The 144,179-nt window shown below is 42.9% G+C and overlaps 9 protein-coding genes across 9 annotated transcripts in view; 8 read left to right on the plus strand and 1 right to left on the minus strand.

Moving 5' to 3' along the window:
• Positions 1-206: 206 nt before the first annotated feature.
• On the plus strand, positions 207-4,687 carry LOC311189049 (serpin B11-like; the record flags this gene model as incomplete). The annotated part of the gene is made up of 7 exons (XM_084260632.1): positions 207-374; positions 873-935; positions 1,518-1,646; positions 2,660-2,777; positions 3,098-3,240; positions 3,946-4,113; positions 4,283-4,687. The coding sequence occupies 7 exons, from the start codon at positions 207-209 to the stop codon at positions 4,685-4,687; spliced, it is 1,194 nt and encodes a 397-aa protein (XP_084116758.1).
• Positions 4,688-13,593: 8,906 nt separating this feature from the next.
• On the plus strand, positions 13,594-33,720 carry LOC311189195 (ovalbumin-related protein X-like; the record flags this gene model as incomplete). The annotated part of the gene is made up of 7 exons (XM_084260799.1): positions 13,594-13,761; positions 14,391-14,441; positions 15,714-15,842; positions 32,015-32,132; positions 32,370-32,512; positions 32,830-32,985; positions 33,319-33,720. The coding sequence occupies 7 exons, from the start codon at positions 13,594-13,596 to the stop codon at positions 33,718-33,720; spliced, it is 1,167 nt and encodes a 388-aa protein (XP_084116925.1).
• Positions 33,721-47,270: 13,550 nt separating this feature from the next.
• Positions 47,271-52,122, plus strand: LOC311189196 (ovalbumin-like; the record flags this gene model as incomplete). Its single annotated transcript, XM_084260800.1, has 7 exons — positions 47,271-47,438; positions 48,070-48,120; positions 48,695-48,823; positions 49,515-49,632; positions 50,329-50,471; positions 50,621-50,776; positions 51,727-52,122. 7 exons carry the CDS (start codon positions 47,271-47,273, stop codon positions 52,120-52,122), a joined length of 1,161 nt encoding a protein of 386 aa, XP_084116926.1.
• A 10,796-nt stretch (positions 52,123-62,918) lies between these two features.
• LOC311189190 (serpin B10-like) lies at positions 62,919-69,467 on the plus strand (the record flags this gene model as incomplete). The annotated part of the gene is made up of 7 exons (XM_084260794.1): positions 62,919-63,086; positions 64,214-64,327; positions 65,901-66,035; positions 66,318-66,435; positions 66,811-66,953; positions 67,534-67,689; positions 68,577-69,467. 7 exons carry the CDS (start codon positions 62,919-62,921, stop codon positions 68,979-68,981), a joined length of 1,239 nt encoding a protein of 412 aa, XP_084116920.1. The 3' UTR covers positions 68,982-69,467.
• Positions 69,468-73,722: 4,255 nt separating this feature from the next.
• On the plus strand, positions 73,723-80,075 carry LOC311189193 (heterochromatin-associated protein MENT-like; the record flags this gene model as incomplete). Its single annotated transcript, XM_084260797.1, has 7 exons — positions 73,723-73,890; positions 75,395-75,478; positions 75,864-76,001; positions 76,548-76,665; positions 77,209-77,351; positions 78,395-78,562; positions 79,665-80,075. The coding sequence occupies 7 exons, from the start codon at positions 73,723-73,725 to the stop codon at positions 80,073-80,075; spliced, it is 1,230 nt and encodes a 409-aa protein (XP_084116923.1).
• A 7,385-nt stretch (positions 80,076-87,460) lies between these two features.
• LOC311189194 (heterochromatin-associated protein MENT-like) lies at positions 87,461-97,216 on the plus strand (the record flags this gene model as incomplete). The annotated part of the gene is made up of 7 exons (XM_084260798.1): positions 87,461-87,628; positions 88,661-88,747; positions 90,193-90,330; positions 92,294-92,411; positions 92,987-93,129; positions 95,945-96,112; positions 96,815-97,216. 7 exons carry the CDS (start codon positions 87,461-87,463, stop codon positions 97,214-97,216), a joined length of 1,224 nt encoding a protein of 407 aa, XP_084116924.1.
• A 3,834-nt stretch (positions 97,217-101,050) lies between these two features.
• Positions 101,051-106,857, plus strand: LOC311189192 (serpin B6-like; the record flags this gene model as incomplete). The annotated part of the gene is made up of 6 exons (XM_084260796.1): positions 101,051-101,218; positions 102,371-102,508; positions 103,537-103,654; positions 103,861-104,003; positions 105,215-105,382; positions 106,282-106,857. The coding sequence occupies 6 exons, from the start codon at positions 101,051-101,053 to the stop codon at positions 106,684-106,686; spliced, it is 1,140 nt and encodes a 379-aa protein (XP_084116922.1). The 3' UTR covers positions 106,687-106,857.
• Positions 106,858-110,794: 3,937 nt separating this feature from the next.
• Positions 110,795-117,062, plus strand: LOC311189197 (leukocyte elastase inhibitor-like; the record flags this gene model as incomplete). The annotated part of the gene is made up of 6 exons (XM_084260801.1): positions 110,795-110,965; positions 112,917-113,054; positions 113,896-114,013; positions 114,533-114,675; positions 115,778-115,945; positions 116,661-117,062. The coding sequence occupies exons 1-6, from the start codon at positions 110,798-110,800 to the stop codon at positions 117,060-117,062; spliced, it is 1,137 nt and encodes a 378-aa protein (XP_084116927.1). The 5' UTR covers positions 110,795-110,797.
• A 10,266-nt stretch (positions 117,063-127,328) lies between these two features.
• Positions 127,329-144,179, minus strand: part of WRNIP1 (WRN helicase interacting protein 1) — a gene marked incomplete at its 5' end in the record, with an annotated part of 26,615 nt that continues 9,764 nt past the window's right edge. The window contains 6 exons of the mRNA XM_084280021.1: positions 127,329-128,730; positions 129,215-129,294; positions 130,137-130,292; positions 135,185-135,414; positions 141,959-142,203; positions 143,251-143,442. Of these exons, the coding sequence (XP_084136147.1) occupies positions 128,455-128,730; positions 129,215-129,294; positions 130,137-130,292; positions 135,185-135,414; positions 141,959-142,203; positions 143,251-143,442 (1,179 nt within the window). The 3' untranslated portion in view covers positions 127,329-128,454. The remainder of the gene's footprint in view (positions 128,731-129,214; positions 129,295-130,136; positions 130,293-135,184; positions 135,415-141,958; positions 142,204-143,250; positions 143,443-144,179) is intronic.

The following is a 144,179-nucleotide window of genomic DNA, read 5'->3' on the forward strand; positions in this document are numbered from 1 at the left end:
GTGCCCATGGCAGGGGTTTTGGAGCTGGATGGTCTTCCAGGTCCCTTCCAACCCAAACCAGCCTGTGATTCTATGATTCTGCTAAGTGCTGAACAGCTATGCTACGGCAGAAAAGCTTACCATGCTCTACCAAGGCATCTTAGCAACCATAAGGGTGAGAAGCCTTAATCTTTGTTTCACTTGTTGCAGGCGATCACAGCGCCACAATGTGCTCCCTCAGTGCAGCCAATGCCAAGTTCTGTCTTGACTTTTTCAGAGAGCTGAGCAAAAGGAAAAGAAATGAAAACATCTTCTTCTCCCCGCTAAGCCTTTCAGCTGCCTTTGGGATGGTTGTCCTTGGAGCCAAGGGCAACACCCTCAAACAGATTGAGCAGGTGGGTTTCCTTGGCTCTAAAAAGGGGATAGTCACAGGATATGACCCAAGAGGCTGGTAGTACCATCTGGTATAGTTCCTAAGCATTCAAATGATGCACACAGAGGGCCTTTAAAAATACCGCCTTTTATGCTATTCCTAATACCAAACTTTTCAGACTAAACACTGTTACAGTAACTGATCATTCTATTAATACATCAGTGCTAAAGAAAGTGTTTTGGAGGTATACCTTCACAGTCCAGGGCTCAGGAGTGGTGTTTTCCTTTGATACTGTCTTCTGCTTTCTCTGGATACCCAAAGTCTTCCTTCTTAAGAAGAAGGATATCAAATATTTCAAGAGCTCACGCTCTACAAAAACTTATTGTTTACTTGCATGGATCTCACCATGAAAGACAGACAGGACTTTCCCCACTGACTCTGGATACGTCTTGGGCTAGGCTTGCAGCACTGTTTTGACTTTGAGGTACCCTCATTCATTCACCCAACATTTACATTGCAGGTATTTCATTTCAGTGAAGTTTTGAGCAGTACAAGCCAGGGAAACACATACCCTCCTGAGAAGGTAAGACATAGTTGCAGGTCTGGGATGAAGCAACAGGTTCCGGTTTGTCAGCCCTTTTCCTCGCCAACGATCCCTTAATTGGAAAGCCCGGCGGGGCTGAGCAGCCTCTCCGACTAGATTGCAGACCTGCTCATTACTGTTCTTTTGTTAGTTATTCAAGGAGCCTCGTGAGATCCCACATTTCAACAGCTAAGCCTTTTCTTTGAAAGCTTTTAACCAAAACAACAGTACCAATCCAAGACATGGTAAGTGCTGAACTTGCCACCTGCAAAGGTTTGTCTGTGGCACCTTGGAGCTTGTTCCTCCCAATCTCTGAGCCAGCAGAATTTTTCTCAGTGTGCACAGAGCCGTTGCTGTAGGATACAGTGTGAGCTGGAGGTGTGGGCCTGAAGGGGAATTATTTTAGAATTCTCTGGTACAGGGGGAATTGGAGGTGGTGTCCTGATGCCTTTATTCCAGTGCCTGTATCAACTGGGTGGAGTCAGGCCTCTCATATGGAGAGAGGCTGCAATTCACCCTCAGGTTCAGCTTTGCATAGGAAAGCTCAAACCTACCATGAAACCTCTGTTTTCCTGTTTGAAGTGTGAAGAAGCTGGAGGAGTCCATTCCCAGTTCCAGGATCTGTTGGCTGCAGTCAGTGAACCAAGACCAGGCTGCTCTCTCACCATTGCCAACAGGCTCTTTGGAGAAGTTACTTACCCGTTCTTCCAGGTAAGTGGCCGTGGTGTCCATTTTCACAGCTCCTGGGAGTTAGGAGCTCAGCAGAATTTGTACATCCGGTGTCTAACAGAGCTGGAGATTGCTGCATCATATCTATCATAGGAACAAAGCGTTGTGACCAGAAGATTTTTATTCTCCCCTGGTGTCTTCTCTGTTTCTAATAAGATGACTGTACTCACTCTTCCCGAGTTCCTTCAGAGTCTGTGCAAATATGGCAGTCCTTGGCTCCTGCTCCCTTTTCAAACATGGCTTAGAGGAAAGTGTCATCTTTGAGATTTTTGTCAATCCACTGATTTAAGTGGAACTGACCATCTCAGAACCTGCCTGTGGAACATCGACAGCCCAGGAAATGCAAGTGCATACAAATAACTTCCCCAGGAAACCAGACTTGAAGTGTTTACAAGAATATCTCTAGAAACAGTGCTGGTTTATCTCTTTAACCACCTTTCTCTTTTCGAGTCAACATTTCATCTTGCTTCCAAAACTTTGCACTCCAGGTAAAGAGAAATTTTTTCAGAGCTGGAAAAAGGTGAACTAGCAGCCTGGAAATGTTTTATACTTAATAAGAGTTTACAGTGTATATATCTACACAGAGTAATACACACAGGCACACACATACACTTATCTCATTGTGGTATTATCACTCCCAGTTATTCGCTCAAAATAAGGCAACCTTCATTGGTGGTTGGGGGAAGGCAGGCAGTGTAACAGATACATAAGTTTAAAGAAAGGTAACAGGTTTTTATTTTTTACTGTGCTGAGAGATTGCTGCTCAGTACAGCTTTAAAATACAGAAAAATATATTTTTAAATGTTTTTTTATAAATAATCTCTTGGTAAAAGCTGAATGCTTGAAATATTTCAAGCATTATATGAATATCTTATATATGCTTTTTTATACTCTGCTTTTTGCTAACCTATTACATGGAATTGTCTTGAAGTCATGAGATCGTCCATCTTATAACCATCATTATGGTGCTATAATCTGTTGTTTGTATTTTACAGCAATACTTGGATTCCACAAAGAAATTCTATCGAGCAGAACTGGAACCAGTCAATTTTAAATACACTGAAGAAGAAGCCAGAGAGAAGATTAACTTCTGGGTGGAAAATGAGACAAAAGGTAAAGAAGAAAGGTGCAGGCTGTTTGGTTTCCAACTGAACCAGTTATGATTATTATGTCTGAATTTGTTTCTTTTTTTTCCCTAAAGTAACAAGGTTTTAATATATTCAACACACTGCATGTTTTTGCTCAATAGAAAATAAACATAGGAAGAAGCACAAAAATACCTTGAGTTCCTGGTTTCAAAAGCTGTACATAAACTTTTTGCTCTCTGTCTGACATCATTATACTACTTTTCAGACTTACAGAAATAATTATTAATAGTCAAATGCAGCTGATTGCCCAGAGTAATAACTTTTCTTAATTCATTATTTTTAAAGGTAAAATCAAAGATCTATTTGCTGCTGGATATATTGATCCCTCTACTGTACTTGTCCTGGTCAATGCTATATATTTTAAAGGAAAATGGGCAGTAGAATTTAAGAAAGAAGACACTAAGGAAACATATTTCCAACTTAACAAGGTACAGTATGGGCAGGAACTGAAAAGAGCTGCAGGATGGAAATTGGATGTCTGTCTCCTATAACAATAGATGGGAGCTTTCCTCTTCTCTGTTATTGCAAGACAAAACACTGGTCTTCAGATAGAGCAACAGAAGGCTCCATCTTCTCTCCAGTTTGATAGCCAAAGATGTAACTGTTTCTACCGTTTCACATCAGAAGTGGGTCTCATGCAGCTGAGATCCTGGTTGTCACCGAGCACATACAATAACTTTGTTGGGGATTTTGTATCTAAGGATGTTGGTTCAACAATAGTCTGCTTTTGGGACTGAATTTGAGGATTCTGTTTCCTCTGCTACTTTTCACTAACATAAAATTATCACAAGAGAATGCATACATTATTCATAAAGACTTCAGATTCACAGTTGTATCAAATGCATCGTTTTCCTCATTTGACATGACACCAAAAAAGGGACATAATAAGGGGGTTGTGAATAAAGTGATATAGCACCAGTAAAGATGGAAAAGTAGGTTTTATGCTTCTAAAATGGATAACTCAGTTTGAGCTACAGTTAAGAGTGAAGAACACATCAATGCTACAAGTACATGAAAGCCATGACCTGTGTCAATAATGTTTCTAAACCGAACTCTAATCTCAGTACTGAAAGCAATAAAATCCATGGTGATAATTTTTGTATTTTCTGTTTAATATGTTTCATGGGTTCTAGAATGAGAAAAGGACGGTGCAGATGATGTATCAAGAAGGTTATTTTAACATGGCCATCATAGAGGAGCTGAAAATGAAAGTGATAGAGCTCCCATACTTTGATAATGAACTGAGCATGTTAATTCTTCTTCCTGAAGTTGACAATGAAGACTTTACCAGCCTAGAACAGGTAATACTTCCTTTTCTCTCTAGTAATGTGTGTAAAGGGCTGTAAACAGAGCAGTACTTTAGCATTGCTCCAGTGTGGTCAGAAGATAAGTGGGAAAATGGAGCCTTATTATCTTTTCCTTCTGTTCATTATGGTATTAGTCAATATTATTATCAATACTTCCTTATAGCTTGAATGCAGCCTCACGTATGAAAACATAGCAGAATGGACCAGCTCGGATAGGATGCAACAGCTGAGAGTGAAGGTGTACCTGCCTCAATTCAAGATGGAGGAAAGTTATGTTCTCAACAAAACTCTCCAGGAGATGGGAGTGATGAACGTTTTTGACTGGGGAAAAGCTGATTTGTCAGGCATCTCAAGGAAAGATGGTTTGGTTGTATCCAAGGCCATCCAGAAATCATTTTTGGAAGTCAACGAAGAGGGCACTGAAGCAGTTAGTGCCATGGGGCTTGCTGCAGTGCCTCTGTGTCTCCCCATTTCTTATGAGTTCAGAGCTGACCATCCATTCCTCTTCCTAATCAGACACAACCCAACTAACACGATTCTCTTCTTTGGAAGATATTCCTCCCCTTAAATTTGGGTTATTTTGGAAATTAGATCTTTCTCCCCGCTAACATCCCCATTGACAAGCTCTCCAGACAAAAGGTGAACAAATTTTTGATAGACTTTGTCCTGATGTGTCAATGTGCTGTAGAAAGACTACCTGATAAAGGCCAAATTAGAGATAAAAACCTAACAAACTTTAACTATTTCCTTTCTAACATAAAATTCAGGCATTTTTTACTTTTAGGAAGCCTCACTAAAATGACACCTTAAAATACACTGTGTGATATTCGCAAAAGAGCTGTAGACCTCTAGAGTCATCTGCATAGAAAATCCCATTTTGAGTCTTTCCTAATGTAGTATGTCTCCAGTAAACACATGATTTCAGTGTCGTAAAGATGAGTAATACATTCTCCCACATGAAGGAGACAGGAGGATAGGCATCTGCATTAGGAGGATAAACTCAGGTACTCGGTCTCTTCTAGCTTTACCTACCCAACCTCTTTGTACGTCTCAAGGAAAAAGACACTTTGTGTAGGAATAGAAAGTATTCCTGTGGCACCCTTTTTAAACTTTGATTTGGGATCATGGTTCAAGTTGGAACACTGGGATTCTGTTCTCAGAGAGATGAGAAAAGAGAAGACTTTTCTGGCGTAATTTTGCTTGTTCTCAAGCAGAGTAGGCCCATTGCTTATTGTTTTCTGTGAGAAACTCTGTCTGTGCTAGAAAGTTTTCCAACATTTTCACAAATGAAAACAGGGCTCCAGAATAATATAAGGCCTTTTCTGACAAGGCCTGCTCTGGCATGACTCTGAATTAGGCACTTAATTCCCACTTAAAGCAGTGATCAGACATTCCCATGCCTAAAAACCATCTCTCTCTCTCTCTGTCTCAGATACCATGAGTTTCTTGTTCCATCTGTTTTAGTCCTCATTAGCATAAAACAGTAATTTAAAATATATAGTAATGATATGTAAGTGGTATTTGTTCCATTTATCATAATAAAACCACTGCAAACTAAATACAGAATGTAGTAGTCTGCAGAATTAAGTGGAGAGAGGAACAGTTTAATACAGCAAGCAAAAACATTAATAGTCCTTTAAAAAATGTGACACTGAAGTCTACCTCCCATTCTTAAATATTCCTCATGCTAAGTTTAGCAAGATATTAGGATAGGTAAATCCTGAACCTAACCTAGTGCTTCTCTCCTGCATTTGATTGTACCTGGGAATTTAGAGTGAAGTTTTCAGACTTGGCTTAGCCAGCCTAATGCCTTTGAGGAGGATGTTGCTTCTCCCTTTGTCTCCTTCCTTCCATCTGTTTCTCGTCCCTCCCTTGCCCCACCACTATTACTTGCCTGATGTGATGATGAGCAGTTCTCTGGGATGTAAATCAAGAGAAAAATCTATGGTAAAGTTAATTTGCTTGCAGATGACCTCGTTTTCCAAACTAACTCCTAGATGTTGTAGAGTAGGTGGTGGGAAGGCATAATGAGAGTTTACAGAGAAGACGGCAGCCTGCCCAGTTTGGCAGCAGGCAGTGTCCCAAATCCACAGATATGTGAAACATATTGTTGTAGTTTTGTGTGGCTGGGTTCTGGTGGAGGAGATGGGGACGTCGGGGTGGCTTCTGCAAGAAGCAGCCTGACAGATTAAACACCAACAGACTCAAGGCCGGAGTTGTTGCTGACCAAGGCTGAGACCATCAGTGACGGTCCCAGCACCTCTGGGAATCACATTTAAGAAGAAAAAAACCTGCAAGCAGCCACTTTTTGCCACCAGAGAAGGGAGTGAGAAGATGTAAGAAACTGTGCAGGCACCAAGGTCAGTGAAGGAGCTGGGGTAGGGGTGTGTTGGGAGAGGGGTGGGAGGGCAGGGATTGAGGAACCTCCCTCATCCCTCCCCTGTCCAGCTGAAAAGGGGAGTGATAGAGTGGCTTTGGTGGGCATCTGGCCTCCAGCCAGGGTCAAACCACCATGCATACTTGCTTTTGAATGAAAAATACTCCACCTCTTTGATGACTCTCCTTTTCCTGTTGCTGGCTGGTGGGAAGAAGGTAAACACTGGGAGCATACCACAGATACAAAGGACTTTTCCAAATGCTGAGATATGCAGGAGAGATTACAGGAAATTGCATTACTCAACACAAATTCAATTGCTAAATAAAACAGACTCCTTGTAGTCTGTGGAGCTGTCTCACATGGCTGCAATTTCAGTATGAAATACAGCCTGAAATAGTAACATTACCAGTAGAAGCACAGCTTTCATATCAATTACCCAGAGATAAGAGAATACCAAACACAGGCTGTGGGGGTCTTCTGATGAATGGGGTATGCAAAAAGTAGCCATGTGTGTTTAGCAATGACTGTCGTCCATATTTTGTGTATGTCTGGTTTCTCTGGAACATAAATTTTAGTTGACATGGTGGTGTTGGACAGATGGTTGGACTGGATAATCTTAGCGGTCTTTTCCAAAATTAAAGATTCTATGATTCTATGATAAATGACTTATTGTTGGGGTTTTTTTTACAGTGAAATGAACAGTGTTAGAATGTATTAGCTTGCATAGTCAGACCTATATATTTTCAGATGAAATGTGAAAGAAAAACAATGAATGGTACATATGATAAAGCAAAGTGCTGTAAAATACCCTGAAGAGCACAAGTCTACAATAGGAAAAGGAATTCTGTGTGTGAGTGAAGGAGAAGGTGTGGCTGGAACAAGGATTGTCGTGCGGCTTACTACAGCAGTAGTAGTAATTTATGATCTTTGCATTATTTCATTTTAAACTTGCTCCAGGGATAGCTAGATAATTGTCAATCTGGGAAGAAGATATAGTATAAATAAAAATGTATCCGTTTTCTCTATGAAGTCTTTTTTTCCTAATAACATCTTATTTTATGAAACTTATTTTAAAAAAAGTGAAAACAACCAGCAGCTGGAAAGTAGCCTTCTGCTGCTAGTGCAGTGTAGCAGCTCCTAGCGTGGAGAGGAGTGCTCCTGCAAAATGAAAGATGTTTACTTAAAAATAACCCCTCTAGTCCAGCAGCAAGTGCTTCTCCTGTGGGGAACTGTGCAATGCCAAGCAATAGACTTTGAAGTGCAAAACCAGAGACTCCGAACAGTGCCTGGAACAGACATGATGCTGAAGGGGGATGCCAATACCTCTTCCCAGGGACAGACTTGATGGCAAGTGTTGCTGCACAGCCTGTTAAACCACTCCAGAATCCCTCACAGCCTGCAAATATGTACACTGCCAAAAAGCAAAGCAAAAAACTCTCAAATACTATTTGCATGAGCATCCATGGATAGATAATGCCCATTTGTCCCACACTGGACAGGTCTGTGTCTTTCCACAATCTGAATACTGAGTAATTCTCATGCATATTCACCTTTCCACTGGAATCTGATCTCTCTGATGCTTGCTGTACTTCTCAGTTTTCTTTGATACTCTGCTTTCCTTTGAGGTATCTATGTATAACATCATTGTTGTTGTGTCTTCAAAAGATTTGGGATGCATGGGCATGAAGGGCAGAGGAAGAATTCTGGTCTGTCACTGAAAAAGCTAAAGAGAGCAATTTTGAGTAATGCAGTTTTTCCCATATGAAGACTGATGTTTATTACCTTCAAACTGTAATTGGTAGAAGGTTTTATACCAGGAAGTCCTAGTTCTGACTCCAGTAAAACAGGCACCCAGGCTCTGTAAGGTACCATTCCACACGTCATTTATTTGATCTAATACTATAAAGAAAAGGAAGAAAGGTCCCTTCCAAGGCCGCACGGGCGAGCTACTCAGCGGCTGTGTGCACCAGGAAAGAGCAGCACCGCTTGCCAGAGAGCACCACCAGCATGACGCTGTTGCACAACGTGAGCGTGATCCGGATACCTGAGGAGTGGCAACGGGACAAGCCTCTTCCTTTCTTCTGGCAAGTGTCACTCTTTTACTGCTGCTTTATTGTAACAAATTGAATTATTGCTTGAGCCAACCAGCAATCAAGGGCCATAGAGGACCGGCTTGGCCTCCTTGGGTTGCTGTGCTGACGCAATACACATTGACATACCAGCTACTACGAGCTCTGAAGGGAAAGGACATGTTAGACATTAACTTTGCCACCAGCCTGGCACACTGACTCTCTGAGAGGTTTAATAAGAGGTGCTGGTTGTCTTAAAAGTGCTAGCACTGATACAGTCTGCCTCAGATTCTGCATGCACCACACAAAGCTGATCATCTCCAGCACGGCAAATACCATGACAGAATAAAAAGCACCAGAAATCTTGCAAGCGGGACCTCTTTCCCACATCTCAGGACATATAAGATCACTGAGAGATGCCAGTATAGCTTCTGCTAAGTGCTCTGCAGATGGGCAGGCCGTCCAAAGCATAAGCAAACATTACCCCCAAACAGAGCCCAGTAGTTGCTGAGCAACCATAAGAAATTAATTTTGAAAATCTCAACAGCAAAATGCCGGAAAGAGCAGCTTTTCCTACTGCTTAGTATCTCCTTGATTATGCCAACAGGAGCAAACACTGTGAACTGGTTTAGGCACAAAGGACAGCAGAGTCCTTGCTGACCTCTTTCTTGGGACAAACGTGGATACGGAGCAGATTTTAACTTTATAGTACTATACTCCTAGCTTTTGAATTTCAGAAGAAGCATCTGAAATATAATCTAAATAAGCCAAGTTGCCAAAGAGCACTTGGCAGCTGATGATTGCGTATGGTAGCCCATTCTGATCAAAATTTTCAGCTGCTCACAGGCTGCTTCTGCAACCACTTTTGCACTAACATCTGGTGTAAAAAAACATACAAAACAAACCCAAGGTTGTATAGTGACAGACTACTTTCTGGACTTCTACTGTCCCATCCACAACTACTCACAGAAGCAAACTTCCTCTCTTCCATGAGCTCATTTATTCTGGGTGTATTAAACTATTTTGCATGCCTTGACAAAGTAGTTTTTTTATATTAGGGCAGCTAGAATAATTCAGAAATTGAGCAGTTATCAGATGTTCAACCAGCTTACCTGTGTGAACTGTTGTGGTGATTGTGCAGCTGCAGAGGTATGACAAGTAGAATGCATAAAGAAGGCAAATATATTGACAGGGAGAACATACCCGAAACACCTATGTGCCTTCTTCTAGAGAAGCTGGTGCCACAAAATGCTCGTTGGGAAAGTATTGAAAGAGCTGGCCCTCCGTGTCCTTGAAGTACATGCTCCACAGTTGTCCGCACAGGGCAGATACCTTGAACCAGAGCATACAGAGTAGTGTGGGTGCCTAGAAAACCTCTTCATGGAAGCCCCAAAGTCATATTTGGGCAAATTATGACCTGTATCTGGAACTCTAATGTGAATATATGAAAATGGGAAAATAAGAGAAGACACACTACAGGTCTTTCCATACAAATGCTGTGCCCTCAGGCAGTAACAGTTTGATAGGATAAAGTAAAAGCTACAGCAGCCCAGCTGACAGAGTAAGGACCATTGAACAAGGTGAGAGGAGAGCTGCTTACTGTCTAGATTTTTTCCATCCCTATCACTGCTATCGCATCCTTGGATGAAAAGCTCATTCTGAGTTGGGAAACTGACACCCAATTGACACCCCAATTAGCAGGCTTTGCATGTACATGCCTGTATTTCAGCAAAACTAAATACACTGTTGAGGTAACAATGTGTTTCACTCTTTTTCAGAGGGTGCACCTACTGCTGTATGCTCTGTGACTTAATATGTATAAATTTGGGATTTCTATTATTCACCCCTATGGCCTTTACAGATGCCAGGTTTGTTTCTTTACTGCTCATCAAGTCTATTATTCACTAAAGAGTAATAGCTTTTTACAATTGAATTATATTTGATATTGTGCATTATGATTGTCTAACAGACCATGAATGTTCCTGCAGACAGATTCTGTAGTTTATTCACCTGCCATAGTAAAAAGGTAGGTATGGAAGATCTATGAGAATGGCCTGTGCATGTACCATGGGCCTTGTCGTTATGACCTGAGGAGAATGAAAATTAAAGGTGACCCTCAGCCACTCTTTAAATTCTACTGGCTGGTTAAAATCCTTTTGTGAATATCTGAATACTCTGGGGTCTGACTTACAGTCTAGCAAATATGTAATTCCTGACTGTTCCTCAAATCTCTCCCTCTTCCATGCCCACCCTCAGACCTCTAATTCACCTCAGCACTACTGCTCAGAATGCTTTCATCAAGATGAAGTTTTAGCAAAACATGCTTTCTCTTCAGAGCCCTTCTCCCCTCCTTCATGTGTGCTATAGACCCTATAGTTTGACCCCAGGTAAAAAACTCTGGTCTCACCTAGGTACAGAAATAGATGTGGCCATGCTTTTTACAAGTACAAGCTATAAACCACACCAGTCCTTGGGCGCCAGGAACATACTTCTGCATTTTGAGGAACCAATCCACTTTTCAGTACTATTTTGGCCTTGAAAAATAAACAGAAAGTAGTGGGTTTATTCTTAGATGGAAAAAATCCATTTCAACACACTCTGACTAGAATGACCATCCTGCAGCTGGCTCTGGTTGGAGTTACATTAATTTGGCAGCATCAAAAGGTCACTGTCTGTGAGGAGCTTCCCTCTGTTCCACTGCACAGATGCTTCGGTGAGTTGGGTATGTACCAGACCTTCAGTGGTTAGCCCACTATCCACTTTCCCCTTCAATCTCGGTGGGACTACTGCATTACGGTGCTTGCAGCATTTACAGTGCCTGGCTGGTGACAAGAAGGGAAACACCAAGGCTTTCAGAGACTGATGCACTTTTTTGCACTCCCTGGTAATACAAGACTCGTTCCTCAGCTACATCCATGGATGCTTGCTAATGATAGCCTGTGGTGGGAACTGTTTTGCTCACTCCCAAATCACTGCACCTTATCTAGGTCTTTTTTTTTTCCTGTAATACTTTGGGATCATTAGCTTCACTGTGAGAAAGACCTGATCTGATGTTACAGCTAGGTTTATTGAAAATGTATTATGTTTTGCTGGATACATTCGTAACACTGTTTTTTCCTCAGTGTCTTCCAGTTGTTTTTCATTTGGCTGTAGTTACCTACTATGGCCCAGTCACACTCATGTGCAAATTCAAAAGAACGGCATGAAATGTGGTTTTAGGTTTGAGTTACAGTTGCTTCAGTTCGGACTTTCAAGTTACAGCAGAAGCCTAAAGAATACATTTTTTAAAGCAAGAATTACTTCAATAGGTAAAGGTTGACTTGGGCAGACAGAGTACCAGCCTAACATTGGTCTACTCAGTGCTTCAAAGTGCAATGAATCAAAAGGCCATGACGAAAGGTAAAGACTCAAAATATTGCTCCTTGAAGGCTAACAGTGGGAGTGTCTCAAATCGTACGATATATATCACCAAGAGCTCAGAGAATCTGTTTAGGTTCAGCTGGCAAGCTGGATTATTACGTGCCTCTTTGAAGTTTGTGGGGTAAGTATTTCTCCAAGTAAAATATAATTTTTAATCTGTATTATTTAATATAGGGAAAAAAAAGAGTGATATTATGTCTGAGAACTGTAAGGTAAGTATAAGACAGATATGTAAGAAGACAGCATATGCAGTAATTTAACTTGCCTTATCAGTATATCTTACGCTGTTTGACTGTCAAATACTTTTAGGTGTGCAAAATCTGAGTGTTTGTACACCATAGCTTTTTGTAGAAGTACCTCTTTTTCATTGAAAATCTGGTGTTGAATTAAAGCTGTTAATTTATGATTTTAACAATTATTTTGGGAATAAAGGCATTTCTCTTTTCTCAGTCTTACTCTGGCAAACACCAGTGAGGTACAGTGCAATGATTCAGAGTCTGTGCTTCCAGAATCGTAAGTGCCAGATGCCTCTCAGGTCACATAATCAACCACATCTGCTCCAAACTATGGATATGCTGTTGTTCCTCCAACTTTAACTCTTTTAGAGATACAGCCTTCTTGGTCTTCTTCCTCCAACTTTAACTCTTTTAGATATGCAGCCTTCTTGGTCTCAGATTCAAAAGAGAGAAGGACTGTAGGCTTCAATGAATATCCTTAACATGGCACATTCATTTGCACGTACAGGACTTATACCCAACTGATTGGGTGCAGCTCTATATTGTTTTAAGCTGTGCTACCAAATCCTACATTTATGATATATAGGCTTGTGCTTTATTCTCAAAAAACCTGAAACAAAGCAAAAAAACCCCAACAACAACATCAGCAGTGACCTAAATGTCTGAAATTGGACTACATGAAAGAACACTCCTAAATTCATAGCCCAGCTTCTAAGTAACTGGCTGGATTTACAGAGCAACTTACTCCCAATTTTCCTATAAACTACAGGAAAGCAACCTCCAAGTTTGTGGCTGGTTGTACTAAGCAACAGTAAGAAGTACACTAAGAGTATAGTGAGTTGACTACATTTGATTTAAAGATCCAGAGCACAGTCCAGAGTAGCCGCAGAAGAAACAAAATATGAAGTTTCCATTGTCTCAAACATCATTGAGAGTCCTCTGGATGGCTATAAGGAACCTCATCCATTCAATGTTTTATTTATCATATGGAAGGATGGATGTAATTATCTATTGCCTAAAAGGCAATTTTAGCTCATCAAAAAGCAATACCAGCTCATCATCTTGATGGTTCTAGCCTGGTTTCTGTCCAAAGGTTCTGTTTAGGTGTTGGTTTCTTCTTTTTAATGTCTTGATGATAAACAAGTCTCTTGCTGAAAGAAAACAAACACGAATTCAGAGATAAACAGGTTGGGAGTTACAATATTTCTAATGATCACAGAATTTGTAGGCTTCACATCATTCATTGGTTCAGCATCACAAAGACAGCAATAAACTAGCAGTTTCTGGGCTACTGATGGGATTGTTTGAAACAAGTGCTTCATATCACCACTATGAAATTGCATTTCTGTTTGTAGACCACACTGATTTCATAATGGGCTCCATCAGTGCAGCAAATGCAGAATTTTCTTTTGATGTATTCAAAGAGATGAAAGTCCACCATGCCAATGACAACATCTTCTATTCCCCACTGAGCATCATTGCAGCCTTGGCCATGGTTTATCTGGGAGCAAGAGGTAACACTGAGTATCAGATGGAGAAGGTAAGTTACATGAGTGGTTACAAACTCATTTTGATTCCATTCAACACAGGAACAGATTATCCATTTACATCTTTGGGTACTTTCTGTAGTTGAGGAGAGAAAGCCAGAGTCATGTTTGGCACCGGATTCAAGCCTGCTTAGAAAATGCATGGCATTCCAAACCATAGGGTTTGGATCTGGTGCTGAGGTTTCACTTACCATTGGTTTTCCCCATGAAGGGCAAGAACAGCCTTTGGTTTCCATAAAGAAAGAGCAGCCTTGCTTCAGCTTATATTATCTCACAGACCTGATACCTTCCAGGTGGAAAGGTTAACTTGTAATATACAAAAGATGAAACATTCACAAAAGAGGAGTCACAGTTGTAAATACAATACAGTAAGGTTGTAGATAATTTACAGACTAATACCATTAACTGGGAAAGAAGGGATCTAAGCTAAGGATCATAGTCATAAACTTTCAGTGTGTCACATGCAGTAGAAGAAACTGATTTAAAGCTCACATGAAACTTCTTAGTTGATCTATGTGCTATTCAGACCTGGTTAGTCCAGACCTATAGTTTCAACAAAAACATCAGTAACTCTCAGTGACTTAATGCAATTAATTTATTCTATTGCTACTGTCAATTGCAGGTTCTTCACTTTGACAAGATTGCGGGGCTTGGAGGAACTATTCAGACCAAGGTACAGAAATCTAAGGTACATTTATTTCTCTTTTATGTTTTTCACCTTAGAATAGACTGTTCTGACTGTGCTTCAAGTGGGTTCAACACTTTGCCAAACCTTTGCTAGTAATTTAAGAGATATAAGTTTTAAAAAAGCAGTAGAAGAAGACAGGATGCACTTGTTGCACCAGAACAAGTGACAAGACAGGATAGGATGCTTTGGGCACCAGGCTGCCTTCTTGTGTATATGAGAAACTTCATGCTGTAAGTGCTGCTGGGGGACAGCACTTCAAAGCTACTCAGCATCTGGAACCAGGGTACAGCAGGCAGACCTGCAGCTGAGAGACTCCAAAGTGGGACAGGAAGATGATATGTCAGAAAAGAGATCAGAAGGCTCTAAGGCTGGAAATCAACTGCACTATTCCAAAAGCTATAGGGACTTTCCCAGTTCCCACTGCTACCCCAGGAGCACTGTGAGGGGTTCCAGTACCTGCCACCTGTGTGCTTTCCTCCACGTTAACTGGCTGCCCCTGTAAAGACAACACAAGCTCATGCTCCTTGACCTGTCCCCATCCACTTGGGATCCATAAGCACAAGGTGGGACTTGCAAAGACCAAGAAAACCTTTTTCTCTTTTTTTTCTTCTTTTTTTAGTGAAGAAAAATGAAGGTTATATCAACTAGAGAATTTAGTGGCTGATCTAGAGTTTAGAAAGAGCAGCTTAACACAATTCTCCCTCTCATAAAATGAGGATGCTTTTTTTTTTTACGTGTTGTTAGACTTTGTCACCTGGAACACTATTCTAGGGGCATTAGAGAGTTGATCCATTTCTTCACTCTATTATGAAAAACACTTCCAGACTCCTCTGTCCTCTAGCACTCTCCTCCCATCTGCAGCTTCGGCAGAAAGCTGTCATGAAAGTTCAAATAGAAGCTGGAAATTAGAGGCTCTATAACTATGACAACTTGCCAATTGCAGTCATTGTCACTTGAAGTTTTCTTTTTGTCACCTCACTCCTGAGCTGTCCGGTTTCGGACTCCTCACTGAGGTTTTCTGTTTGTTATCACCTAGAATGAGTGTCCTCATATGCTATGGGCTAATTGTACATCATTCGTTGCTTACGTTGAACTTCCCTCCCAGGGAGCCTTTAGAATTTAAATATGTGTGTAATGTAATGTGCAAATGTCCAAACACCCTGTGTTTTCCCATGTTATTTGTACCTTATAAATAATGATCTTCCTAGTAAAGTAAGCTAACGTGTATAACGTTTTATCTTCTTATCAACAACTCAGTGTGGCAAGTCTGTGAATATCCACATACTGTTTAAAGAACTTCTCTCTGATATCACTGCACCAAAAGCCAACTATTCACTCCACGTTGCCAACAGGCTGTATGCTGAAAAGACAAGTCAGATCCTACCGGTGAGTTGTACATCAGACTAGTATCTTTCTAAACCCTATATAAACCTGTAATCCAGGAGGACTGGCTGGAGAAGGTGATCTGTCAATCGAATGGGGTCCACTGGTGTGGGCTTCCACCGCTTTTCCCTTTGCCACAGCCCTGACAATAGCCTGAATGAAAAGCAATTCCTGGCAAAAAGATGGTCCTTTGAAACAATGAATGGAATAATAAACAAAACTATTCAGTAATGTAATACTGAATTGATCTCCCAAGGTCTTTATTTTGGGAGGTGGCTTGTTGGGATTTTTTAGGAAATGATTTGACTTCAGCACATTTCTTCTTTTGAAAACCTTACCCCAGAAACAACTTTTGAAAGTGTCAAGATCTTTCAATTAACATTTTCAAAACAAAATATGTATATATTCTAAATTAAAGTTTTTTTAAGGGGAAAAAGAAGGAAAAATGTCTTTTTTTCCCCTTAAAAAAACAAAAAAAGGGGGTGAACATGATGATAATAAAACACCCTGAAATGAACCCAAAGCAGGGTTTTTGGATCAGGTTTTCTTAAATAAGATATTTTTGTATATGTGTGTGTATAATTATATAATTATATGTTTCAAATATATACTCTTAACTGGTTGTCCTGGTTCTGGCCAGGCCAGAGTCAGCCTCCCCAAGCAGCCAGCCCAGGTGAGCTGAGTCAGCCCAGGTGAGCTGAGGCAGCCCTGGCTGTTTCCACACCACCAAACATCACTCCCTTGTAAAAGGGGCTGCTCTGGGAGGGGTGTTTCTGGGTGCCTCCAGGCCAGTCTGAGTGTGGCAGGGGTGTTGGGTTGGTCCTTGTGTTGGTGCAGTGCTCAGTATTATCATCAGTTGGTAAGGTACTCCACATTACCACTGGGTGTGAGTGCAGTTTGCCGGGAGCTGTTACTGTTCCTCTTTCATGCTGTTTTTTTGTCAGTAACCTGTCCTTATCCCAACCTGGGCATAAAACAGGCTCTGCCTGCTTCTCCTCAGGGAGGGATAGGTGTGAGGTGCTCAGCCACTGTTTGGGGCTGAACCACCACACTGGTCAAGTAATAAAAAAGTCAGATCTGAATATGTCATGGATCTTAGCAACCTTTTCTGCCCAGTTTTAGCAGATTATTCCAGAAATTAAGTAATGAGAACTGCCTGACCATGGCATCACTATAAAAAATATTTTGTCCATAATTTATTTCATTTCCATATTGTTTTTAAAAAAAATTGCTCCTTGAGTGGCTACAATTGCTGTCTTTACAGATCTACTTAAAGTGTGTGAAGAAACTGTATAGAGTAGGTCTGGAAATGGTCAACTTCAAAACAGCATCAGATCAAGCCAGACAGCAAATTAATTCCTGGGTGGAGAATCAGACAAATGGTAAGGCCAGACAAGATTTTAAAGCATACTCCTTGCACTGAGGTGGGACAAAAACCAAATGTGAAATGTGAGAAAGAAGCATAGTGAGAAACAGATCTATATCACTGCTTCCCTCTCTCCTGTACCTTCTTTCCCATATAATTTTTTTCCAACCACTGGTTAGAAATATTACCAGAGATTTCTACTACTCTTGAACCTCCTTGCAGAACTGTCTGGCCAGGTGCCAATCATTCTGTATTAGATCATCCTCATGAACTTGACTTCTACATGCAGACCTTTGAAGAAGAGGGAGTCAAGTCAAGCAATAGCAGGTCAATTGACCTCAAAAATGAGCGATTACTATTAAACTTGCCACTCTCTGCCCTTATTATTCCTTAAAGGACAGATCCAAGGTATCCTTCAACCAGGCTCTGTTGATCTGAACACTGTGCTGGTCCTTGTGAATGCCATTTACTTCAAAGGGATGTGGAAGACGGCATTTAAAGAAGAACACACTCGGGAATTTCCCTTCAGTGTGACAAAGGTACAGCTTCTGGAACTCAGGCTGTTGACTGGCAGCCCGAAGTCTGGGTGCTAAACACAAAACCTGCTCTGGTCACAGGTCTGGTGATTTAGCTGGGTCCCTCTCTGGGTCAATGCCTATGTTTGCAAGAGCTGTGTCTGACCAGAGCACAGCAGCAGGCAAGAGGGTTACACGGAGACACAGCTCTTTCTCAAGGGCAACAAGCTTGAAGATCAATCCTGTCCCTTTCAAGGGGCTTCTAGACTTGCCTGCCTCAAGAAAAAATGGTTCCCTGGTCATATCATCTCATGTCTCTGTTTCTGCAGGAAGAAAGCAGACCTGTGCAAATGATGTGTCAGAACAGTACCTTCAAAGTGGCAGTGGTGGCTGCAGAGAAAATGAAGATCCTGGAGCTGCCATATGCCAGCGGAGAGCTGAGCATGTTGGTGCTGTTGCCTGATGAGATCTCTGGCCTGGAGCAGGTATGGCCCTGTCAAGGGAAGCGGAAGAGTTAGTGCTTCAGTGGGATTTGACTGCTGTCAGACCTTTTGCAGTCCATTTAAGTGCCAGCTGCTCACACCACAAAATGAAGGTAATAGGAGTATAGTGCTACTGTAGCCCTGCAGAAGAGGATGTATGCATAGGAAGTTTTTCATCGAGAGGTAATTTCAGCTGCTAAAACAGTTAGGCATTCTTTGCAGGAATCACTAATTTATTTTTTAAACAAAATTCTCACTAAATATCATAAATGTTCTGGTTCAAAAAAAATCCTCTGATTATGTCATAATGGATTGAGAAACAAAGGGGTTTATTTTCTTGAATTTGAAATAGTGAAACCCATCAAGCTAAACTAACTGTTTAATAACAGTTAAGACTTCAGAGAGTCTTAAATAGTGATGGAAAGGAAATGCATGGAAGATATTTGGGAATTACACATGAAACAAAGAAAACTCCAAGACTAGGGTGAAATAGCATGAATATCAACAGCAGAAAGAATCCATGAACGTACAAAGACAGATGATGGAACAGCATTGAAAGTAAAAGAAAACATCAAAACTTCTTTAAGTCAGGTTGAGTCAGTTTTTGCAACATTTATGAAATCTAGTCATTTAAAGCAAAAAAATGTGAACAGTGTCCAGTGAGGCAAGAATAAAAATATAATCTACTGAGTCAGCAAAATTAAATGAATCTTTTGTCTGGGATGAAAATGAAGCTAAAGAAGTAAACCAATGAAGGATGCTAATGGCAAATGGGAGAAACAAAACTCAAAACTTGAATTTGCTTCAATCAGATGGATGGGATTATCTTTGTGCAGGACTTCTGAAAGAAGTACCAGAAAAATCAGAATTCCAATGTCAATCATTTAAAGTTACCAAGATGATATCAAATTACCTGTCCATACTCAAGAAAGGGAGAGGTGAAGCAACCTGCATTATATAATCCATTATTCAATTTTCAGCAATTAAAAAAATTATCAGAGAGTTATTAAAAACGTAGAAGAGTGTGTGTTTCTTAGGAACTCTCAACTGTCAGTAAATTTTCCTGGCCTTTCTTTTGCTATCTCTTTCACAAGCTGACTAATTTACTGTCTTGCGAAACAGTTGGGTTGTGTCTCATGAGGCAATATTAGCTGGAAAGAAGGGGATGTATCATAAGGAACTGCTTAATGATGGTGACACAGGCAGTACTGGAGAGGCAAATAATAAACTCCAAGAAAAATGTTGATAGGGTGCACTTCAGGAAGCATTCTGGTTCCGTGGTTTTATTATAGTCTTTATTAAAATAAATGGTAGGAAGAAATTGTATTTGCATCCCAGACATTTTATTTCCTCCATCTCTTTGCAGCTTGAGAACAAAATCAGCTTTGAAAAACTCTTGGAGTGGACAAGTCCTAATGTGATGGAAAAGAAGAGATTGAAAGTGTACCTCCCACGCATGAAGATGGAGGAAAAATACAACCTCACCTCTGTCTTAATGGCCTTGGGTATGACTGACCTGTTCAGCCCTTCGGCCAATCTGTCTGGCATCTCTTCAGTGGAGAGCCTGAAGATATCTGAGGCCTTCCACGAGGCATACATGGAAGTCAATGAAAAGGGCACGGAGATGGCTGGCTCAGCGGGTGTGGTGGGAAGCATCAGATACTCCTCTGAGTTTGAAGAGTTTAAGGCTGACCACCCTTTCCTTTTCTTGATCAAACACAATCCTACCAACAGCATCCTCTTCTTTGGTAGATACTGTTCCCCCTAAAGAGTGGGAGAGCTGGAAATCATGCTTGCATTCCCCTCAGAAACAGACCCCCATTACTGTAGTGTTATAGTACGATCTCTTCTCTTCAGTATTTTCTCCAGGTGGAAAGCTTAATCTAAGAAATGCTCATTTAGGGTTCTTCCATAACAGACATACCTGCAAGTGAGGAAATACCAGCAAGCATGTTTCCTCCTTTCCCTACTCATTGGATTCAGGATTGTTTGATATGAACAAATGACTGAGCCAACAGAGAATAGAGGCACCTACTCACCAGGAAGGGGAAAAGTAATTTTCACTTGAACAGGTTACCGGTATGACTCCAGATTTTTGGGAGTCCATCATATAGAAAGCCATGGACTGTGCTCATCCCATTCCCTGGCAGCATCCTGCTGCCAAATCCATGTTGCGTTCCTGAAAAACAGGCTTTGAGTTCTCCAATCTGACGGAGAAGCTCATGGATAAGATTCTTCTCTGCAGGTTATTTACTGGTGGCTATGTAAGTTTTAAAGTTTTTTATTTAGTTGTTGGGAAATGGTGTACGTGTCTACTATCAACAGAGTTGTCCTTTCACCATGAGTTCCTCACCTAATTCTGTATTTCTTGCAGAGGTTCTCCAAAGTCCTTTCTACTTCAGAGAGCACAAAGAGATGTAACATTGTGTAGATGTAGTTATACCTTCTCACAAATTGTAGATTCAGTGTCCGAAGCATGGGTATCTGGATGATCCAGAACTCAGTGAGAACTACCATGCAAAAGAGAATTCTTGTGTACAATATTGGAAGACACTTCAAATTTGAGAACATGTTGATTTTGGTGAAAAATTCTGCAAGTGGTATGAAAGCATCTGATTTCTCCATAGGAGTTTTGTTAAAAAAAAAACCCCAAACAAACAACAAAACCGCCACACACACACAAAAACCCAAATAACCCACATCTTCAAAATAATACCTGTCTCTGTTGAGCTTACTTTCCAAGTAAATTTCAGTTAGGCCCTTGAAAGTCCTTCAAAACTCATGTGCATTTTTCTTCCATGAATGCAGCTGGGTTCTTTGTTCTGATGACAGTCCAAAGCTACAACTCTTTTTTTTTTTAACAGTACATGAAATTCCTAAGATTCTCTGTCTTTTTCTGCCTGTGTCCATTGCTATCTGAAAATATGGATATATTGGCTGAATATTATTTCCTGTTTTCATTCTAATCATACATTATTGATTTTGATGCATAGAAATTATTGTTTTGTTAATATAATAAAAGAAAATCAGAAATGCTTGTCCTGAGAAGGTTAATTTTCTTGACCACAAACCCTTAAAAATATCACTACATTGGTAACTTGTGAGTAAAATGGGATTTAGAATAAAATCCTATTTTTAGATTGAATAAAGTATGTAGATGTGAAATTTCCTAGGAATTTGTGAAGCACATAAATTCACACATTCGGAGTTTGATTCCTCTCTGCATTACAGAGTACCAAGAAATAACCCAATGGGATACTAATTTATTCTAATGTATTTTCCAATACAATCCCAATGGGTATTAAAGATGCACTGACAATTATTCTGGTAAATATTTCAAATAACTATTCCAGCAGCTCTGCCATTTTAGATGGTGAAATAATCTGAAAATCATGTAATTCAAAAGTTATAAGAAAAAATAAGTAGATCAGCAACTATTAGGCAAAGCATCTCCCCCCTGGGAATCTTGAGAGGAGGAACTCTTTAATACTGGCTATTTCCACATTAGCATGTAGTGTGGTATTATAAAAGCAGCTATGTAGGGGGAAGCAGCTGGTGCTACAGGTCTGATATCCACATTAACTGGATATTCGGATGACACCAAGCTGAGTGGTGTGGTTGACACAACAGAAGGAAAGGAAGCCATCCAGAGGGATCTTGGCAGGCCTGAAAGGTGGGCCCGGGGGAACCTAATGAGGTTTGACACAGCAAAGTGTAAGGTCTTGCATCTGGGCCAAAGGAATCCCAGATATATATACAGACTGGGAGAAGAGCTCCTTGAAAGTAGCCCTGCTGAGAAGGACCTGAGGATTCTGGTGCATGATTAACTTAACATGAGCCAGCAGTGTGCTCTTGCAGCTCGGAAGGCCAGTGGTGTCCTGGGCTCCATCAGAAGAGGGGTGGCCAGCAGGGACAGGGAGGTGATTGTCCCTCTCTACTCTGCCCTTGTGAGGCCCCATCTGGAGTCCTGTGTCCAGATCTGGGGCCCACAATACAAGAAAGATGTAGAACTGTTGGAGAGGGTTCAGAGGAGGGTCATGAAGATGATTAGAGGGCTGGAGCACCTCCCCTACGAAGAGAGGCTGAGGGAGCTGGGCTTGTTCAGCCTGGAGAAGAGAAAGCTGCAGGGGGAACCTCATTGCAGCCTTCCAGTACCTGAAGGGAGCTTATAGGCAGGAGGGGATTCAACTTTTTAAAAGGGTAGACAGTGACAGGACAAGGGGGAATGGATTGAAGCTAAAGGAAGGAATGTTTAGATTAGATATTAGGGGGAAGTTCTTTACAGAGAAGGTGATAAGGTGCTGGCACAGTCTGCCCATAGAGGTGATGGATGCCCCATCCCTGGAGGTGTTCAATGCCAGGTTGGATGGAGCCCTGGGCACCCTTGTGTAGATCCAGGCCTGGATGTTGGTGGCCCTGCCTGTGGTGGGGGAGCTGGAACTCTATGATCCTTGGGGTCCTTTCCAACTCAGACCATTCTGTGATTCTATGACATCTGTGATATAAACTCAGATATTTTTCAGTGGCAAAAATAGCAATTTTACCAAATATGTTTTAGTCTTTATTCTTTAGAAATGAAAGCAGTGACATAAACAGTTCCAAGGAAAGGAAAATTTCCACATCTCAAATTTTATCATAAGCAGTTTATTCATCTTTTGCAGCGCCTGTAGCCAGAAGCAGTTGATCCAGTCTGTTAAATTTAAAAGCCTGTGCACTTAAACAATAAGACTCGAAAAGGTTTACAGTTGCAAACTAGCCTTCCTATGATTATTAAACTGGAAAGTGCTTGAAGTACAAAGATATGCCTCAGTGATCAGTGCAGTTTCCTGAATGACAAAAAAAAAAGGTCAAAATGAAGGAATGGGAAGAAAGCAAAAGAGCCGTGAGGCTTACAAGCAAGTACAAAGCTTCCCCTTTCCAAGAAGGGAAAACAGGAGACAGCAAAAAGTGCAAATTCAACAATATCAGACCAAACCGGCACAGTACCAATGCTGGGACCTGGCCACAGCCACCACAGACCAGGTAGGAGGCACAATATTTAAAGGGCAGTGGAGAATTATTTCCCATGAAAGGGGGTTCAGCCTCTCTGTGCTCTCACCCACCAGGTAAGCACACAGTGGAGAGGTGCAGGTGCTTCAGGAGCACAGCTAGACCCCATGCTCTGCCTGAGCACCTCTGCACTTTCACCTTCATGTTTTTTTCTTTCCCAGGCATGGCTCTGGCTGTCATGCCAATAGACAGCTGAGGATATTTCCTTAAAAAAAAAAAGTCCAAACTTTTAACAGTATTAAAGTGCTCCAAAAGATTTTATTGGAATAAAAGACAAAAAAGAATAAACCTTGAAAACCTCCTTGTTGCTACTAGCATTTTTGTCGTACCCTTCCAAATGCTTCTGGCTTTTTTATTTTCTGAAGAACTGCGACCCCGTTTCTCTGACAGACTCCAGTGCAGCACCAGACAGAAGGCTTGGCAGGTAACACATGGGGAGAAGGACAAACTCTGAAACCTTCTGCACATCTTGCTGCAACTAACACACCTCCAGAAAACACAAAGTGAGGTCCAGGGGCCTTCCAATAGGAAGAGATGTCATCCCTGGTACAACACAGAAACAGTACTCCTCTATGGGACTTGCCAAACACACCCATTCCAAGTGCCTCATCTGCACCACAGCACTTTCTTTGCACGTTAATGTGCGATAATCCTGCTGTCTCCATCTGAAGGACACATTTCTGTCTCACAGTCAACTTGACATCTGCCAGGACACCAATTCTTTTCTGCAAAGCCAACATGATGGGATGGAGCTTTGTGCAGCAACACTTCTCCTTTTCTCCTTTTCTGCAGCAGGTTTTTCCTGCAGGAGACAATCTCAGTAGGCCACTAGAGAAAGGAGGAATGTCTGTGTTGAAACAGACATTAGTTTGTCCTATTTTGTGCAAAAGAAAAGTGCTGTTTCCTGGGACCATGTGCCGAGGTAACTGTCGTGCTGTTAACTTTACCTCACACCGCCTTCCAGTGAGCGGTGCGAGGTAAAATGACAGGCATAGTGACATGAGCAGTGCTAGTCACTGGCTGCCATGAGCAGTCTCCTCTGTGGGAAGGCACCTGCTAACAAAGCTCCCATAGGGCACAGCCAGTAAACTAGTTGTGCCAATGCCAGTGGCCACCTGTCCCGTACCATGTGTATGCTGGGTGTAAGGGCCTGGTTGCCATGCTGCCTCCTTGGGACCCAGCGAGGCAGGACCCTCCGCAGCCACACCCTGGTTATTGGGGCTTGAGGGATGAATAAGGGAATTCAAGTATGCTCTGTTTCCTGATAAAGAGACTGCTGCGCACACTGACCCAGATCTCATGTAGCAGATCCTAGACATTGTGTGCACTGCTAAAAAAATGCAGTAAGTGTGAAAGATTTGTGACCAAAGTCATCATAGAATCCTTCTGAAGATGCCTTCACTAGAGCACGCCACTCTGACAACACTGATGTACACACATCCTTGTTGCAGTGTGTGAATGATCAAGGCAACACTACTGGCAACAACATCTGTGTCTTCCAAATGCCACAGTGCTGCTGCATAAAGGTGCCAGGTGGGCTATGAGCTCCTGTCTGAGCTTGACCAGAGACCTAATTTTCTTTGCACTGGGGAAAATACAGTCCCATGATACAACTGAGAGAGACACCATCATTGATAGCTACAGCACCAAGGTCTGCAATGGCACCTAGCTAAACAATCACTGGCAGTCACTCTCAGCAAGACAAACATGAAACAATGAACATGTTCCTTCCTACTGGCAAAAGAGCAGCAGTGTGGATGAGAACAAAATTTTGAGTTCTGCATGGGTTCTTATGATTGCATGAAGCTTTGGTCTGTGAGCTGACCTGGGCTTTGTATCCTTTTGGAAAGGCTCAAATGTCCAAGAGTCTGTTGGTTTAGGGACAGCTCCACAATGAAATGCCTAACAGAGCAAAGGACAGCAGAGCTTTACTTGACCTCTTTCTTGGGACAAGCATTGTTGAAACAAGGACATGTGGCAGAACACATCCTTTTGTGTTACTGCTGCATTACACAGCTGTGCTGGACAGGACAATCCATTATTTTTATCCCAGGAAGCGTTTCAGGTACAGGAGGTTTGCTTAATTTCACTAGACTCCTTGAGAGATCTAAAGTCACTCAGTAGACTATGCAGTGCCTCTTACACTCTTGCTAATCTGCACTGATGGGTGATCGTGATCAAGATTTTTACTTGTGGAATGATTTTGTTGCTTCTGCAGGTTGCTTTATATTAATTATTCATTTGACCAATAGAAAATAGAAATGCCAACAAACCCAGTAACCTGGTTTGGGCATTAACATGCTTCTGGAGAAGCGTACTGCCCTTTCTCTACTGCAAAACAAAAAATGTGTTTCATTAATGAATTTCTTCAACTCAGAAGTGTTTTGAAAACTGTGCCATTGCTAACAACATTAATGCAGTGAATTGGCTGCTATGAAATCTCTATACTGGCTCACTGGACATCTTTGTAGCTGGTAAGTTACAGCCTGTCTATGATGATCCAAACATGATGTAGGTAGATGGTGCACAAATGCCAAGGTGGTTCGTATACAGTGAGCTGGAGTGCACTGCCAGAGAATTTGATTGTCAAGGAAAAAGATTCAAGGCATACTCAAAAATCAGAAGTGACAGGATAAAATATATTAGCTAATTCTTTGACTTCTGAGCTGTAAAGTATACAACAATGGACCACGGCTGTGAGGGCTAAAGCTTGTTTGAACAGAAACAAAGCAGCCTTAAGCCAGAAAGGCAGAAGGGGCAGCAGCTGCAGGAGCCTGCAGTTTTGGGAGCACCCCAAGTTGTGACATTAAAGGTATTCACTGTGAACAGACACATTCACACATTTCACTTGTCTTTCCACTGTCGTGGTGATACCACTTCCCACCAAACAGGCCTCACAACAGTGGTGACCAATTTAGGTTTGGTCTAACAACTTTCCTCAGAAGCACCATTGCTGGGTAGCGATGCCTGTGGCAGACCACCCTGCCTATTAACCCTGCCATGTAACTTACTGGTCACATCTAAGTGCACCAGTCTGGGCTGAGGTCTTCACTGCTATGATTGTACTAGCATCTACTAGGGACTACTAAGGCCTGTATTAGGGAGGCAGGTATGGGTGATTCAGAGTCTTTCCACTTTGCATAGACATCTGAAGGGGTTAAGGAGTCCACCAGAAGCATAGTTTGTTCTAGACAATTTCAGAGGCATTTTGTCTATTGACTTTGGATTTCTGTTGTAAAATCACATGGCGCTTGGAGAGGTCAAAGTAGTTTCTTTTATTGCCAGTTTGTTCTTTTATTTCAAAGAAATTATGTGAGTGTTTTATGCTTCCTATTGTATATTATGACTGTCCTGCAGACCATGAATGTTTCTTCAGCTGGTTTGTTTACCTGATGTTCCATGAAGTTACTTGTGGAGGATCTGTAAGAATGGTCTCTGTGTGTACTAAAGGCAATTTTGAATCTGGTGCTGTGACCTGTGGAGAAGAGAAAAGAACAACTCCCCCTAAACCACCCTTTAAAATTTTAGCAAGTTCAGATCCTTTTTGTATCGGACTGATGTCAAAATATCCTGATGTCTGAATTTAAAAAGCAACAGAAGCCTTGTCTTTCTTCTCTGGTCAACCTCTTTCCCCAGCACAATTTTCTTCAGCTCTGTACAGATTCTTCTCTATACAGATGCTCTGAATATCGCTTTTGAAATTGATTTGTATTCCCATAATATGCTCACTGATGGTTTTATTCCACTGTTGTGGAAGACTGTGACTATGTCTGAGCTCACTGAGCTAGACAGATTGCTCTAGGATGAAAAGCTGTGCTCTGTGAAATTCTATGTCTGTGGTCTTTTACAATGCAGGCTCTAAGTGGCACTGGGAAATTACATACAGGTTTTACAGAATAATCTATTTCATTATTATTGCGTTTGGCAACTAACATTTGAAGGACGTGCTCTTTCTCAAGTTTCTAGGTAGCAGAAATGTCTGCATTCCTTGGCAAGAGCTAGGGATTCTGGTGGGAAGAAAGACTAGTGATACTGCTGTTCCAGGCAGCAACGGGAGAGAGAAAAGTTGCAGTAAGTAATGTGTGGGCACACCATAGCTAGCATTCCTGCGGATGTTGAGCTAACCAAGTTTTTTTAGTTCACAAAATGGTGACTCAGAGAGGGATCTGGCCTCTCAATACTCATTACAGGGGAATCATGAGGAAATTAACTCAAAGTTCTTGAGAGACATTCTGCAAGACTGAATTTTACATGTCTTTGATTTATTTTCACTAGCTGTGCCACACTATTTATTGCCATAGCCAAATCATAACTTCTGTTCAAGTTCCAGTGAACAGTTTTTATCACTATTTTTGCTTTACCCACTTCAGTATGCTCCTTCCTTTTCTGCCAGGTTTCACATGCTATGATGAATTAATCTTCCATTCTGGAGATTTTAGGGTAAAATCCTTTCATTCAGATATTTTATCTATTTAATTTTATTTTATTTTATTTTTAAAAGAATGGACTTACTCCAAGTAAAAGTGCATGTGTGACATTGAGCTCCATCCATCACTTAATTTGGTAAACACAGAATGGGCAGTGTGGGGCGTGTCACAAAATTACACAAGATATATTTCAAGGAGTTCAGCAAGTCTGCCCCAAGTACAGCTGAGAAGCTGTACTGTTACCTTCACAGGTGAACCTGATAAGGTAAGCATTTATTTCATTATGATTGAAGTTTGAATCTGTAATTTAAAGAAAAATTATCCGTTGCAAAACTTAAAAAAAAGATTGATGTAACCTTATGTTTATGACCCTCAGTATAAGTTGAAGAAAGAAGTGATTAAAGGATGCCTTCTTCAGAAACCTCATCTCACCTTCACATGTTTATTTTTATGGCATTATTTTAGTTCCACATTTTGCCATGCATAAAGTCAAAGTATTTGTATGAACTCGAGCTTTGCTTACTAGCTCTTCCACATTGAAAAGATGGTGATTTATATTTTTTTATGACAGCATTTCTTCTTTCTTCCTCTATCCCTTTCATTTTTCATTTAGAATTAAAAGACAAAAGTGAATTTGTTTAAATTCCAGAGGATGTAACTAAAGCTCATGTGCAGGTTTTATGAAAGAGATTGTCTGAATGAAATTAAGGAATGCAGCATCTTCAGGTGACCCCAGCATATTGCAGCTCTGTGTTAACTTTAGTATCTTTGATAGTTACATTTTCTAAGGAAAAAAAAAAGGCATTTGCTTAAAGCCTAAAGTATAACAGCTAGCAGAACTGGTAAATAATTGAAAAATCTACCATATATCTCCTATATAAGTGGTCCAATTTAGAGAAAGATTGAGCTTCCATTCTAGCAGGGGAACGGGCAGATGCTGTTCAAATTATCCGATATTAAGAGCTGACTGTCACATCAATTCATTGATTCCATCCGTGACTGTGATACATATGGGACAGTATCCCGGGTTTTGTTCTCTAGCAGCCACAGAGAGAAAGAAAAAAAAGTTTTCATTGCTTGAAGATCCCCAAGAACTTGGGGAAATTCCACCCTAACAAAGGCTCTCTTCTTGTGCCAACATATGCGAAGTTGTAAGTGGTACTAAACACTATGCTGCTGCATTAGTCTTTACAGTACTGTATTTTCTACCCTCTGTTGCCTTCCTTACTAAAAAATCCTTCCCTTCAGTGTCAGATGAAATGTCAGTTGCTGAAACAGCAGGCAAAGTTTTACAAGAATGTCAAAAAGGGGTAGAAAACATTGAAATAAACATTGAAATACTGAAGATGTGAAGATCTCTGCAAATTCAACACAAGGCAAAACAAGCACTGTCTTATTAAAAGGTGGATTTTATGGAAAAGGTGATAACAAAAATTAAAACCTACTTTTTAAAAAGCAGTAGCGTATAATTGAGTCAACAATAAGTGGAACATACTAGTTATGGATGCTTCATAAGCTGGATGAATTTGGTAAATCATTTGCAGCTTTCATAGGTGTGCCTTCATTATCCCACTTAATAAAATGAAGGTAATTTTGCTATCATTGGAGACCTCTGATAAAGTAGGTGATATAAAAACCTGGCTTCTGCTTGCACTAGGCTGAAATTAGAGTAAATCTAGCAAAATTTATGCAGTTGCTTCAAACTTGCACATTGTATACTGGCATTAACTATAGTTTGGATCATAGAGGGCTGCTCTGTTAACTGATCTTAAAAGTGGTATTAAAGACTATAGTGAAGAACCTGGTTTGGAGTCTCAAAAAATTGAGGTACTGGTCACGATCCAGCATCGCGAATCCAAAAGCATTCCTGTCACATAAATCCATGCCACTGGAATTTGTTTGCTGACAAACAAAAAGCCTGTGCACCAAGTTCAGGGATTCAAGTGTACTGACTTCCTTGCATTACAATGAATGTATTTCATTGTAAGTCAGATTCTTTCTTTTCACTTCAGACAACACCGATTCCACAATGGGCTCCATCAGCGCAGCGAACGCCGAATTTTGTTTTGATTTATTCAAAGAGCTGAAAGTCCACCATGCCAACGAGAACATCTTCTATTGTCCCCTGAGCATCATTTCAACCCTGGCCATGGTCTATATGGGAGCAAGAGGTAACACTCAGTCTCAGATGGAGAAGGTAAGTTGCTTACATGGGTGTAAAGTGACCTCTGCTTGTTCCTTCTAAGTAATGTCACTGAAATATATTATCCACTGACAAGGTTCTCACCTGTTGTAATGCACAAGAAATAAGCCAAAAGCACAAAATGGAGATCTGGATCAAGAGTTATTTAGAAAAAAATTTACGTAAGATATTTTTAGTATTTTCACTGTAAGGGGCAGTGATTTATGCCTTAGAAAAATAGATCTCAAGGACAACAACAGAATGGATTACTAGGCAGCAATTTTAGGTTTTTTTTTTTCTAAATTTTGACATCTTCCAGATAATGTGATCAGATTGTTTATATATATACATAAAGAAGATAAATCCCAGGAAGTCAGGAAGATGGAATGTTATCATCAGTACACAATATGTAACTCAGTTAATTTCTAGACATTCACTATAAAAAAATATTTAAGTGAAGAGTGGCATTTACAGTTTCTAAGAAGGCCACAGAAGGCATAAACCAGTTGCAAGCTCACTTGTAAATTTTTAGTCCACCTATGTTCTCAGCACATTTTTTTTCCTGAGCTAACAGCTTTACCACAAACATTGTGTGTAAATCTGAAATTCACATAATTTTTGGCCATGCTTGTAATTTCTACCACTGGTATTTTCTCTTCCAGGTTCTTCACTTTGATAATGTTACAGGAGTCGGTGATGTCAGTGACTCCCAGGTAGAGAAATAACTTGATCTCCCTTTGTGTCTTATTTTCTCCTCAGAATGAAACTAGAACAGTTCTGCCTCTCCTGGTAGCTACAGACCCTGTCAAAAACTATGGTGATGTTCTCAAACCAAGTAGACTTGTAGAGGCAGGAAAGGAGGGTGTGACTCTCTTGTTTGTTAAAGAGGAGGGAAAGGCAGCAGGTTGCACATCTTGCACCAGAACAAGTGATGGTGTGGGGCAGGATACTTTGGGCATCAGGGTGCCTTCCTGGGCAAGTGCTGCTGGGGGAAAGCAGATACAGCAGCTGAGAGACTCCAATGCATAGCAGAAAAATGCTGGGTAGGGAAAAGTCCAAAAGCCTCAGTGACAGGAACACAAGTGCACTCTTACAAAAAGCATATTTATGGGGACTTACCTTGAGAGGGACAAGGTGTTTGATTCAATGCACCATCACCAAAACACCTGCTGTCCCAAAGGTGACTCCACTGCAGCCTGGCTCTTAAGTGATAGGGACAGTCCTTTAGGGTTTTATTTCCTAGATCAGAAGAAGCTAATGCCTTGTATCCTCTTATTTTCATGTCATCACCTCAGTGTGGCACTCCTGAACACATCCACAGTTCATTCAAGGATCTTCTCTCAGGCATCACCATGCCAAATGCTACGTACTCTCTCAAGATGGCTGACAGGCTGTATATTGAAAAAACATACCCCATTCTTCCGGTGAGTTGCACTGAGACATGACTTCAGCGAGATTCCCCATAAAGACCCTCTGACCCTACCCCAGAGAAGGACCACCACCAGCAGCCCACCAGCTATTAATGAAGCGGTGGCTGTGAGCCATGAGGAGAAGTAGTTTAGAAGAGTTTGCGCCTTCCTGTGGCTGTCAGGTGGGGGCCAGGCAAAAATATAATGGCAGGAAATATGTCTGTGCTGCAACAGTCACAGGTAGGAATCAAGATTACCACTCATTTGCTAGAAAATGGCTTCTAATGGGAAATGTAACTTTTAAGGGAAATGAAATACATTTTATGACTTGAAGGCATTAGAGCGAAATTGTCAAATTTGGATTTCTTTCAAAGCCAAATATCAAATCTTCCCAGCGAAAGGAAGCTTTGTTTTTGAAGTCTAAGAATGTAAGGACACAGTGTTCAAAATGAAGAGTGGGCACAAAGAGAAAGGAACAAACACTGCCTGCCCTTAAAATTGTTTATTAAATTGAAAGTGTTTTGCTAAAACAAAGAAAATGTTGTAAAATTTTAACTTAGAAGAAAAAAAGTATCTGATCTAAGTATGTGAATTAGTCTTTCTCGACCAGCTTGAAGATTCAGTTACAGGAAGGCAGCTGTGACCAACATGTTTAACACAGGAGTAAAAACTCTTTTAACCATTCTGCTTCACTTAACATTCATACATGTCATCAGAGTGACAACTGCAATCCTTCTGCTTACAGGAGTATTTAAAGTGTGCAAAGAAATTCTACAAAGCAGGACTGGAAGAAGTTGATTTCAAGACAGCCTCAGAAGAAGCAAGGCAGCTCATTAACTCCTGGGTTGAGAAAGAAACAAATGGTAAGGATGAAAAAATGGCTAGCAGATATTTTCCCATACCTACCACAATCTATACCTTTCTTTTCCACTCCTTATAATGTGAAGGAAAAGTGGGTCAAGAGAAAACAGGTTGCTTAGAGCTCTGAAAAAAAAACTCTACAAAGTGGCACCCCCAGCACCCCCATGCCCTTCCTTGCAGGCATTTGAGTGCACCAGGAGGTGTATCTTACCACTCTCTGCCCTGATTCTTCCTTAAAGGACAGATCCAAGGTATCCTTCAACCAGGCTCTGTTGATCTCGATAGTGCGCTGGTCCTTGTGAATGCCATTTACTTCAAAGGGATGTGGAAGACGGCATTTAAAGAACAACACACTCAGGAAGTGCCCTTCAATGTGACAGAGGTAGGTGAGCATGGACACAGCCTCTGACCAGGACAACTGTTGGCTTGCACAGCCCAAAGTCTGGGCACAAAACACCTGCTCTGGTCACAGGTCTGGTGATTTACCTGGGTCCCTCTCTGGGTCAGTGCTTATGTTTGCAAGAGCTGTGGCTGACCAGAGCACAGCAGCAGGCAAGAGGGTTACACGGAGACACAGCTCTTTCTCAAGGGCAACGAGCTTGAAGATCAATCCTGTCCCTTTCAAGGGGCTTGTGGACTTGCCTGCCTCAAGAAAAAATGGCTCCCTGGTCATATCATCTCATGTCTCTGTTTCTGCAGGAAGAAAGCAGACCCGTGCAAATGATGTGCCAGAACAGTACCTTCAAAGTGGCAGTGGTGGCTGCAGAGAAAATGAAGATCCTGGAGCTGCCATACGCCAGCGGAGAGCTGAGCATGTTGGTGCTGTTGCCTGATGAGATCTCTGGCCTGGAGCAGGTATGGCCCTGTCAAGGGAAGCGGAAGAGTTAGCAATTTGGCTGCTGTCAGACCTTTTGCAGTCCATTTACATGCCAGCTGCTCACACCACAGCTGTGCTGCGTGGGCAGGGGAACACAAAAGCCCACCAGGTTCTCAGGCAGGGATTGGACTCTGAGGAGAGCCCTGGACTCTGCCTAACAAAATTAAGGTGAGGGAGTGTAGTGCTACTGTAGCCCTGCAGAACAGGATATTGCTACATGTACCCCATCTCCACTTAACAGTTTAAAAGTGGTATAAACACAACCATTGCACACTTGTCTCAGGTGTTCTATTTCCTCCATCTCTTTCCAGCTTGAGAATAAAATCAGCTTTGAAAAACTCATGGAGTGGACAAGTCCTAATGTGATGGAAAAGAAGAGAGTGAAAGTGTACCTCCCACGCATGAAGATGGAGGAAAAATACAACCTCACCTCTGTCTTAATGGCCTTGGGTATGACTGACCTGTTCAGCCCTTCGGCCAATCTGTCTGGCATCTCTTCAGCAGAGAGCCTGAAGATATCTGAGGCCTTCCACGAGGCATACATGGAAGTCAATGAAGAGGGCACGGAGATGGCTGGCTCAGCGGGTGTGGTGGGAGACGTGAAACACTCCTCTGAGTTTGAAGAGTTTAAGGCTGACCACCCTTTCCTTTTCTTGATCAAACACAATCCTACCAACATCATTCTCTTCTTTGGTAAATACTGCTCCCCCTAAACATCAGGGAATCATGCTTGCATTCCCTCAGAAACAGACCCTCTTTACTGTAGTAGTATTATAGTATGATCTCATCTCTTCAATTTTTTCTTAAAGTGGAACCCCTTCAATATCTAGGGATATGATCTTGAAGAAGTGTGTGACCTTTTAGATCTTTTGGTAGGGGTATTTCTGCTCACACAGTTTGTATTCAGTACTTATATCCATTACCGAATGAGAATTTCATGAGGTAGTTTAGGAATATTTCCCATTGTCACTGAATATCTTGAGAGACAGGGACAGTGTTTTGATTTTCTTGAGAAATCTTGCCACTGCTGTTGAGAATCTGTTTTCTCTGTCAAATAGACACAGATTTCAGAATAATCCTGTTCTTTTTTTGTTGAACTTTCTGGGCAGCCATCCTTGAATTGATGCCTGGAATACTTGCAACTGAAATTCTACACTTCAGCAAAGCAATCTTCTTCCAGGGATGCATGTGGGCTTCTTTGTGCTGCCTTTACTATAAGGTTGTGTCTCTTGTTCATAGGGAGCATCTCAAAACACAACATCTTCCTGACTAATACAATTTCCCATCTTCATTCCAGTGAATAATCCTGTGAATGTCAATTGATGGTTCTTCTATTTATTCTAATAAAAGCATTGCAAACTAAACATGTCATTCCCTATTCTGGGTTAGTGTACCACAAAACTTGAAACATATGATGTAGTGGGTAGTGATTATTGACAGAAGTGGTTTAGACTAGGCTTTAGATTCTATTTTCAAAATCAAAGTGTTCCCATATATGAAGTCACTACACAGATCAATATTTTTTTTTTAACTTTGGAGCTTAAGCAAGGTTAACCCTACAGCTCATATTATTATCTTGAGCTTATCTCCATATGGCATGTCAAATAACTATTTTTTTTAATTTGCCATTGTATTTCCAGATAGTTCAAAAAGATTCCCTCTAAGTCTTCCCAGTAAATATATCAAGGCGATGCCTAAGAGATATAACTTCAAAAACATGAGAAAAGGGTTTGTCTTAAAAGATGTCTAAGTGCTCTAATACCCACAAGAATCATATGAAGAAATGTTTATGGCCTCTTTGTGTTATAGTCCTCTAGAGATTTCATTTCCCATTTCAGTCTTTAGAGGAATGTTCTTTACGAATGCAGTTTATCCAATTAAAAAGATTATTAGTGTTAATTGTGGAGTTAAGCAATCTTCCTTCTGCTGGGCTACACATGCAGAACTGTAAATGACAGTATCACTACTTAAGTGCTTATAAAAGGGGAGATATGGCAGTATTTGGAGCTGCCTCAACCATTTGCAAAGTCAGCATTAAATATGGCTTGAAATGATGATACTGGCAATGGGAAACACATTTCCTTAGTGGTTATAAAGTCTATGGAAGAGCTGCAAATACTGGTCTTCCTGAGACAGTCATAAAGGATTATCTATGGCTAAGACAAATATTCAAGCAAAAAAGTATTTCAGGAGATATGACCTTTCATGGTTTACTGTCTACATTATGATCTACTTCCCTTGTAGTCAAAAGCAGTCAACAGAGTTTTGCTAACTAAAAAAAAAAAAAAAAAATTAAATATGCAGGATTTGTAATATATAGTCCTAAGGAGCAGAGTGTGTAAGTGTATTAAACAATTCAAAAGTGTTATTAAACAAACATAAGCATATTTTGGGGGTTGGACTCGATGATCTCTTGAGGTCCCTTCCAACCCCTACAATTCTGTGATTCTGTGATATCTGTCACACTGCACTTTCTAGGTACAATGACAGTATGACTATCAACATTTATTATGGAAGTATTTATTATATTACATGAACACGCCCCCCCCCCAACTATTCTCTCGTATATGAGTAGTTAAAGCAAAGAGATGGAGAAAATCATGGCTGAAATGGTACGTGGTTTCCTAAAACTACACGAGAGAAGTTTTTAAAGCCACAGTCCACATAAAACCCTCATTGAAACAGAACTTTTTGACTCCTTTTAAATTGGGCCATTAGGTGTCACCAGGGAGACGAAGTGATGTGTATCAGTCTTCTGAAAATCAGACATCTGTTGAAAGCTAGGTGTGGGAGCTAAATGTAGGTTCCAGGTTTTTTCCCCTCATTTTAATTTTTGTGTGAGCAGATGATTCTGCTTGCTATATTGAAAATGTAGACCAGTGGCACTGTGCTTGAAACCCACAGATTTTTATGAAAAAGACTGAAATATTTGGTGAAAGTTCAGAAACATTTTAAGATGCTTGTGTCCCGAATGAAAAATTCAAATGTCACAGTCAAACACCAAGGAAGGAACAGGGCTATTCAGTTTATGAAGGAGAAAATATCCTCAGTGGAGGCTGAAGTGCCAGCTGCTTCTGAGCTCTGAAGTCCAACAAGAGTTTAAAAACATGAATCCCAGCTCCCACAACGTCTAGGTAATGTCCAATAGTGCTTTTTGTTCCCTGGCAGCATGACTGAAGTTGGTATGTCAATAAATTGCCACCTCTATCTGCTACACACTGTTTCGACTGTGTGCTGTGTTCTTTTGGATACGCAGTACTGCTACGGGTCTCTGGAACAAAAAGACCCACAAGCAATTACAGTCTTTTTAATACTGCACAGGACAGCTTTAGAAGTGCTTTGTGGACTAAATGTGCTTTTCCTTATTGTGTCATTTGGGGCTCGGTGGGAGCTGCCATACCTTATCTACCCTGTGGAGAATATAATTGCCTGAGACCATTCCACACTTTCCTGCACGTTGGACTTGCAAGAAAGGCCCACCTTCTGCTAAGCTAAGGTTCTTCAGTCTGGGAAAGAGAGAGCAGCGAGGGGATTGTCAAGGAGCAGCAAAAGTGAGGGTGCTGGGCAAGTGAAGGGAACCCAGGGCAGCAGGTGACAGCAAGGCCAGCAGAGCTGGGGCCTCCCTAATAAGGTCGTCAGCGCTACAGTTCCCAACACTGCTATTACAGTCCAGCGACTCCCAAACATGTTTATAGCAAGGAGGTAGGTTGAATATCAAGCCTGGAGGTTTAGTCCACATGTCAGGGTGAGTAGTGGTCCTAACCTCCTAGCCTGAGGACTGCTGTACATTGAGGAGTTAAAATTGATCTGATCAGGCACAGGCTGTGCAGTGCTGCTTTGCCTCCAGACCTATACTATGTTCAACATATCATATGGCTGTAGGATAAACTTTGCCTGCTAATCATCATGGAGAAGACTGGAGACAATCCCGAACTGCCACCTGGTGATGATGCTGCTGGCACATCCTTGTGTTTATCTTGAAGTGAAGCTGCATGTTTCTATATAGATATACTTCAACAGAAAAAAAGATAGAGTTGTTTGCTTCCGAGGACATACCTATAAAGCTGTAAAGGCCACACCACCAGTGAATGTCTGCATGCATAGGATATGCCCAGTGTGCTGTGCCCTGAATAAAGATCCATACAGTGCTGCATAGCTTGGGGTTCCCAACATTTGAACAAACATGAAATGATCTATGTTATCCCCTTTTCCTCTCTCATGTTATATCTCCAATAAATTGCATTTTAATCAATGTCTTACTAGTGTCCAAAATGAACACTTGCAGTGATGCATTACAGGGTCCACCTAGATGAGGTTCCTGTCCAGGCACAGGCATGCAAGGTAGCAAAGACCACAATCAAGAGACTCAGTTTAAATTCTTCTGTCCAGTGAGGGGGATGTAGACTCTTTTACAAACAGTGCTCTGATTCAAGGCTGGACAGTTGCTTCAGATGTGCATATGGGGCCAGGTGCCTGTATTGGGCACTGGTATGATTTTGGTACCAGGTGTGGTGTGAGAGGAGGACATGAACTGTTCTCTGCCAGTCACAGTGTGTTGCAGCTGGCCCTGTAATGAATGAAAAGAACTTCTTGTATGCCAAACCTTCAGTCAGTCAGAGGAGCATATGGCACCTCTGCTCAAACATAATTAAGAAAGGGTGGCGGGACAAATGTGAGAGCTGTGTTTGGAGAACAAAAACAGAGGAGACATGTGGAAGGAGATGTTATTTACAGCACAGCTGAAGGCACACTCTTGTGAGAAAGTGCTCCATGTCAGAGGAGGTACCTCTGAGGGACTTCAGCCACAGGCAAGCTATGCCAGTGCAGTGACACCCCAGAAGGCTTGCAGCCTTCAGGTGACTGACTCTGGAGGAAGGACATCCCTGTGAACTGCAGTCCATGGAGCAGACTAGAGCACAGAAAAATGAGCAGCAGCAACTGGCAGACAGAAACATTTATACACCACCCTCCACCTCTGGCATTGTTGCTGCTTCACCAAAGGGACTGGGAAGCTCTGAGTGTAACAACAAAGCTGAAACCATGAAGTGGAGCAGGAGAGTTTTGGGACTGAAAGTGAGTTTGAGGCAACAGGCTGAAAGGTCTAAGTACCAGTTTCATAGTTTGTTACATCAGCTTTAGCTAATAACTCAATAAACCAAAAACTTTTTATACTAATCAGCAAGAAATTATGTGAATTAAGCCAGGACTGTTGCCCACAACAGCAGTCCATTTCAGCCTTGACACTTTTGTCCCCACCTGAAGCACACCATAGGTGCCTGCATCTTGATGGACCTCAGACCCAAGCCTTGTGGCCCTGTCTCCAGTGCCATCTCTTTTGCTGATAAGTGGGTGACAGGGGTCTGAGTGCACTAATAAGCCTTTAATGGTTCTGCAAGCCACATCTGGAGCCTCTGCCTACACCTATGGGTCCAGGAGCTCTAAGCTATGACCTGGACCTTCAGTCCCTCTCTGTGCTACATCAGAGCTGTAGTTGCCTCCAGTTCAAACACAGCTGTGACCATGCCTGGCCAAGGACTCCTAGTGTGACCTTGGCCCTGCCTTGTGATCACTGGACCTGAGCCTAGTGTTGATGTGTGAATTGACTTTGGCTTGTCTTTGGGCCTGCCCCATAGCCATGGCATTGCCTTATGATCTGGATCCTTGGTTGGAAATGTCCATGATCTCTGGGCCTGCTCTGCTCAGGTCCTGTGGGACTGAGCCCTGTCTGGTGAGGTTCCTACCCTGCTGGCTGTGGGATCCCCCTTGCCTCCTGTTTTGTCTTTCCCTAGGGAAAAGCTGGCCCTTAGTGATCCCTCACAGGGAGCTCAAGTCTTAAGGCCCCTGCCAAGCACCAAGGAACCCAGTCTCAGGTCACACAGGACCTTGTCCTTGGAAAATTTCCTGATGTCCCCACAGGACTCACTAATTACTCAGCTCCAGGCTCCTGAGTGTATCCCCTTTGTGCAACACTCTTTCACCCAACCAGACCCTCCTTTTCCCCTCTGGCTTGTGCTCAATCACCCTCCAGGGTCTGTTGAGGTGGCCTGACCCACTCAGCCCCAATATCTCATGCCATGTCCCTGTCCAATCCACTGTGCCTGCCCTGGCTCTGTGTCCCCTGACACAGCCCACTAACACCCCACAGGGGCTGAGTCACTCTAAAGCAAGTCTCTCCTGAGCCCGGGTCTCTGTAAGGAGTGAGGACAGACCTTCCCTCAGAGGGAAGGTTGTTGTGTCTGAGAGCCCTGAGGGTGCTAACAGCCCTCAATGCCCCTGGCTTCCCATGAGGTCTCCCTTACCCATCCACAGCCAGGGACCCCATGTTCTCCCCCCAGAGGTGTCACCCCCTGCCCTAACAGCACTGCTTCAAGGCTGATCTCCAGCTCCACACAGCCCTGCCTGGCTATGGGCCCTTTTGATCCCAACTTGAAGACTGATTTCCTGGCTTGACCTTGGACCTGCCTGGGGGTTACTGGACCTGATTCCAACTCTCACTTGTGGATTGATTTCCTGGCATGGTTTTTGACCTGCCCTGTTTCTATATTGCCTTATGATCTTTAGACTTGGTTGGACCTGCCACCATTTCAGGTTCTGTCTTGCTCAGGTACCATGGGTCCGTGCCCTGGTGAGTGAGTCTCCATCCCTGGGTTCTGTAGATGGATCCTGGCCCTGGTTCTTTCTGTGCCCATGGCTGTTGATGGACCCTGTTACTGGCATTCAGTTCTGCCTACCTGCGGTCAAATCTTGTGGTGTGGCACCAGCTGTTGAGGGCACTGCCCACCTTGGTTGTGACCATTTGCCCTGCTCCTGCTCCTCCTACCAGCCCAGCTAATTATCCACTCTCAATATTGTCTGCTTACTCAGTCTATAACTCTCCAATCTGACTATAGGGATATTCTGGGAGATGATTCTGAAGGCCTTAATAAAGCTCAGGAGTACAATATCCTCTGCTCCCCCCTTGTTTATAAAACAAGCCATCCCATCCTAGGAGATATTCAGGAGAGATTTTTCCTTGGTGAATCTGTGCTGGATTTTCCCCACCATGTTTTATTTCTTCATGTGTCTCAACATACTCCCAGGAGGCTTCACTTTGAAACCTTCTGCACTGATTCAAACTCAAATACAATTGTACATAAAAGACTTACTGATCCACGTGACAGTTGACATGAAAAAGTGCAGACATGTGCTGTCCCATCCTGTGCTGCACGTACCCCTGGGCTGCAGGGTAAACTCTACTTGCCAGTCAGAAGGAAGGTAACTCCCACTTGGTGTGTGTGATTGCACCACTTGAGTCCTTGTATTTATCGTAAATTGAAGGAATGTGTTGCATGTGAAAATCCTTTTGTTTCACAGTAGAAATTAAGTGAATTCTTTACTTTAGAAAATCCCAAAGACATCTAAAGAACGAAGTGTCAGTGAACATCTGTCTCCGTGGATGGGACCTGTGCTGCATGCCATTCCTTGACTGGTGGTCTGTCCAGTGACGACCACCTTGGGGTTCCCTGCATCTGAGGGATCTGTGGCTATTCTACAAGCTTTTCTTACTGCCCTTCACATCCCTTTTCAGTTTTCCATCCAGCAGAATTTTTACTTTTCAAACTCCATCCCTGCATGCCCAGGGAAAGCTTCTCTACTCCTTCCTGGTGGATTCTCCTTGCTTCCAACTGTCATACACTCTCTTTTTGCATTTGAGCTCAGTCAGAACGAAGGCACCTTCATCATCAGAGACAGCCTGTATATTGCTTCAGCAGCAAGATATCTGGCATGTATGGAAGCAAGTGAATGGTTCTGCATGCAGATGAGATTAAAACTCACTCAACCACAGTGAGAATAATCTTCACATTCTGGGTCAAGTAGTCCCATCCAACCTGTTGCTGGTCTGTGTGATCATTGAAAGTTATACCACGAAGGCCACACCAACCTCTGTCAGATCCATGGGGGAGAGCATTAAGAAATCATCAGCTGTACAATGAAGGTTAAGCTCATGTCAGGTTAGAATGAATGTGAGACCTGATGGGGAGATCTCAATGACAATGCCCCTGCCATAGTCTGAGAGATCCGAGCAGCACTGTGGGCAACAACATCTGTCTTTTCCAAATGCCACAGTGCTACTGATGAAAGGTTCCAGGTGGGATATGAGCTCCTGTCTGAAGGAGCTTGACGAGAGACCTCATTTTCTTTGCACTGGGGAAAATACAATCCCATGATACAACTGAGAGAGAAACCATCAGTGATAGCTACAGCACTGAGGTCTGCAATGACAAAGTTAGCCAGCTGCAATCACTCTGGTTAAAATTATTTTTCTCTCTGTGAATGGTTGCTTCTGTCCCTTACTGAAAGGTAGCTTCCAGATTCCTAATATGGATTGAAGACAAACACAAAACAATTAACATGCTCCTTCCTACTGGGGAAAGAGCAGGAACAATGAGGAGAATAAAATATTGAGTTCTGCATAGGTTTATGTGATTGGACAAGAGGCTTTGGTCTGTGAGCTGACCTTTTGGATAAAAAGTACCTTTTATGCTTTCAGGTGTCCAAGCTCAGGTACTCAAGGATCTGTTGGTTTAGGGACAGCTCCATAATGAAACACCTGGCAGAGGAAAGGGCAGCAGAGCCTTAGCTGACCTTCTTCTTGGGACAAACATTGTGAAACAAGGATGTGTGACAGAACGGTTTGTACTGCTTTGCACAGTTGTGCTGGACATTGCCAGATGTCCCAGGTAGCCTTCCAACTGCAAGGTTTGCTTACTCTCTCTAGACCCCACGTAAGCAGACTATACAAGACCTTTTGTGTGTTGATGCTATGCTGACTGCCTGTCCTGATCCAATTCTTCATTTGGTCATGGGTAGATTCTGTGGCTTACGACTGGCCTTGTGTTAACTATCAATTTGAGCACAGAAAACCAAACCAGGCCTGTAGGAAAGAATGTAGCAAGTCTTTCTTACACACTGTCAAAGCAGAGCTTCTTATCCTCCATGTCTTTGCTTATTGTGGGTGTTCTGTGAAGCTGAAATAATTCTTGTAGAGAAAACGGGTTTAGTATAACTCATGAAACAAAGCTCTGCATCAAAAATACACACAACTGTTGTGCAGGTCTGGAACCAGGACATTACACAGAAGTCTTATTGAGTACTAAGGCTCCATGGAGACCTTAATTGTAGCCTTCCGATACCTGAAAGGGTCCTACAGGAAAGATGGAGAGGCATTCTTTATCAGAGAGGTTAGAGATAAGACAAGGGGTAATGGATTTAAACTAAAAGGGTAGATTTAGACATTAGCAAAAAAATCTTCACAATGAGGGTGGTGAGGCACTGGGACAGGTTGCCCAGAGAAGCTGTGGATGCTGAGATCAAGCCTCTAGGAAGATCAACCTACCAAAACTTCCTTCTTCCTGCCTCCCTCTCAATGGGGACCATTCTGGTCAGCTATGGTAGCACTGTCTTAATGCTTTAAAGTATCTGAAAGCATGCCTTTGATGCTGGATATCTTCTCCAGCACCCATCTGGCTGGTGAACAGTTCCTTGCCTCAGTGAGAGGCAAAACTGTCCTCTTATTCCTTGGTATTTCACCAGGATGTTTCAGGTGGCAGGGCTGCCTGGTCTACATTGATCTATATATTAAATAGATATGAAGATCTAAGTAGAATACATCACACAACTTGTTCCTGGCATTTGATTGACCAGATGGTGGAGATTTTTGATTAACACATCAGGGAGACTCATTCTCCATTCCCTTTCTTCATCAACGTACTAATACATAGTTTACAGGTAGGGATAATGTTTTTTGAGAAGCATTGCGCTCATCAGAAAAAGCATACAATCTTTTTAGGCACTCTTAAAGGTTGAAATAAAAGCAGTAGACCTGACAAAAAAAAAAAAAAAAAAAAAAAAAAAAAAAAAAAAAAAGACTCTCCAGTTCAAGAAGGACAGGGAGCTTCTGGAGAGGGTACAAAAAAGGGCTACAAAAATGATTAGGGGACTAGAACATCTCTCTTACAAAGAGAGGTAGAGAGACTTGGGACTTTTTAGCCTAGAGAAAAGGACTGAGGGGGATCTTATAAATACTTATAAATACTTGAGGTGTGGGTGTCAGGAGGATGAGGTCGGTCTTTTGTCAATGGTGCCCAGTGACAGGACAAGAGGCAATGGGCATAAACTTGAGTATAGGAAGTTCCACATAAACATGAGGAGGACCTTCTTTTCTGCAAGGTTGGCAGAGCAGTGGGACAGGCTGCCCACAGAGGCTGTGGAATCTCCTTCTCTGGAGATATTAAAAACCTGCCTGGATGCAATCCCATGCAACCTGCTCTAGGTGATCCGTCTCTGGCAGGGGTGTTGGACCAAATGATCTCCAGAGGTCCCTTCCAACCCCTGCACCTACCATTCTGTAATTCTATGATTTTGTAATTTGTGCTTAAGTTTAACAAGGCCAAGTGTAGAGTGCTGCACATGGGACATAACAACCCCATGCAGTTCTACAGGCTTGGGGGAGACTGGCTGGAGAGCTGTCAGGCAGAGAAGGACCTGGGGGTGTTGATTGACTGCTGACTGAACATGAGCCAGCAGTGTGCCCAGGGGACCAGGAAGGCCAATGGCATCCTGGCTTGTATCAAAAATAGTGTGTCCAGTAGGTCTAGGGAGGTGATTGTGCCCCTGTACTCGGCATTGGTGAGGCCGCACCTCGAGTGCTGTGTCCAGTTCTGGGCTCCTCACCATAAGAAAGGACATTGACATCCTGAAGCGAGTGCAGAGAAGGACAACCGGGCTGGTGAAAGGGCTGGAGGGCAAATCCTATGAGGAGAGGCTGAGGGAGCTGGGAGTGTTTATTCTGGAGAAGAGGAGGCTGAGGGGAGACCTTATCACCACCTACAACTACCTGAAGGGAGGTTGTAGAGAGGTGGGCAATGGTCTCTTCAGTCAGGTTACAGATGATAGGACAAGGGGAAATGGCACAAAGCTGCACCAGGGCAGGGTCAGATTAGATGTTAGGGGAAAAAATTTAACTGGAAGAGTTGTCAGGGCCTGGAACAGGCTGCCCAGGAAGAGGGTTGAGTCACCATCCCTGGATGTGTTTAAAAAAAGGGTAGATGAGGTACTTAGGGATATGGTTTAGCTTAGGACAGGAATGGTTGGACTCGATGATCTTAAAGGTCTTTTCCAACCTTGTGATTCTGTGGTTCTGTAAGTATAGATATGTATCGGTCAGACTGGGAAAACAGGAAAAAACAACCTAAAACACTTGGCTGATACCTGTGGAGAAGAGTTCTAACAAAAGAAGATTCCACTACAGTCTTGTCTTGCTCTGTCCTCAGACTGCTTTGGTGACAATTACATGACATGGAGAATGGAGATTTCTATGACACATTTATTTTCACAAAATGAAGCAGATTGAGGCAAAGTACCCTTCACTGTCTAATTTTTGACAGCAGTACAGGATCCTACATCCTCTCCTAAACAGAGATTACAGTCATCTCTATGTACCTCATACTGACTTTGGGATTCCTCCCCCTCTTTGCCCCTCTGCCCCTCTCCCACATCGCCCTTTTTAAAATCACATAGTGCTTTACAGAGGTCAGAATGGTTTCTTTAGTGTTTGTCTATTCTGTTATTTCAACACAGAACAATAGCTTTTATAACTGAAATGCTTTTATAACTGAAATATATTGGCTATTGTATATTATGATTGTCTCACAGACCATGAACACTCCTGTAGCTGGACTTCACAGCTCCTCTGTCATCTGCCAGGTCATTCATTTACCCATGGAAGACCTGTGAGACACTTGGCAAGTGCATGCCACAAACGCATTTCAAACTGACTACTTTTTACTTTGACTAGGGCTATGTTTGGATATTACTCCCTGAGAATAAAATAATTTGCTGTAAACTTTCACACTCACATAAAGATCTTTTTCAATATCTCAGCTTTTGGAAGAAAATGTGCCTGCTTTTGCCTTTCTTCTCAGTTGGTTTTCTCACACGCACCCTTCTTCATTTCCCCAGTTTCATGAGGTTTCATTAGGTTTCATCAGGTATCTACTGTGTAGCATGGCTCAGCTGCAATCTCTGCATTCAGAAAGGAGCAGCTGAAATAGAGTTCTGGTCTGTTGCTACAACCCTAATAACAAATTGACTAATTTGTCGACAGATTGACCTATAACTGGTAATTATGTTTCCATCACTAAGGTTTTCACAGTTTTTGTTTTTATTAATATCCCAGTATCTAGTTGCAAATGAAGCTCAAAGGAACATACGCATTATTACCCAGTTTTTTCTTCAATCCAATGGCCCTGATGCAATGCCGAAAACGCTTTGTAATACAGAATAAAAAAACCTAATATTTGCTCTGTCATCAATCAAAATGGACCCATTGAAACTAAAAATATGACCTAATCCCATTAAATTATTTTTATGGTGTCAAAGGTCAAACTTCTGAAGGGCAGCAGCGGGTGGGTCACAACTCGGACCGTATAAATTCCCAAGGGTTCTGCCAGTCTCTCTACGTACAGCTGGAGAGCTGTATTGCCTTCGCTGCTGAAGCTCGAAAGGTAAGCATCTCTCTTGGAAAACTTACCTTCTCACTGTATCATGTCTTGCTTATGCCTAACCTTCAAAAGAGGTTGATTGTTGTCTTGTGTTTGGTATCTTTGAGGACAGAATATTCTCTGCAGCTCGTCTCACCTGTGTGCGTGTGTTCTACACTATTTTATTGTGTGCATAACCTGAGTTGGTGTTGTTTGTTTGTTTGTATTTTTGTTTTTCAGGAGACCTTACAGAAATTATTCTTTGTGCTTAGAATATTATTTTGTGCTTAAAATATGATTTTATTTCAGCACAGCTTATCCTTTAATTGTCTATTAAGTCGGATTTTGGCACCCAAAGAGTAAGCGCTTGATTGACCTGTGGTTCAACAAAGTGCTCAGTGAATTTGTTAGGTTTCTTTTAGTGTGAAATTTCTCCAACAGGTCCATCCTTGGAAAATACAGCTGGTGAATACTACATAAGATGAAAACATATGTGGGTGTACAGATGTATTTTTACAATAATCTATAAATATGAACTTGTGAAAAGTTAAAGAAGTGTGTGTGTGCGAGTGTATGTGTATACTCAAGAGCATGGTCACTAAAAACCTTGGTGGAGCTTAATATTCCAAGGACAAATTTGAGATGCCAGCATGAAGCACCTATATGAGGGCCTGGATTTTGAAAGCCAACAAACTTTCATCATTTCTATAAATCAGAGGATGCAAACTATATTAATGATGACCTCAAAAGTTGTGTTTTATATATGTACTATGGTTACAGAGGACTTATACTGTGCAATATTTTATTGCAGCCTCAAACAGAAACAAATATAAAGCATTTAGTGGTCTAAGTTAAAAAAAAAATATATATATATAATTTAACAGTGCTGTATTATGGTAGACATTGTTATTTTACCATGTCTGCAATTTTATTCTATCTGAATGCCACTAGCAAAATTTAATTTCTCAGAAAGGTTGTAGTGTTATATACATATATTTAAGCAAAACAAGCTATATCTGAAAGCACAATGGTGTGGAATGTGGATTTTGTGTATTAGTCTTTCTCCTAGACTAGGTGACCTTAGACAAACTATATTGCCTAACCATGCTTCCATAACTAAAACAAGGGTAAAGCTGCAAGCCTTTGAAGATCTACTGACAGTAAGTACTGTGCAACAAATAGACATTTTACTGCACTGATTTATTAAAGTCAGCCAGTTTTTACTTACCTGTGTCCAAACCTAGAGCAAGGCTGCTAAAATTTCCACTTCAAATTTCCAGCTTTGCAAGTATATCAAAGACATCATATTTTCTTGTTTTCACCAAAGGCACTATAAAATACCAAGGAACTCTACTCCTCGCTTAATGAAAATAAGTACAGACCATTGTTGTTTGTTTTGAAAAGGTAAAGAGAAATCATGTACAGGTTTAAGGTAGGTAGAGAAATCATGTACAGGTTTAAGGTCTCTGAGGAACTTTACTGTCAAAAAAGCAACTGAATACAAATGCAGAAATATACTTATGAATAGAGAGCTATACTTATGAATAGCTTCACCTCCTGAGAGGTGAGCATAGCAACAGGTGTGTTCCCACAGAATGACTTCCAACCTACTCGTTTATATTTCATTGCCTAAAAACTGTTATCAAAGTGCATTGCGCTGTGTTTGTACCTATTTGCATCTGTCCCATCACTACCCTGCCACTGTGCTCCTGCTGTTTGCTCTAGGCAATACCGGTTTCACAATGGGCTCCATCGGCGCAGCGAGCACCGAATTTTGTTTTGATGTATTCAAGGAGTTGAAAGTCCAGCATGTCAACGAGAACATCTTCTACTCTCCCCTGAGCATCATTTCAGCTCTGTCCATGGTCTACCTAGGTGCAAGAGAAAACACCAGGGCTCAGATAGATAAGGTGAGGCTACCGTTAAGGATATAAACCTTACTACTGCTCAGCAGAGCTATAGCACTTAATTATATGATAATGTCCCTTGCATGGCTGTGAGACAAAAAAAATCTGGATCCAGAGTTATCAAAAGCTGCAGCCACTTCAAACTCTCATAGTATTCAATAAACACATCTGCCTGCAATCTTGAAACCAGATTTAAATTTAAATTTTGTCATTGCAAGCAGTAGGATTCTCAAAGAGAACAACACGTTCCAGCAGTCCTTTGTTAGGAGTAATGGAAGTAGATGAAATCTCTAGGGAAAGAGCCAAAACATGGCTCCAGACTGTAAAGTGTTTCATACGAGTTTCCTACAGCTCTCACTTCCCTCATGGAGAGTGTCTGGCTTGTCACCTGGAAGAAAGTATTATTAATATCACACACTGGAGCTGAATTCTAGATGTTCCATTGAAAAAGAGATCATCTAAGTAGGCAACAGCAGGTGCAGCTATTCGCAGATGGTACAGATGGATTGCATCTTTTGAGTCATCCAGCTTCTCAGCCCATAGGTTTACTTCAAACATCATGTGTTAATCATCTCAGTTGTGTAACCTTTTTCTGTCACACCTGTTATTTCAACTACTGTTTTTTCAATTACAGGTTGTTCACTTCGATAAAATCACAGGATTTGGAGAGGCTGTTGAATCTCAGGTACAGAAATAATTTCATCTCCTTCCCTATGCCACTTTCTCCTGGGAGCAAAATCTAGCAGATAATGAGGTCTTTAAGTAGTTCCAAAGCTAGTGTTATGCATCCAGCAGCTGGGGGAACACTTCATTCATAAGAATTGAGAGAGAAGGGGGGTAGCAAAGGATTCAGGGCAAGCATAAGATGAAACCCAGCACCGTAATATTGGGGAAAGAGGGAAAATTACAGATCTTTGTATGCTTAGGCAAAGTACCTGGATGTTACCTGTTAAATGGGACTGGCTGGGAATGGAGAAAAGCCTACCTGACCTGCAGGAGCTAGATTACCATAGTGAGTAATTAAGAATCCCCTTGAGAGAGGGATGAGGAAAATACAGTAGAAAACCAGCACAGAATGGTATATACTAGAAAATTTCTACATCAGTCTAGATATAGCAAGAAGACATAGAGGATGAGCAACAGTTTTGTAAGCAGATGTGTATGAACTACTCCCCTCATATTGTATGAAAAAACTACTAAGTACTGAAACTAGAATAACATCATCTGTCTTTTTATTTGCATTGATATCAACGCTTCAGTGCGGCACATCTGTGAGCGTCCACACTTCGATTAAAGACATGTTCACCCAAATCACCAAACCCAGCGACAATTACTCATTTGGCTTTGCCAGTAGACTTTATGCTGAAGAAACATACCCAATCCTGCCGGTGAGTCGCTCTGAGATCCAGTCTAAGTGGATTGCCTTGTCAAAGCTGTACCATTCTGTAATGAAAAAGCACTGTCAGAAGTCTAGGTGCTACTAAAGAAATGTTCAGCCATATGGGAAACAGGATTCACAGTTGTCTTTATCACAACCATAACCCTCTATAATCTGGAGAAAAACAATGTGCCTAGCCAAAAAGATGTTTGTGCAAAGTACAATAATGATCCAATCATGTCAAGGTAAAATTAGTAAAGGTATATTTTGTTGGAAAGACTTAACTCCAGATGTTTTCTCTACGTGTAAAGAAACCCTGAAAAAAACCTTCATGTTCTCAAAAATATTCCAAGTTTCCTCATTGAAAGGAATGTTTAATATGACATTAAATACCATTGCAAAACAAAAAAGTTTGTAAGTGGGCAAAATGAAAAAAAAAACCCACACCACTATACGTCAACTGAAATGAATGACTTTTTTGGATAAAACTCAGTTCTGAAAAATATTTTTTAAAATATGACCATATACTCTTTCTTGAAGCAATGAATGTCAAATCTTTAGATGCTTATGAAATAGAATCATGGCTTAATGATTAGCCTTAATAAGCAGAACATTAATACTTGTTAATTTCAGTCTTGCATTTCACATTCGCAAAATGCTTCGACATTCTGATCTGAAAACTGCATACTCTTCCTTTGCAGGAATACATACAATGTGTGAAGGAACTCTATCAAGATGGCCTGGAAACTATCAGCTTTCAAACAGCTGCAGAGCAAGCCAGAGAGGTCATCAATTCCTGGGTTGAAAAGCAGACAAATGGTAAGAGCAAACATCTATTGGCATGGCTATTTTCCCTTCTGCCTCCATGTTTGAAGAGCATATGAGAACACTCAAGTCAGGAGACAAAGAAAACTAAATCTCTCACTCTATTCTTTCTCCTGGAAAATAAATCAGTTCCCAGATATGGAACTATCATTTAATGTTTTTTTTTTTCCCCTTAGACACATCTCTCTTAGAGAATTCTTTGTATCTGTGAGGACTTTGTGGGTATGTAATACTCCCAGTCCTGATGAAAGTGGCAGCACTACAATAAGTTCTGTTTTACTTTCCTGCTACCTTCTTTACATAGACATCTCTCTAACTTTGGTTTGAAGCAAGAAGTGTTCATATTTACTCTTTGCGTTGGAAACCACCCTGAGATAAAAGGTTCCAATAGTTCTCCCCATTGTCACAAAATATACAGGTTTACTAATTTTTTAACAAGTAAATCTCTGGGTCTTACAACTTTTGTTCTAATTCTTTACAAAGAGGAAATAACAGGTACTGCCAACAGCAGTGAGCAAATGAGCCTTGAAGCACAAGATTACAGCTGCAATACCAAAACAATGCCCTTGCCCTACACCTTCCTCCCCACAAATTCTATATGCTTCATTTAATGTTGTGATTGCTAAAGTAAGATATGTTACACACAGATGTCTTATAAATGTGTTCTTTTTTCCCTATGCATTCTTAAAGGAATGATCAAAGATATCCTTCAACCGAGCTCTGTGGATCCCCAGACTGAAATGGTCCTTGTTAATGCCATTTACTTCAAAGGGATGTGGGCAAAAGCATTTAAAGATGAAGACACCCAGACAATGCCTTTCAAAATGACTAAGGTACATGGGCATACATCTCCTTAAAGGTGTCTTCTAGGATTTCTCTTCAGAAAGACATCTTCCTAGAAGTTGTTTTAACCATAGGTAGACATTTCTACACCCTGAGAATGATCTTTGTGAGGATTGTATCATCTTATTTGGTTTTGCAGCAAGAAAGCAAACCTGTGCAGATGATGTATCAGTTTGGTTCATTCAAAGTGGCATCGATGGCTTCTGAGAAAATGAAGATCCTGGAGCTTCCATACGCCAGTGGGGCACTGAGCATGTTGGTGATATTGCCTGATGAAGTCTCTGGCCTGGAGCAGGTATGTCCCTAGCAGCTGGGTTTGAGAAAACCATAAACTCAGTGAGATTGAGGTGCTGAAAAGCCCTTCACAATACAGTTATCCTAAAATGCTTCACCAGCACAGATCTGAAACTCAGCAACATGGAGTTGTTAAATAGAAGCATGTAGCTGTCTCAGTGGTCCTGCATTAATTTCTGCTGAGCTTAAGGAACTGCTTTAGCAGGTTAAATATTGGTCACTGCAGAACAGATTCTTTTCAGCTAAGCAGATGTTACTCCAGCTGCCTGAACTCCAAAGGTTTTACATCTCCATTACAGCACATTGAGGAGCTTCCTGGGAAGTTCATATTGGGTTTACTAGTTCTAATCATTGTTTGGTTTGGCAGTGCTCAACATGCTTCCTTCATACCTTCAAAATTTAAACTAAAAACTGGGATATTTCCATTAGCAGGACTGTAGTTAGTCTGAACAGGAAAAGTAATGTAATAAATGAGTTTGTTGAAATGTTTGTACACAAACTCAAAGAATCTAAATTATAAAAATGAAGAGGCATTCGAACACAGCAAAATTTTCTCAGCAGTAACTGATAATTCAGGTATTAGGAATTGGTTATTTTAAGGTCTTAAATGTAACTAGAGCTTACAACTCAGAAGCACAGAATTTTTAGAATATATTTCCCAAGCAGAGAAGATAAATAGGGATGAGGTTTAGGTGAAATTTACTGAGTAGCCATCTCACTAAGAAAAATTGTCAGTGAACCTATTAAAGAAATAGAAAGCAGGACAGAGCAGGGAATAAAGAGTCTTAGTTTACATTCCTCACCTAGATACATTAATCTCTACATACTTAGAAAAAATGCTATGCCAACAGTAGTCAGTTATAAAGAGAAAGAACCCCACCACTGGTACTGCCTTGCCACAAAAAAGTTGTGCTCTCACTTCAAAGATCTCATTTGTTTGTCTCCTTGCAGCTTGAGAGCTCAATCACCTTTGAAAAACTCATGGAGTGGACCAGCTTTAATATGGTGGAAGAGAAGAAAATGAAAGTGTTCTTCCCCCGCATGAAGATGGAGGAAAAATACAACCTCACCTCTGTCTTAATGGCCTTGGGTATGACTGACCTGTTCAGCCCTTCGGCCAATCTGTCTGGCATCTCTTCAGTGGAGACCCTGAAGATGTCTGAGGCCTTCCATGAGGCATTTATGGAAATCTATGAATCAGGCAGTGAGGTGGTAGGGTCAACAGGAGATGGGGTAGAATCTACAAGTAGCTACGAAGAGTTTAAGGCTGACCACCCTTTCCTCTTCTTGATCAAGCACAACCCTACTAGCAGCATCCTCTTCTTTGGCAGATGCTTTTCCCCTTAAAGAGAGGACAGCTGAAAGATTTTCTGTTCCTCACAGCAAGACCCAAAGCACTGCAGTATCAGGGGTAAAAAGAAATGCATACTTTCTCTTTCATCCTTATTTTCTAAAGCCAGAAGACTTTACTTAAAAAAAATTATAAAATTAAGTCAGAGAAATTATGCCATAAAAACAGAGGCCTTTTGCCTTCCCTTTCCTCAGAGTAATATTATTTAATCATGAACAAAGAGTTCAGGGAATGATAATTGGACCCCAAGAAAGGATGAGCATGAACAGAGATGTTCCTGGTCCAAGTTAACAATAATAATGCTGCAACATCACACTGAAAAAACACAGCACCATTTATCAGCAGAAATTTTATGGAAAAAATGCAGCCTGCTAATTAAGCCAGGTTTCTCTATGCTCAAGCTTTCTGGTGACTCTGCTGGAATTCGTCTCTTCAAAGCTCCCAGATTCTAAACTGTCATTAACCATTCCCTGACAAGGCAATTGCTTTTTCTTTGTGCTCCTGATACTGCAAGGCTCTTCCTCACTTTCTAAAGAAGCATTATAGAAATCTTATAATTCATATTTCTCCTTAAACCTTCTTGGCTCAATTGTCACGACCAATTAGGGCGTATTACTGTTCAAATCGTTTTCCATGGGTACACATGTAACGGGTCTTGTGGACGTGTTCTTTTGCATCTTTAATCATAATAAAAAACATGTTTAAGCAAATACATTTCATTTGGAGTATTTCAAGTGCACCTGGGATAGGGTAATCCTGGTTATACACACAAACTGCTGAGAGTCCGGAGAGCAGCCCCACAAAACAGATCCAGGGTTTTGGGTTGATGGCAACTTGAATATGAGGCAACAACATGCCCTGACAGCCGAAAGGGCCATCCATGTCCTGGGGTGGGTCCAGCACAGCGTAGCCAGCTAGTCGAGAGAGGTGCTTGTCCCACTCTACACTGAACTGGTGTGTCCCCACCTCCAGTAATGTGTGCAGTTTTGTGCACCTCAATATAAGGAGGAATAAGGAGGACACCACACTGTTAGCATGTCTAGAGGAGGGCAAAAAGATGGTGAAAGTCCTCAAGGGCAAGACTTACTGAGGAGCAGCTGAGGTCACTTGGCTTGTTCAGCTTGGAGAAGAGAAAGTTGAGGGGTGACCTCGTGGCAGTCTACACCTTCCTCCAGGGGGGCAGCAGAGGGAAGGTGCTGATCTCTCTCTGATGACCAGCTATAGGACATGAGGAAATGGAATGATGCTTCACCAGAGGAAGTTCAGACTGGACATTAGGAAAAGGTTCTTCATTGAGAGGGTGGTCTGTCACTGGAACAGGCTCCCCAGGGATGTGGTCACAGCACCAAGCCTGTCGGAGTTCAAAGAGTGTCTGTCTGTGTGATGATCTTAGTCGTATGGTTTAGTTTTAAGTAGTCCTGTGAGGAGCAGGGAGTTGGAATTGATGATTCTTATGGGTCCCTTCCAACTCAAGATATTCCATGATTCTTTTATCAGAGTTGTGGTAAAATATTCAGATTGATCTTCTGCCAGGAAGGGACCTCATGACCCTTCCCTTATTCATGAGGGTTATCACCCTCATGACCCTCATTCCTTATTGATGCAACTCAAACTAGTCAGATATAACACATTCATAATTCATCCAGTGTCTCTGAAATAGGAGCTGATAAGCGGTTTAGAAGGCAGCTGGATATGTGTGGAATGTACATCCCACTGAGACACAACACTGCCTTGGAGAACACATGGGAATGGGAAATGGGAGTGAGTTTTCTAGTTATCTTTGTGGTGTGTTTATAAAGCTTTATGGGCTATTATGTTGTCACTAAAGAGAATAACCATGGAACAAGAAGCAGTGTCCATGGCAGGTAATAGTTTCTCTCCGGACCCTTTGCCACTGAAGCAAGAAAAGAAACAGACCTGTGAAGAACTGTCCCAGAGAAGTATCAGAAGAGTGAAAGAGAGATGCTTTTGGGGGGTGAACTTAGTGCAGGAAAGCTATGCTCTTTGCTGACCCCAGTATGCACAGCATGGCACCAGTGGTGGTCTGCGATGGAATGTTTTCAGTCCCACCACATAGTATTTTGCTTGTTCTACTTGATTTGGCTTCCTCTACCCCCTCCATTCCCCGAGATAGCACATACTTTGGCAGGACCTAGGGGCCATAACTTGCTGGTAGCAACCATGATCTTGCAAATGAAGAAAGATAACCTGACACCACCCTCACTGGTGTATAAATAGTTCAAATATTTTCCTTCACTTTCCTGTATCATAGCTGATTGCTAGTCAGGAGATAACAACTGGGGAAATTTATTGCAAGGGAGATAACAATGTGTTTTATGTTGACTTGGAGTTTCTCTTGATCTGGTCACCAAAAATCTTCAGGACACTTAATTTTCAACATTTGTTCTAAAATTGTGCTACCTCTGGGCCATTGTAGTTCTTATAAATTAAAATATAGTTCCTCTCAAGCACAAGATACAAAATACATCTCCTCCTCTATACAGACATATTCAGTGCTGCCTCCTAATTTTTGCTGACTTCTGTCAGCACACCATGAGCAGTCACATTCTTGTCCTCAGTAGTTGCTTCCTTAACCAGTAGCGCAGTCCGTCCATCTCTAATACGCAAATGAAAGAGAATGTAAACATGCATTCTCAGACCTCTGGTTTCACAAACTGGAAACTCTGAAATCATTTTGGGACTTGGCAAATCACACACCCACTAGGGAATGGGTACTGGAGGTCTTAAATCCCAGAGAGGACTAAATGCCTAACAGCTAAAAACTTCAACAGCCTTCCACACCTTAGCCACTGCAGCTTCTGTAATAACAAGCACCTAAAGAGCAGGGCTCTGAAGGACAGGCCTGGATGCAGCCCCAAGGTGGGTGACAGGTACCAGACCTCCACCATGTAGCATGGAACAAGTCCTCTTCTTTGTGCCAACAGGGGAGGCTACGGCTTCTTTTCTCCATCCCAATGAAGCAAAATTGTCAGCACTGCTGACAGGTTCTCCGCTGTGTCATGAAGTGCAGGTGCATCAACCTCTCTTCCACCCCCAGTATTTCTTTCAGCACAACTATGGAAGAAGGCTCAGGCACACAGCTTTAGGACCTATCACAAGAGGCTTCTACTCTCCTACCACCACACCCCAGATATAGCGCAAAGAGACAAAATTTGTTCAAAGGATTAGTGAGTTGCACAGGTACAAGACCACACTTGTTTGCTTGCCTGCGGTCTTACAATGGTAATTCACGTCATGAATTTCTAGAGGTGACAGAATTTGATCTTGGGGCCCTACTGTTAATACCAGTCCTGATTCTTCAAATATATAAAAATGTAAGCAATATTGCCCAGTTGAGCAAAGACAGTTATTTGCAAAAATTGGTCTCCTAAATTTCACAGGGTTAGAGAGAGACTTGGGTTGGAATGGACAGCTGACAGTCATCGTCCTAATTTCAAGGACATAGCAGGTTGCTCTGGGTCCTTCCCAGCCAAATGTTGCATATCTTTAAGACTGGAGGATCCACAATGTTCTGATTAATTTAATTTTAAACATAAATCCTAATATCATTAATGCAGAAGTAGTGTAAGCCATCCATCCACGCTACACATTTTAGCCCCAGTGGCACAATTTATACCTTGTCTCATTCTATTATATGTGGATATCGGTGGGCTGCCATTTGTACCTTGCCTCTCTCTCCTCACAAACTCTTAAACATCACAAGATAGAATACCATATGGTTCGTCTTGTGACCTGAGCAAACAGAATTGCACACTACTCCTGGGAAAAACAAGATTCCAAAATAATTTTGAGCTTTTAATTTTTCAACTCATACAGCACTTTCCTATTTTTTTTTTAATGTTAGCAATAGCAACCCACAGTCTAAAATAAATGCAGGCAAATGATGAACTTTTATAAGTGGAACCTAACAGATGACAGGGACAGGATCTTGTAGGTAAGCAAATCCTTACAGTGGAAGGCTGACTTCTTAAGGACACAGGTAAAATTCCTGTGTTCTGGCTCTGATAAGAGGTCAAGGTGGAAAGGGAGGATAGTGAAGTGCCATATGAATTCTTGTAAGGAAGGCAGAAACACAGGCATTAACAATAAACATAGGGGGTGGAGGAGGAATCATTTAGCTTTATAGAGCTGTGTGTAGGAGCAGTTCCTCTCTCCTCTTCCTTCTTTCCTGTTTTGTTCAGCCTCATTTCCCTTGCGCATGGTTCACCGCTATCCAGTAACTCCCTTTCCCCACTATGCTGCTTATCTTGACCTTCAGCATGTCCTCCTTTACCCCCATGCCCTTCAGCAAACCGTATCTCCTTGGGGCAGTGAGGGAAGAGGGCAGGGCTGAACTCAAGTCTCGATTCCAAGAGAAGAAATGTCAGGGAGAAGAAGTTTTGAGACTAAAGAAGAAAATGGGAGGAGAGCACTGACACTCCTCTTGCCTAGAGGGATCATCTGCCATGTGATGAGGCTGCGTCAACTGCAGAGTCTATGCTGCATCTCAGCGGCTTCTGCAGGAGGTGGGGTGAGGGCCCATTCTTCCAGCCACAGAGAACAAGTGCTCTGCCTCTCCTTACACCTACCCTGCTAACTTTCTTTAGTGCAATGTTGCCTCTGTACCACTGAAATCAAATTAGTCTTGGTTGATGGCTTGGTCTGCCTCTGTGCCTAGACAAGGAATTATCAACCACAGAAGCAAGAGATACCAAGAAAGTCTCAGAAGATAAAGCCAAAGCCCTAGAAAATGAAGTGAGGTAGGCCAAGAAGAAATCTGAAGCAGCTGAAAAGGACACTTGTGCTAATTTTAAACTTCACAAAGAGAGTTCTGCTTTTAGGTTTGAAAAAATCCACAAATACCAGTCCAAAAGACAACAGAACTGTGAAGGTCTGCACATATCTGAATCACATCTGGAAAGAGCAGCTCAAAGAGCTTTGGTAAAGACCATCAAAATATTTTAAAAGAAGGTCCTCAGTGCAATACCCTGCAATACACTTTTTTCTCTCTCACAAAAGCTTGAGGAACAAAATTTAAACTTTCCATCTCATTTTGTATGAGAGCAGAGAGGAACACAAGATCATCTTGTCATACCTGTCCTGTATTGCTTCATTAATTTTTACTTGGTCACTGCTACAAAAAAGCTTGCTAACTTGAACCATGTAAAAGGCTTCAGGTTTCAAGAGACTGAGCTCCTTTGTGCAATAGGCAGAGAACAAGACAGACGGAAAGATGGAAGAACCCTGCAATGGCAAAGGCATGTTCAAATGATGGTAACAACACTCCAGCTCATCCAAGGTCCTTTTCAGTCTGAAGGGGAAATTCCATCCCAGCCCCCTTTTTTGGGGGGAACCCTCTTTGAGGACAAAGACTTACCGCTGTTGTATGTCCACTTAACCAGGTATATCAGATCAGCCACAATGGTGGCCTGGAAAGCATGAAACTACAGAGGGCCAGAAGGTGCCAAGCAGGCCAGTGAGCAACTAAGATTTCCAGTAGACTTCTGCAAGTATCAGGGAAATACTCCTCATGAAAATCTGGAAAATACCCACTGCCTTGTGAAACCCATGGTCATATCACCAGGCAAGAGTATGTGCAGCCGAGCTGTATGAAAGAACAGCAAATGTTTAAATGGGTTTCTTAAAAGACAGCCCTTCCCCTACACTCTATGCTCTTGCACATCAGCACAAGGGTCCTGTTCAGGATGCACTCTTCTTTAGAGATGTGTTTTGGGAGACACAATGACTCGATATTCAATATTCCACGACGTGGTACATGTTGCACTACAGCATTGCAGCCTGGGGAACTCCACAAACACAAAGCAGGGATCAGCTTTCTGATTCAGTAGCTGTGCAGCTGATGTACAGTTACACACACCCTCTGAGAGATTTCTTTGTAAAAATGACAAGTTTCGTCCAAAGTATATGCAAGTCACACATAATGTCATGACTCACAATACAGTTCTGTGTATCATGATTGAGACATTCAAGCTGTTCTTCATATTTTTGATGTTAACTGCTACCTGGGATAGTTTAAAAATGCTCATTGCCTGAGTCATCGAAAGGAAACCTGCACCCTTGAATACGTGAAAACAGTGCACATATTTATTGACAGATAAACTATCTCCAGGTACAGAGACCAGACCTTTCTCAGAAGTTCTCAGAAGCTTCTTAACGTGACTGAAATTCCAGGAAAAACACTGTCTTTATAATTACAGTGTCGTAGCCAAAGCATGTAGCAGTAATAGTGACATATGACGAATTATGTCAGTTCTGTCAAATTTCACCACACCTTTGCTTTCTGCAGGCGTGGAGCAAAATGCCTCTGTAATATTTATACAGGAACCTCACCACACCCTCTGGCAGCTCTCAAGGTTTTAAACACTGTTCGAGTGTGTCGGCAAGGGAAGGCTTGCAAACTTACCTGCAGGAGGTATGCAACAGATTGCTATCTACTGCATTTCAAAATAAAGACACGTGTATTCCCAAACAAAGCTTTAAAAGGAAAAAAGATCCCCAAAGAACCAATCACTCTTAAACTTAAAAACTATTTGAGATTTCAGGATAGTACAAATTATCCTACATAAAAATCTGTTATAGCACAACCCAAACCCTGTTTTAACCAGTCTAGGTAATGCATATATAAAGTATATTTTTATTTTTAGTTGATAAGTGTTAGAAAAAGCCCATGCTGTGCTCCCAATGATGCTACGACAGAGGCATCACCCAGAAGAGAGTCTTCCTTAGCACAGAAATGTTCATGTATCTAGTCCCTCTGCACCCTTATTCTTGCCTCACTTTCTGTGCCCATCCTCCTCGCAGTTTTTAAGTCACACAGACACTTTTTAAAAAAAATTACATCAGACCTCCAAAGGGATTCAGATATTATCAGATTTCACAACCCTTCTCCCCATGCTTCTTGTATCTCCTGAAACAATTTTTAAGGTTTGGGGACATTTAAAATCCTTTCATGTTTAGAATCTACTGGCCTGCTCTGGCTGAGCCAAAGGATAGAGAGAGCTCTGCTGGATGAACCAGAAATTCTTCAATCCCAAGTAAATAAACAGTTCTTATTAAAAAAAATTTAAAAATGAAGATGACAGGGAAACTGAACATTTAAATTAAAAATTCAAATACCACCCCACTCCTTTTTTTTTGCCTTTTTAAATCTACTTGAAATATAGAACATGTTAGGTTTGAATTAAACTGGATTTCCGAGAGCTATGCAGGGACAGTAGCTAAAATAAGCTCCCAATGACCAGGAAAACCAGCCATGGAAAGTGGTGTACTAAAATAGTGTGAAAGCAGATGCTACCATTTTTTTTCTGTGACAGAAAGACGTTCTCTCAAGACCTTCAAGAAACTTTATAAAGCTCTTTAAAGCGTTCTGTTCAGACTCCAAGTATTTGACTTGCTCCTGAAGCCAGGTGCTAACAAACAGAGCGACGCGCTGTGTCGGGAAGTCACGATGACTTGTGCTAAGTCACACTGAAACTGCGGGGAAACAACACGCATTTCTATCTCTGAGATCTGCCCAGGGCACACATGTCCTGCCAATGTTTGTCCTGGCCAAATGGAAACATGAACAGCTACAGTGAAAAAGCCCACAGGTTTACTACCCGCAGGGAGGGCAGTATTCAGACAAGCCTTCTAGTGTGCTGCTGTGTTGACTTTGTATGAAGTGGGAGCGAGAGTAGGGCTGTGATTGAGTCAGCAGTACCACCACCCTCTCAGTGGTGTCTTCTGGTGCTGCCAGTTCAAAAGTATATTGGAAAATCCATCCAACACATTGATTTAGCATATGCTGTCCTTTGAGACTAGTATAATTTTAGTTCCTCAGTATGTTGGGGTTTTTTTTTTGGTAGGGGTTTTTGGAGGTTTGGTTTGGGGTGGGTTTTTTTGCTGTTTACCAGCCATGCCATTCAAGAGGTGTTTTACAAAGGTAGTTTTAAACCCTTGGACAAAGGCATGAGCCGCTCACTCAGTCTAACCCAGGACTTCTTTGTACACAGGACTTCTCAGCTACTTCTTGTAAAGCAGCAAGCAGCATTACAGGCTGCAAGTCAAATTCACCTCTGCTTTAAAAACAGAAAATCCACAGTAATTGCTCTAAGGATGGAGCCTATCCAGCGTGCACCTCTCACTCGCTCAACAACACGGCTAAATTTGCAAGGATTACTCAAATCATTTAGGGTTTGGAAATCACTTAAGGCCAATGTAAACAGATTACAACTTTCCCAGGCGCAATGGAAGCAATTAATTCTGCAGTGAACACCTCTCGTACACTATGCTGCTCTCTGGAAACCATAACAGCTCCGCCTAATTACAACTCACACTGAAACATGCTGTTTTCATGTACTTACCACTTCAAAACACCCGAGGGGCAGGAAAACACCATTTGATTAAGTTCACGCATTCCTCAGAAGCAAAGCAACTTTGACGAAGCCTCCAGTTCCCAAATTATGTCAATGCAGAAGGTTTGCCCTTCTGGGGACTGCAGGGGACCCCGCAATGCTGTGCCCTCCTAAATTTTGCAGGTACTTCCATGGTTCATTCCTCATTACAGGATCCTCTGTGCCAGCCACTAACCTACAACAGAAGTCCACGTTAAATGCCTGCTTGTAGATAGCAGAAGAAAGCTCTCAGAAGGCAGTTCATCCTGAAGGAGATAGACCTTGTGAATGAGCCTTGTTCAGTGTCAAGTAGACAAGAAGCTCCTATGCAGGTTTTCCAGATGGAATTGTCAACACTGCAGAGAGGTAAAGAGCGAAGTAAAGGGCAAGGGTAGGATTACACGAGGTGTTTCTGCTAGGAGTCAGAGTGGGGATGAACAGCTACAAAGAGGATAACAGAGGAAACGGCAGCATGACTGCAGTAAAAGCCAGGGAAGAAGGTATTTTGGTAGACAAGGCAAGAAGAAAAAAGGTATCTGACAGAATTTCCATTTCTGGAATGGATAGATAAGGAATAGATCCCTGACATCTTCGATACTGGGCAAACTGCTGATTTCCAGTTATGGTGGGGAAACAGGGATAAAGTCTAATCTAAGATCCCACACCAAGTTTTAGTGATGTTGCCTCTTATAATAAAAGCAAGGGTTTGGTGTTTCTCAGCCTTCGCTATCTCACAGGGACAACATTTCCCTGGTAGTACAGTCTGAGATTCCAAGGTTAACAAAACCAATTTTTCTAAAATAGAAACCCTCCAGGAGTGACAAATACTCAGTAGGAAACAGGCAATAGAAAAACTCACACATAAGAAGTCACTTTTCTCTCTATGTCTATTCCTTAGAAATAAATTTTACTAGACAAACAATAAAAATAGGTCAGCAACTGCCTTTTTTTTAAACCCCACCCACTCCCTCCTCATTCCCCTCAACCCACAAAAGAAAGTTTGTTTAAAGTAGTGAGGTTCGGGTTGTTACTAGCTGGTTGCCACAAGTGTGTTTATAAAAATAATTCTGCAGTCAGTTTTGTAAGGTTCCTGTATGGTATCATTCTCACCATCACTTCACATCCTACTCTGAGATGATTCAGTTCTTCCACAGGGATGTGGCCTTCGGGGCATAATAAATTGCATAGTCATGAATCATAAGAACCTTTGCAGAACTGGCCAGGCACACTATAAATTCACCCTACCCTGCGTGTGAACTACAGAAACCTTGGAGACACTCAGAGCAGCAGCGTTCCTCCCTGTGCAAAACAAGGTACTGTGATGATTTCTAGAGATTATTTATTTGCTATGCTCTTTGATGATGTTGCTTTGTTGACAAGTGTGTTAATAATAAAAAGGAAGCAGGGATCTGAATTGGAAACAATGAATGCTTGGGAAGGTAATTTACTAAAATGGCACAGGCATGGTTGAGTAGGTGGAAGTCTTAAAAATGTACAGGAAGAGCAATTTATCTTAGAGAGTTCTGTAATTCCTAGAGCTCCCTGGCCAGGATATGCATTGTAGCAGATTAAGAACCACTGTGTTTGCTTAAGTCAGCTAATTTGTTCTTGTGGTCTCGAGTTCTTACAAATGCTGGGTCAGCTCCTGGTCTGCAAGTTACTTGGGTCACAAACTGTCTTTATTCTACAGCCAGCCTATACCAGCCAGCCAAGCTCCTAGTGCCTGCTCTCAGCTAAGCCTGCAGTGTAAATGACAAATCGCAGTATGTGTGGTCTACTGAATATGGAAACCTCATCCTGCAGAAGAACTGGGGAGCTAGGATCTAGCACTATAGAGCAGAGTTTTAGGACGTTTTTGAAAGTTAAAAAGGGAATTCAGGATGCTTAGCATTCAATAGTTGGGGTGGTGCTTGCCCAGGCATTAGAAGGAGTATTTTGTCCTGTCCTAAAGGGATAGTTTGGCTGTTACTGTTATCAGAGCTTGTTCACTACAGTTAATAAATGTCAAAAGGAATTTGCACAAACTAAAGCATAAAAGTTGTCACTAGAGACAGTCCCTCAGTATCTTCTAGCCCAAGCACTGGTGAGTAACATTATCAATTGTCACTCCAAGACGCTGTAAGAGCCAGTGCAATGAATGTCCTGGTGAACAAATACAAAACAAGGTTGAAGGCTCCTTTTTCCCTAACCTGAATGGTAGCTAGTGTCATCAGTGCAACAGGACACGCCAAACCTTATGTGACTTTCCTCATTCTTCATATAGATAAATACTTCTAGAAAGTCTTCAAATTGCTAAAGAAATGTCAAAAAAACTAAAGAGAAACTTGCAGACACATAGCAGTCATAATCAGTGGTTTGCTAACTGGGTATTTTCTCCCTCTCTGTGCAGGTGCAGAACAATGGAAGCTTTGCATCACGCAAACACCAAGTTTGCTCTCGACTTTTTCAAACATGAATGTCAGAATGACGGCGACAAGAATATTTTGTTCTCCCCTTTGAGCATTTCATCTGCCCTGGCTACTGTTTATTTGGGAGCCAAAGGAAACACTGCAGATCAGATGGCAAAGGTGAGTTTGGGCTTCAAAATATAGCTGTCTGAAAGGGCTGATCTCTTGGAATAACATTCTCTATGCAAGAAATGTACTGTGCTGGAACAGAGGAAAGCCATGAGCAGAAAAAACTCCACACACATATATGCCAGCTCCTGTTTCACCCCTAATGCACGCTGCAATGAACAGAACAGTTCTCCACTTGTGCAGGTCAAAGAAATTGTTACTTTAGCCCCTGGAAATGGGTCCCCAGCAAATGAGAGAAGTGTCACTGATGACACTGTCTCCTTTTAAATCCCACCCACAGAAATAAGGGATCTTCATCCCAAAGCTCAGTAACTTGGGCACTCACCAGGGAGTGGAAAACCTGGAGTCTCTACTCTGCCACAGACAATTCTCATCTCACATCTCCTCTCTCTGGAAATGACCCCGCACAAGAAGACTCTCCCCTGTAGTTATTACAAGTTTTGCTCTTTGCTAAACATAAAATCCACATCAACAAGATCAGAGAGGAAACACAGTGAGACTGCCACCCTTTCTTTGGGGTATGTATTTTACAGGCTGAAATCACTGAAACGCCCAAGTCCTGTTTGTGTGAAGCTCATGGCTTCAGCAGAGGGCAGTGAGAAAAGTCCTGCTACAGTTACGGAGCTCCTGAGGCAGGAAGGGAGGTCTCCTGTGCGTTTGCATCTGCTAAGGCAGAAGTTGTCCCACCTGCTAACTTGTCCCACCTGTCCCACCTCTAACCCCTGATTTACAGGACAAAAAGAGGGGCATCAGAGTAACAAAGACAGGAGTGATCTGCTGTTAAGAAGGTGGGAAAACAAACAAATAAATAAGGCTTTTAGCTCTTGTGAAAAACGTTCCAGGGTTGGGATGCACAGGGGCTCAGAGCAAGGGATTTAAGGCATGAAACTACCCGCACCATTTTCATGCTTTCTGGCACATGGCAGAGCTCCATTTAAACTTTGGCTCTGGTATTGTCCATCTGGATATCGTTTTCTCTTCCCAGGTATTAACTGGTCACCACAGGACATGACTCAAATCTGACTCTCTTCGTCACCGGTCCCATGACCTCACTGAAAGGTTTTACTGAAACAGCAAATTTTCTGTCATTGCATTTATTATTGCTTTTCCCATTATAGGCACTACACTTCAATAAAGCTGAAGGAGCCAGAAATGTCACCACGACCATAAGAATGCAAATGTATTCCAGAACAGAAGACCATCTATCAAATCGACGAGCTTGTTTCCAGAAGGTATCTCACCAAGCCTAGTGATCAAAAGACAAACATGGTCACATCTTCTCTTGCTTCTATTTTCCTTCTGCATTTGCATTTTGCTTTCCTCAGATGTAGCATACACAATTAATTGGTACAGCATCCTGTGATACCTTCACCTAATGCAATACTTATTACATGCTTCCCCTTTCTAGGTAGAGTTGCAAAAACTAACCTCAAATTTGCAAAATTTTAAATTTAATATTACCCTTCTCTGCCAGTAATCACTCGATCGTTCTCCTTCAGCTTTGAGGAGAGATTTCTTCCTCAAATTATTCCTGTTCAATAGCTAGCTATTTAGCAACAACATGCTTTTTGAACAGGCATAGTTTCTACCTCAGAGAGCTAATCACAAGAACAGAGCTGCCCTTCCATGTATTGGATTGCAGCATCAAGGCCACGTAAAGCAGAACATCAACCTTTCCAGGCTACCTATGCTTGATATGCTTCAGAAGTTAATCTCCATTTCAGTTGAGTAGCTAAGAAGATAAATTGACATGCTGATATTTCCCAAGACAGACCAGTTGCCGGCAATAAAACTCAGAGATATAGAAATCATTATATATTCCTGATGTACTTCTTTGACATACTGGCGAGTACCAAAGTATATGTAATTTAATATAGCAGAAAAGCAAATGCAATCCTTCCGAGCCAGTAAAGGCTGTTTTTTCCTCATTGACAAGTCAACTGTGGTGGTATTCAGCTCTTCTCCCTGCATCCTTTCCTGTCATCCTTATCCTTTGCGGGAGCAAGCCCTCTCCCTGCAGTCTCCCCACAAAGCCCCGGTGGCAGCAAGTTCTGACGAACAGGAACTTGGATCTGCCTCACACAGCCACATCCCACAGCGGGAAGATTTATTTTAGGGGCTACGTCAGCAGCCCTTTTGCACTGCAGGAACAGGAGGGAGATTGTTCCTCGTGCGTAATGCTTGTCTGAACTGCCAGAATTGTGGAGCGCTGTGGGTAGGGCAAAGGGACCGTTCTAACAGTTTAGAAAGGTTAAGTGTCTCTTTATGCCTCTGATTCCAGTGTAATGACAAGATGAATACAGCAGAGGTCCAGATGTTTAGCTTGCTAGCTCACAGCACAACTTCCTTGAGCTCACTTGAGAGTGAGCTCATTTTAAAAAAAAAATAATCACAAAATATTAAGAGCAAGATTAAGAAATGTAGGGGCAAACTTTCCATGTAACACACTTGACTTTCATAAAGGAAAGCAGTCACACAGCCAAATATTCATGCATTGTTTAACAATTACAGTTTGTATCTCATTCTTTGGATATACTTATCATCACAGCCTCCACTTACTAATCCTTGAATGTTTTACATAGTTCAGGCTCTTAATGCTTGCATTCTGAGACGCTTACATTGTTGGTTTTTAATACCTTGAGGTTAACCTTTTAAGAGCTCACACCTTTGTGTTGCAATACAGGCAACAGATCACCTGAACAGAAATAATTTACTTGGAGCTGTGTGAAGGAAAACACTAGGGGTTTTGAACTTTTTTACCTATCAGATGAATAATGGCTTATTTTTTTCCTCCCTTTCTCTAAGACGGAAATTGGCAAATCGGATAATATCCATGCTGGGTTTAAAGCACTCAACTTGGAAATCAACCAACCCAACAAAAATTACCTGCTTAAAAGTGTCAACCAGCTATATGGAGAAAAGTCACTGCCTTTCAGTAAGGTAAGTAGCCTATTTATCCAGATTATGCAGTGCCATTTAACCTTTACGATCTATCTATGACTACATACTATAAACCATTTGCTTGTAAATATTTTCATTACATCTGCAAATCATATTGTTATCTTTCACATAAAAGGTTTTTTTCTACTTTGTTCCTTTGACAAAATGCTCTGCTTGGAGTCTACAAAATTTTTACCATGTTTTCTCTCTGGCTGTAGTTATTTATTAGCATTCATATTGGCAGGCAACAAACATAAGACAGTTGTCTCTCTTGCACTGCAGGAATACTTACAGTTCTTCAAGAAATATTACAATGCAGAGCCACAATCAGTTGACTTTGTGGGTGCAGCAGATGAAATCAGAAAAGAGATCAATTCCAGGGTTGAACACCAGACTGAAGGTAAGCTCCAGCCTCCCCTCTCCCAATTCAAAAAGAAGCCATTTTGGCACTAAACTCCGTACCCAAGGTGCCCAAGGCAGGTAAACTATTCACCTCAGAAAGGTAAATCAGATCAGTTTTCCTAAATTAGTCACCTATGGAGAAGCCCTTATTAAAATTAGTGTCCTCCATCTGAACATGGGAGGAAGGTGGCTTGCTGTTCTTTGTAAATCAAGACTACCTCAGTAACTAGGTATTTGTGAATAATCTCAAACCAGCTGCGAGCTGTATCAGTACGTGTATTTTCCCTAGCTCATATCTGCAGAAATTACGCCAACACTTACTCTGAAACAGTAACACTGCACAAATGGGTAAATGCCCTTCTGTTTTCTCTAGGTAAAATCCAAAATCTGATGCCTCCTGGATCCGTAGATTCACTCACCAGACTTGTCCTGATAAACGCGCTCTACTTCAAAGGAAACTGGGCGACGAAGTTCGAAGCTAAAGCTACCAGGGAAAGGCCTTTCAGAATAAACACGGTATGGGGATATAGTGACCTGCATCCTAGAGCTCAGGTAGAAAAAGCAGTAAAAAGATGAGGGAGAGAAATCCCTGTCAGTTGTTAAAGCCACATGAAAACCAGCATGAAAGTTACTCCATTTAATGCTTGCAGAATATTTTCTTCACCACGTATTCAGCACAAAGACTGCACACACATAGTAGCACCTGAGCCACAAGTAAAATTGTCAGAAGATGGCTTGAGACACGCTTCCACTCTCTGAAGGCAGGGAAAACAAAGAGCTGAGTAAAAATGTTGTGGGTTAGTTCTTTACATTTTCACTTTTAAGTACATGACAAATCAGAGTGCAATGCAGCTTCCTGTAATAGGTGTCACCTGAGAGAGCTTAGATAGCCAGCCTAGCCTCCAAATGCTTTTCCAGAAGACCAGAGGTCCCCCTGTAGGTCCTGTGTCCTACCACTTAGACCCGTAAGGATATCTCAGGCACACCAGGCAGGTTGTGCAGTAAATACAATAAACATCCACTGTGCTACTTTAACTTGGTTCTTTACTCTTCAGTCAGAGCACAAATTGAAAATATCTAATCTGATTTGTTTCAGCATATGACTAAACCAGTGCCCATGATGTACCTGAGTGATAAATTTAACAGCACCTACGTAGAATCAATCCAGACTGACGTTCTTGAGCTTCCATATGTCAATAATGACCTCAGCATGTTCATTCTGCTACCAAGTGACATCAGCGGCCTAAAAAAGGTAAACAATTGAGAACTTTGGGAAACATGTGAAATCCAAGAATGTAATTATTTACTTATTTCATGTATGCCTGGGGTAAAAAACAAGGTTGCGGTCACATTTCTGGGAAGGAAAGTACTGATCAGGCTTAAGGAAAAATGAACCCCAAACTTGGTCTAGCACTGTGAACTTGAACCTCTTTGAGCTCAGACTAGTTTTCTTACTCTCAGCAGCTGGTACTTCTGTGGTTCTTAATGCTGATCAGTCCTGGAAATAGTTACCTCAAAACCCACAAGACTGGCTTTTCTTCCAGATGAATAAAAATTATGACAGAAAGCCAGCCGTGCTGAGATTCACTGTCTGTACTGATTCAGACAGATATGATTTCCTTAAAAAAAATATAATAAATAAAGGCACAAATTGGACAGGCCTCATTACTTTCCAGACTCTCCAGAGTTATCATATATGGACACTGCCACCTTCTGTAAAGAGACTGATCCTGCCTTTGGATAATAAACTCTTGCATAAATTCTCATTTATGCTAGTGGATGTTCTGTAGGAAAAAAAAAACAAAAATCCCCCTCCTTCCAGCTCATTTTAAAATGTAGGGAAAACAGAAATGTGCACAGCAAATCAACCAGATTGTTACCTGACATAGATGGTTTTGTTTTACAACTATTTAACCCACCTATACTCCCTGGCAATTACTGAGCAATGTTCAAATATGGCATTGACCTACTGTAGAGTAATATACTCCTTTATAGTGAAAAAGACGTCCACATTGGTCTTTTAGTACTTTATTTTTTGTACCCTTACAAGTTTGGAAAGTTTTCCTTTTAAGAAATGTCCTTAGGGCACAGGTTCTTGAACACTCTGTAATTTTCTGATTCCCTTTTTACTAACTGCAGCTGGAAAGAGAATTGACTTTTGAAAACTTGTCTACATGGACCAACCCAGAATTAATGGAGAAAACGAAAATGGAAGTTTTCCTGCCCCGGTTCACATTAGAAGAGAAATATGACCTCAAGTCAACTTTGAGCAGGATGGGGATGCAAGATGCCTTCACTAAAGGTCAAGCTGATTTCACAGGAATGTCAGAGAACAACGATCTGTTTCTGTCACAAGTTTATCACAAGTGTTACCTGGAAGTCAATGAAGAAGGCACAGAGGCAGCAGCTGCCAGTGCAGCATCACTGGCATCACGAAGTCTTGGTGCCACTATTATTTTTGTTGCAGATCACCCTTTCCTCTTCTTTATCAGGCACAACAAGACCAAGAGTATCCTCTTCTTGGGAAGGTTCTCTTCCCCCTAGGAACTCACCCATTACCAAGCAGGGTCTTGCAACAATAATGAACAAAACACACACCATGAAGAGAATCTTAATAGTCTGTGCACTTATTAATCTTCCTGTATTGTTGACAAATCTCTCAATGTTAGAAAAGAGCACATATTAAAAATAACCTGGAATTCAAGCCTCTGGCTCCTTTTCCTGGCCAAAGAATCCAAAAATGGTAGCATTATGGTCTAAGCACCAAACTGTGCACTGATGCATCTTTTCAGTGTTTTCTGAACAAGAACTGTCACAATGCAGAACAGACTGAGTCCCAACACACTTGCTTTGGTACAGACGAACAGGAACGGGGAAAACTTCTGCAGAACACTGCTGCATGTCATTTGGTTTCAGCTCATTATGCTGGTACTCCCAGGAAAGCTACCTCACTTACTTTCTTGTCGGTTTTATACCAACTTTGCAGTCTGGCACAGCTGGTAATGAAATAAACCTGCAAAACCCTCTGTGTTCCTGAAGCTGGTGTTTGTTTCTTGCATCCAAATGGGTACACTTATCTTGTGATCTCTGTCTCACAGCAGTTGGAAAATACTGAACCACAGAATCACAAGGTTGGAAAAGACCTTTAAGATCATCGAGTCCAACCGTTCCAGTCCTATGCTAAACCATATCCCTAAGTACCTCATCTACCCTTTTTTAAACACATCCAGGGAAAGTGACTCAACCCCCTTCCTGGGCAGCCTGTTCCAGGCCCTGACAACTCTTTCAGTGAAGAACTTTCTCCTAACATCTAATCTGAACCTGCCCTGGCTCACTTGGTCCCATTTCCCCTTGTTCTATCTTCTGTTACTTGGCTGAAGAGACCATTGCCCACCGCTCTGAAACCTCCCTTCAGGTAGTTGTAGGTGGTGATAAGGTCTCCCCTCAGCCTCCTCTTCTCCAGACTAAACATCCCCAGCTCCCTCAGCCACTCTTCATAAGATTTGCCCTCCAGCCCCTTTCACCACCCTGACTGCCCTTTTCTGGACTCGTTCAAGGACCTCAATGTCCTTCTTGTAGTGAGGGTCCCAGAACTGGACACAGTACTCGAGGTGCAGCCTCACCAGTGCTGAGTACAGGGGCACAATCACCACACTACAGAACTAGAGGAAAATAAACCACGTGTGTCTTGAAACCTTCTCCTTTGTAACCTTCCATGCGTCAAACACAGTTGCCAGCCCAGCACTGTACTGCTATACTCTCATTTTGCTTTGTCACTTACTTCACTCGCTTGAAAATTTAGTTTCCACTTTTCTAGTAGAAAAATCAAGCCTGTTATACTAACTCCCTAAGTGCCTCCCCAGTACACATTTACTCCTGTCAGTTCTTTCTCCTAAGGAGGAGAGTGTCCTTGTCAGTGATGCACCTTTGCAGAAGATGCTCCTAACTCTCTGAATTCAGAACAAAGAGTGAAGGACTAGCTCTCTTACAGGACTCACACACCACCAGCATCTTAGTAGAAATATCTCTTCTTGGGATTTGCAGGACTCCTTTACCCTGACAGAAAGGAGACAGATGGCTTTTGCTAACCTTTTTCTGTTTTCTTCTGCATGACCAACTGCTTCCAGGATTGCTTCTGGCTCTGCTCCCCACGTGGGAAAGAGCACAGGAGCAGTGTTGTGAAGCACGTGCTTTATTGTATCCCTGTACCATGTCCACAGCACTGCCTTCTCTCTGACTCAGCTGTGACACATGATACAGGATCCCTGCGCATTCAGGTGCGATTCTGCCATGCCCTGCTTCACCTAATACAAAGGCTTCACGTGCCTATGGCCAAGCCCCTTAAGTGCTTCCTGATGTGCCTCAGCAATAAAGACAGGCCAGCCATGGCTGGGAGGCCAAGGAGGAACAAAACCATGACATTCAAACAAAACCACCCATCCAAACTCACTCACAGGCCTTAAAAAGTCAATGGAAATGTCAGTCACCTTTTCTCTCTCCTTCAAGTCTTTTAAGCATGATTGCAAAGATGACAGAATTCATGTCTTTTTCACAGTACTGGATCATTACCGACTGGCAATAGCCACAAAACTTGGAGACCGAGTTGCATAAGGAGAACAACCTTTCCCCAGGGTGCAGCAGCTTCAAGCAGGATGTTGACCTCTGGATGCCCCCTTCAATTAATATGTGGGATTCTTTCTCTTGTTAACACCCATTCTGCCTTGCCAACTCCCATCTTCATCCTCCCTGGCATCCCTGCATACTGACTAGCAAAGGGACCTAACTCGCTCACTCTCAGCACACTTCTTTGGGATCTGCAGTCTCCTGGCTTGGGCTTTCCCACCACCTAACCATTCAGATGACCTTTCCTCTATCCTGATTTCTTGATGACTTACTTGTACTAAAACCAACACTTCTGTCATTTCTTCACTGTCTTGCACAACACTGATTTCTGTCACTTTTTAGAAAACTTGACCCACACCGTTCCTGTAATCAGGCTTGCAGCAAAATGCTTAGCACACAGCAGTTTCCTTCCCTTCCTCCATTCCCCTTCCCTTGCCCCAGGGTCTTACAGTTATTGCCCCCACCTTCTTCTTCCACCATCCAACTGCACCCTGTCTCTCTTCTGGGACTGCAGAGTGACAAATACTGTGCCATGTTTGTCCCTGCTGTATTTTCTCACTCCATCCTTGCCTTAGCCCACCCAGTGGTGGTGTTATAGCCCTTGCCCTCCTTCCCTACATCCAAGTGCTGTGCACTGACTCAGTGTTTTGCAGTTATTTCTCTCAAATCTTTCCCAGCCATGGCTGCTGCAAGATTTCTTCACCAACACAAGCAGTGGGGTGTCTATCCCATACCCCAAACGGTCCTGCATGGCTTTGTCTCTGCCTATCTTCAGTCTGAAGCTGAACTCTGGGAATCTAATTCAATCACCAAGCTCTTGACCTTTGATGCTGACATACCTCATTTGGAACTCAGGAGTCAGAGCTGCACAAAGCCAGGAAGGAGAATCAAGCATACAGCATCTGCTTATATCCAGAAACCAAAAAGCATTCTAGTTGTGTAAATTTTTGCTAGGATAATTTATTGTAAACAACAGGCCCATTGTCTCCACAACACCAGAAGACCATTGGAGTGGGTGAACTGTTCTGCTGTCCTGTCAGTAGACTATTGTGGTGTAACAATAGAGATGATATTATAATTCCTATTGTCCTTTTCAAATGTCCAAACCTAAAAAGTGACAAGGTCTACAAGGAGGACAATATTGCATAAGATCTTTGGGGGATTTGGTAGAAAGGAGCTTTGGGTAGGCGGAAACAGCCTGGATGTAGGGGAGAAGGAAAGGGAGGTGCAAGCAGTGCTATATTTCTAAAGTTTTTCATTGCTTAACACACAAACACAGACCCTGACTGAGGACAAGACTTAAATCTTCTCTCTCACAGGATCAAAGGTAAGTATTGAAACCATCTAAGTAATTTTTCTGATGCTTTTAGAAAGTGTGGCTTGCATGACTGCATAGGTAAATTAAAATGTACCAGTGCTACAGTGGGTTAATTTTGCTTCATGTTTTTCTAGATGTCGTCTCTTGGAGTAAAACCTGTGAGGCTAAGGAAAATTGCTAATTCAGGGCAGAATTGATCAAAATAAAAAAGTTTTTCTTAGGGCAGTAACTGTCTTATTAATTAAAATCTTTAGTTTGACAAAGCACTCCTATACCTCGGGTTAGGAACATGCCATTTTCATTGTGCAAAGGCACAGCATTGCACAGGATCAGGGCAGGGACTCAGAGGAGTAATCATTTGCAGAAAAGAAGAGAAATTTCTATCCTGATACTCTCTTGGTTGAGTTCTCTAAGGAAAGGAAATTGCTCTGGAGTACAGATTTGGTACTGACAGTGCACTGACTGCCAGAGGAACTGTAGCACTTTGGAAACTAAGCGCTCAATAAATACCTGTAGACTACAGAGATTACTCCACAATTTCTGCAGCTCTGTTCCATACATATATATCTTAATAACAATAATAATAACAACAGCAGCAACAATCACCATCTACTGATCTCCTGACTGGGAAACATCATGAGGCAGGTACTACTGGGCAGATATTTTAAAGTCTGGAATATTCATAACCTGGAGGAATCTGACAGTTTATGGAGAAAATAAAATTTTTGGAACATACAGAAGATGCAGTAGCTCAAAACTATGAATAAATGTCCATCAAACTAAAAGCAAATAACAGCTTTGCCATACATGATACTATTCAGAATGGGTGGCTGGCCAGGAAAATCACATGAGCCTACAAATTATGCCTACATACTTTCTGAGGTATCAGCTCTCAATTCTATACAGATCCAAAATGAATTAGTGGGGAACTCAGGCGTGTTGTGAACCTATGTACTAAATGTTTCTTTAAATTCCCCTGGGAGCATTACTTCAATAAATCATTAGCTGAGGATGAAAAGGAAAAAACAAACAAACCCTCAGTTTAAAAATCTGCACAGCTTTGAAAACCAAAGTCGAGAAAGAAACACAAAGAAAACTGCAGCTTTATGAAAGAAGACATATCTGCAGTTGTAGGAAAGTATTATCTGGATGATAGAAATCCTGCTCCTAACAGGTGGCAAACAGTATCTGAGTGGAAGATAAAGCATAACAATTAGGCTGTTGGTTTTAGTGGCCAATGGGTTGTGCTGCACACATAACACTTCTCACTACATGCGCTGCGTGCATCATTTTAAACGCTCAAACAGTACAATTCTGTCTGTTGCCTCTTTTCAGGTTGCAGCAATGGAACTGGTGTCAGAATCAGTTGGACAGTTCACAATTGATCTTTTCAACAAGCTGAACGAGGTCAACAGGGGCAGAAACATTTTCTTTTCCCCTTGGAGCGTATCATCTGCTATGGCTCTAATATACCTGGGCGCAAAAGGCAATACAGCAGCAGAGATAGCAAAGGTAGGTTGCTCTATGAAGCATACACCCCATACAATAAGTAGCTCCTGTACTGGCTGCAAAATTTAGGGTTAGATAGAAAAACTTGTCACCACAACAACAAAGAACTGAGCCAGACTAGAGAATGTAACAAGTGAGCAGCAAATTTTATTCATTTTATAGCAAGACCCTGACTTCTCCACTACCATAAAATGTCCTGTTGTGGTTTTGGCCCCAGATGGCAGCTGAGCCCCATCCAGCTGCTTGCTTCCCCACCCCCCAGGGGGAAAAATGGAGGTGGGGGGAAGAAAAAAAAGTAAAGACAAAAGCAAACCTCATGGGTTGGGATAAGGACAGTTTACTGAGACAGCAAAAGGAGGGAGAAATAACAATAACTGGACTTCATAGGAAAATTATGAAACTGGTGATTCATGATGCAGTTTCTCAGTGACCCGCACAACTCAGGCCATACAGCTCAGAGACATCCTGAAGCTGGCCCATCCTCAAACTGCATGTCCTAGAGCTTCGTGCCCCTTCCCCATCAGCCCCCGCTTGGTATGGAATAGCCCCTTTGGCCAGTTTGCATCACCTGTCCTGGTTGTGCCCCCTCCCAGCTTCCTGGGCGCTCCCCCCACTTTATCTTTAGCAGGGCAGTTGTGAGAAGCTGAAAAGCCCTTGACTGCTTGGCAACAACTAAAACAGCAGTGTGTTACCAGCACTGCTCTCATCCCAACTCCCAAACATGGCACTGGACCAGCTGCTAGAAAGTAAATTAACTCTATCCCTGCTGAAACCAGGACAATATCACACGCTGAGCACGAAGGTTCTCCTAACCTGACTTCTCCTAAATTATTCTACACCTTCTAGTTTATCCTGTGATTCTTTGATTCTTCCAGAGATAGGATATTCCCTATGTCAGTAAACAGCTGACACCTGTAGTTCAGACCTCATGGGCAGAAGGCCTGCAGATCCCAGCACCCTCCCTCTCTCCCCTGGCCAGGATGCGTCTTTCTATCTTGATTTATGTTTTCCTAAATAACTGCCTGACAATCCAGAAGAAAAATAGGGAAGGCTTTCATAGCTCCATGTGTCCTGACCCAATCCATGCTCTAATGCTGCACTGGCTACACTGCTGGCTCAGGGGATTGAAGGGAGCTGTGGTGCTCAGTGCTGCCCAGTCCCTTCTGGGCCACTGCGCTCCTGTTCAGATGCCTCTGTACCATTATTGTGGGGAGAACCATTTGAGTTTGCACAGACATGTTGCTACTGCTGAGAGCAACAGCTGTGGAAGGGAGGTCTTGCAGCGTGCACACAGGAGCACTGCATCATTGCTTTGGGAGGGGGGCAGTGCTACTCACTGTCACTCTGTGGGATTTACAGATACCACAGCATCCTATTGATTAATCACCTAAGCAGCAGATAGTAAAGTGAGTTATCATGTGGAGCAAAAAAAGATGACCATTGAATAGGGACTTGTCACACCAGTTCATTCATGTCTATTTCTTACCTTGGGAAACTCTGCTTGTAGGTTCTCCATTTCACTCCAGCAGCAGCGGAAGACTCCTCCTCTGTGGCCAGACCTTCTCGGGGGAGACCAAAGAGAAGACGAATGGTATCTATTAGAATTGAAATCCTAAGATAAAGAATCTCAAGAATCAAAATATCCAGACACAGCTTTAAGATTCCTATATTCTTGTCTGCAGCCCTCTTTAAAGTACAAAACCCAATATAACTCACAACAGGTTCAACCTTAGTTCCCTTCACTCAGACTCTCAGAAGCATGGAAGGACAAGTCACTGGGATAGTCTGGAATGTTTGCAATATGGTAAATCAGTCAATTTGATCATGAACAGAGTCCTGAAAATTGCAGTGATGGTAAACTTGGAAAAATAAAAAGAGAGGAGAACCCAAATCCCTCTCCCACACACACCAATTAGCATGTTATGAAAACTTCATGCAAAAATGCAATTGCTGAATCTATGTCTTCTCTTTCCAAGGACCCTGAGCACAAGCAAGCTGAAAACATCCACTCTGGCTTCAAAGAGCTTCTGACTGCCATCAACAAACCCAGAAGCGCCTACTCGCTGAGAACTGCCAATCGCATCTACGTGGAACAAACCTTCCCGTTATTGCCTGTAAGTTAAATCTCTGGGGGGACTCAGAAAAGGTGCAAAAACAGTTTCTAATTTTGATTACTTGTCATTAATAGAATAGAATAAACCAATGAAAATGCAAAATGAAAAAGCAAATGAAAAGCCCTGGATTTAGTGATAAACTTAACTGGAAAATACTTGCTGCTCCCAGCACTTAAGGGTGCACTGCCCTTTGGCTGGGGTGTAGGGGTGTAGGGGTTCCTTTGAATGCAATATGGCTTTAGTATGGGAACACAGTTTTAAATGGGACATTAAAATAAGCACATCCATGGGTTGTGCAGAGCCTTCCCCACTTCTCCACATGAAAGTGGGAACAAAAGAAGGGAATTTTCTGTCCTTTGGTTATTTCTTAATTGTTAGCTCGCAGTCCAACAGAGAGTAAGAAGCACGATCCTGCAGTCCCCTATGTCCAAAAAGCTATCAGTAAGTCCAAGAGCTAACAACTTCTCTTTTGGACTGAAACATCCAGTATAGTATAGAAATAATTTCTTTTTTTTTTCTTTTTTTTTTTTTTTTGCTATTTTTCAGACATACATACAGCTCAGTAAGAAGTATTACAAAGCAGAGCCACAGAAGGTTAACTTTAAGACAGCACCAGAACAATGCAGAAAGGAAATCAACACTTGGATTGAAAAACAAACCGAGGGTAAGCTGAGTTTAGAGTTTACAAAGAGCAGCACTTAACTAGCTTCAAATCCCTGATCCAGGCCTCAGTATGCTCCTTGGGGAGACTCCCCCCAACTCTGCTGTGCTCTGCATCAGCGGCTCCTCAAGCGCTGCGCCCATGCACCATAGGCAGAGGTGAAAAACACCTCTCACCAGTGTGCTCCACGGCAGGTGGGGATGCACACCTAGCTGTACCATCCCGTGCTGGCCAGAGGTGCTGGCCTAGTCTCACATGGCATAATGACCTGCCGAAGCACTATATGGCCTTCTATTTCCAGCTGCTTGCCATGAAGCTGGGATGTTTTTCTGGGAAGGAGTCAATCCCTTTCAGCTAGCCAGGAGAAGTGGGCAGCCAATAGCTTTGGAAACCGTAAACTTGAATTGATTTACGTCAGAGAAATATTTTAGGGCATATGTGCAAGGAGTTCTTCACCGAGTTGAGCTGAGAGAAAAAAACAATCAAAATATGTCTTCACTGTTCTCTCTACACTGGAATAAAATATGACTCTTCTGATTCCAACAGGCAAAATCAAGAACATGCTGAATACACGGGATGTGACAGCCTCCACTAAGCTGGTACTGGTAAATGCCGTTTACTTCAAGGCAGACTGGAAAATGAAATTTCACCCAGACGGCACGGATATGCAACCCTTTCGACTGAGCAAGGTAAGCTCCTCTAGTATCCTTCTTTCACCTGGGTGACGACAGCTACTGCTGAAATGGTTCCATTTTGTAACTCTTGTAGGTATCCCTGTGGTAACCCCAGGAAAAGCTGGTCACAGCAAAACATGTCAGGGCTCAGCTCGCTGCAACATTAAGATGTGGCTCAGCTAAATGTCAGTCAGCTCTAGATAACAGCTACTCTTGCCAAAAGCACTGGAGGAACTTAAAACCCCTTTGTAAAAGAGTGTTAAAAGGGATAGATTGATTTTGAGAGTCTGAGTTTCACGGCCAGGAACAATGTGCCATGTCATGGGCGAGTATGGTACCTGAACTCTATGGTGCAGCCCACTGGGGCACAAACATTACACAGCTGCAACAGGGCACCCGGAATGGGTGGGTGGTTGGGCAAGACTAGAAGAAACATTAATGTTATGTTTCCAGCAGAGGTATGTCAACAAATTCACATCAAAAGACGAGGGCTCTGTGCGATTTCCAGCAACTCTAACTTCTGCCTTCCGATTAGCACTTACACATTGGCTGCTTCCCTGAATGAAGGGACGTAGATGTTAAGAGAGGTTACATCCTCCTGCAAAGGTAACTGCTTGCCAGGAACTCCCCTCATCATGAGACTCCTTGCTCAGACATTAGTTTTACCTTCTGATAAGGGTCGTGACATAAAAAGCAATCAGCTAGTCACTTTTTGTTGCCAGAGAGAGGAGACCACAGAAAAGGTACGCAATGCTCATCCTCTCAAACCATAGCTGTTTCTCTGCTGTAATGTTGTAAGCTCATACCCCATACCTGCTCCATCCCCCTAATCCTCACAGACATTTTTAACTCTCTTCTTTCCTCCTTGCCCAAGAAAATACTCTGAGACAAACACCAAGATAAGGAATATTGTCCAGTCAAGAAAAACTTTGGAAAACGAACAACAAATCACTGTATAAAACCTGCTTACAAAAGTTCCCTCTCCCTCCACTGTACTGAGTCGTTGCCATCCTTCCTTTCAAGGAATGGTTTCTAACTTATAAATAAATACTTTACAGACCAAGACCAAGCCTGTGAAGATGATGCACATGAGAAATACATTTCCAGTTCTTATTGTGGAAGCAATGAATTTCAAAGTTATTGAGCTGCCGTATGAGAAACACGAAGTCAGTATGTTCATTCTCCTTCCGGATGACATCAAAGACAGCACTACGGGTCTCGAACAGGTAAAAAAGTACATTTCACCCATGTTGTATCATGAACAAGTCGGGGGGGGGAGGGGGGGAAGAAAAAAGAAAAAGGCCAGACTGGCAACCATATCTCCCCCTCTGAGGAAATGCTGTTTAACCTCCTTCATTAGCTGAATTAATTTAACTTAACACCTATCTAATCCCAAGAAAGTTTCTCCACACTGAGTGATTGGAGTTGGCAAGAACTGAAGACAGTCAGCACTGTGCATAATCAGATGCTTAGCTCTTCAGCAGCCCCAGCACTGACACACAATCCTGCATGTTCCCTAAGGGTTAAATCTTCATGGCATTAAGGGTTAAATCACCTTCATGGCATATTTGGGAGGGAGAGTACTGTACAAGTAATGACAACCTCTTCCTGAGATAATACACACGTCCTCTCCATGGCCTGGAAGTTTATTCAGGATCTTGTCCTCATTCTATTTGCCCCCCATTTATTTGCTGTCTGAAAAAAAACAGGAATTTGGTGAGCCTGCATTTGCTGCATTTGCCACTATAGTTACTACAATTGCAAGATTCTTAAATTCTTGGTGTCCATCATGTGAAGAACACCATTCATTGCTCTCCTCCATTTGATCTGAGCTGGACCCCGGTGACACAGTGTGCAGGACACAAATGACAGTGAAGGATTTTGCTGGAAGCAGGGTTTTTTTTTTAAATTGCCAAAGCTATATGTGCAGTATTTACACTTGTACCTATGGAACTGGACCAGACTACCTGCCAGACAGCCAGCAATCTCCCAGAAATTTCTTTCACATCACAATTGAATTAAAAAAAAATAGGAAATAACTACCTCAGGGAAAGGCAGCTGCAGGTGTTGAGAGCCCTGTCTCTCTTTTGCAATGAATTTGGCAGGGGTGGTGCTCAAAATCTTGCAGCATGAAGTCTCAAATGTTTCTTGCCCACCCCGCTTCTGAGCGCCAGCAAAACCAATTTACATTTCAGGCTTTTGGCTAAATGTTACCTTCACCATTTAGAAACTGTTGAATTTGTTAAATCACCATAAAATGGATTAATTTGTAGTTAATCAATTGTTTTTTCCTTGCAAACATCAAATTCCTTCTCTTTCAAATGACAGCTGGAAAGAGAACTGTCGTATGAGAAGCTGTGCGAATGGACTGACTCCAAGAAGATGACTGAAACTCTCGTGGATCTGCACCTACCCAAGTTCAGAATGGAGGAGAGATACGACCTCGGTGACAATCTGAGCAGCATGGGGATGCACAGTGTCTTCAGTGGCAATGGTGATTTCAGTGGAATGGCTGCAAAGGGCGATTTGCTGATCTCCAGAGTTCTGCACAAGGCTTTTGTTGCAGTGGATGAGAAAGGCACCGAGGCAGCTGCTGCTACTGTGGTTATATCAGTAACAAGTATGCCTATTGTCAATGTTCTGAGTTTTAAGGTTGACCACCCTTTCTACTTCTTCATCAGACACAACAAATCCAAGAGCATCCTCTTTTATGGCAGATTCTGTGCTCCTGTAGAATAAGTTATCACTGGCTCTCAGAGAGCACACAAGGTTCACCCTTCAATGGAAAAGAGTGAACCGCAGTGTTAAATGCTCAATCTTAAGCCATGTAGCCATATGTACTGAATGTGTAAGTCCTTCTTCTCCATCCCACACCCCCACCAAGCAAGGCAGCACCCAGAGGCACCCTGTGCTTCAAAGACCATTCCTGTTCCTTTCCCTTGTCCTAATGAGACAGCCCTTCACAGAAATCAGTGTGTTGCATTAGACTGGCTTTTCTGGCTTTGTAGCTCAAAGGTAGGGTGGAGCTAGAAAAGCTCTCTGCACACAGGCCATCATCTAGCCCCACACCAAGTGCTGGCTGTAAGGGCAACGTAGTTCATCCTCTTGCATCTCCCAGAGAGGGGAAAAAACCCACCCCAAAACCTGTAAGGGAAAAAAAAACCCAAACCAGCAAAACACTTCATAGAAATCTATATGCTCTTTTCCTTACCAGGAAACCAGCATTTGCATTACAATGCATATGCCTTATGTTCATTTCAAATTTAAGCACTGTTGGAAATTAACAAATTCTAATACAAACCCAGAAGAGTCTCAAAATGCCCCTCACCTTCCCCATCTCAATGCATGTATACCACCACATTACATCCATTACCTCCTGCCCTTGCAGCTTCACAGAAAAATAGGGCAGCGAGTCTCTGTCTTCTAATCACCTTGCATATTTTCCTTATTTTTCTAAACTTCGTAGATTAAGGTTGCTAAAAGTTACAATCAGCAAAAATGCTAAGAAAACTATGAGCAAATGCTTCTTGCTACCTCTTATTGATAAGCAAACTAAGACCTCCAGATTTCAAATCTGCTTCCTCTTTTTAACTGAACCTAATTATACCTGTTTTCTTTAATATCTGTACAGTTTCCTTGCTACCTGTATCATTGATCAATGTACAATTTATGTAACGATTTAAGGTGAATAATGTAATTTAATTTCCAACTATCCCAGCAGAGATAGTCAGTCATGGCATTGACAGAAACACCAGTGAGATTTTGACTGATGCTTTACTTCACAATTACACCATGACCTGCATTTAATCCAATAAATGAACTTGGAGTTGTGCTTGTGTTATTCCAGACACTGGCTTACCCAGTTGTCTTAGAGCACCATGCACGGTTGGAGCACGTTTCCACTCTCACCATTCCAAATCAACCACCGCATCACCCGTTGACAAAACCCACACGCTTAGTGTCTTGTTGCCTCCAGGCTTCAAACAGCCCTGAAACCACTGTTATTCATCACATTATCTATCCTAGGCATGTATTAAGCATACCAAATCAAACTGAGCTCTGCGATGAGCCATTTTTTTGCTCACTGAGTCAAGGCATTTTAACTTTCCTTTTTAAGCATCCAGTTCCCTATTTTTACTGCTCCCCCGGGACCTGTCCAGGAGGCTTCTTTTCCTGTCACAACACGCTAGAAATAAAAGAAAAAAGGTCTGACTAGAGTCCCTGGCCAAAAAGAGCAGCTTCCAAACATCCCTTCTGCCCCTGTACGACCGCCAACAAGCAGTGCTGCGCTGCCAGCATCACTTCCCTCCGTTGGCTCTGGAGGGCAGCAGCTTTCCCATGAGCAAGGAGCTCAAAACCTTGTAGCCACTGGTGGTGCTCGGTAGCCACAGGACATCTCCAGGCAACAAGGTTTGAATGCGGGAGGGAGGAGCTGCAAAAACCAGTTACTCTCAGCGAAATTCCACCTAGCATTACAACACACTCTGCCTCCACAAAAGGTATTCTAGTTGGAAATAGATCTCCTCCCAGCAAAGCACACAGGCACCTTCTTCTCTGCACAAAGCACTGCTTCTAAAATCAGTGGCCTCCCTTGTTTGTGACCCTCATCTCAGGGCTCGGCTGCCTGTCACGCCGGTCACCCAGGGCCTACGCTAGTGCATCCCAGTTGTGTGTTATTGGCTGAGTTTTACTAAGGAGTTTGTTGTTTAGGTGTGGAAAAGACCACAAGGGAAGCACATCCAAAATGAGAAAAGTAAAAACAGAGAAGTTGTTGTCAGGATTAAATAACATAGCAAGACTTAAGGAGGAGAAACATTTACATGAAAAGGTATAAAATCTCTATTTTCAAAAAAATGAATAAGTGGAATACAACAACTAGCATCATCGAGGCTGAGCCTCTTTCCAGGGAGCAACAAAGACCAGCCCTCCTCCACTTGAGTAACTCCTGGCCACCAGCAAAGACTCATCAGGGTGGTAACTGTGTTAATTCTTAGCCTTGTAGCATGTTAATCTTCTCTTAACAATAAATAATTACTGGGAACTCCTAAATTGTATATACCCATTTTGAAGAGTCACATTATGTTGTCCAAAGAGGTGGGAAGAGTTCCACGCCAAACCAAATTAACCCAAGTTAATTTTTGTGCACTCATACCACACTGCAGGGCTCTACAAAGCAATACTTCAGGCTGTCTCCGAGCAACTAGAGCACAACGTCAGTCAGCAGAGGAGAGGTGTAAATGGTCAAACAGGCTGGTTTTGGTCCCAATCTATTCCCAGTCTCAGCTTCATTTGGAAGATGATGTTGAAGAGCACACTTTCCAGTACAAGACAAACTTGGGATGTAGGTGAAAAGGCTGCAAGAGAAAGAAAGGAGCCCAACCAGGGGGAAACACTCTTTAGAATTCAGCTACTAGAAGCAGCACCTGAAGCTGCTTTGTTTGTGCCTCCCTGTACTATTTTCATGGTGACCAGTGTCTGGCTCTCAAGTCAGGATAACCCCTTGCAGAATCACAGAATTGTTCAGGCTAGAAATGAGAACATGAGATCATTGGGTCCAACTCTCTGTACAAGCAGGGTCAGCTGGTGCAGGTTGCAAAGGTTGACCAGGTGGGTTTTGAATATGTGTCTCCATCAATGGAGACTATGCAACCTCTCCAGGAAAACTGTGCCAATGTTTGACCATCCTCACAGCAAAAAAGTGTCTTCGTGGGCATTTCATGTTTTTAATCTGTGTCCATTGCCTCTTGTCCTCTTGCTGGGCACTACTGAGAAGAACCTGTTTCCTTTATTACATCCCATAAGGTATTTATGCACATAGATAAGATCCCTCTGAGCTTGCTTTCCTCCAGGCTGTAAGTCCCAACTCTCTCAGCCTCTCCTCATATGAAAGATGCTCCACTCCCTTAGCCAACCTCGTGGCCCTCTTCAGGATGCAAATGTAGAAAATCATATCTTCCTTATACTGAACAGCCCAGAACTGGATGCAGCAGTCCAGCCATGATGTCATCAGGGCTGAGCAGAGAGGGACCTCTCTCAACTTTCTGGCAACACTCACCCTCATCCAGCCCACAATGCTATTGGTCTTCTTTGCTGTGAGGGTGCACTCCTTGCTCATGGTAAGCTTGTTGTCCACCAGGACCTCAAGGTCCTTCTTTGTCAAGTTGCTCTCCAACCAGTCAGTCCTGAGTGCGCATTGATGTCTAGGGTTATTTTCCCCCAGATGCAGAACTTTGCTTTTTCCCTTGTTGAACTACACAAGATTCCTCTCCTCCCAATTCTCCATCATGTCCAGGTCCTTCTGAATGGCAGCACAACTCACTGGTGTATCAGCCACTCCTCCCAGTTTTCTGTTGTCTGCAACTTGCTGAGGGTGCACTTTGTCGCAGCACCCTTGTCCTTAATGAAGATGTATCAATCTCTGGGGTACACCATTAGTGACTTCACTCTACCTGGACTTTGTGCCACTGATCACAACGCTCTTGGCCTGGCTGTGTTCACTCACCTAACTCATAGTTTGTCAGCTTGTCCATGAGGATGTTACGGGCAACAGAGTCAAAAGTTTTATGAAAGCTGAAGTAAACAACATCCACTGTTGTCCCCTTATCCATCAAGACAGTTATCTCACTGTAGAATGCTATCCAGTTGGCTAAGCATTATTTCCCCTTCATAAATCCATGCTGACTATTCTCAATCAACTTGTATTTCATGTGTGTGGAAATTGTTTCTATGATGATTTCCTCCATCATATTCCCACAGACCGAGGTCAGGCTGACAGGCCACTCCGAGTGGACCATGTGCAGAGTAGAGGTATGGAATTGTGACCAATAGGCAGAAACATACAACCCCACATCCATGCTGAGCAAGATGGGGATGAAAGTTGTCTTCAAAAAAGGTCAAAATTACTACATCAGTATGCCAGAGGAAAATGACTAGTTTTATCAAAAGACTTTTTATGACCATTTGTCAGAGGTCAATCCACTTGCCACCAAGTCAGGTGTGATGCTGTGAAACCACGTTTCTACCACTCTGGTTGCAGCAATACACAATTTCCTCTCACTGTTTCCATCTGGCACAGCAAAATGAAGAGCACCCCTTCTTCAGCCAATTTTCCCCCCTTTGAAACCCCACTCGCTCTTACTAAACAGGATCTTGCAGCAGCTGGAATATACCACAAAGAGTGTCTACACAGGTTGGGTACCCTTTCTTAATTTTCCTGTATTTTTGGCCAATCTTTGCAGCTTGTAGTCCCACTAACTGTTGTTTGGGTATTTTTATACCCCTATTAGTTTACCTAAAATTTCAGATACATAGCAGAAACATTCCTCAAGCTCGTAACTAAACATAGTAGTGTCTAATACATTTGTGAAGCAATAAAATAAGATGGATATTCCAGGGGCAAAAATTGCACACACTTAAAAAATAAGTGTGTGTGTGGGGGGGAAAGAGGACTGTTCAGAGTGATGGCATTTGTCTTCCCAAGTAGCTGTTACATGCGATGGAGCCCTGCGTCCCCGGGGATGGCTGCACACCTGCCCACCCATAGGATGTGGGGAATGAATTCCTTGTCCTGCTTTGTGTGCACAGCTTTTGCTTCACCTGTTAAACTGTCTTTATCTCAACACAGGAGTTTTCTCACCTTTAGTCTTCTGATTCTCTCCTCCAACCCACCGAGGGGGAGAGTGCATGAACGGATGTGTGGTACTTAGTTGCCAGCTGACATTAAACCACAACTGCTTCCAAGCAGTTTTGCAGCTTTTGTTGTGTGATCCAAACTCCCTCAAGCCATCACAGAGGAATAATAAGCCCAGTATAGTGTATGGCATGTAGGTATCCAAAGCACCTTCACCTCCTCTGCTAGGAGCATCAGTCTCTTAAAGCAACATTCACCAGTTCAAATGGCTCCGGTATTCACTCTTATTTCACCACTTATTTTAGATGACTGTGCAAACACCTTTGGAGCTTCCTTTGTGATGTGCTTTCTGAAACAGAAGAGGAAAAATGTAAATTATCACAAAATAAGGGCTTTACATGACATGAGGGATGCATTTTTGCAAGCCAAACAGCAAGGTTTGGGAGAAAGGCATACTGGCATCCACATTTCAGGACATACACCCACTAAGAGTGGTCTTGAATTGAGGAGGTTTCTCTCCAAGTTCTGACCACAGGCGATGGAGCTGTAGGCACACGCCCATTAACAGAAGAAGAGGATGCAGAGAAGAAAAGGGAGGTGCAAAAATTTCTACATTTCCAGAAGTATTTGTTGCCTCACAGACCGCAACAGATCCTGACTGGAAACAGATCTTAACTCTTCCCTCCCTCAGGATTTCAGGTAGTGTAAATATTCATATCAAAATAACTAGCTTTACTTTGGAAATCTTGAAAATTCATGTTACATTGTTTGGAACAGAGCAGTTAAATGACAGCCTAGAAGCGATGCAGGGGAAGGGAGTGCTCACTTTGTAGTACAAAGCAAAGCCCTCAGGAAAACCCTAAAGGCACCGTGCCAGGATGCAAGCCCAGGTTGGGCAAAACCTACACAGCCTGGGAGGGCAGAAAGTTTCCTCACCGGTAAGTAGGGTGCCCTACTCACCAGGCTACCGGTTGATTTAGGATGAGAGGGCTGAGGACAGGCTGCAGGAGACAGTGCACTTCTGCTGAATCTGGAATTGATCACACAAGGCAGACTGGCTCTGAGGCACAGTGCTTTGGATGCTCAGCATGGGCTGTACTGGTGCAAGCCTCTGCTTTATTAATAGTAAATAACTACTGGATCAGGGATTCCTTTCCCAGGTGACTGGAGTGGCTAGTAGGCCAATGAACCTGGCAGAAACACACACATTCTCTCTCTCAAGCCTGGGAAGGTCTTGGTTGCACCATGCAGATTCAGTTCCAGTACTCTCAGGGAACAGGAGATAGAGATGCCAGTTTGAAATTACTCAGGAAAAAATGTTCAGCCCAGCTCTGTTCCCTTGGGTATGCTCTAGGGGTACCGCATCTCCAGGCACAGCAGTAAGAGACATCTGATTTGAAGGTCCTAAAAATGCTTAAGTGTGAGCTAGGCTGCAGGGCACGCACCTCTGAAGCACGCCTGAGAATGCTTCAAAGAAGTTGTAGAGCCCTGAAAAAGACTGCAGGTTTTGATTTAAGCATGTAAACTGTGGGAGAAAATAGATTTAAATGTCTGGTTGCTTTTGTTATCTAATGCTTAACCTTTCACCTGATGCCATCTTACACTGATTTTAGCATGTTTTAGTAGCCCTTATACTGATAAAGACAATAGAAATTTCTGAATTTATCCCAATATTTATTAACAATATTATATTTATCTAAAATAGGCTAACAAGAAGCACAGGTTTGTTCTGGATCCATGTATGGAAAAATCAGTTTAATCCTGGGGCTGGTTTTGTTTGTTTGCTTTGGTTTTGTTGTGGAAAAAGGTACTTAGAAAAAGCAACAGAACAAGGATGGAAAATCTGCAGGTTCTGATAAACCAGAAGAAAATGAGGGAAAAATTGTTGCTGTTTAAAACAGGAACTGTTTGGGCTTGTATGTAAAATACAAGAGTTCACTTGAAAAAGAGTAATTAATTAATCCAGCTACATCTTCTGATTGTAGGCTCACCTACACCAAGAACATACAAAAATTTACAGATCTCTAGTAGATGCAATGAATTGCATTAATTCACCATATTTTTTTTTCAGCAGAAAATAATAGCATAGGAAGTTTAAAGAAATAGAAAAAAAATCAAAGCAGCAGAGTGAGAAATGATTCTGTTTCACTCCCTCAGAATCAAATAATAATTCTATGAAACTTAAGCAATTGGGGTTTGAGACAAATTTGGCCTGTTAGAACATTTCTAGCTACAGCTGTGCCTGTCTGATGAAGAATATATAAAAAATCTGAGGACATTGAAGGAAGGGAGAAATAATACAGGTCTTAAACGGAGACCTCCTAGCTGACTGTGCTTGGTGGCTGTGCAGTGTTTTACCCACTGTGGGGACACCCTCACGCTGTATTTGAGAGGGTGCAGGCAATCTCCCACTAGCAGCTTTGTGGTTTTTAACAGAAGTGAAGGAGGAGTCGTCCATCACCTCACTGACGCTCATCCGACTCAAACTGTATCAATGGAGTCTCTCGCGGTGTCAACCAACAGCTTCACTCTGGACCTTTACAAAAAGCTGAATGAAACTTCCAGAGGCCAAAATATTTTCTTTTCTCCTTGGAGTATTGCAACTGCTCTTGCCATGGTCCACCTGGGTGCAAAAGGTGACACTGCAACCCAGATGGCTGAGGTAAGCTCTAAAATTAGCAGCATCTCACCTTACAGGTGGCTCTCATCTAAATGGTGTTATTCTGCCTATGGGGAACAGAAATTAATGTGCCCTAATCCGGGTACAGGAAACAACCCCTCTCACACTGCTGACTCCTGCAGGTCACTGTTCTTCCATGTTATTTCCAGGGCATTCCTGCTGCTCGTAACCCCTACACTTCACTGACACTGACAGGTCCCAAAGCACTGCAGGCGGTCTGCTGGAGGGAAGTTACTGACGTTAGAGGCTACTGCTGGTCTTGCTTGGAACTCTACCTTCTGTTTAAATTGCTTTTTGAACAGAGCAATTCACTTGGAAAAGTGATCAAATCATGTCAAAGAGACAGTTCTGTTAGCGAAATTAATAAGGGGATAATATAATCTAGAAAAAAGAGTGCCAGAGATGAGATCTCTGCCTCTAGACCCCAGCAGGGCATCTGCTTTCTCACGCTGCATGCTAGAGTTAGCAAGCTCTCCTGAACACCTGTTGGGCTGCACAGGTGCAGCACGAATATCTGTGCTTGTCACTTGGTCCATAAAAAAGGGAATCCTTCCACAATAATGGAGGTGTGCTAGTACTGCAAATACCATTTCACTTATGCCTGCTTTAGCAGAACTTTGCAGTCTTGTACTCTTCTAGGTCGTATGAATTTACTTAAACACATTGCATGTATAATTTTACAGTTCTGCCTGAAGTGCTGGGTCATACCCTAAAAATATCCAAAAATAAATTTCACATTATCAAGCATGAACTGACCATTTGTCTAAATAAATTCATATTTAAGCCATAATACTGATCTGTTATTAAGCAATAAACGTGACTAAAATCTACAAAATAATGATACAGTTATATAAACTAAATGAAGAGTAAGGTCTTGTCCTCAGAAACTTTTAACAGACTGTCATTTGGCATGACTGGTGAATTACCACAGAAAACTAACATAATTACATGGCCCTTGGGCACATTTCTCTTCAAAAACCAAGCTGTCTTTATGAACTTTAATCATCATTACAGGTTCTTCATTTTAACCAGACTGCAGGAGAAGAAGGTTCGTCTGAGACAACAAGGCCTTCTCTGGGGAGACCAAAGAAAAGAAAGATGGTATTTATTATAATGAAAGGCTGAGGGAAAAAAATCTCTGAGAAAGGGGTAGTTCATCACAACTACTGCTTTAGCCATTTAACATTTGCTTCTCTCGATTCTGCATCTACAGTCTCATTTCAGTAAGAACTAAATACAGACAAAGTGAACAAGCAGATAACGTTACCATAAATCTCATGAAGCCAGGCCCTCAGAGCCAGAGCTGAGACACTAGAAGCATTTCAATTGGCCCTAATACTGCATTACTTGGTTTTAGCTGGCCTACAGCAGTATCAACACATCAGTTGTCCTAATGTGCTCAGGCCAACTCTCTCTCTTACCAGCATCAGGGGTGGCTCTTTTTGTAAATGAGAAACAACTGCTGCATTCACACCCAACTCCTGCCCTATCTGATAAACTCCTTTCCACCATTTTCCATGCACAGACACATCAAGCAGTCAGAATTTCCCTTTAAGCTCACACGTGCTGATTCATCCTTGTACATCAGCCTGCCAGAGGCTTGCCACTAGAGGAGCTGACCAGATATTCATCAAATTAGCTCCCTCAGCACTGAAAGGCTTGTAAATTCAAATTGGCCATGTTCCTTTGGATGAATCTTCAAGATGAATCATTACATCCACGTTCATTTTAGCAACTTTGAGTTGTATCAAAGTCTGCTTAATCTGGCCCTTCAGGTATGCCTCTCCATCACCTCTTCGGTCTGCTCCCATTCTTTTGCAAAAACCAGCCTCTCCTATCCAGTGTCCTCTAGCTACCAAATTCTTTCCCTGGTGTCCTTTCTAGCAGCCCATGTCTCAGGATGAGTGAGAAAAGACCAGAGCAAGAAATGCCACCTGCCTAACCTTATGACAAGTCCCCACAAATTAGTGTAACAGACTCTCAGTGAGACAAACCACACCCAGGTAGCTGGAAGGGAGCAGCTGACAGGGAGCAGCTTATTTCTCCACTAGAGAAGCAACAGTTGGCAACAGCTAGCAAGCAAGGTCATGCTCCAAAAAACTATCAACACTGACATTCAGGACAAGTTCCCTCCAAAATCCAAACAGTGACAGCAAAATTGATGTGAAACGAAAAAATCTGAGTAGTTGGTAAGTTCATGTCCTGACATTAGTGTCTGTTGCACCTCCTCAAAAGCCACAAGGCTGCTTTGATGGGTCCTTGTGACACTGAAAATTAAGCCTGACTGTGACTGAAATGAGGAAATTGAACTTCTTGGGTGCACCATCAGCTGATGTTCCCAAAGGCCTACACAGCACTGCAGGAACAGATCCTTGCCCTATAGACAGAAAACGATTTGTCCAGTTACAGGCAGTGCTGCAAACATGCAACATACTCAGAAAAGATGTTCCACCCCCTGAAATTCCCTTTTAATTAAAACAACCTGGGCAGGTGCAACACTTCAGATAGAAAAATATATCCCATATTAACTGGTGTCTCTTTCCAAGGATCCCGAGCACAGGCAAGATGAAAGCATCCACTCTGGCTTCAAAGAGCTCCTGTCTGCCATCAACAAACCCAGACGTGCCTACTTGCTGAAGAGTGCCAACCGGCTGTATGAGGAAAAGACCTACCCCTTACTGCCTGTGAGCTGAACCATTTTACTTAAGAATATTGAGATATTAAGAGGGTTCATCATCAGAGATGATAAAAATGTTCCATGGTTTCAGTAAGAACACGAGGACAGCCATACAGGGCTGGCCTTCCACAGACAAGAGGTCCACTTCTTTCCAACAGTGGTGAAGAGTTTAGGAAGTGTATAGGAACAAGGCACTGTGTGTAGTGATACTTCTCCAGAATCTGGTCTGGTCTGCAAGCAATCTGCAGCTCAGGTACTTCCTGAACCAGAGGCCATCTCTACTTAATAGACCTTGGTGAGCTGTTCTTTCATGAATTTGCAGAGTTGCCTTTTGAATCCACCACAACCCTCTGTATCAGGAGTTCCACAGCTGAACTATATACTCTGTAGGAAACACCAGTGGTTTTTTGAGCCTGCTACTTGCTGGCATCATTATGGGCTTGGTTTTCCTCTAAAGGACCCTTCTCCATACCCCTGGCCATCCTCATCTCTTTATCATTTATACAGTTGCATTTCTGAGACGGGTGAGGCCAGAGAGCTGCATAGAGAGCTCAGACAATGGGCACACCATAGCTTCCCACAGTGGCATAATAATATTCTCTCTTTGGTTCCCTACTCCTTTCTTTCCAAGTCCTAAAATTGCCTCTTTGGCCACTATTTGACAGATTTTTTTCATGCAGCTGTCCATTAGAGCTTCAACAGCTCATTCCTGAACAGTAATAATCACCCTCTGTAGCATATCCTTCACTGGATAATTTACAAATGGTTTAATGTATGTATTTTAATGTATTTAGACCTGTTATTTTATAGAATAAATGTTTTTGCACAGATCACAGCACGTATCCCTGTGGTAGTTCAGTACTAACAGCCCCAGTTGTTACTAGCTAGTTCAGTACTAACAACACTGTGAACACTGTTTTGTCCCACTCTGTGTTTCCAGTTGTTTAAACAAACAGAACCTACCTCTGTTGTCCCATGGATACTCAGCCTTGGGTGAGAAGTCTTACAGAATGCCTTTTGGAAATCCAAATAGACTGACTGTAACGGCTCAACCTTCTTATTCGTGTGCTTCCTCACACCTTCACAAAACTCTCACCAATTTTTGATTTAGGACTTCCTATTACAAAATGATGTTAACACTCCTCCAACACGTCATGGTTATCCATACACCCACTAGACTTACTCATTTGCCCCATATAGACTCATGAGTTTGTAATTACTTGTATCTTTGAAAAGTTTTTCACAATTGATGTTGTTTTAATCATCTTATAATTTCTTGGAAGGTTATTTTAGGTGAGGGTACCATTCTTTGATCTTGGAATCTGTTTTGATCTCCACACTAATTTGTCCTGAATGCTTATTGCTTGTCTTTTCCATAATCTCATGTACATATCCTTTACAGAGAATCTAGAGAATTTCCTGCTGGCAATCTCCATAAACTGCTTCACAGCAGATGGCAATGCAAATGTTAACTCTGGTTTTCTGCCATGACTTTATTACACCAGAATGTTCCCTTTATACCAGATCCTCCTCTGTCCTCACAAATTCTTGGAAGGTTCCTTGCCTCTGAAGCAAACTAAAAGCCTTGTTTCAACTTTATATGAGACTATTCCCTCTTGTACTGAGCTCTACATCGTAAAGCAGGAAAAAATTATTTAAAATATATAAAATGTAATTTTGATAAATAAATGTGAAGGATGTTTGTTTTATGGCATATTTCAAAGTTACTCTGGATTTCAAACACAAAAAGCTTAAGTATCAGTTTCCTTAAGACTGAAATTTGATCATTCCTTACTTAATATTTAGCATAGAATGTATCAAGGGTTATTTTAAGGGTTACCTCACTTCAAATGAATTTTATTTTCTTCAATTATATATTACTGGATTATATAATCTGTTGATGTGCTTATTTTTAACATCATTATAGCTCAAATTTAACCAGGCATAAATTTCCCAATTCTATCTTTCAGAAATTCTTACAGGGCGTTACGAGCTATTACAATGCAAAGCCACAAGCTGTAAACTTTAAGAAAGCTGCAGAACAAGCCAGAGCACTGATCAATTCATGGGTTGAAAATGAAACCGAGCGTAAGTATCGCTCTGATGGCTTTTTTCTTGTCTCCCTCTCAAATAACGTGTATTTCCATGCGTATTGCTATTCCAGCCAAGGATCCATAAAAGGTGGAAATTTAGGGGAGGCGCAGATCAAAGTGCAGTTAAATGGTGTGAAGAACGCTTGTCTCCAAACCCTACTGCTGCTCCTTACCAGGTCCTGCCCTTAATTCTTCATGCCGTAGCCTGTTGTGAATTATTTCTGTTCAGAGAGAGACACAGGCAGATACTGAGCAGCTCCACTCTGATTAGTGAGGGTTTTCCTTTTCTTCAGCTGTTTGCAACCAACTCCACAGAACACCCAAGCTATTTGACTTTTCCCATTTTACAATGGCATTTAGTACCAAAATTGCAACAAATATATATATATAATTTAAAGATATAGAAATACTTTGAAAGCTGTTTTTACCATACATATAAGTTGAAGAATGTATTGGGAAAAAAAATCTCCCAAATTTTTGCTAGATAGGTAGGCACAAAGAAAGCACAATTAAAACTGGTGAGTTACAGAGTCCCATTGGAGTAACAGTCCTGTTCATTTGACTTTAAAGGGAAAATCCAGGATCTGCTGCCTGCAGGATCTCTCAGTTCTCGTACTGTATTGGTCTTGGTGAATGCCATTTACTTCAAAGGAAACTGGGAAAAGAGATTTCCAGAGAAGAATACTTCTGAGACACCCTTCAGAATGAGCAAGGTAAATTCCTCGTCTGTATGCCTATATGTCATATGTCAATGTCTACTTAGAGCAAGAAACCTCTATACATTTCATATGCTGCTGCAACGCTACTTGTAGCTAGCCACATGGTCTAAACTCCGTGAGTACAGCAACTGTGAACCCAAGTTGGTATCATCTTCTTTACCTATATCTACGAGAAAATTAGTTTCACTTTAATTAATAGCTCTTCAGTATCAAAGCACTTAACCATGGTTCAGTAGATGAAGAGGAATCTTCCCTAAGTATGGAGGTACCATTTTCAAAAGGTACTGAGTAGCTTCTGAGAGCAATGCTCACACACCTACCTCTCCTTTCGGCTTCTGAGCCGCAGCCAACACGCCGAGTTCCACGAAACCAAGCCTTTCCCTTCTTTCCTCACGCACCCCGGGTGTTGCGTCAAACCTCAGAGGGAATTTTCATGGGATTTCCACATTTCAGCTGAGTGCGCACGGGTGATGCAGTCAGTGTACACCGAGGGCATGTTATCCAGCTAAGAGAACTCAAATACTCACATGCTGACGGTTCACAGGAGCTGACGACATGAGGGGTTTTTTTGGACCGCGTCAAAGGCAAGCAAAGCTGTTTGCCAATGGAAGCACGGATCTTGTTTGACATAGATTATGAGTGCAAACACCTTTTGTACACCAGGCAGTGTGAAGCAGCGTCAATGATGTGACTGTGTACCCGAAACCTACTATGTACACTATGTGCGCAGTTTTAGGATCCATCATAGTACCTGGTTGTGGTGGGATGACCCTGGCTGGAGGCCAGGTGCCCACCAAGCTGTTCTATCACTCCTCTTTCTCAGCAGGACCGGACAAAAAGCTCATGGGTTGAGATGAAGACAAGGGACATCACTTGCCAATTACCATGACAGGATAAACAGACTTTACCTAGAGAAATTAATTTAATTTATTGCCAATTAATCAGAGTAGCTTAATAAGATCAAATACAAATCACCTTCCTCCCCAACCCTCCCTTCTTCCCAGGCTCAATTTCCCTGACAACTCTTCTACTTCCTCCCTCACAGGCAGCACAGGGGGGTGGGGAATGGGGGTTGTGGTGAATTCATCACATGTCTCTGCTGCTCCTTCCTCCTCACACTCTCCCCCTGCTCCAGTGTGGGGTCCCTCTCATGGGAAACAGTCCTTTACGTCCAACGTGGGTCCTTCCCAGGGGCTGCAGTTCTTCACAAACTGCCCCAGTGTGAGTCGCTTCCATGGCGTACAGCCCTTCAGGAACAGACTGCTCTAGCATTGGTATCCCATGGGGTGACAGGTCATGCCAGAAAACCTGCTCCTGTGTGGGCGCCTCTCCAAGAGGCCACAGGTCCTGCCAGGAGCCTCCTCCAGCATGGGTCTCTCCATGGGTTGCAGGAGAGGACATATCCACCCCACAGACCTCCACGGGCTCCAGGTAAAACCTTCACAGGCTGCAGGAGGACAGCCTGCTTCACCATTGTCTTCTCCAGGGACCGCAGAGAAATCTCTGCTCCAGCACCTGGAACACCACCTCCCTCTCTTCACTGGCCTGGATGTCTGCAGAGTTGTTCCTCTTGTTTATTCTCACTCTTCTCCCCAGCTGCTGTTGTGCAGTGGTTTTTTCCCTCACAAACATGTTACCACAGATGTGCAACCAATATCACTGACTGGCGCAGTTTTGGCCAGCAGCAGTCTTGGAGCTGGCTGGAACTTGTTCTGCCTGACAGGGAGGCGGGTTCTGATGTCTTCTCAAAGAAGTCACCCCTGCAGCCTCCCTGCTACCAAAATCTTGCCATATAAACCCAACACATTTGAGCACAGAGAGGGTTTAAGTCAGAGGATACCTGATACAAAACCTGCGAACAGATAAACTTTTGCACTCAAATGAACTCAAGTGCAAAGGATAGTGGATTTATTTCTAAAAGCTCAGTGGAAACAATACAGCATAGGAGTTCAGAAGACTATTGGGTAATCCAATGCAATTTGGCAATCTGTTCCTTTGTGGTTTGGGGTAAGAGGAAAAGCCACCACAGAAAGTATAGTTAAGAGGCAAAGTGAGACAATCAGCATTGCCTGTAAGAGTTTGTTGATGGCATCTAAGGGAAGAAAGTCCACCTGTTTTCCCCCTAAGTCCTCCATCCAAAAGTGTAGTATGTGGGAGAAAATATGAAACACTTGTAGCAGTTTTTTGCTTATCAAAGCTAACTCCTTTATTTTAAAATGAGAAATATATTACCTGTGATTCAGTTAGCATGGAGATACAGTATGTGTCTATGCAATTCTTTCAAAAACCCCGATGACTTTGAAAAGAAGGTGTATGTGATAACCATCCAAAGGAAAGGGTAGAATCATAGAATGGTCTGGGTTGGAAGGGACCTCAAGGATCAGAGAGTTCCAACCCCCCTGCCACAGGCAGGGCCACCAACCTCCAGGCCTGGATCTAAACAAGGGTGCCCAGGGTCCCATCCAACCTGGCCCTGAACACCTCCAGGAATGGGGTGTCCACCACATCTCTGGGCAGCCCGTTCCAGCACCTTACCACCCTCTCTGTTAAAAACTTCCCCCTAATATCTAATCTAAATCTTCCTTCCTTTAGCTTCAATCCATTCCCCCTTGTCCTGCCATTGTCTACCCTTCCAAAAAGTTGATTCCCCTCCTGTTTGTATGCTCCTTTCAGGTACTGAGCATTCAACTGCTGCTGAGTCTTGCACTTATTTGTGAATTTCTGCTTCCAGTTCAAAGCAGCAAGTAATCTTTACCATGCATTTTAAGGAATGAAGTAATACAATATTTATGTCTGCTTTTTTTCACAGACCAAGACTAAACCAGTACAGATGATGTTTCTGAGAGAAAAATTTTTGATATTCCATGAAACAGCCATGAAATTCAAAATAATTGAGCTACCATACGTGGAAAATGAACTCAGCATGTTCGTTATCCTACCAGATGACATCGATGATAACACTTCTGGCCTGGAGATGGTAAAGCTGACCTACCATTGCATCACATACACTGTGAGACAGTAATAGAAATAGATTAAAAGAATGAGCTTCAAAATCACGGTAGAACAGGTTCTGATGTGGCATACTCTGTCTCATGAACTTAGGATGCAGGGCATCTGATAACATGGCAAACATAATATTTTTCTTAGGGATACTCTAAAAAGTATGTCCACACAACTGTCTTAGCCTGTTTTGTGTAGCCTTTTTCTATTGCTAGAATAGCACAAGAAAAGCGATGACCAACTCAGACTCACCATGCCCTAGAGTTACCTCCTTCTGATGGTTGCATTAATTCATTTTTATGTCATTTTCAGTCTAGATTTGCACCTGATATTTTGTGGTGAATTTTCTCAAACTAAGGGCTGACTACCCTGAGTCAGAAGGTATCAACAGCCACTCATGACCACACCAGGATGAGTTTCAGATTCTAAACAGATCAGGGCAAGCATCTTTTAATTTTTACCTAAGGCCCTATGTGTTACATTTATTTACCACTAAGAAAAGTCATGACTGTACACACATAGCAAATGCCTATTAATATCATTATGAGTCACACATTGCAAAACTCTTTATGCTAGAGATTAAAAAAAAGGACCTAATTTCTCATTTTAGGCCTATACTTCACCATCTTTACAAAAACAAGAGTGGAAATCACTGACAGCCTGATCTTGCTCACTGCAGGTTGAAAGGGAGCTCACCTATGAGAAGCTGGCTGAATGGACCAAATCATCCAGCATGATGAAAGCTGAAGTGGATCTGTACCTGCCCAAGTTGAAGCTAGAAGAGAATTATGACCTTAAATCCACTTTGAGCAGTATGGGAATGCAAAATGCTTTTGATCCCACTCAGGCTGATTTCACAGGGATGTCAGCCAAGAAGGATCTTTTCATTTCAGAAGTTATTCACAAAGCTTTCATGGAGGTCAATGAAGAAGGTACCGAAGCAGCAGCTGCCACAGGTGTCCTGGTGCTGAGATCAAAAACACCAAGAATGACTTTTAAAGCTGACCACCCTTTCATCTTCTTCATCAAACACAACAAATCCCAAACCATCCTCTTTTTCGGCAGACTCTGCTCGCCCTAGTCAAAGTTATTCCTTGTGCTACATAGCAGGAGACACTCACCAGCCTGGAGGCAAATACCAAAATCCTGAAACTCCTGCTTATAGCCAGGGGAGTAGGACCTGAACTCTTTCACCACCAAACTCCTCACTTCAGGTCCTGAGGCACAGTTCCTACTGAGCTTCACTCCTGCCCCAAAGGACAAGCATGGCAATGGGGAGATGATGCCATGCACCCACAGAACAATCCTAGTTGTCATTCAGACCAAGATGTGAAGGGTAGCTCTATGCCTTAACCACTCTTAGCTATGCCATTTCTAATCCTTCCCCTCACAGCAGTGTGTACACTAACACAGGCTCTCTCCCCACCCTTGTGACTTGAGCTCTTGATTCAAGCAGTCTTAGCACTCACTACCACCCCACAGCAGTGAGACCCAGCACCTGTTTAGCCCTTCGATAGGTCCTTACATTATAAATGGAGACAGACCCTCCCTAACCAAGGCCTGTGACCATTCCCTTGCCTTCCTTCCATATTCCAGCTGTAAGTCTTCATCAGCTCCCAATTTCACCTCAATTAGCTTCACACGTCACTCTACTGAGTCCTTAAAAAAAGTAAAATACAACTCTGAGAGCTATTTGCCTCAGACGCTCATGAGAAGGGGCCAAGCACGTACAGTCTCTGGCTACAGCAACGCCTCACTTTAATTAAAAACAAGCCTCCTTCAAACATAATAAATAATAATAATAAGCCCTCGTGGATGGTTGGCGTTTTCTACCAGCTCTGCCACGAGAGGGAGGCAGAGGTCGAAAGTCACCGGCAGCGGTGGGCCGAGGTGAGGGCGGCAGAGATACAAAAAGGGGGAGCGACAGAAAGCGTGAGCGTTCTTCGCGGTGGTGGGACGCAGTGGTGGGACGCCGTGGTGGCCATTTTGTCCGGGGGGGGTGGGGGTGTGCGCGTTGCCTCATCCCCGCCGAGGCGCCCAAATGGCCGTTACCCGCTGTGGCGGTGAAGCGCCGCAGGGTGCGGCTGAGGAAGGGCCGGGTTCGCGGCCTTCCCCGCAGCTCGGCAGTGCTTCCGGTGAACGGGAGAGGCACCGGGAAGCAGGGATCGTGGCGCTCGCTGGGGTAAGTGCCGTGGTCCTCTGTCCTGCAGACGTCGTTTTCTATGGGAACCTTGCGCTTGTCTCTTTTTTTTTTAAAAGAAGCGGCGGCTGCGTGGCGTTGCTCTTAATGTTTTGGGTGTTGTCCCGTGTCGTGTCCCCGTCCCCCCCCCACCCCTGTGACGCGCTTTCGGCTGCCTGTCAGCTGGGGTCGCGGCGCTGTGTGGAGAGTGCCTTTGGTGTGCAGTGGCGGAGGTACCGCGGAAACGTTGGGCTTTAAGGTGTTTTACTGGCGAGGACGGAGAAGGGTCTTCTGTCTCCTTCCCTCTTGCCCAGCCTACATCCTGCCGACTGCCAAAGCCCTGTCCCATCGTGCCTGAGAGTAACGGGGCAGTGTAAGATCTCCGGGGCCCTTCCCTGCCCCTCTCCGCTCCGGCCGCGGTGCCGAGAACCGCGAGCTGGCGGTGGTGGGCAGTCACAGGGCTCCATCGTCCACCATGTCCCACCGCCTGGCCGTGGGGAGCCGTTCCCTGGACCTTTCTGCGATCTTACCCTGCAAGTGTTTTAACATCGCCCCCAGCGCTCCTGAATGACGCCTTTTTCCCCTCAGGAAGGCATGCTCTAGTTCAGGGTGGTGGGTAGAGGGATGTCTCTGCTGGCCATGCAACATCTCTGTGGAGACAGATACTGCCTGATGTCCTTCTCCCTGAGTTCTTTCTCTGTCTGTGTTGGAAACATTTGGCTTGTGACTGCTCAGAGGTGAGATGGGGAGCCATCAGCACTTACCAGGTGCTAATCCATTTGTGGTCTTGGGATGTGTCTCTTGAGCTACAGGTTGGAGGACAGCGCCATCCTGTTCTGGCCGTGTTCCTCCATGGCAAAGCAGGTGATTGTGAGAGAGACACTGCAGTGTCTATCTGCTGTTTAAGCTAGATACAGCTTTTCTGTCCAGAAAGACTATCCTAAAGGATAGGTGCCTACTGCTGAGAAGATATGTTTCACGGTCACAGTGATGGGAATATATGGGGTTAGGGCTTCCAGAAGCCTCTGTATGAGTGCCTCACCACTGACCGGCTGAGTCTGCAGCGAGACCAGAATAAGGAATGACTTCCTGTGGGCACACCCTCTGATCACTGAGGGCTTTGCAGCAAACCGTTTACAATTGACTTACAAATATGTGCTTGTATGTTTTTTCGTTCCTTAAAGTTGTGGGCATGCTGTAATGTTTCAGAAGCTGCTCTGACCAGAAGAGTATCAGTAGTTAACACTGTTATTCATGAGCTGTGGAGAAGTTAATGATAACTGTAGTGATAAAGCTCCTAGATTTGTGTCCTGGCTGTTGAAATACTGCTTACATTTTGATTAAATGCAGTGATTCTCGGATAGGCAAATAGTATGAGTTATAGTCTACCTCTGTCTGTGTTCTTGTCTGACGTGGAAGCCCTACAAAAACTTTACAGATAGTATTGCTGCTGTCACTATTGCTGTGCTTTTTGATCTCTGGGTCAAAAAATAAGAACACCCCACCATCATATCGCTAGCAGTCTGACCAGTGAAAGGACAGTGGAAAAATTCTGATCTTTATTGAAACCATCATAACTAGTGCCTTATACTTATGCTGTAAAGTAGGTGTATTTAAATTACTCATTTCATACAGAATTGAAGGATTGTTTCCTTCTAAGCTTGGTTTTTTTCTTTCTTTTTTTTTTTCTCTCAGTTATGGGAGAAGAGCAACAGGAGAAAAATGACTGCTGCTCCATTGCAAAGCTACCACCAAGACACTTTCTTAGGTGGAAAAAATCATGCATGCAGAAACTTGTTCTTTCCAGCTATTTGTTTGAGATAATGAATTAGTAATATGAATTAGGTGTTGGTTTTGTATTTTGTAGCAACATATCAACAGTAGTCACCGCCTTAAGGGGAAAAAGAACACAGAAACCTTTACTACCAGCTGATACTTTACTACGTCTAGTGATTCTTATCTGTAGTTAACTCAGCATTCTACTATCTATTGTTTCTCCATGGGTGTGTGGCTTAATCCCAGGCTGCTTAACTGTCTATCTAGGGTATTACAGACATTAAATTATACATGTTGAAGTGTATATGTACAACGAAGTTATCTTAAGCAGGGTGGTTTATTTTTATTGTGCATTTGTCACAGATGGAAATGGACTTTGTTGGGTTTTTTTTATACTACAGCACGTAATTGGTGATCTCGTGCTGGCCAAATAACTCTCTTTAAATCTTGTAGATCAAGTCATTCTGCAACTCCTACTGCACACAAGGTGCACACATACGAGTAAGCTGAAGATAGGTAGACGCAGAGAAGGTAAGAGTTTATAATTCTGATGTCTAAGTCTTTACTCTGTTTTTTCTCTAAAGGCAGATAATTGTCTTTGTAAAGTCAAAGAGACTTGTTTTAATAAATCCTAAACAAAATACTGTTTTAAATGATAGTCTAAAAAGATGTAACGAAGAGTCTAATGACACCAGTGGGAATTGCTGTCTGTTAAGTGTATGGGACTGAAATAGAAATGCAAACAACAGATCCCTGAAATAACTCAAGTGCCAAGTACGGGATCTAAGATGTTTGTTTGGCCAAATCAGTATTTCAGTGACTTTATACTTTTCCAGCCCAATTAAGCCACTTGCCGCATAGGTCATACCGGGAGATCTAAAATACAGAAATAACTTATCAGCTTGTATGCAGATAAACTTGAGCTATTCTTGTTTTGTTTTACCTGCCAGGCTCTGAACCATGGATAGCCTCTGCGCAGCAAACACGACTTTCGCACTCGACCTCTTAAGAAGGCTGTGTGAGAACAAAACTGGGCAGAACCTATTCTTTTCTCCTTTTAGTATTTCTTCAGCTTTGTCTATGGTTTTGCTGGGTTCCAAAGGTAACACTGAAGCCCAAATAGCAAAGGTATGTCTAAATATACTTAGTGTATTGAATTTGGGACCATACAAACAACAAATCTACCTTATGTCTGCAACTTGTACTTATGCTGAACTGTTACATTAATTGTGGTCTCCAAGAGCAGATGTTTTCCTTTGGTAGATACATATGCAAATAGTACCTGCTTTTATAGGGGGAGCTTTCTTTGCTATGAAACCAAGACGTTGCAGGTTTTTGTTGTATTTGGGTTATTTTGTGTGTTTGTGGGGGGTTTTTTTTGAGATGAAGAGGTCTTCTTTCAATATATCACTAAGTGGTACTTGGGATTTTTGTAAGTTTGAATTTAGCTACATAAAATACTCTAATTTTTTTGGGCTTAATATCACACTGTACATGTTTTGAAAACATAGCCAGACACATTAAAAAAAGGAATTAATCTCCTCTGTATCCAGTGAAAATGGTAGCTGCAGCTTTGTTTGTCTGTTTTAGACTTGCTCAGGTGGAAAATACTACTCAGCATATTTTTGGCGTAGGCAACTGACAGTGTTAAATGGATGATCTGTCGTTTTTGTTACTGTGTTTGCCTCTCTTGCAAAGTGGAAGAGGAGTACAAGCACATACTTTGTTTTCATTTAAATCTAGAAAAGTTTCTCAAATTATATTCTGTTATTGCCATGCTTGGAGATATTCAGGAGCTGCCTAAAAGTGGTTCTGAGCTGTAGATGGCCCTGCTTGAACAGGGAGGTTGTACTATATGACCTCCAGAGGTCCCTTTCAACCTCAACCATTCTGTCATCCTTTAATGCTTGGCATGAGTGAAGGAAACTAAATATTGCTGACTCTTCTGCACCCTGATTTATGACTTATACAACATCTGTCTGGGTGCATCACCAGTGAGTTGCATGATAAGCTCCAGATAGCAGTATAAGTCACAGACTGTAAACCCAAAAGTATTTTCAAAAAAAAATCCCAAAAAATAAACCCTAAACAAAACCCAAAAGCATACCTCCCAGTTACACCGCCCTCCCTACCCCCCAGGCCCCCCCTCAAAACCCCACCCCAGAGTTTATAAAAACCACACAAAACCCACAAAAAACAAAACCAAAAATAGAACTGTGCTGAAGCAGGTGTGTTTAGGAGGAGGCCTGGAGCCCACTGAGGATGTTTGTCTTTCTACAGGTGCTTTCACTGAACAAACCTGAGGATGCTCACAATGGGTATCACTCACTTCTCTCCAAAATTAATGATCCAAACAGCAAATACATACTGAGAACTGCTAACCGCCTTTATGGAGAAAAGAGTTTTGAGTTTCTCTCTGTAAGTAACCATTGAATTTGTGGTGTTTTCCAGTATAATGTACTTGCTGCCTGTTTCCTTTGGAGGCTAAAGGCAAGCTTTGGGTTTTACTTTCCAAGTTTTCAAGACAGACCTACCAGTGTCTGACCATGCCAAAGCCCAGTATCTGACCTCTCTGGAGAAGCTCCTTTTAGGTTCCCTGTGATCTGAATATACAGCTGGTGCAAAGCACTGTAAGATCGCTCAGACTCTAAATCTTCAGGGTCCCATGATGCATTCTTTTCTTTGGCTGTGGGACATATGGTTGCCATATTTCTCTTCCCTTGATCATGTCTAAATGATAGAGTTGTTACTGCTCTTCATCATAGGGAGTATCTTCTATTTTCCTGTAAGTCATCCAGAGAACATGCTGAGAGGACAAAATGATGTTTAAGATTTTACCTACCAGAAGTGTATTGTGTTGTACATGTCCTTTTAGATGCTTCCCTAGAAGCAAAAAGATACAAGGCTATATTTTTGGGGGGTGGGGGAGATCCACAGTGTTTCTTTTTATGAAGAATGCTAGTGTTTCATTTGTCTAGTAGATAAAAACTATATGGGCTATACTTTGAAACTTTGCATCTGTGTAATAAAGATCTAGCCATATTAAATCAGAGAGAAGGTTCTCCTTTGAACTAAGTTTTCTGTTGGTCTGGGAGGCTTAATGAAACTTACGTAGAGAGAAGTTTACAAAATTGTTATCTTCTTCCACTGAAAAAAAAAAAAAACCCCACTGAAACCCAGCCATGTCACTTCTCCATGTAGTTATGGAGAACTTGGTAGCAGGGTAAACAAGCCTTTTGACTTGCATACAGTAAACAATTCCTGGTTCAAATGGGTGGTATAAAACCAAGTGGGAATGAACACACCAGATCAGACTTTAATGGCTTTATATGAAGCTGGGGGAGGAAAGTGGGCAAGTTTTTCTTGGTGAGTTTAAGAATCACCTGTGGCTGAATGAGACTGAAGTGTATATATTGCTGAAAAGCTGTTCTGAATGTCCTTGTTAGTCATTTATAGAGTCGAGTCAGAAATTGTACCACGCTGGACTAGAGCAGACTGACTTCGCCAATGCTTGTGAGGATTCCAGGAAGCAAATAAATGCCTGGGTAGAGGAGAGGACTGCAGGTGAGTGTTCTGCAGATTGCCCTGCTGTACTTAATGGCAGCCAGGGTTGGGTGGGCAGGTGTTTTAAGATAGAATGTTGATTAAAAACAAACATTGAGCTCTGTTTGGTATGTAATTCTTTCATCTATTGTGTATTAGATACTACATTAGATGATAATAAGGTACATGTCAAACTGTAAAAACTTTTTTCCCAATGTATCATTAAGGTAAAATTCAGAACATGTTGGCGGAGGGGATCATCAATTCCCTGACCAGACTTGTGTTGGTGAATGCCATCTATTTCAAAGGCAATTGGGAAAAGCAGTTCAACAAAGAGAACACATCAGAGAAGCCATTTCATGTTAATAAGGTATGATGTGCTAAAATGCTGACAGTAATTACACATTTAACTCTGAAGAAAAAATAATTTGAACAGAGCTACCTTAGGCTGTATGAAGTTCCTTACACCTCCCTCCCTTTCATATGAACACTCCCTACTTTCTGTGAAGTTTCACATAATTATTTTATACATTTCACTTTCTATGTAACAATTATTTCTTTTGTTCTGTCTCTTTTTTAGTTTACCCTTGTTTGTTGGAGTAGCCCTCCACATAGTTATTGAACTGAAAACAGGACTGAAGAGAAGAAAACAGTTGAGTGAAGCTATCAGGCTATTTGAGAGTAGTGACCAATTTCACAGAAGTCAGTGAACTTGATTTATTTTATTATAGAACTGGTGCAAACAAGAAATGAAACATTCCTTTAGGTTGTAGGCAGGAAAGAGCCCTTCTGTGCGTGCAGAAGCTTTAGAATGTAGTTCTTCTTTCATCAGTTACTGTTACTTTTAAGGTGGGAGTGTTTTGGATTCCAGTATCTTACTACTTTCCTCAGCAGTTGTAAGGCTGGGGAAATGCTGCCTTGGCTCACCCAAGGACCTCATGTTTAGGTATGCAAGGAACTGTGCATCCCTTTCCTGGGAAAGTTAAATGGCTTAAGCTTGCAGTGTCATCTTGCTCCTGGCTAGCCACTGAGGAGTTGCAGAAGTCACCGTAGGCTCAAATGAGCAATTGGAAGTCTCAGTGTAACCTGAAATTGTAAGCTGGCTAGTTTACCATCCGCCTTGTGGCGAAGATTTCCTTTAACATGCAGGAGTCTTTCCAGCATCCTGTGATGTTATTTCTGTGGTTCTTGTCCTTCCTGTGACTCAGTGGATGATTTTTCACATACTATGTGGACTTTGCTTATTCATCCTTTTCCTGTATTATTGCTGCTGCAGTGTTCTCTGTGGGTATTGTTTCAGTGGGCTTTTAAAAAAAAAAAACACCCCAAAACAACTACTTGTATTAACTACTTTAATTCCTCTTTTACACCACTTGGAACCATGTGGACTAAAAATGAAAATAATCTACATTGAGAGAACTTTGCATTCCTGCACAGTACAGTGGTGGAATTGCACTCTCGGGTGTGTTTTGCTTCTCTTCAGTCAAATTCTAAAGTTTGCTGAGTTGACAGGATGCTGCTTCATGTTTTGGGACCAGCACATTAGCTCAGAACTAATGGTCGACATCTCTTTACTTTTAGAATGAGACCAAACCTGTGCAGATGATGTTCAAGAAGGATCACTTTAACATGACCTATATTGGGGACTACCAGACTAAAATCCTTGAGCTCCCCTATGTCGGTAACGAGCTCAGCATGATCATCCTGCTCCCTGATGCAATCCAGGATGAATCCACTGGCTTGGAAAGAGTAAGTTGAGCTAAATGTAAAGTCTGTATCCTTCCAGGGAAGAGAGCTTGGTATTGCATACAGCTCTGTAATTGAACTGCAGGTCTATTATGTCATTGGTGTTAGACTTCAGCTGAAGTGTCTCACATCTCCCTGCCTGCAAAATGAATGGCTTTGTATTGCTGTTGGTCAAACTATGTGCTGCGCCCTTAGCCAGAGGCTCTTGAAGACCTGAGCCTCCACAGGAGCAGAGGTTAGCTGTGGTTTTGGTAAAACCATAGTATGGTGAGCAACATGTATGGCGAGGGGGGATTTGGAGAGCTACAGGTAGTCCTATAGCTTGTTCCATTGAGCTTCAGTTCTAACAGCTGGCAGACTCTCTGGCCCACTGCCTGGAAGAGGCTCACAGGGAAGTCTAGGATCTCTTCTGTTGTGGAGATACCGTAGAAGTTTTGGCTATTTTATGCTCTGGACAAAGACTTTTTACTAATAAAGGCTTCCTAACACTGATTGCGGAGGGCATTGTAGGCAGACACTTCCCCCAGCCTGCCAACCTGGAAGAGGATCCTGTGGTTGAGACAGAAGAACTGTGTTTGATTCCTTTGGGACCTTGGAAGCAAAGCCATAAAGAATTCATTACAGCTTATAAAAATACGCATTTTATATAAAAAAAAATAAACCCAAACCCAGTCTTGTTTGTTTAAAAGTAAATTTTCAGTGGAAGGGACTGATCCCTGCTGTATTTACCAAAAGGCATATGGGATTGGTAGCAGCTGGAGCTGTAGCCTTGAGCAAGAAGTACAACTTACACTTTTTGGCTTGAGACCCTCTACATCCTGGAAAATACACCTGTTATGTACTCTGAAAAATCATGGTAATCACCACTGACTCTTGTGTAACTTTGGGGTTGTTTTTTTTAGCTGGAAAGAGAACTTACGCATGAGAAGCTGATGGATTGGATCAATCCTGAAATGATGGACTCTACGGAGGTGAGGGTGTCTTTACCCAGATTTAAACTGGAAGAAGCTTATGATCTGAAACACCTTCTGTGCAGCATGGGAATGCCTGATGCATTTGACTCGGCGAAGGCAGACTTCTCTGGAATCTCAGCAGGCAATGAGCTGGTGCTCTCTGAAGTAGTTCACAAGTCCTTTGTGGAAGTCAATGAAGAAGGCACTGAAGCAGCAGCTGCCACAGCAGCCATCATGATGCTGCGCTGTGCACTCATTGTCCCAGATTTCACTGCTGATCATCCCTTCCTCTTCTTCATCCGGCACAACAAAACTTCCAGCATTTTGTTCTGTGGCAAATTCTGCTCTCCCTAAAATAAAAGGTGGTGTGGGCAGAAGAGCTACCAACACACAATAAGTTCTGTTTCTTTAGAATAGGCCTACTCTTTCTGCACTAATACTCTTCCAACTGTGCTTGGATCCGCATCTGTGGTCTTCATCTTGGGTGTGACTAAGTAACAGAGCTGCTTAGCCATGGCAGTTGCGTGTGCCTGACTACTCTTGCCCTGTGCACCTGAGCGTCAAGGTCTCCAACTCCTTGCTGACACAAGAAATGCCTTGCTCAGTGAAGGCCTCAGTAGTCCCCTTTGCACTTCCCTTCTTGTGGCTGTCACGCAGTGACATCTTGTAGGAAAGGCAGAAGTTAACTTTGTTTCTGAAGAGGCGGCAGCAGCAGCACATCTTTAGCTCCCTTCCCTCTTCTTCCTCCCAACCCCCCATTTTTTCCTTCCAGACTCTTGGATGTAATGTCTTGACCCATCTCCTAGAGCCAGGAGGAGCCTGGCAGCCTGCTCCCAGTGTTGCTGAGCATGCTGATTAGACAGATTTCTGTGGATAACTGGACAAGGACTTAGGCAAGAGTGGGAATGAAAGTACATCTTCATACCAAATGTCCTGACAGGGTATTGGGAGGATTATTTTGTCACTGTGGGCCTCTTGGGTTTACTGCCTATCACAACTAGTTAGCCCTTTAACAAAGAATGCAATGAAGAAGCCAATGGTGTCTACATAATGCTTTACTGCTTTTTCTCTTGCTTTCATGGCTTAAGAGTACTATGCCTATGTTCAGTAATTGCCTGTCCTGTGGGAGAGTGAGGAATGCCCATGACAGAGTGGCCCCTCCCCATGCTCTGCTTGGGGTTTCCTGCCAAAGGCAGCAGCTATCAGATTTTTGTCAAATTTAGATGGACACTTTGTGGCAGCATGGGCAAATACCTGGTGCTCCACCTGGATCTACATTTGTCTTGAGGCAGTTTTATTGGAAAAGTCCATCCTGATGACAGGATTAACACTGCAATCTGACTGACAGTACCACAAACACCTTGGCATGCAAAGACAACTTGTGCTGCCTAGAGCCTATAAACCATACATGTGGTGACCTGTCATCAACACTGGGACTTTTCAAGGGTCGTAAAACCTTGTGACAGTCTGAATTAGCATTTTCAACTGCTAAGTGCTTCAAAATATAATCCCAAGCAACCTCGATATTAACTTGTTTCTATAAAGCATCATTTTGTAAATGGCTCCCCTGGTTCCTGCTTTATAAGAACAAAAGGTTGTCTTTGCCTTCTGGCTTCTGGAACGCTTTTAAGGGTGTGGAAGGCAAGGTGCTTAACCTGCTACAGGCCTTCAGGAGGGGTTCTGGCTTGAGCTGCAGTTGTGCTACAATCACCTTCTCCCATCAACAAATTCACATCAACTCACAGAGGGTGACACTGACCCAGCGCCTGATTTTCTGCAGCCTGAGACCTAGCAAGCTGTCTCATTTTTGAGACAGCCTGCACCTTCTGTAACATTACAGAGCTCACTGTACCACCTCCCTGCTGACCAGCACACACATCCACATCTTTACAAGACCCTCCAGCTCCTGCTTTACTGCTTTTCTCTCTTGCTTTCGTGGCTTCCCTCCAACGAGCACAACTGTGTCTCCTTGCCAGGGCTGCTCTTCTGTTTCCCACAACATAATACTTAAATGACAAAGCTTAACTTGTTACATATTATTCCTGTTTGTAATTTCTGAAACAGTTTAACTGTATAATACCAAAGACAGAGCTGAAATTATTTATTGTGCTGTTTTCCTGAGATAATAAAAGAACTGTAAGTGCTGTAGGACTGTTTTTTAACTATAAATTAGCATTTTGGCTGTAGCATGGAGAAAATTATTTCTTGGCAGAAGTTGTGCTCCCTGCAGCTTATTTGGGATCCACTGTTGAAGATGGGATTGATTGGAGTACTGCAGGACTGCTTTGGGGGTCTGTGCAGTCTGGGGCTGGCTGTGCAACTGAGGGGTACCAAACCAAGGCTGTGTTTTGGGGTGGGACTGCCTTCCTGGCTATCCATCGAGGCAGTGCTGAGTTCCTGATGTTTAATCCATCAGGCATTTAGTTAGCACCCCTTGGTGAGGAAAGTAAAGGCGTGATTTGAAGGGAGGGGGCAACATGTTAGTCCCCAGGAGTGATGTTTTCCCCCACTCCTCTTCAAGGGCTGGTGCTACCCCCCCACCAGTCGCGGGGGGGGGGGGGGGGGGGAGGGGGCTGTGTTCCTGGGAGGCAGAACGTGGAGACACAGGGTTAAACCAAAGGGAACTCTGACCTCGACGATGAGAGTAAATGGAGCAGCACGGTGGGAAGCAGGACAGAGCGGGCGGCCCTAGGCGCCCCCAGGTGCTTGCTCCCCCGGGGCAGCCCCCCGCCCCAATCCTGTCTCGCTCCTGGTAGGGCGCTGCGGCTGTCTGTGTTGAATTTTACTCACGCTCCGTCGGCCCCCTGCCCCTCTCCGCCGGGAAATGCGACTTCTCCCGGGAGTCCCGGCGCGTACGCGGCTGCGGGCTTCCCCCCCTCCAACACCTCGACCCGCCTCTCGGCCTGGCCCGGCCCGCCCCGCTCCGCTCCGCCGCGGCGGGGGCTCCGGGCTTCCTTCTCCTCCGCTCCGCGCAGGTAGGCAGGCGGGCTGGCGGCGCTTGGCTGCGCTGGGAGGGGGAGCAGGGGTCCCCTGCCCCCGCGGTGCTTTATACGGGAATGGGGCGACGACGGGAGGAGGAGCGGGAGTTTTTCCTTCCCCACCTGCCGCGGCGGCGGGTCCGAGCGGGGCGGCCGGAGCTCCTGCCTTGGGCGGGGGCGGCAGAGCGGGTGGTGCCAGCGGGAGGCCTGCGCGCTGCGGGGGTGCGAGCGAGCGAAAGTGAAGATGCGCGCTGGGGTTTGGGATGTTTTGCTGCGCCGGCTTGGTTTTGTTTTCTTTTTAGCCTAGAGCTAGGTAAAGCAGCTCTGCAGAGGTCCCGGGCGTTCATCCGCCGGGCGGTGGAAGCTGTCGTTTTGCGGTTCCCGTGGGACGGCGGTGCTGGCAGGACTCGCCTCGTCTGCGAACCCATCCGCGTAGCTGGGTGCGGGGGGCAGAACGTGCAGCGGTATTACCGGGCTGGTGCTGTGGGTGCTGGGCGCAGCCGCACGAATACCTGTTGCCTGAAGTGAAACTCCCGCAGCGAGCAAGCTGGGGACTGAAAGTGCCAAAGTCCCCGTGAGCCAGCAAAGGGAAGCAGGAATCTGAGCTGGGTGGACAGGAAGGTTTTGTTCTACAGCATCGAGCGGTCCCTGCTGCTAACTTTTGCGTAGGGTTTTACACCTGACCCAGCCCTCACACCTTTCACCCCACCCTGCTCCAAGGGCCTCTTAGGGAGCATCTCGCAGAGATGAATCACTGCTCTGGCTGCGCAGTGTCAGCCTGAAGCTTTGTGTCTTCTGCCCTCGGCTTCTGCCTTTGCTTAGCTGGTGCATTGCCTGCAGCCAACAGCTCCCCTCCCTGGCTCTCAGCCCTCTTGGGACTCAGGTGCATTCGTACCTGGACTCAGCGTGCAGGCAGCTCGCTTGTTCTCGGCAGAGCAGGCTTTACACCACCCAAGGTAAGCGCATACTTAAGCCTTCAGCAGGATTGGCACCTCTTTGTGGCATGGTTTGTGACCATGAAGACGGGCAGCTTCCTGAAAGGTGTCCAGAATCTCCCTATGTGGCTATGGAGAGTGTGCTCTCCGCAGGATGCAAAGGGAAGGCTTGGGGGACAGTGTGTGAGCGAGCTCTCTACGCTGGCCTGCATCTGTTAGACTGACAGACTTTTAACTTGCAGTCCTGCCAGCACACTTCCTTCCTATCTCAGGGCAGAAGGCAAAGATTTTATTATTTTATTATTGTTTTTTGTTTAAAGTTAGTGTCATAGGGAAAGTTGGGACCTACAACTTACTTGGAGAAAAAATAGGCATTTTCAATGTAACTGATTTTTTTTTTAAGAGGGTGCACTGGCAATTAAATTCTTGCTGTTTCTGTGTCCAACCTCAACCAGATGAATCCAGCCTTCGTGAGTCACACCAAGGTTAGGCTAGTTTTTGAGGAGTGTTTCCCAGAGCCCTTACTGACTGTTTTATTTTTCAGCTATAACCATGGAGAACCTGCATAATGCCAACAGCAGATTTGCACTTGATCTGTTCAGGAGGCTTAACGAGACCAACCCAACAGGAAACGTTTTCTTCTCTCCTGTCAGTGTCTCTGCTGCCCTGGCCATGGTCCTTTTGGGGGCCAAAGGTGACACAGAGGCCCAGGTGCTGAAGGTTAGTAAAAGAAAAAAAACCTCCACAACCTCTTTTGTTTTATATTTTATTTACATTAAAAATCCTTGTGGTTTAGAGGAGGGAAAAGGAAAGGAGGGTATTATTTTGGTGCGCTCAGCACAAGGTGTCCGTCATGCTCATTGAGCCACCCAGGGGCCCTTTGCTGCGGTTACCCTCTGCCTGCCCCGCTCCACAGCCCTCTTTCTGTATTTGCTATGTACGGCCCTTGTTGCTCACTTAACTTCACGTGTTAAGTTAATTGTTGGGGTGTGAAATTGATTTAATTAATTAGCCAGTCTCCGTTTACACTGCTGGGAGTTCCCAGCAGCAAGGCCTTACTAGTGTTCATGAGACGTTTCAGCAGCTATTGCTTTGGTACTACAAGGTTATGAATGGTATGCTTATTACTAATAATACTAATTACTAATGATGTATTTTGTAAGCAATATAATGATAATAAATAGCTATGTATTTAAAGCACAGCTAAGCATTGGGATGTTTCAGAGAAGCCGAAACCACATGCTTACTCTTACCATAGCCTTAGGTTAGGTAGGATAGCTTAAAAAAAGGCTCATTATAAATTGCAGAAGTGGTGTGTGTAGGAGTGTGCCGGTTGCCCCTGAGGCATCCTGCACAGAAGGGACTTGGTCACTGCTAATTTTTCCTCTTTGTTGGGCTGCTAACGCCCGCTACCGCAGCAGGGCGTATGCGGCTTCTCCTTGCTGTCATCACCCATGAATAATCTCACCTTTGTATCCTGAACTTTAGGAGGAAACGTGTAGTGCTTCCGCCCGGCGCTGTGCTTACTGAGTGGGACAATAAAGTTAATTTCTGGCTGCTTGTACAAACAGACTTTGAACGTATGTGCCATATAACCAAAGTGGCGGCCCCGCCTAGGACGAACCCACTGACAGCAGAAATGCTGCAGAAGGAACTCGAGGGGAAAAAAATGTGCCAGCAGTCACCTCCATAGCACTGCATGTCCCTGTACCACAGAGCTTTGCTTATGAAAGCATAGCCAGTCAGGGAGGCAGTGATAGACAACTGTTGTGGGCTCTCTGCAGTCATACAGGAATTAGTTTCTGTGATCAGGACCCTACTGTAAGCTGCCTCTGGGATGTTGTTCGGCTGTTCATGTGCACAACACGGCTTGCATTAGTGTGGGTAGAGGGATAAAATGAGGGCTGTTCTTTGAACCCAGCCTGTCTTTCACAGCATTCTTCCCTAACAGAGAAATACACAATTAGAGTCTGAATGTTGTTGTCCCTGGTTTGGTTTGGTCTGGTCTTCCCTGTCAGTGAGGCCTGGTAGCTCCTGCTGTCATGTCTGTAAGCCAGCTTGCCTCTGGGGAAGGAACTGTTGGTCATGCAGGAGAAACTGCAGTCATGCATTTGATTTTTAAGATGATACAGGTTTGTTTTATACCTATGTATAATTATAGATAAAGGTAGTTATGTTTTCATAAAACCATCAAAGATAATTGTTCTGTTTTCTTAAGACCTCACTGGTAGCTAGTTTTGATTGTAAGTTCTGAGAAACAAACCCATGGGTTCCCGTGGGCCAAGGAGGGAAGCACGAAAGCTAAAGCATCTCCATGGTGGCATCATCTTTCTTCTCAATTCCCCACCTGGGAATGAGTCCTCTTGCCCAGCGGTCCATAGAGGGGAGGCATGCAGGTGTCACACAGGCAGGACTCGGGGTTATGGTTGACAGCTTCAGCCAGGACCACATATAAACTACGAGCTTAACAGAAGTGGCCGACACAGGTAGCGTAGCACCACGGAACAGTTTAAGTCATTCTTTGAGGTTTTCAGAAATCTCTAAGCAGCTTCCAGACTCTTCTTCCCTTTTTCTTCAACCTACCTACCTGCTGGATCAGACCCGCTCTACAGATAAAGTGTGCCTTCTTTTCAGAGTATTAACAGTGGCTAATCCTCTTCTGTTATTTCAGACGTTTCATTTTGATGAAGTTGAGGACGTTCATTCGAGATTTCAGACCCTGACTATGGACATAAACAGGAGCAATGCTCCCTACCTCTTACGGCTCGCCAATCGGCTCTTTGGAGAGAAGTCCTACAGCTTTTTGTCGGTATGCTGGTGCCCACTGTGATGGTGTGGTGGAGCCTGGTGGGAAAAGGCAGCTTTTGGAGTATTTATGGAGTAGATCTGGGGATGTTGCTAAGTGTTACTGGGTGGTTGACAAAAGTGTTGCATATATGCATCCGTAGATACTTGTCCATTTCACCTAAAGGATGCTATGCAGCGAATCCTTTCCACTGCTTGTTCAGTTCTGCTGCTCTTGGGCTCAGAAGAAAAATCACTTGTCTGGGTCCTCTGTTTACAAGAACTATCATAACATCCGACTCTGTTGCAACCAGCCTTTTTAGGATGCAACCAGCTGCATGTTTGTTGCAATCAGATTTTTAGGATGCAACCAGCTCCGCATCTGTTGCAATCAGATTTTTAGGATTTTTCATTGGTCTAGTACCACTTTACTTAAAATATTTTTGAAAACACTATTTGTTTGGGAGGGGATGCCAAACAAGTCTAAACAACATACCTCTTCACCTGCGAGTTACACCTTTGTGTGGGCCTGGGCTGCTATTTTAATTCCTCTGCAGCCCTTCCAGAGAGTTTTGTTTTATCCCAGCTGTGCTTGAACCTGTTTCAGGAGAATGGCAGGTAAATATTGCAACACCTGCAGTAAGCACCCTGTCAGCTGTGTACGTGGCAGGTGTACTGTGAGGCTTACACTGAGGGGTGGGGTGGGGGGAACCCAAGGACCCAACCCTAGAACCCCTCCAGGCAGTGCACTGTTAAAGCCCCACCTCTGGGCGGGTGATAATCTGACAGGCACCTTATCTACCTCATAAAGAGATGTTTTCTTATCAGCCTGCAATGAAAGTTGTTCTTATCTTTCCAAAATCTAGGATTTCCTGACTAATACTCAGAAATTATACGGAGCTGATTTGGCTGCAGTTGATTTTCTTCATGCTTGTGATGAAGCCAGGAAAGAAATAAACCAGTGGGTAGAGGAGAAGACCGAAGGTAAACTACTTTATTAAGTAAAGTAGCAAGAAGCAGTCCATACTTTGGCAGTAGGGATAGGCTTTATTTTCTGCTGCCTTCGGAATGGTTTTATTTTACCCATGGATGTTCAGTGGGTGCACTGGCAAAGCCAGAGAATGCTCAAGGAGACATTTCACAAAATCACAAGGTTGGAAGAGACCTTTAAGACCATCGAGTCCAACCATTCCCATCCTATGCTAAACCATCCCCCTAAGCACCTCATCTACCCTTTTTTTAAACACATGCAGGGTCTGTGACTCAACCACCTCCCTGGGCAGCCTGTTCCAGGCCCTGACAACTCTTCCAGTGAAATTTTTTTTCCTAACATCTAATCTGAACCTGCCCTGGTGCAGCTTTGGGCCATTTCCCCTTGTCCTGTCACCTGGCTGAAGAGCCCATCACCCACCTCTCTACAACCTCCTTTCGGGTTGTCGTAGGTGTGCCTTTGTTGTGACTTCATTATTTTTTAATTCCTCCTTCTTTCTTCCCCCTCCGAAGGTAAAATCCCTGACCTGCTCTCTGAAGGCTCAGTTGATAACATGACCAAGCTTGTGCTGGTGAATGCTATTTATTTCAAAGGGGACTGGGCAGAGAAATTTGAAGAAGCCGACACCACTGACATGCCGTTTCGGTTAAATAAGGTAATGCAGATGTGCCTTGGTGCTACACACCTAGCAGGAAGGTCAGACAGTATGGGTGCTAAAGTGAAGCTCTGCTTACAGATAAAGTAATAAAAAAATAGGAAGTCTTCCCTGAATGTTTTCAGTTCACCCAAAAGACCTTTGCTGGGGATTTAGTACTTTTCTGTATTCACCCAGCTCTTTGTTCTGTCCCTTGCTGAAACAGCATCGGATGCAGCTCGCGTGTGGGTGGGGGCCCTGCGCTCAGCACTCAGCAGTTTCAGCTGCTACGAGCTCTGCCTGCCGGTGACGCTGTGTAAGCGGTACTGACATGGCTGCAGATTTAGTTTAAGCCCCATTTTATTGTTCTGTATCCCACTTATGTTAACAGCTTTACAAGGTATGGCATACAGGCATCTGCTGGACAGAGATGATCATTTTTGGGGGCTAGAGCAACATAAGGGTGCAGCAATGCCAAGGAAGTGTTTCAGTTTCTGCAGAGACTGTGCTGTTGAGACCCAAGTGTAATGCAAACTCATTATGTCTGCAGAAGAAACTGTTTATTAAACAGGCAGTCAGGAGTCTGACAAAGGCAGCTTTATAATGACCTGCAGTAATCATGGAATCACAAGAGTGGAAAAGACCTTTAAGATGATCAAGTCCAACCATTCCTGTCCTATGCTAAACCATATCCCTAAGCACCTCATCTACCCTTTTTTTCAAACACATGCAGGGAAGGTGACTGAATCCCCTCCCTGGGCAGCCTGTTCCCAGCCCTGACAACTCTTTCAGTGGAGAATTTTTTCCTAACACCTAATCTGACCCTGCCCTGGTGCAGCTTTGTGCCATTTCCCCTTGTCCTGTCTCCTGTCACCTGGCTGAAGAGACCATTGCCCACCTCTCTACAACCTCCTGTCAGGTAGTTGTAGGTGGTGATAAGGTCTCCCCTCCTCCTCTTCTCCAGGCTAAATGTCCCCAGCTCCCTCAGCCGCTCCTCATATGATTTGCCCTCCAATGGGGGAAGAGATTTTGCAGAAAAGCCATTTTAACTAACTTGTTTTCTATCATATCTTTAAATTACTATTTTCTTAACTGTTGCTTTTGGTACCTTTTATCCATCCAGAATGAAAGAAAGACAGTGAAAATGATGTATCAGAAAAAGAATTTCCGCTTTGGGTATATCCCTGAAGAAAAGCTCCGTATTTTAGAGCTGCCTTATGATGGAAGAGAACTCAGCATGATCATCCTGTTACCTGATGACATTGAAGATGACTCCACTGGACTGCAGAAGGTGAGCCATCTGAGCTAACGCACTTATTTAATAGATAAGGCCTGCCATTCAAAGCCAAAGCCTCAATGAACCCACGTTCTCAGTATCTGTATCTGTCAGGGATATTTTCAGACAGTGCCCTACCCACACTGCAATAAAGAACACGTCCACGTGCTGCATCAGGAAGGGAAGTTGTTCTGGTTTTGTAGCTTGTACTCACATGTCCTTAGGCTTCATGAACTGAACCATGAAGGAGACTGTGAAAAGTGAACTATGAGAACTTGCCCTACTTAGCTGCTTTTTTTTCTTTTTAATGACTATACTTCTTTCGTTACCTTTGAAAGCCTTTATTTTCTTAGCCTTAGTGAGACTCTTTTCTATTACATGACGAGCAACACATCAAGTTCTCTGATTATTTATTTTACTTGTTTTTAAAGAATTTTAAAATTCCCTTTAGTTGGATTAATGACTGGGTTTAGTTGCTACCAGTGCATGCTTTTCTCTTCTTCACATTGCAGCACTGTCTACATTAGTGTAAAGTGAAAAATGCACTGACTCCACTTCATTTTAATAGCCTTGGTTTGAACTGTGTGGAGCTGTCAAAGATGCAGGTATGGTCATGTTTGTATAGTTTCTTTGTAGGTGTATAGTGCTCTATAAAGCCTTGTAAACGCTGCTGAAAGCGAAGTATTTCTCCGCTGGTGATACGTAATGATCTCTGTGTTTTTCATTCTAGCTGGAAGAGCAGCTCACCTTAGAGAAGCTCCAGGAGTGGACGTGTCCAGAGCATCTGTACTCCACTGATGTTCACGTGCGCCTGCCAAAGTTTAAGCTAGAAGAAAGCTATGACCTGAAATCAGATTTGGCTGCTCTGGGCATGCTGGACGTGTTTGACAGCGGCAAGGCTGACTTGTCGGGCATGTCAGGGGCGTGCGACCTCTTTCTTTCGAAAGTTGTCCACAAGGCTTTCGTAGAAGTGAACGAGGAAGGCACGGAGGCTGCGGCTGCCACTGCCGGCATCGCTATGCTCTGCATGGTTATGGAAGAGGATTTCAACGCCGACCACCCTTTCCTCTTCTTCATCCGCCACAACCCAACGCAAAGCGTCCTGTTCTTCGGCAGGTGCGCTTCTCCCTAGAAGAGACCTTCGCAGCCGCAGGGCAGCTCCTGCTCTGCTCAGCAAAAGCTTTGCTCATGAAGGAGTTGGGTTTTGATGTGTAAGTTAATGCCTCCGTCTTCGGATCCTAGTGACTTTGACTGAGATTCTGCCTTTCCTATTAAGACAATCCCAGAAATACAACGAGGACTAATTTACTCTTCTTTCTTGAGATCGACATCCTCTAGAATGAGTAGGAAAATCTTAACTGCAGGCAGAAGAAATCTTTTGTAATTGAGCTAGAACTACCCTTGGAAGAAACTTATGTCTTTTAAAGCCCGGGATCACCCTCTATGTGTCCCTGCACGGATTCCTCTGTATCAGCAGCCCCCTGTTGTAGTAACTTACATAAGGAATGACTGGATAATTTTATTTATACGAGGATGTTCTTGCAAAGCTGTTCCTCCCCTAAAGTCTTGCTTTTCAAAGATGTCTAAATAAAATACTTCTAGGCACCAAAAGGCATGTTACTTAACAGCTGAGTTTACCCAGTTCTGTCGTGAAATAGAAGGTCAGATAACATTTGTTTAGAGACATCTATTAATAGAGAAAGTACTGAGCTATTTAAACAAAAGTAACCCCTTCCAGTCATTACCCAGGAAAACCTGCAGTACAGCTTTTTTTAACGAGGAGAAGAAAAGAGTAACAACTTCAGGTCATGCATTTACATATTTTAAAAGCCTATATTCTGGTGCCATTCTACTTACTGAAAACATGAAAATGTGTCAGGGCTTAAAGGTTTTAGGTGCTTGAAGCTAGTGGGTGCCTTTCTGCAACTTCAGAAGCTTTCAGTAGGACATAAGATTCTGGCTAGAACCTGCATGATCCTCAAAAACTACTCTGTATAATCAGTAATAAATAATATGACTGGATAATCTGCAATAAATATCATCTGATGCGTCTGTTCATGTACAAGGATTCAGCATTTACTGTGCTGACTTCCACTGCCTCTTTGTATACAAACCTCTTGTACTGTACAATAGCCTCATGCCCGGGAGGCACTGTAATTATGTACACTTAGTCGTCTCTGTTTATTTCTGGGGGTTATTTGCTTGCAGTGTGTCTTGGGTTCTGTGGGAGCCGTCTGTAAAACCTCGGTTCGGGGCCCCGGGGGGAGGTTGACACACAGCAATTTTTGTATAACTGCTGATTTCATATTAATTGTGACTTTAAGCAAAAAAAAAAAAAAAAAAAAAAAAAAAATTCTTAAACTTGTGTTCAAAATGGAAGTTTCTGCACGTGATTTAGTGCTTCAGAGCAGAGAAGTAAGACCAGCTCCCAAGAAACTCCCTGGTGCAGCAGCTGCAACCAGCTCCCTGAAGTCCTTGGCCTGTTTGAAGTAGGTGAAAATACTAAGAAAGAACTGACTCTGTGTAAGAGATGATGGGGTGAACCATCAGCTTCCCCTGTAAGTGTAATACCTCCAGCTCGGGGCAGAGGAAGGGTGAAGATGGAATGACGCAAGCACTCGGGTCTGCGCGTTTGTGTTTCTGAGCGTTGGCAATACCTCGGTTGCAAAGGCCCTGGTAAATTTGTAAGGGGAGAGCATGTATTGCAGAGCAGAGATGGGAACGTAACCCTTTTTGTGCTGAATGTTTTGAGAACCCAACGTAAATTAGAAAGCAATTAGCACAAAACCCATGTAAAAATTCAGACAGGTCTGAGGTCGCATTGGTTCTGGGTTTCCGGGCCTTCGCCTCCAGCCTTTTAGCAAATAAATCCCCTGCTGCCTGTAGATGGGTTTTGACTAAGCAGGGCTCAGGAACTCAGTTGTAATTACATCCTTATCTTTATATGCTTAAATTCATTGCATGCAAGAGAGATGATGTCTGAAGGCTTTTAGCGCCGTAATTACCAGGGGATACAGAAGACAGATAAAACCTTGCGTAATAGTACAAATCAGTCGTCTCCGTATGAGGAGACTCATGTTTCTTTTATTACTGTGGCACTCAGTAACTGAGCTATTGAGAGAAATTTGACTTACTTTCTGCAGACAGGATGCAGAAAACAAATCAATCTCAGCAATAAGAATCACAGAATCACAAGGTTGGAAAAGACCTTTGAAGTTCATCAAGTCCAACCATTCCCATCCTAAGCTAAACCATATCCTTAAGTATCTCGTCTACCCTTTTTTTGAACACATCCCTGGGCAGCCAGTTCCAGGCCCTGACAACTCTTTCAGTAAAAAATTTTTTCCTAATGTTCAATCTAAACCTGCCCTGGCACAGCTTCATGCTGTTTCCCCTTGTTCTGTCACCTGTCACCTGGCTGAAGAGACCATCGCCCACCGCTCTACAACCTCCCTTCAGGTAGTTGTAAGTGGTGATAAGGTCTCCCCTCAGCCTCCTCTTCTCCAGGCTAAACATCCCCAGCTCCCTCAGCTGCTACTCAGCCCCATCACCAGCCTGGTTGCCCTTCTCTGCACTCGCGCCAGGACCTCGATGTCCTTCTTATGGTGAGAAGCCCAGAACTGGACACATCACTCAAGGTGCGGCCTCACCAATGCTCAGTACAGGGGCACCATCACCTCCCTAGACCTACTGGCCACACTATTTTTGATACAAGCCAAGATGCCATTGGCCTTCTTGGCCACCCGGGAACACTGCTGGCTCATATTCAGTCTTCAGTCAACCAACACCCCCAGGTCCTTCTCTGCCTGACCGCTCCTATGTGCAGGACTCTACACTTGGCCTTGTTAAACTTCATCCCATTGGTCTCAGCCCATCGGTCCAGTCTGTTCAGGTCTCTCTGAAGAGCCTCCCTACACTCAGGCAGATCAACACTTCCTCCCAGCTTAGTGTCATCTGCAAACTTACTGAGGGAGCATTCAATCCCTTCATCCAGGTCATTGATAAAGATGTTGAACAAGACTGGACCCAGGACTGAGCCCTGGGGGACACCGCTCATGACCGGCCTCCAGCTGGAATCAAGACAGCCTCCCATTCAACAGTATTTTAAAAAAGCAGCAACCTGATTGGCAAATATTCCCTACTCACAATTCATGTCCCACAATAAGAAGATGGTTGTGAGAGTTTTTCTTTAATAGCCCTTAATTGCTCTGCGCCCGTCTGAGCAACTGCCTGACAAGGGAAAACTGGAATGCCAACTGTATTGGTATTTCAGTAAAAAAACCACCACTACAACAACCTCATGTGAAGGACTTTAGAAAGAATGTCTGAATGAACACAGGTCTCAGTTCAAAGCACAGTGATTTTCAGTATGAGGTGCTTTAACTGAGGAAAAATGGAGAAACGTAATTTGAATGAGTTAAAAGCTATACCATGCAAGATGAAAGAATGTCACATCAGAAGGCTGAGGAGCAGGAGCCTAGCCTCAGTCCTAGTGAAGTAGCAGCCATCAATCCACACACACAATATACAAAAAATACATTCAATATAATCTGTCCCAGGGGACAGCAACATTACGAAGTCAGGGTGACTACTCTATATTGGCCTCTCCCAAGCAGTCCAGGCTTTATAACCATCCAAACCTCAAAGTAATACTCATGATGCAATTGTTAAGCCAGACTTTGTACTACTGCTCCCACAGACTCTTCACAATAGCCCTCTGATTTCAGTAACTTAAGCCACCACCACCCACCACCACATAGCTGCTTTCTCTCTGATTCACCAGTTTAAGTCACTGTAACCTAGAGATAAATTTACATAGAAGAGTTAACTCTGAGCATGTTTGGTAATAGTTTCACTGTTAGATGTTTTCATGTACCTATATATGACTAAAATCATGCTAAAGTACATAAACCCGATCAAGTCCCCAGATGTCTCAAAGACAGATATTTGTTTTTATTTTTTAGTATGGCTTCATTAGGAGTAAGATCAGGACGATTTGCTTGACCCTACTGAGATAAAAAGGTGCACTTGAAATCAGAAATTGGCTTTGGGGTTTTTTGGGATTTCATTTTGTTGGGTTTTTTGGGGTTGTTTTACTGCAGCAAACCTGTCCAGCTCTGTCATGTCCTCATATGGTACCAACTAATTACATATTTTTATCCATATTCATTAGGAACCGATGTAATTACTCGCTACTTCATGAAAGACAAAACCCGTAGCCAAAATCCTGGAGGGCAGAACCTGTTTGGAAACACGCTGAACGTGTGCAGCGGCTGTTGGCAGTTCAGATGATGAATTCATTGCATCAGTCAGAAAATGTTGTATCTTCAGGTTAAACAGAACTTCAAACAACCAGTTTGTACAATCACTTTTATTTTTAAACCCTATTGTGGAAATCACTAGACAGTCTTTTGGCTAAGACCTTTTCTTTCAATGCATGGGAGAAAGGGCTATGGAAAAGGAGGGGAAAAGCAGCCCCGAGTTTAATGGAGGATTAAAAATCTTTGTAAATGGAAAAGAGTACAAGAAAATGAAAACAAAAGCCATGATTTTGTATAAATATTTAGCATAGGAGTCATGATTTCATATAAATATTTAGTATAAAAGCCTGGACAACTCCTTACCAGCTACATGACCCAGTTTTTAACCTGTGAGAGTCAAGTGAGATAAATAATAGAAAAAATATTAGATAATTTCCTAAAAATAGCACCAGACTTTATTCAGGGCATTATTTAATTAATGGTTTTGGTCTTGCCATCCCTATCTTTGACACAGTGGGGAGGCTGTTCAATACACCTGTATGAAATCCCCCAACACGGGCTGTGGCGTGGCCTTTCTCATGGTCTGCAGTAACCACTCACCGGAGCAGCTTCCGCAGAGGCGACTGTGGTATGGTGGATTTTGATGGAGCTCCTTACAGTGGAAGCAACTGTCACTGGATGGGATCACCAATCTCACTCCCAGTTTTTTGGTGACACTGCAGTTGTTGGTATTTCCTTGAAGCTCTACGCTGTGAAGATAAGGAATTACAGCAGTATATTGGCATGCAATTTTTAAGAGATCATTCTTGCCCTTAAGTGAGCTTCAAAAGGCAAGCCCCAGGCACTCAAAGGCCAGAACACAAAGAAATATACTTCACTGTTTTAAAAATTCAGTCTTTCACATGGTGCTTTTGAATCGATTTCACTAGGAGTTGGCTTCTCTGAAAGAGGGACAGGCAGCAGCACGGGGTGACATGTCCATTTGTGAGTGCATCTGGTCCTGATGGACTTTGTAACAGAGCATGGAGTTCTTCAAACAGTAGAGAGGACCCTCTTTAGAGGCAACATAAGAGATGCGCATCAGGGGAAGGGAGAGAGCAGGGAGAAAACAGTGTTTCCAGCATAGCATCCTGCTGACCACCATGGGGAGGAAGTGAAAAGGCAAACGACACTTTGCTTGGAAAGAGGACAGGAGGCACGAGGGCTTTGAAACTTTAACCTGTGTTGCCAACATTTCAGTAGCCCGTTAGCCTGCAGTGTCTGACGGAGCTGTCCTGAGGGGCACAATCTCTCATCATGCAGGACTGACAGAAAAACCCACCAGGGGCTGTGGAGTGAAAAACACCCTCTAAAAGTTTTGGCAAGCTGTGCTGCTCTCCGATGCTCCTTGCATTTACTCCAGCACTGGCAAAGCTATCCTAAGGCTGCTTGGTAATTAGGGCATGGGAGGAGACAACTGAGAGTTTCCAAGGAGAGAGAGGAGTAGGGGAAGGAGATGAGTACAAGGTATGGTACACAGTATACAAGGAAAAACCCTGGTGTGCATGTGCCTCCTGTAACAGGTGGATGTAGCTTAACTCCTGAGCTGTTGGCATAACTGTCAGCAGCATCTCCTGGCCTAGGACACTTGCAGGCTTCTATGTCCTGTGTATTTGCCACCCCCCCATCCTCAGTTCTTAGTGAAATCCCCTTAGCACTTTGGCTCTTGTCCTGTAATGTGGCAGCAAACCTGCAGAGCCCCAGCCACCCTGTGTGACCTTCTGGTGATGGGAGAGACCAGGGACCACTGGAGAGTTCATCTGCACAATGAATAAAACTCACCGAGGTTCCTAGCCAGACTATTTTTGCCTCTGGCAAATTACTGATGAAGTTTCCATAGTGAGGTCATCAGGTTCAACTTACTGTTTTTAATTTTCTTTTGGTGCAAAAAAATGGGAAACAGTATGAAGAACCATTGGAAACTCACCATAAGCATGGTAAAAGCTTTTATGACCAACACAGAACCAGCTTGATCAAACCTCCTGACCCTCTTCCACATCAGCCAAGCAGTGGTTGATTTATGGAAACCCAGGATGCTGTCTCACCCTGTGCTACACCTACTCAGCTCCCTTCCTGCAGGCTGAGTTCATCATCTCAGTGGTAGGCCTGGTCATCACGAAGGGAGGACTCACCACTGCTGTTTTGCTCCAGTCCTGTCCCAAAGCTCCCATCCCATAGCTCCCATCCCAATGCTCCCATCCCAGCTCTGTGATTTCAGCTTCACAGCCGGTGCTGATCACAGCAGTCCTGGCTGCTTGGATTGTTCCAAACTGGTGTGGCAGGGGTGCCTTCCTCACTCCATTACTTCTCTGTGTAGATTCAGCTACATCTGTGCAATCAGAAGTCCTCTACCCCTGCTTCCACTTCAACACACACCTTCCTCCAGACTGATCAAAAGCTCCCAAGTGAGCACCAGACAAGATCCCTGGCTCGAATCTACAGGTTGTGAAAACTTCCTCCAAACTGGACTTGTACAGGATCAGTCCATAAACTTTTTGGGGTGACCATATAATGGCCACACCTTGCCCTATTTCTCCATATACTTTTCAGAGGGCTAGCAAGATAAAAATACTAATCTAATTAATTACTGCATTCATTCAAGCAATGGGAAAGTTCCAATCAAACATAATTCAAAGTGAAATATGGGTTAAAAAGCAACACATGCAAATTTACATAAACAAAGCTTGTCAAAAGACTCACTTCTCTTCAGAAAGACACTTTGCTCAAAGCTTTCAAAAGGTAGCAGTGTTATCAGCTTCTGGGCCTCATCAGGTACCACAGAGAGATACCAAGCCCACCGCCAGTTCATACTAACTTACAGTCTGATGGTGGCAGAAAGGAGCACGGACCAAGTAATTACAAAGGGAGAACCATAGTCCACACACAGCAGGGCTTAAAAATCTGTATTGGTTCCGCTTGTGCCACAATTCATAGATGACAGAACGTGTGAGTATCACCCCTAAACCATCTTCCACTGGAGATTCAAGACAGTGGTTGCACGGACTATATGGCATTGTCACCTCCAGCTCTTGCATGTACTAATGCAGAAATTTTGAGGCCACAATTAAGGGGACAAAGAGTTGCAGTCAGTAATTGCTTTAAAATTACTTTTGTCTTACCTATGGGCTTTCTTAGCACCTCACTTCACTCTCTCCATGCAGCAGCATATGCTAATTTTCCTCTTTTCAGCCACAAGCTCAGCAATGCCAATCTTCTTGAGGCAGGATCATCACGGGACCAGGAAGAACACAGGAGTGACTGTCTCTGCAATTGTGCAGTGGTCTGTGAGAAACTCTGAGGAGATTCTGCAAAGAAAACGGTAATCTTAGAGTCACAGAATGGGTTTGGGTTGGATCATCAAGTTCCAACCCCCCTGCCAAGAGCAAGGACACCTCTTACTCTGCCAAAGGTCCCATCCAACCTGGCTTGAACATCTCAAGGGAGGGGGCATCCTCTACCCCCCTGGGTAACCTGTTCCAATGCCTCACCATCCTCATAGTGAAGAATTTCTTCCTAATCTCCAATCTAAATCTATCCCCTTCCAATTTAAAACCATTCCCCCTCATCCTTGTAATAATCATCATTGCCATCACCATGTCTGCCCAGCTCAACTTGCTGTAGCATCTACAGACACAGATTTTTTTGGCTGACAGAGACTCTATCAGCCAAACTCCACCAAGACTTTGCTGAGTGCAACTACCATGGAGGATTTTCATCAGGTCCACCTTGAATACACAAGGCTGCTCCAGAACAGGCACTAGAGAGGCGTATAGGGCAAATCTTGCTATCAGCATTCTGCAAAACTTCTGTGTAACTTTTGCTGTAACATCTGGGACACAATTTGTTTTAACGAGGGAAGTTTGATGAAGTCTTAAAGAAGAGCAGTAAAGAGAGAGTTAAGGCTTTGAGAAAAGATTTCTGTCAACTGGTGGCAAGAAACTACAGTCTGGGGTTTCCCTTGGGCAAAATTTTACAGCGGATTAGATTCAAGCTTTAGTAGGTACTAGCAAGAGTTTGAAAAATCGGGTGAGGTTATCCCACTCTTTTTGTTAACAGATGGGAATAAGAATGGAAAAAATACCTCAGACTGTGTTAGCCCAACATTTCTAACTGCCAGGTGCATCAAAGGGAAGTACAGCGACCCCGGGTACACCTGCAAGACAAAACAACATCTTCAGGTTTACCAATCCATTGATTTGTTTTGCAAAGTTGGGGTCAGTTTGCAAAGCATGGGCCATTTAAAGAAATATTTACCTCAACTCCCTGTGTCTTAAGAATTCAACTGAGCCTTGGTTGACAGCACAAGAAATTTTGCCAAGACTATTTTGGATTAACGTTATCCACATTTTCATCTCTGCTCCCATCTTTCTATGTATCCTGAAAGTGCAGACACGAACTCAGAGAATTAGCTCCTACCCTGCTAAACTGTCCTGCTGTGAAGAACAGGGGTACTTTTTTGAGGAAGGAGAACACAGAAACCTTTAAAGAATCTGACTGAAACCCTCTAACAGTACGCAGTCACACACTCAGTTTGATTTCTGAAACAATTAGGTTACACTGTGATCCTTGGCTCAAGCCCTATGTTTTTGCCATGCAGAAAGAACTTCATATGAAGACAACAACGCTGGGCCCCTCATAGCAAAGTTATTCCATACAAACACCCCTTGGTCAAGAGAAGGCAGCCATCAAAAAAGTTTCTGCACAGACTTTCCAGGTTGTGCATGGAAAACCCTCGAGTCAGACCACAGACCTCCTTGTGTGCAGATGTTGCTGTGGATGAGCTCTGGCTGCGGAGCTGTGGCACCCCCTCTGACCCAAGTCCCTCTGCTCTCAAGGAACACCAGCCCGCGGGGCAGCAGGTGGCTGGGCTGTGTCACGTACAGCTCCCCAGAGGTGCAAAGAGCTCCCATACAGCCCCAGTGCAAAATGCTTGTCTTCTTTTGCCCAGAAATGAAGTGTTTACTTACAAATTGAGTTAGGTAGCTGAACGCAAGTTTAAAAAAAACAAGTTGTTAAATGCAATGCTGTAAACATGAAGCGAAGCGCTGTTGGTTTACAACCAACATATCAGAAAACCCCCAAATGATTCAGTATTATTAAAAATAAATAAATAAATAAATAAATAAATAAATATCTGTGGTACAAAGTTCTTTTGGAGGAGAGCTAGTAGCCTTCTGACACCTTTTGGGAAAGTCAGCAGACCCACCTCCTCCTTTTAACAGGGACGTGGCATTCTCAGTTGAACACGGCAAGAAGGTCGGAAGCTGTATGTAAAGCCTTGTAGGCTCTGATCTCACCACAGTTCATAAACTGAGGAGCATCCTGCCAGGAATTCTTGACATCCATCAGGTAACCAGTATAGCCCCAGTAACAGAGGTATATACCGCATGTAGCCCGCAAATCAATGCAGTTACATGCAAATCCAGCAGTAACTGCTCTGCACTACTGCATCAGTGGTGGTTTTCAGCCAAGGCACACATCCTCATCACTGGCCACCAGTGTATGCTTTACATACCGTTGCCCCTGTGGCTCCTCAGCGTTTCAGTAACGAAAATCTTTGTTAATTATCTGCATTAATTCTAGCCAAACATGGTCCTCGTCTGCTACCCAGCTGCTAGCTAGCAGTTGCTGGCTTTTCAGCACACTGGACACTGCACACTTGAAGAGGATTGAGAAAAACAGTCAGCACTTAAGTGCAGGAATGTTGTCAACAGCAGGGACACTGCCACCACGTTCTACTTACTGAAATGTCCAGTCAACAGCAACCCTGGATGTGGATATGTTTTCAGTAGGAAGAGGAAGCCAAACTCTCCATAGTAACAGCAGTGAGTCAACTTGCGTCTCTCAGCTTTCCAGTTCAAAGCTAATGGTGTCGTGGTTTTACCCCGGCTGAGAGTCAAGATCCACGCAGCTGCCTGCTCCTTAAAGGAAAAGAGCAGGGGAAGAGGGAAGGGGGGGGGGGGGGGGGTGAGAGGCAAGGGAAGGGAAAAGGAAGGGGCAAATAACCCCAAAACCAAGAAACTAAAAGGCCCATGGGTTGGGATAAGGATAGTTTACTAAGATAACAGAAAGATACAATATAACAATGCTAACAGGACTTTAGAGCAAAAATCTATGTTGATACACAATGCAGTTTCTCACCGAACCCACAGCTCAGGCGGTGCAACCCAGAGCCGTCCCAGAACCCGACTGTCCCCCAAGAACCGCACGTCCCGGAGCCGCCCCTGCTCCTCCTCCCATCAGCCCCCCCTTTACACTGAGCAGGATGTAATTGACATGGAACACTCTCTTTGGCCAGTTTGGGTCACCTCTCCTGGCTTCGCCCCTCCTTTCTCATGAATAGAGAAATATGAAGAGCTGAGAAAGTCCTTGACTGTCTGACAGCAACTAAAAACATCAGGGTGTTACCAGCACTGCTTCCATTTTAACTCCCAAACACAGCATTCCATCTGCTGCTACAAATGAAGTTAACTCCATCCTGACTGAAACCAGGACAAATGGAATTCCTGAAATGCAACTGGAAACATGTATGTGCTGTGCTTTGCCACCAGGAATGTCCTTTTCAAAATGCACTTCCCAGAATGCCATAATACAATAAAAACTTAAATGATACAATTTAAAACCAAATGTAACTCAGCTATTTTCATGACTATTCTACTTCCAAAAGGATTTAGACTTGCTCTGGAAAGCGGGGGTGACAGAGAAACTTTAAACTTCCACACTGCTGTCATAAGAACATTTAAACAAATGCGTAGACACTATTTTTAAGAACTTTATTGGCTCAGTAAATGTTGCAGTGAAAAATTAAGTCTCTGGAACATCACAAGAGCAAGAATTACACTGTAATTATATTTTTTAGTGTATTTTAGCAGGGTGAATACAATTTACTATTTTTCTGGATAACAAACATTCTCAAAACCTGGCACACTGATCTGACTTGTCTCACAGCAAGGGCCTGACACACAGGTTTCTCATTTCTTCTCCATGTGAACCAGAGGGTGACAGCACAATACTGATAAAACTTGGTTTTTTTTCCATTTCTATACTGTTCAGCTGTAATTCCTTACAAAACACAGCAGGAAAAACAGAAGGATAAGAAGGTATCTGAAAGGCTCAGTGGCTTAATACTTTCAACAACAGTAACAGATTGCTGGAACCATAAGAATTTCCATCCCAGTAAAAGTGTACGAGTCATAACATCAAATCCCATTCTGAGCAAGGCCATCATGTCTCTCGTTCCTTGAAGAAGTCTGTTCCTTTCAACTCTTTGGGCAGATAGTCCTGCTCTACAGGTTCCTTGTACATGGGGTTGTATTTATAGCCTTTACCATAGCCCAAGTTCTTCATGAGCCTCGTTGGGGCATTCCTCAGGTGCAGCGGAACAGGCGGCAGGGGTCCTGTGTGCATTCTCAGACACTCCTTGACGTTGTTATACGCCCTGTAGACCTCTATAGACTTGGGTGCTCTGGCAAAATACACTACACATTGTGCCAGAATGACCTGGAAAAGAAGAAAAGGGAGAATGTTAACTGTGTTTAAGCTCTGTGAGAAAAGGTCTGTTAATTCATGTTGTTTGTGTAGTATGGCAGGTATTATGTTTTAAAACTGACTTCTGCCTGCTACTGATATGAATATTATTATTTAATAACACCACCATTCTTCAGAATTTTTTGCTATTAGAAAGAGTGGCTAATCTAGAACATCAGAATATAGTAGTTTATTTATAACAGCAAAGAAAAACAGACAGAGCAAAATGATGTTAGTCAACATACTACATTTTAACAAAAAATATGCAGGGAATTTTATTTCAAACTACAGAATCCCTTTTAAGAGTTATGATGGCCTCTTACTTGTCAGAGAAGGGTGTGCTGAATGAGCAAGTAACAAATTTTGTTTCGTCCTTGCAATCTGTTTCTTTTTATAATTATGACTAGGTTTTACAATTTGCAGTACTTTCAATTCAATGAATAAATGAAGCCTTTACCTCACATTCTGGCATTCCAATAAAGTGACAACCTTGGTAAGCAGCAACTGCTTGTGTTAAAGCGAGAGGATCTGCCAACCCTACAAAAAGAGATCACATAAAACCAGGTTAAAGTCAATTTACCTATCTTTCTCTCTTTCTCCCTCTTCTTGTGCATGGATAACCTTCCCCCTCCCATCTATTTTCCCAGATGCTGGAACTTCTGGTGCAATACTTTGCTGTACATAATAAGAAGTAGTCCCTCTATCCCCAACCTTCCTCCTTCTGTCCCACCCAAAGAAAGGTCCAAATCACAGGTATCATTTACAGTCTGAATCTGCTGCCACACGGTGGCAGCCTGAGCAGTAGCTGACAGCGTCTGATTGCTTACTTTATAGAAGGGAGAACAAAACGGGGAAACTTTGCTGCATAAAACATACACCTTCCTCAGATCTCACAGCTCTTCACCCACCACATGTATGCTACAAGTGTTGCTTTCGTTGGGGGATATGTCAATCAATAGGTCTTACAACTAGGGAGCCAGCTATCAAACCTGAAATTTGCAAGTCAGGGTAGGCGTTCACCTTCCACAGTCATTAAAAAACCCACACACCACAGACGTTCCTGAAATACACATTCCTGGCGACTCAAGTTTATTGGTGCCCTGCAGTCACTAGACTTTAAAGGAATCTGTGTTAATACACGGCCAAAACACGACCTCAAAGAACTTCTGCAATGTGTAATCATCACGACGACACCACATGTAGGTGAAGTTCTTCTTGGATGTGGAGCGTTTGAAGTGTTTTGTACTTACTCCATATATGGCAGTTTTGGGGTTGGCTTTGTTTTGCTTTTTTCATCCAATGCTGACTTTTGGAAACCAGAAGCCTGGCAGATTTGCATTCAGCACGATATTCCCACATGAAACACTGCAAATACTGACCTATATCTTCACTGGCGAACCTCACCAGCCTCCTCGCCACATAGAGCGGGTCCTCGCCGCCCTCAAGCATCCGAGCAAGCCAGTAGAGGGAAGCGTTCTCATCTGAGCCTCTCATAGACTTATGCAGGGCAGAGATGCAGTTGTAATGTTCTTCTCCTGTGCAGAATAGGGGGAAAAGAGATACAGAAGGCTGTCAGGAGGAAATTAAGTGAAATGCATTTAAAGGAACAGAATACATTTTACTAGCTAACAGCAGGTGAATGTGATGCCTTTTTCCAAGTTCTCTGTACTTGTGATAAGTGTTTATTCATGTTTTCAAGCACCTTAACACTTTGCCACATGGATCACTCCACTGATTACATAAGCATAACAAAGCAACAGCAGATGAGAAGTAGGATTTTTTTAAAACATTATAGGCAAACAATTCGGATTTGCTAATCTAATGACCTGTATATAAATAGCTCCTGACAGATAATGAACTACGAGCATGTATATAAACCCCTGACCATTGCTTTTGGAAATGCACAGAGCTCTGAGAAGGCAACAGGAGAATCACAGAAATCCAGCTCCATACACTAGTGATATTTTTTTTTAAAGAAATTTCATATCAACTAAAGCTTGAAAAAAGCATGCTGCAAATTAGCCACGTGTTCAATGTATTATATGAGGAAACAGAGGAAATATTGCTGTAGATATATGATGATGGCACATTACACAATCTGGAGGAAACAGGCCACACAGCACACAACCCTGGCAAACCACTATGAAATGTTGGGGCCTGGAAGGGTCCTCCTGAAAACTAAGCAGCTCAAACAAAAAGCCATGAACTAAATGAAACAAAAAAGTCAGCTACCTGAAAATGCCAGACTGCTAAAGCAAGGGGTGGGAAGACTGAAGCACTTACAAGGAACTTTTTTTAACATTAAAGTTTAATGTGAGATCACATACAGACTGCACAGAGAAACAAAGCCATTTGACAGATCTTTTGGGGCTACAGTTAAAAATATTAAACACTCTGACTGAGACCCTTCTGCTTGCAATTTCTCTCTGTGCAGCTGGTTTTGATTCTTATGCATTTCTTTTAATCAAGCTTGTAAGAGTATTTTGCTGTGATATTGTTGTTAAACTTTCCACATAATCTGCCTTTTTTATTTTTTAGAGTGCCTGGCATTCCTTGGCTCACAGCTAGCTGTATACTATAAAGGCAACTGGCTGCATGCACAACCATCTGTTAAAATTTCTCTTCTTCCCTATGGCTAAAAGGATTTACAGCCCGAGGGCTGTGTCAGAACACATCACTGTGGCTTGTCAGCCCTGGAGTCTGAAAACCAAAGCCCCCTTATTGCTGCAACTGCTCCTTTCATAGCCAGCAAGACCACCGCCTCCCAGGTGAGAAACTGGGTCCATCTTCCTGCCCCGCTGTTCACACTGCAGCGTGGCTCCGCGCAGAACTCTAGCGCGCGCGGGGCTGGCGTGCGCCGGCCGGCACGCAGCTATTTCTGATGGGACTCCTCACAAAGAGCCCCGTGGTGTCCAGCCACGGCTCGTGCCAACACAAACAGCATGCTCCTGCTCCACCATAACCTCTGGGTTAGCAGCAATAAACCCAAGCAGCTGAACTCGCATCATCCCCTTGAAGAGGCGTCTCTTGGTCTCTTTCAGGCAAGGAAGGTGGCCTCTAAATACCTCCAGAAGTTGCACTTGCTCAGATACTATTTTTTTTTTCTGAAGCACTTTTATACACTGTTCAGGCTACTGTACTTGGGGATACCAGCTGGAGAGGCAGCAGGAAGCCAGAGGCTATCTTGGGACTAGAGATACAGACCTCTGGGGCATTTCAGAGTATGTGACTGAGACAGGGGACCGGGTTCTTCCGTTAACTCTTTCCCCACAAAGTTAATGTTGGTGACTGAGTCATCAACATAACAAATACACACCAGACATGGACTTCTTCAGAAAAACTGTGCAGTTTTACTTTAAATGTGGTTTCAATTAAAGACAAAGAGGTTTTAGTTTCTTATTTAAAAATACAGTTTATACATTTTTCTATGTGAGACAGCAGAAGCAGTTAAAAAAAAATGACAGAACATTTTATAACCTTTATTTATTTGCCCTGTCTCTCAGACTGGTAAACTAATATATAGATTTTGGCCTTATGAATTCAGTCGAGAGACAGACACATGCAAACTTACCTATCACTGTTGTTCTGCATCCTGGACACTTTTGGTATCAAAAGTCTAAAGAGTTTTCAAAATTAAAATACATCTGCTCTGTGCAGTTTCTACAAAGGCAAACACCTTCCCAAGAGAAGCAACGGACTGCACAAAGGCTGTGTGGAGGACAGGACTTTATAGTGTCTAAAGTATGTATGTGAATAAATTCTGTTGATTCCCTGTTTTGTGCATGTTGGACTTGATGATCCTAGGGATCTTTTCCAACCTAAATGATTCTATGCTTATATGCTTCTAAATCACTTTGTGGGCTTACAGAGAGTTTTCAGCTTACTTAAGATGTTAATTTACCTAAAGTCTTACTGGTAAACAACAGAGAAAAGGCCTCATGCACCAATCATAATTAATATCTGGACTTCTTAAGCAATCTCTATTTGTCAGGTAGAGGGCAAAAGTAAAATAAAAGTCCCTATCTTGTATCATTTCCTGTCTGTTTTAGCCAAAGGTAAACATCATCTGCTCGCTGATAAAGGGCGGAAAAAAGCACTGGAGCAAAGACTAGAAAGACAGCACGGGTAAAAAACCTTCTCTTTCTGGTCTAGCAGAAAACAATAAAGCTGGCAGGCGAACACTGTGGCGTGAGACACCTTCTCCATAGGAAGGGAAGAAACAACCTGTTCCAGACTACAGAATGAATTGTCTTCAGCCTAACACATTCCCAGTCTTTACCATATGTGAAGACGCAATACTTAAGAGGAAGAAGAGACAATACAACTTTATCTTAAATATCTAGTCTTTGTCCATCTGCAGTTTAATTAATTTGGTTACTGCATAATTATCTCAAAAAATTTAAAAATTGCAATTGAAAGCTAAAATAGGAATAAATAAGTTTGTTACTGCTCACACTACAAAGGCAACTGCTGGTGGTGAAATTTGACTAGAGCTATTTCTTTGTCCTTCCAGCTAAAATACACAGACTATCTGCCCAAAGATCTTATCTTTACACATTTGCACACAGATCAGAGCAACAGCCTGATGACTGGACTGAGAAGAATTTCCTTCCTTGACTACTTGATGAAGGTACATAAAGGTGTGTGCCCAGCTACATATATTTGCCAAATTTTGCTGAAGGTGAGCAAAAACAATTACATCAAATCAAAATACCGTATCTACACAACTCTGAACACTGTTCAATTAGTTGACAGTCACTACATGAACACTCCAACCAAACATACGCTGCTACTACCATGATTAGAGAGCATTGTGTGTGTCCCTTCAGTTTATTATGCTGAAACACTTTATTAGAAGACTGGAGATTCTACCTCAAGAGCTGTGATTCAAAAGGCTACAACATGCTACAATAATGCCTGTCTTTATACAGTAGCCTCTATCCAGAAGCCCTTCGCACACAAAGCAACCACCAGGTATCTCTTCTACAGACAAAAAAGGGTCACGTGAGACACAGACTGAAATGTTCTAGATGCACGTGCTCAGGTGACCTGTTGCTGTGACACGGGCACTCTGGCACTCAGACAAGCAAGAAACCCCAAAATTTTCACCGCTCCCACCCCTCTTTGAAAACCTTTGACAAAAAAAACCCCACCCCCCTGCACAGCCCTGGGTGGATTTCTGCCAGGGAGAAGGGGGTGACACACGCTAGGAGCAAGGCTCGGGAAGAGGCGCTGCACGCCGTCTCTAAGGGGACGTGTAGGGGTAGGAGGGCTGGGAGTGGCGGCCACAGCCACTTTGAGTTCTGCGCGGCAGCGGCCACAAGGCGACAGCAAACGCACAAGGGACCTGCACGACGCGAGAGACTCGTGGCAGAAAATCTGGCCAGTTTACTACGGTCAGCGTCTGGTCAGATTTTCCGCTCCCACCTGACCACGACTTCTTCCTGCCACGGACCCTGGCACACTTCTCTCTCCCTCTGCCTACCCTCCACTCCTCAGCTGCCCATCACAGCAGTGCATGCCCCGTTGAAGCTTCCCTGACAATGAGCCATTGCTTCCTCTGTGCAGCAAGACAGCTGCAAGCAGGTGTGCACGTCACAAACCACCTCCAGAAATCTCTCCTTGCAGGTTTTGAGTAGTGACAGTTAACTGAGTGCATCAGGTACAGCGGCAAATCAAAAATCAATTGGTTCTCCAAATACCGCTTGGCATAATTGCTGGATATTAACTACTCTGCACGCTGACTCGAGTGTTGCTGAAGGACTAGCATATGTGTTCAAGAGCATTCACCTAATCTCAAATATCCACCCTCTCATTTTTAACCCTCTCACATAAAATGGTATAGTGGCCAACTACTGTGATGCCCAACCTTGCCAAGTCACAACTTCAGCAAGAGTGGTTATCACATTAGGTAACATTAAATGCAATTAGATTTATGTGACCTGCCCTAAGCAAGCTACTAAACTCATGACCTTAAAAACTGACTTTAAAAATAAAGCAAACTGCTCAGGTTTTCATGTAAGGTGTTGCCGTGAATGTGAGTACTTCCAGTACTTTCAAAGGAGTAGTAGTGCAACAGACCCTCCAAGAACAAATCCGTTCATGGAATTACTTCTCCTTCTTCACACTGCAAGCCCCTTAGAGGACAATATTCCAATAACCTTAAAGAACAAATAATTGTTTTCAGGGCAGCAAATATGTGTCTCAGTTAATCTACACTTTCTAATTGATAAGAGGAAACCCGATTTAGAAAGAATTTCTGTATGGGCCTGCTACACTGTAAAGCAAAAGTAATTTTTAAGCCAAATCTCAGTACAACCACAATTTTGCTGGAGCAGCTGGTACTACAGAGGGAGAAGAAACAGAAATTATAGAGGCTATCAGTTCTTGAGAATGCTGCATCTCAGTTATTGTATCAGCTACTCACCTGCTCGGTCATACAGGATGTGAGATCGCTGTAGCCCTTCCTTTACGTGCTCTTCTGTTATCAGAATGCCACTTGCAGAACCACTTTTGGTAATATTCCAAGGAGTGGTCTTTCCTGCTGCTAATCTGGCCTGAACTGCTAACTGGAGCCCATTCAGTCCAGTCCTGGCATCACCGTCACAAAGGTAGGCGAGGGTGTTGAGAGCTTTGTCCTCTATGTACACCGGGAATCTGCAACACAATTACATAGGCTGTTACCCTCATCACACTCCTCTCCTTGCAGACTATGCTGGCCATGGCATTTCTTTACAGAGTTTATCAAGAGGCAGCTGGGTTTAACTTTTGTTCTTAACTCATTCTATCATGATTAAGCATTGCAGAGCCTGGGAGAACACTGTGGGACCTCACCCCTCCTCCTCCTGCCGCAATGCATGTTAAATACAACTGTGCATGAAAAAGGTAGGGGAGGGAACTCTCATCTATTTAACCCCCTTATTCTTCCTCATCTCACTAAGTTCTATGGAAACCACGGTTAGGGCTTTGCCTGATAAAAGTTCTGGCACATCCAGTTGAACTTTGCAAAGCTTTACTCTGGTAGCACTTCATAGCTAGCACTTCCAACGCCCTGTTGGAAGGACGATTAGAAGGTAGGAACCCATCCAAAGGCATGTGATAAAACAGTGTCTTAAGTACTTAGCATAAGGTTTTGAACCTCTACCAACAGGAAGAGCGGCTATCAGATGTTCTTTAAAAAGCAACATTTGGAAGTATTGTGGGCATTCTAAAGCATATATGCATCCTACATTATTTTTGTCAAAATGGTAACAAGCACAACTTTGTCACTAAGGTACAAAAAAAAATACCTGACCAGAAAGAAAAGGCATCCCAGTACATGCAAGCCACTGTTCCTGCCACCTGCTACTCTGAGTGTGCCAGGACTACACAAACATGTGAAGAAGGCCAAATTCCAGCTGACACACCATCTAAGTGAATGTGATGGGAAGATTTAAGAACTGCAGCAACAGGTGAAGGATCTGCTGAGATGTCATAGCAGGTCTATGAAAAATCTGGCAAAGTAACAAAGTCCTCCAGCTCTTTCTCAAGGGTTTAATCTACTGGGCTGGACTCCCCACTCTCTGGGCACATGCAAACCAACTCAACTCCACACGTTTCATATTCACAGTGTTGAGGGTTTGACCCTCAAACTTTACTTATGCAGACAAGGCAATGGGTCTCACGGAAGGTACAACTGATCTGATTTGGAAACAGCAGGTAGGGGAGTTAAAGCATGGCATTAAGAAATGGCCCTAACTTTGCCATTTCTAGTAAGTGGACTGAAAATGAAGCGTGACACATACCAGTGAGGTTAATGCACAGAGCTCGGGGTGAGAGGAAATTTCTTATGAAGCCTCTGTTGGTCAATTAAGGATTCGCAACAGCCCTGCACCTCATTCAGCAGAAGGATTTAGAACTGTTATTACCAGGGGTGTACAAACAGGCAACACCAGGTTTCTCAGACACACAAATCCGCTGTTCTTCATTACTTGCCTCCTCTTTCTCCTTGCAAACCCACCTTGCATGCATCACACAAAAGATAAAGACAGTAGGTACTGGAAAAACTTCCAACAGTGTTTCAATTCAGTATCCGAGTCCTCTCCTGCCCATACGTGAGAGGAAAAAGCTTGCAGGGCTGCAATCTTAATCCACACCACTACAAGTGAATGCTGACAAATGTCTTCTACGGTCATAACCCCTGCTGCAGAGAGTAGCCAGCAGGAGCCACATCCTGTGAGAAAAATAATTCTACCTATATACACACATGCAACTTGCTGCATTTTTATTTCCATCTCCTGATTTCTCATGCATTTGATAAAGCTATGAAAAAATTCAACATGCACACACAGCAACACTCCAAAACAGCCACCCTTTGTCCAAGGTGTTTCAAACACATTCCTTGTGTTCGAGTGGGGAAGCAACAGAACATAACAGCACAGCACCTAACTCAGCCAGCTATCTTCTACATCCAACTCCTTGAAAACCAGGGAGTGGTGTTCACCCTTCAGCACTACAGACGGACATCAGATTTTCTATATGCACCGAAATAAGCCAGCAAAAAAGCAAAAGCTAGTTTAAAAGACACCAGCAGGCACAGACATCCTGCTGCTAATACCTCCATCAACAGGGAACAAACCCAAACGTACTTCACACTGGCAGACACCTTGGATGCACCAACCGGGTGGACTGAAAAGGAGGTCTCACCTGTGAGGACTGAGCTCTTTGCCTGCTGTTTGCAGACATCATGTGCTTGAGGCCTCCTCACACCAATGCCCACAATTCTACTCACTGAGTGGAAGGGAAGCACTGAGAGCACTAAAAGGGAGGTACTAGTTCCCAAGAGGCTAAGAACAGCCTATCCCAAACACAGTTGAGGCCTCAGAGCCCTGTTGCCATTCAATTGCTAATTACAAGCTGGGTAAGAAAGCCCAGTGGTATTTCTGCCCCTCCAGATCTGCTATAGGATTGTTGTTCCCTGTTGACTCAACACAAGCAATTAGTATTACAGGAATTGAAAGACATTTGCATAAGGATGTTCAGAAAAATCTAGTTACAAGCAAAGGTCTTGTCCACTTTCATGTCCACTTTCAAGTTAAAGCACAGTAGTAACAAAAATTCCATTCCAGTGGAATGTATTAGGCTGCTCCAGCCCATGTCTACAGCAATAGCACACTGTACAGGATGTAACAGAGAGTAAGAATAAAGGGAGAAAATTTCCATACACAAGCTGTTTGCACAGTGTATTGATGGCAGTCACCGATTACAAATAATCTAACTCTTCCCTATTCCACAACCTCAGGGAATTCCAAGTTCCACACTCAACATTTGAAAACACTAATATCTTATGCTCAGAATAACAGAATTCTGTTAATATTTTTGAGGAATTAAACCTTTAAATTCCTTTTATTTTTAGATGATTTAACTTCACTAGGCAGTAGCCTAATTTCGAAACAAAAATGATAATTATTTTAATACCATGGCTTCCAAAAGACACCTGCTGCATTTTATGTTTTAAAGTCCATCCTGTCTTCAGAAGAAAAAGTGCCCTACACCCTTTCATTTACCTAACTTCTGCTTACCCTAGAACTGTGAGGCAGAACACCCCCCACTGCTTTCAAATGTCTTCTGAAGTTCCTGAGCCTCTTGCAGAAGGGTAATCTTGTATTTTTTTTCCCTCTCCAAAATTAACACTGAACACCCACTTGGACGCCCACACTCAATGCTGGTACCTTGTATCCAATGATACTTGGAGATAAAAACATAAACAAGCCAAAAGGGACACCCTGGGATCCATCACTCACTAAGCTGAAGGTGATATACCAGCTTAAGGAATGGAAAACTACCACTACCGGATAATAAATCCTTCTTTCAGTTCCTCCCTATCTCCACACCCTCAAGCCAGTTTGTGCCAGGAACCAACGTGAAACACATAATGAACTACTAATAAACCCTGCACATCACCACAGTGTTTGATCAGAAGACAAGGGGGCGTAAGCATTATCAGAGAGTAAATAAAAAGAGAACCCGTATGATGAAAGACTCTAAAATAATTAGGCAGAAAACGAAATAAAGTATCCTTGCCTTTATTCACAGATGAAACAGTACTTCCTTATTTTCTCAGGAAAATTATTCTCATGATGCTCATTCCTTGACAGATTACAACACCTCTGTGGGCAAGCACGATTCTTCATCCGAAATATGGATTGCTCGCTGCCTCAGAGCACTGACTTAGAATGTGGCCTCATCCCAGCACCAACATTACCAGCAAGGAACCTGGATGGCTGTTCCATAAAGGCAACAATTTTCAAAAAGGTATTCAACACTGAATACCCAAAAGCAGCCCATCTTCTACACTGCAATTTACAAACCAGCAAACTCAAAACCTGTCAGTACTTGTAACGCAGCCACTGACAAGCTGAACTAACTGCATGATGTCTGGGCTTGCCAACAGGAAACTGGGGATCCTTTCATTGCCCTCAGCTGCGCGCCTTCTGTGCTATTTAACTTCAAATACATGACTCCACCATCCACTTTGCCATCTGACTTCAACTGGAGATACCACTCTGACGGCAGCATTTGAATGATAAACACAAAAAGCCAATAATAATAATAAAAAAATTCTATTTCCTCCATCATTGACGCAGTACAAATCTAGTGGGCACTCAGAACAGCTTGTGCTACCACTGAGACAGCATAAACTACAGAAAGCACAAGGGAAATGTCAGCAATACAAAGCATCTTTCTTTACCACTGATTTCTCCTTCTGTATTCACCCCTCTTTTAGCTTAACTTACTGCAGGCTTCAAGAGGCACAATTCAACAGAAGTAAAGTTGATGCACGTGTAACACAAAGAAATCTGGTAACTAATATAAAAACTGTTTAAAAAGCTTTATAAGCACGATGACATAACAAAGAGAAAGATACCAAAGTAGGTAACACCTCCTGCTAGTTCTTTATGCTTCAGCTTTACAGCAAGAAAAGGCCACAGTGGGATGAAAGAGAAGCCAGGTGACCTAACTTCACCAGAAACCTGCAACAAATGTGGAAGAAGGGTATGGACAATCCACCAAGAAAAATTAAGCAAATCTGGTAGAGCATGCTTTCCTTTTGATAACTGCTGCTGCGCATGGAGTGCAGAAACAATGAAACCTATTGACTCATTCTGTGATGGCTGCATTCTTGTTGAGAACAGAAGATATCCATAGAGACTAAGGAAGATTCATCCCTGCCTTATTCCTCAGGGTAGGAGAGGAAACCACAAAGAATCATCCTCTTCAAAATCTGATCTAGATCAGACAGTGTGTCAGACAAGGGATGCACTGCCAAGATCAGCTGATAAGCTGAGGCCAAGCAGCACATGCAGGATTTCATACAGCACTTCTGTGGCTTGGGATGGGAAACTTACTCCCTAAGGAAATGAAATCCAAAATTCGACATACACACCTCTCCAGCATCTCCAAATTGGGCATGCCCTATACCTGAGGACATGCTGCCTTACAGCTCCTTTCCCAGTCCTGGAACAAAGGTGAGCACAGTGAAGAACTGATACAACTTGAATTGACTCTCATTTACTCCTCAGGAGAGCATGAACACTGTTACCTGCCTGCATTTAATGACAGCCCAGCTTCACAGAGGCAGGGAGGTGAAGAGGTAAAAGGTAAGACACAGTTGCTCCTGCAGAGCAGTAGGTGGAAAGGAAATTGTACAGACAATGAAGCAGTAAGGAGGAATTAACACGACTACCAAAACCCCATGGTAAGGGATAGGATTGCTTATTAAAAAACAAACTCATCAGAAGCAGCACATATCAACTGCAGATGAGAACAGGGGGAAAGGCAAGAAAGACAACACTCCTAAATTCTGAGCCCCACTTTTATTTTTAAATGCTTGGCTCCCATGTTAGCTATTGGAGTGAGGCCTTCTCCCTTCACAGACAGACTTCTGAAACTGTGCTGGCCTGACAGTCTCCCTGCCAGACTCCTTTCAGTTTGATGAAGCACCACACTGTGCTGTTTAAATCATCCGTAGCTAACAGAAGGTTACAGATATGGAGAGTCTAGCGAAACCCAAACCCAAACAACTGCAGCTGAAACTATGCCTTGTGCTTTAATCCTGCACAGAAAGGAAAGTCTCCGAACCCCAGGCCGGGGTGTAGCCACAGCCACAGCTGTGCCGTTACGTTAGGGCTGACATGCAATACTGCCCTCTCTTCTAAAATTCACATTACTACAGTATGTAAAAGCTACAAATGAGTCAACAATGAGGCAGGGCACCCTAAAAATAAAAAGAAAATAGCTTCCCTTCCCTGCCCTCAATGCTCAGGTTAGTGACTCTCTGAATTTATATTCTGTGATAAAACTAAAGGACAAAGTGGATTCTCTCTCATTTATTTCATACAGAGCACCTGCCCCATTGCCACCATGCCAATGCACTGGACATTACCAGCACGCATAAGCATCAACATGAAGGAACTGTAATAACTTGCCTGAAAACAGTGCAGTACCAAGCATTATTCTTACTTGCCAGCTAGCCATTTCAAAAGGCAGATAACATCCCTTATGGACAAACGTGGACCTCGTTTTTCCCCCAAAACTCTCTCAAACATTTAATGTGACTATCTGGCTTGAAGAACAAGAGGAGGAGAAAAAACAAGCTACTAGCGCCTCACAGCAACAGCGCCCCCTCCCCGCAGCACAACATAAAACACACCACAGCACTTATCCTGCCACTAAGGAACAGTAGTATCCTCCCTGCTCTTGTTAAAAAGAGATTTCTCAGAAAACAACAAACTTTTGCTGGGAACTTCCAAATTAATTTAAGAGGGGATGCCCCATCCAACACTTAATGGTACTGTGATGTTTTTATAACCAGCAGCAAGAAGTAACACACATCAAGACATGAGAAAGTCCGAGTTACAGGCTTGCACAGCGAGTCCTCAGATTTAAATATCCTGGGAGGGTGAGTCAGGAGCTACAGATCCAAGTTTAAAACACTCTTAATCCAGACGGTGAGATTATGTTTTGGATGGAGAGAGCCAGTGCTTTGAATTCTCTCTCTCCTGTCACCCCTGTCTTTGCCATATGCTGCCACTTCTTTTCTTTACTATCAGAAGTGGCTAGGGTTTCTCTTCCCACCCCCAACCGCTTCATTCTCTCCCTGGCAGGCAGTCAATTCCTCAGGCTGTGTGCGTTAACACCCTGCAGCCCATAAAGTACTCACTCTGAGCTCTCACTGCTGCTGCCAGTTGCAGAGCTGCCGCGCTGGTCACCCTGGCCCAAAACCTGGAGCCCTAAGGACCTGACGGCCCGCATCAGAATCGCCTCCATCGCCTCGACAGAGAGCTTCTCCAGGACGATCACCCGGCATCGGCTCAGAAGAGCGGCATTGACTTGGAAGGAAGGGTTTTCTGTGGTGGCTCCTATCAGGGTCACCGTCCCACACTCGACGTGAGGAAGGAAAGTGTCCTGAGGATGGGAGGGAAGCAGAAAAAACTGATCTCCATCAACGACAACCTGAAGCATCCCATGTGAGTAGGCTACATTTTTAACGTCTTTGGGTTCCCTGTTGATATGACAAATAACCTGACTGACAAGGCAGCTCATCTGCTCAGCTATCTGAGCTCAAATGATTTGATTTCATGCGCGCAGCACGGAAAGGGCTGTTCACCTTAATAACTCATGCTTGCACTGAGAATGACCCTACCAGGTGAAAAAGAGCATCAAAAGTCTGCAATTTTTTTAGCTCATTTATGTGGCTTTGGTTTATTGCTTTGCAAATGTAAGATATCAGGAAATTGCATTATCAAGTGTAACAAATAGTTAAGCTACTTCTAAATAGTCTTTGATTCAACCTTTAAGGCTACAAGTCCCCACACAATTCTGTAAGATGGCTCAGAAAACTACAGGAAGACTGCAGTGTAGGTCAATATGAAAACTGTAACCTGTAGTACAGAATTCAAGCTTTGCACAGTATGACTAGAAAAAGCTTACACCTAGGAAAGGAAAAAGAAATAAATCCCACCCAAGCGATGACTGCAGCAATGTGTTATTCCAAAGTGCCGTGCCATGCTATGCCTTACTTGTCCCCTCTTTATGAGGGGAAAATCCTTAAAACACCTACCCACTCTACTAGGCACATTCACATTCCAGACCTTCTTAAAGGTAATGCAGAATGCTAGCCACAGGGTGGAGGCTGAAATGAAGACATACGCAGCAAACATTACTAACATGACTTTGCAGAAATAAAATTTCAGAAAAATGTCATACAAAGCCCAGCATATAAGTCAACTACAAATATAGCTCAGCTTTTTATTTAAAACTTTGAATGACAATAATTTACAGTGATTAGAAGTTAGTAATGGAATTTATATTTTATGTTTCTCCCTAATTCATCTACTAAAAACATTTACTTTAAATCAAAAGCCCAGAGTAAGCAGCCATCTTAAGGCAAAGTGAGGAATCTTACAGAAGTACTGACAAAAGCTTTTCTCCAAAAGGGGCGTAGTACAGTACCTGCTGAGATTTATTGAAACGATGGATCTCATCAATAAAGAGGATAGTTTTTCTCTTGAAGAGTCTTTTTTCATTCTGGGCTTGGCTGATGACATCTCGAACATCATTTGTCTTGGCACTTGTGGCTGACAGTGTCACAAACCTCGTGCCGTTCTTTTTGCTGCTGTTGGCTATGATGTGTGCCAGTGTAGTCTGAAAAAGCAACAGGAGAAAGCTTTGTAAAAATTATTTTGGACACAGAAAGTATTCATTTGAAGGAAACATGTAAAGAATAAAACCATATATTCCAGACACAGGGGCAGCGTTGACAGTTTATAGAGTGAGGTATTTTAGTTCATGCTATTCTAGCACACAGAAGACTTAAAAACTTCCTGCTAGAGGTAGCTGCCAATTCCACCACTGCATTTCTAATGCCTGGGCTTTTACGCACTGGAGCTCTGCAGTCCCAACGCTGAGAAGGCCAGCAGTGACAGCTGTCTCCTCTACCACGGAAGAACAACTCCTCGCCAAACACATTCCTGTCAAAGACGACAGGCTGACTGCAATTTGCCATACAGTTATTTAGCAGAGTATGTCAATGGATAAAGAGCTGGACTACCCCAAAGACACCTGCAGAAGGGTTTACAGTGCAACCACATTTAAGAAATGAAAGCCTACACAGTGTTGTTAATTAAAGCCTTTTCTATTTCCACTGCACATAAAAACGCAGTCCATCAGAAAGCTGTTCTCTGCAAAAGCACAGGAAAGTTAGTACTGAAAAACTGTAATTACACTTAAAAAAAATTAATTCCTGAGATCTACATAGTCAACAGTAACCAAATGCTGGCCCTGGGAAGTAAAAGGCAGCTGAGTGAACAAACTGTTGGCTGCTTTTAGTGAGCAGCTATGCTGGTTTTCTTCCCTTATAGACAACTCCTCCAAATCATAAG

This window comes from Gallinula chloropus (assembly GCF_964237585.1).
Source record: "Gallinula chloropus genome assembly, chromosome: 2".
NCBI lineage: Eukaryota > Metazoa > Chordata > Aves > Gruiformes > Rallidae > Gallinula > Gallinula chloropus.